General features: G+C 38.6%; 2 protein-coding genes and 1 pseudogene across 11 annotated transcripts in view; 1 reads left to right on the forward strand and 2 right to left on the reverse strand.

The window, feature by feature from the left end:
* Nucleotides 1-1,839: 1,839 nt before the first annotated feature.
* Nucleotides 1,840-2,366, reverse strand: LOC132015330 (CCHC-type zinc finger nucleic acid binding protein-like; annotated as a pseudogene).
* A 3,673-nt stretch (nt 2,367-6,039) lies between these two features.
* BTAF1 (B-TFIID TATA-box binding protein associated factor 1) lies at nt 6,040-104,504 on the forward strand. Its single transcript, XM_059398128.1, has 38 exons — nt 6,040-6,407; nt 21,427-21,550; nt 26,213-26,327; nt 29,191-29,337; nt 35,362-35,525; nt 38,633-38,769; nt 41,571-41,700; nt 41,962-42,030; nt 43,291-43,380; nt 44,283-44,378; nt 44,476-44,652; nt 45,714-45,854; nt 47,297-47,421; nt 50,605-50,725; nt 59,059-59,163; nt 60,400-60,549; nt 60,829-60,971; nt 61,229-61,403; nt 62,906-63,109; nt 71,706-72,132; nt 73,251-73,441; nt 75,240-75,393; nt 75,472-75,581; nt 77,041-77,242; nt 78,261-78,409; nt 84,859-85,011; nt 85,235-85,356; nt 85,448-85,615; nt 87,401-87,478; nt 87,617-87,746; nt 89,130-89,271; nt 89,359-89,489; nt 91,867-91,992; nt 93,724-93,876; nt 99,473-99,684; nt 100,877-101,036; nt 101,403-101,573; nt 103,058-104,504. Exons 1-38 carry the CDS (start codon nt 6,394-6,396, stop codon nt 103,199-103,201), a joined length of 5,550 nt encoding a protein of 1,849 aa, XP_059254111.1. The 5' UTR covers nt 6,040-6,393; the 3' UTR covers nt 103,202-104,504.
* Nucleotides 104,505-127,033: 22,529 nt separating this feature from the next.
* Nucleotides 127,034-144,179, reverse strand: part of CPEB3 (cytoplasmic polyadenylation element binding protein 3) — a 193,726-nt gene continuing 176,580 nt past the window's right edge. For 9 of the 10 annotated variants that reach the window (XM_059398131.1, XM_059398138.1, XM_059398137.1 and 6 more), the window contains one exon: nt 127,034-130,907. In XM_059398131.1, the coding sequence (XP_059254114.1) occupies nt 130,680-130,907 (228 nt within the window). In that variant the 3' untranslated portion in view covers nt 127,034-130,679. Of the gene's footprint in view, nt 130,908-134,162; nt 134,965-144,179 lie in introns of those variants that run through there. The other variant, XM_059398139.1, reaches the window with a different exon arrangement.

A 144,179-nucleotide genomic window follows, 5' to 3' on the forward strand; every position in this document is an offset into this window, starting at 1 on the left:
ATAAATGTAAAAAATAGAAAATAACAGAAACAATTTTAAAAATTATATTCCTACAATTAAGAATTAACATATATTAAAATCTTGTTATATTTGTGTTCCACATTTTTTTAAGGAAAAAATGTCACATAACTTTTCCATTTTCATTACCCCTATCAAATCCCATTTTCCTCCTGCCCCACTCCCAGCCAGGATAACCTGCATTTTATCGTAAGTTTGGGGCTTATTCTTTCAATACACTTGTATTTTTAGATTGATTTATGCACGTATATGTAAAGCTCATGTCAAACATACTCATTGCAGGGGCACTTGGCTGGGTTCAGTCTGTAGAGTGGGCAAACTCTTAATCTTGGGGTTGTTAAGTTCAAGCCCCACATTGGGTGTGGAGATTGCTTAAAAATAAAATCTTAAAAAAAAGGATACTCATTTAACTTCATTTATAATAATGTAAAATTGGAAAAACCTAAGTATCAGTCAGTAAAGAATGAATAAATTATGGATTTTCATATAATGGACTAGATCTTGGAAACATAATGTTAATTAATTAACTATGAGCTTATAAATGATACTTTTTGTTCTTTTTTTTAAAGATTTTATCTATTAATTTGACAGACAGAGATCACAAGTAGGCAGAGAGAGGCAGGCAGAGAGCGAGAGAGGGAGGGAAGCAGGCTCCCCACTGAGCAGAGAGCCCGATGTGGGGCTCAATGTGGGGCTTGATCCCAGGACCCTGGGAGCCTGAGCTGAGCCAAAGGCAGAGGCTTTAACCCACTGAGCCACTCAGGCGCCCCAACTTTTTGTTCTTTATGGATACACATATATTAGCAAAATGATAAAAACATGGGACAGGAAGCATATACACAAACTTGGTAGGTTATATCTGGGAAGGTAGGGAGGAGAATGGTATTATGGCCTTTTGCACCATATATATTAAGGAAAATTTGAAACAAAAAGAACTTTAGTCAAACTCTCTTCCTTCTCCAGCTTTATTGGATAGTTTAAAATTACATTTCTATTTTCTAGGACTTCAGTTGCTTTTTTCCATCTGACTTTTTAAAACTGAAACACAGTTGTCTAAGTGATATAGTATACAAAAATAACAGCTTGATTTCCGTGAAGATGCATTTCTCTGCAAATCCTGAATAACTCCAACTTATGCTAACTCTGAGCATAAATGTTTACTCTGGGTTTTAGATATAGTCTTTGAAAAGTGTGTTCTAAACCTTTGCCATCACCTTATGTATATCCAGCCTAATACTGTGATGAAGTTGTTCCTGTTTAAGCCTTTATCCCAATTTTTCTCACACAGCCATTAACACACACATTTGTCTTTTTATTTTGTTTACTCCCACTCAACTGTATATTCTATGTAGGGCCTGATACAGATGTTACTTGATATTATCTAATAACTACCGAGGTCAGATAATCCAGGGCCATTGTTATGCTAAAGTTAAAGTTATTTATGAAAACTCATAGATACTCCATAATTGGTTTACCTTCCTACATGGGAACATATCCAAGAAACCAAAACAGGCTTACTGGTCTGACTCAACTCTTCCCATTCATCAATCCCTATTCACCAGTGGGGGGGAGAGGGGTTCTTTAACAAAGAATTATACATAACACCTCTAGCAAACTAAACAAACTTTTTTGTTTGTTTGTTTTGTTTTTGGTAGTTAAATGCAGAAGTTGGTTTTTTCCCCATCCTTTCTCTTTTTTTACATGGCAAGTAAAACTCACTGTCCTGGGAGTAGACTCTGCCAACCTTTGGCCAGTGAAGAGGATTCAGAGAAAATAGTGTGACCTTCAATCAGAAAAAGGATAAGCAACAAAGGAAAATAATTAAGCTGTGGCTATAGTCATGCATTCCCGTGCAAGGTCTCCTCACTTGCCACAGTGGTCAAGGTCAACTTCACTTGTTCTCCTGCAGTTGATGGCTATGTAACCAGTCTCACCACACCTATCGCACTCACTTTGGGGCAGTCTTTTTGAATGTGTCCAAACTGTCCACAAGAATAGCGCTTCTGCTCATCCTTATGGTCACGGTCATGAGCCAGATGGCCTGGTCTGCTACAGCTGTAGCAGAATTGCTCTCTCTCTCAGGATCCTGGCAGTCCTTGTTTATGTGGCCACGTCTACTGCTATTATAGCCAGGTGTCCTCATGAAGACCACAATCATCTGCAAGATAACCAGACTCACCACAGTGATAACAGGTGTCTGGAAGAGATAAGGAACCAAACTGGAAACCTCTACGAAGGTTTCCACCTCTGCCATGGCTTCTTATTCCAAGACCACAGCCTCCACCTGTAGGGCATTCCTGGGCCTCATAGTCAGATCGTCCACACTGGAAACACTCATTACTGCTCATGGCTGCAGTTAAATCTTCAGTATCTGAGCAGGGATGCAGTGGTGGACACTCAGACACAGGACCAGGAAGGCCTGCCATTGATTTTTTGAAACCACTTTTCTGGTGATAAAGTATAATAGCTAATATTTATTTAGCAGTTAGTATTTTTTAAGTGTATCATATCTTGCTCATTTAATCCTTACCATCACTTTACAGAGTATAGGTTCGTAATCCATTATTTACAATTCTGAAACTGGAAAGGGTCTAAAAACCATATTTTAAAAAAATTCATTTGGCAGCAAACCTGATCTGAACTGGCTTGCAACTATTTACAGTCTTTGCTTTATTCCTCTTAGTATGGCTGACTATTCATACCTTTTGCTGTGGAGCTATAAATGTATTTGATTATAGGATGCTGCCCTAGAAGCTGTTGGGGTATGATGTAATACAAGGTATATGAGCTGGATTACTAAATCCAATCAAAACCTAAAATTGAAATCAAAATCTAAAAGAATTATTGGGGCGCCTGGGTGGCTCAGTGGGTTAAAGCCTCTGCCTTCGGCTTGGGTCATGATCCCAGGGTCCTGGGATCGAGCCCCACGTTGGGCTCTCTGCTCTGCAGAGAGCCTGCTTCCCTTCCTCTCTCTCTGCCTGCCTCTCTGCCTACTTGTGATCTCTCTCTGTCGAATAAATAAATAAAATCTTTAAAAAAAAAGAATTATTAATTCAGAAAACCACCTGGTAGGCATTTCAAATATGCATTGTGGACCAACTGATGATCGTAACCATTTTACAGATGAGACACAGAAGTTAAGTCACTCACTCAAGATCATATAGTTAACCAAAAGAAAAATCAATGTAGTTAATAGTATTTTTGCATGCTTATTGTGACAGTCACTTGGTTAAATGCCTTTAATTCATTATCTCATTTAATACTCACTACCACAATAGGAGGTCCTATTATTTTATTTTTTAAGATTTTATTTATTTATTTGACAGAGAGAGAGAGAAAGAGAGAGAATCACAAGCAGGCAGAGAGGCAGGCAGAGAGAGAGAGGGGAAGCAGGCTCCCCACCAAGCAGAGAGCCTGATTCGGTACTCCATCCCAGGACCTTGAGATCATGACCCAAGCCAAAGGCAGAGGCTTAACCCACTGAGCCACCCAGGTGCTCCAGGAGGTGCTATTATTATTCCCATTTCACAGATGAAGGAACTGAAGCTTAGAAGGGTAAAACTCCCTTAACAGCTGTGTTAAATGTGGTGAGAAAGGATTTAAAAACAAGATGGACTGACATCAATATATTTGATTATTACATTACCCTTGCAAACCTATGATACTAGCCATTTCCTGTCTTCTAAATATTATTTTGAACTATATATCTACTTACCTCTGAATATTAAAGAGAAAGATTTCTGATCAGATTATTTTATTCACATGTTAAAGCTCTCCTATGACTTCCTACTGCATCTAAGTAAAATCCAAATTCCTTACAATGGCCTCTATCTTCTAGTTCATCTCTCCACACAGCAGAGTTCCCTTAGGCTTTTACACTTCCTCTACCTGGAATTCTCCCCAGATCTTCACACAGCTGGCTCCCCACTCTTTTTCAGGCCTGAGGTTAAGTGCCTCCTTGGTTTTTCCCTAATTACCCAGTCTAGAGTCTCTAATCATCCTATTTATCCCATCATTCTGCTTTACATGAAATATAAACATGACATTTTCTTGTTTACCTGTTTACTCTTTTTCCTTCCATTAGGATGTAAGTTCAACCAAATGAGTACCCTGAAGTTCCAATCTCTAGTAGAGTTCGGCAAATGGTAGGTATTAATTTTGGTTGAATAAATGAATGTAGTACACAATCAGTTAAGTAGTACCTGCTTTTTTGTTTCATTGGTGGGAAATATATTGAGAAGGTGGGTGTGAGATGACTGTGAAATGTGAAGATACTTGAACATCAGCTTAATTGGATTTTGTCTAACAGTACAAACAGTGCCTAGTGAAGTGTTAGACACAGAGCGGGTGCCATATATATTTACTGAATGAATGAACAACAGTAAGTATTACTAACTTGGATCGTGGGCAAATTAAACTTTCTGAGCTTAGTTTCCTTACCTCTAAATTAAAGATTAATAGGGTGCTTGGATTGCTCTGTTAGTAGGGCATGTGGCTCTTGATCTTGGGGTTGTGAGTTTGAGCCCCATGGTGGGTGTAGAGATTACTTAAATATAAAAATCTCAAAAAAAAATAAATTGAAGGTTAAAACTTACTTTACCGGTCGGCCTAGAAGTTATAGGAGATAAATCATGCCAAATGCTTACCACATAGCAGGAACTTGTTTGTTTCTTTTCCCTTACATTTATAAACTATTTTATGGTTTATAAAGCTCTTGTAAGCTTTCCTAGATACATGACATCATTTTATTCCCATAACCTTCTATAGTACTTCTCACTAGCTTCATTTTATAGATGAAAAGCAGACTCAGGTGTTGAGACATAGATTCTTCAGGTAATGAGAAGCCAGTGGGCAAATTTTATACGCAGAGTGACATGATAAAAGCAGTGGTTTTGTGTGTGTGTGTGTGTGTTTTTTATTTTTATTTTTTTTTTTAAAAGATTTTATTTATTTATTTGTCAGAGAGAGAGAGAGAGTGAGCACAGGCAGGCAGAGAGGCAGGCAGAGTCAGAGGGAGAAGAAGGCTCCCTGCCGAGCAAGGAGCCCGATGTGGGACTCGATCCCAGGACACTGGGATATGACCTGAGCCGAAAGCAGCTGCTTAACCAACTGAGCCACCCAGGTGTCCCTGTGTGTGTGTTTTAAAGATTTTATTTATTTATTTGTTAGAGAGCACAAGCAGGGAGAGCGGCAGACAGGGAGAGGAGCAGGCTCTCAGCTAAACAGAAGCCCGAGGTGGGGCTCATACCCAGGACGCTGGGGTCATGACCCCAGCAGAAGGCAGCCGCTTAATCAGGCACCCCCAAAGCAGGTTTTTCTTTTTCCTTTTTTTTTTTTGAATACGGATCTGTTAGCGGCCTCAAGATGGACTTGACTTTAAAAGCTAGAGAAACAATACCTTAGTTACTATCATAAAAATCAAGTTTAAGATGGTAAGGACTTGCACTAAGTGACAGAAGAATGTTTAAAAGACCAATGAGTTAAGCAACTCAATAGCCAGATAAGCCACCAAAAAAAAAAAAAAAAAAAAAAGTCGGGGTGGGCTGGGAATTTTTACACGGGACTGAGAAAATCATCGTTTTTTATCTATAATGTAGACAGCTGAGAAAACAAACTGGGTTTGGCAAAATCGCTGGCAGAAGACGTTCCCTACGATAGCAATGCAGAACTTCTGGCGAATATGGCTAACATTGGAGCCGTGTCCTAAGTGCCCCAGCAGATCTTCCCTGCTTTCACCCCTCCCACTGGCATCGCCCCCCTCGAATAGAGCACCTAAGGTCTTCGGGATCGTGTTTTCTCTAGCAGTCTGGTTGGATAAGGACCAGGGCAGTAAGGAATTAGATACCAAGTTTTTCGAATTTCTAGAGTCTTGGCTAAATCGCCTTTCTTTTCTTCTCTAGGAAATAAGGGTACCCTTATTTGTCCTTCCTGTCTCGTTAACGACAGATAGCCACAAACTTTTTCTCTCGGGTGCACGCAGCCTAACAGAAACTACCCTCACGCCTTCCCCTCACTCGCACAGAGGAGGCCGTGGCGGGGAGCTGACGTCACTTCCGGCGCGCTGACGCTCAGTCCAGCGTGCCGACGCCTGCGTCAGCAAAGAGCGGGGCTGGGGGCCCCCGGTTTGAAGTCGTGCGGGTCGGAGGACTGCCGCCTCCGCCGCCGCCTCAGACCCTTGCTCCCCGGCCGCGGCGGGGACGAATTCGGACAGGCGGCGGGGCAGATGTTCAAGGGCTCACGGCGGGACGCCCCGCGCCGCACCGGCCCTCTCCTCTGACCGGGGCCTGGGCCTTCGTCGCTCTGCTCTCTGGAAACTAGCGCCTCAGCGGTGCGGCGCGTAGCTCGCGGCGAGATCCGAACCGCCGGCGCCCGGCCATGGCGGTCTCCAGGTGGGTCTCGTTCATTAAGAGAAGACAGGAAGGTAGCCCAGGCGAGGCATGGTCTCCTCTCGGTGCCCTCACTCCCAGAAAGGAGCGGTTCCCATTGTCACTGGGCTTGGGCGCCTTCTTCCACAGACTTCGGAGTTCGTTTCTCGGTCTATGAGGGTTTGGGCTTCAGAAACGTCTTTTTCTTGTGCTCTGTGCCACGTTAGAACTAGTTTTTCTCTTTCCTCACCATGCTTCGCTTCTCTGGTTTCTCTTCCCCCTTTCAGTTCTAGAGCCTGTTACCTCTCATAGTGCTTCTAAGGCTGATCCCTAACCTCCATTTCATGGGAAAACTTGGTAGTAACTGTCGAGGTCTGGGAGATTTGAATTACTATTATCCAAGTGAACTTCTAATTATATTAGAAATTATTTATGGCTTTAAGGATATGTTCTTTCCTGAGGATTTCTTTCTTAGAGTAGAATTCTTTTGTTTAGCAGTAAACATTCAGTCGTCAGCATTGTAATTTTTGGCAAGTTATTGTATTAGCAACGTCTTTCCTAACTAAGGCGTGAAAGAGATCATAAATCTTGTTATTTTAAAATGTTGCCTATCAAGAGAAACGTCTGGGAAAACTGTAGAAAAGCCAATAAGACGTATAGCTATGGGAGGAAAGTCCTTTCCTCCAATATGACCAGAATCGTGGGAAAACTTTTTGTTTTGATTGATTTTGTAAATGTCAGTAGGGGATGGTCCTTTCTGATGTTACCAGTCAGGACACCCAAGTTCGCTAGAGTTGATGAGGTTAAGTTTTCATGAGAACTGGGTTTTTCTGTCAAATAGACTAAAGGAAGCAATGACAGTTAAGAAAATAAATAGTTTTCATTCATTTTTCACAATAAGTTGAAATTCATTCTCTTGACACAGTAGGTGCTCTAGCAAGCTGTTTTGCAAGCCAAAAGGATAGCCCATTCCTCACAGACTCACTAGATAACTGATGAAATAGCATGTTCCGGGAGAAGTCCATGGGAGTTGGTTTAAGGGGGTTGCTAGATACCTGTAGGAGAGAGCATCTAATTTTTATTTCATACATTAATTGAATCCAGTCATTGTGAGGAAAGTCTTATTTTGTGATATATAAAATTACCTTGAGAGAATAAAGTGGTGGTTTAACTTTTTGTAAATACTGAAAAGTGTATCTTCTCTAATTTGTTACCTTCTATATAAATATATATAGGTTATAAATACATTGATACAGCAACTTAATATGAGATTTGTTTATTAGGATACAGTGTTTAAGAGAATGAGTAGCTCCTGGGACTCCACTTGGTGGAGCATGTGGCTCTTGATCTAGGGGTGGCAGTTCAAGCCCCATGTTGGGTGGAGAGTTTACTTAATAAAAATATTAAAAATCAAGATTAGCTCTTGAAATTCCTCTTAGAGCAGACTGTTTTCACAGTATTGGATATAGCTTTATAGAGACAAAATGAAAGTATTTAAAGAGAAACTAATCTGCTTGGCCTTTGCTAATCTATTTACAGAAGTTTAAGGCATGTAAATTTCTCAATGAATTTGTGGGTTTTGAAAGCTACTGCCTTTTGTTCTTGACACTGGATTTCAAAGGGTAGTGCTCTTTTTTATGTAGATTTTTTTGCCAAAATTCTGTTAAATCCTAAAAAAACAAAACAAAATCTGTCATGGTTTTAGGTAAAAGCTACTCCTGTGTATAATTTAGTAATATCAGGGTCCAAGAAAGACACTTTTGAGACACCTTCTGTGTTTTGGGGGATACGGTCAGTTCTTGCCTTTTTTTCTTTTTCTTTCTTTTTTTTTTTAAAGATTTACTTAGTTATTTGACAGAGACACAACCCAAGAGAGGGAACACAAGCAGGGGGAGTGGGAGAGGAAGAAGCAGGCTTCCCGCTGAGTAGGCAGCTTGATGTAGGGGTCAATCCCAAGACCCAGAGATCATGACCTGAGCTAAAGGCAGCTGCTTAACGACTGAGCCACCCACACGCCCTAGCTCTTTTTTTTGATTAGAAGATTCACTTCGAACAGCAAACTTTAATTTCAAGCTGCTCTTTTCCATACACTCAGCATGTTTCTTTACTAACTGAATTTCCTTTCTTATTGGTGTATGCTTGTAGAATACAGACTTATTTGAATATTTTATGCAGAATAGGTAGAAGATAGCTCAAGAGATAAAAATTATATTTGCCAGAATCAAATCTAAAATATTTTTTTGCACTGTAATATTTTTAGGACCTTGTAAATATTTCCAACAGAAGGGAAATGGTTAGTTAGTACCATCATTCCCTCAATTGCCAGGTTCAGGAATCTGGGAATAATAAATAATTTTTCCCTCTCTCCTCTTCCCGCCAATCCAGCCAGTTACCAAACCCAATCCTGTTAGTCTATTTTTCTAATCTTTCTCTGGCCAGTTGTCTTTCTTTCCATACCAGTTACTGCAATCTTGCTCCATGCCACCATCATCTCTGATCCAAGACACCTGCAACAGCAGCCACTTGTTCTTCCTGCCTCCCATGGCCATCTCTAATTTTTTCTTCACTTCAGCCATATTTTGCTAATATGCAAATGTTAATGTCTTTTTTTTTTTTTTTTGCTTAAAACCTTTAGATGTTTTCTTTTGCCTTGGCATATAGTTCAAATTCTGTAACAGACTTATCTTACTAGGTTCTTTGTGATCTGGTTTCTGCTTCACCTTGTGTCAGGTTCTCTCCATCTTTCTCCCTTTCATTTTGAATCTGTTCTCACCTTCCATTCTTTACGTCTGGAACATTCCTTTTTTGCCCTCCCACCACTCACCCCAAGTCTGGGTAACCTTAGTTTTGGAGTATAAGTTTATATGTCACTTTGGGAAGCTTTCTCTGGTTTTACCTCATCTGAGTTACTTGCACCAATATGTACTTCTCTCAGTCATTATATTCATAATTGCGTAATTGTTCTCCCTGCTTGGATTTAGGTACACTCTGGAGAGAAGGGAGTATGTCTGATCTTTCTCTTCCCAGGAGAGTGCTTGGGTCCTAGTAGGTGCTCTACACTCCTTTTTAAGCGAATGAGTGATTTTGTTTCTTGTTTTAGTAGCTGTCATAATTTTACCATAGTTTATGAATGTAGTAGAATATTCCCAGGGTTTTTTCTGTGAGTCCTTAATAGTTCAGCTATAGTTTTTCCTTAGGAAGACAAACTTTCGCTATATCTTTGAATATTAGCCAGGATTATAATTTTAAAAAACACAATTTTATCAAACTATTTTTTTTTTTTAAAGATTTTATTTATTAATCTGACAGAGAGAAATCACAAGTAGACAGAGAGGCAGCCAGAGAGAGAGAGAGAGGGAGAGGGAAGCAGGCTCTCTGCCGAGCAGAGAGCCCGACGCGGGACTCGATCCCAGGACTCTGAGATCATGACCTGAGCCGAAGGCAGCGGCTTAACCCACTGAGCCACCCAGGCGTCCCTTTATCAGAACTATTTTTAAAAAGTCTATAGCATATTGAATTCTGTGATAGTGTGGCCTTTTATAATCCAAATTAGATATAATACAACTTTGCACTCTGTGTGTTCAAATTTTTTAGACCCTGCTTATAGTTTTTATAACGGTCTAGTTTTATCATACTTTGAATTGTAAGAATGTGGCAAAATTATCAAATACACGGTCAACTCTTGATTTTTGGGAGAGTTAAATCTTGCAAACAAATAAACTTTGAAACTCTTTAAAATTGCAAATATAGTTATAGCATTTGAAGTTCTGAAAAATGCAGTGAAGTACGACTGAAAAATGTATGACGCCCTTAGACCCTTAATAAGAGACAAATATACAAATAAATGTAGGAGTAGAGAACAATGTTGCCCTTGAGATATGAATGTTGGAAGGTCAGCTTAGTTCATTTACTAGCTACTTACTCCCACAAAACCAACTTCAGCAAAAAGACAAATTATATATACTAACGGTTTTCAGTGTTGCTTGCAAATAATTGAAATAGTAATTGTTAAATATCTTTTAAAATTTATTTTTTTACAATGGTTAGCGAACATATAGCATCGTTAGCTTGTTTCTTTTCTTTTTTAAGATTTTATTTGTCAGAGATTAAGAGAGAAAGCACAAGCAGGGGGAATGGCAGAGAAAGGGAGAAGCAGGTTCCCACTGACCAGAGAGCCTGAGGTGAGGCTTGATCCTAGGACCCTGGGATCATGACCTGAACTGAAGGCAGATGCTTAATCAACTGAGCCACCCAGGTGCCCCACTGTTAAATCTTTGAATAATGCTGTCTTGATTTGTGAGCCTTTCTACAGTTGGGGTTGGGCCATCAACAGTAAACACAGCCTTAGAGGAACTGTTAAGATATGTTTATTACAGACGATGGTGAATTTGTGACAGTGTTGAGTACCATGACTTACTACACGTTTGTTTGTGTGTGTGTGTGTTTAAGATTGTTTTTCATACCTTTGCCAGATTATGCCATAACTGGTTGAGGTGACTTTTGTATATTGATTAGCTAATAGGAACATAGTTTTCCTTTGATCATACAAATTTAAAAATATTCTTCTTCAGTGATCTAAGCTATAGAAGCCATGTCTAAAATGTCTAGACAGTAGTTATGATTTGACTGCATTATTAGAAACTTTCTCAGGTCTGTGACATTTGCATTTGAAAATAATGCAATGTTCACAAAGGTTTCTGGAAAAAAGGGAGCACACCCTCTTACGGAAGAAACAAATTGCTACATTTGATCAGAACTTTGCTCAGTTTTGTTAATTCTCTCTGTATTGCTGATACTATAGAGAAACATTGTTTCAATAGCCCTGTTCTACCAAACACAAGGAAGTTTCTTGAGGGGGAGGTTCCAGTGGATCCTTCCTGCTGATGGAGAAACGATAAAATGATCTTGCTGATCTCTAGGACAGCTCAGGTTTCTTGTGTTTGTTAGGCCTCTTCCTCCGTTATTGCTAATTTCAATCAATTACAGGATTGATAGAACTGTTACAAATATTAATATGTCAAATATTTCATAATTAAAAGCCAGGAAAGGTAGAAGAGGTATATGGAAGCTTTTACATTTCAGTCTGTATGGCAAATGCTTCCCTATTTCTTTGCTTTATTCCTCAGGGTACTTACATAAAGCATTTTGTTGTTTGGTTTTTAAATTATGCTAAAATACACATAACATAAAATTCACCATTTTAACCATTTTAAAGTGCACAGTTTTGTATGAACTTTTAAAATAACACATATTTCTTTTGAAGAACCTAGATTTTATCTTTAAAGTCATGCAAAAGGCTGTAGCTTGATGGGTGGATCAAGAGTAGAGGTTAGAGGGCGCCTGGGTGGCTCGGTGGGTTAAGCCGCTGCCTTCTGCTCAGGTCATGGTCTTGGGGTCCTGGGATCGAGTCCCGCATCGGGCTCTCTGCTCGGCAGGGAGCCTGTTTCCTCCTCTCTCTCTCTCTGCCTGCCTCTCTGCCTACTTGTGATCTCCCTCTGTCAAATAAATAAATAAAATCTTTAAAAAAAAAAAGAGTAGAGGTTAGAAAAAAAATGTCCTAAAGGAAATAACTGTTCGGTTGTACTATTTCAGCATTGATTTAATGACTAGTTATAGAATGCTTTCTATGTTCTAGGTACTAGAGATACAGCAGAGAACAAAGACAGAGTCCCCATTAAAAAAAAAAAAAAATTAAAGATTTTATTTGTTTCAGAGAGTGTGAGTGCAAGCGTGATGGGGGGAGGGAGAAGCAGACTTCCTGCTGACCAGGGAGCCCAGTGCTGGGATTGATACCAAGGTCCTGGGATCATGACCTCAGCTGTAGGCAGACACTTAACCGACTGAGCCACCCAGGTGCCCCTAGAGTCCCTGTTTTAAGGAATTAATGTTCTAGTGTGGAAGTAAGGGAATACAGTTTATTCTGGCATGCACCTGGCTTTGCACCTGGCTTTCATGTGGTTTCACATCTTCATACTGATTCTCAGTGTACTGTGTGGTGTCTTACTGTTCCTTGTTGAAAGAATATAACATTAGCATAGTTTCAAATTACCCACAATATAAATTAGAAGGTATACATTTGAAAACATCAGTTTAGAGAATTTCTTTGAAGTTGTTTATTTTGACCATAACTTTCGTACTTAATGATAATATGTGAAACTTACTACAGTGTTTATATTAGATATTTACTTTCTTTTCTTATTCCCTAAGTCACACAGAAAAGTAAAAATATTCAAATAGTTTCTGTTTTAAATTTTACTGTACTTTTGTTAAATGTAAAAAAAAAAGCATTACAAAATGGACAAACTTGACTGATAATTCTTAGTTAAGGTTACATAGCTTTCCTTGTGAAGTGTTGACCTTATACTGTTTTTCGAAGAGATTAAGTTTAAATTTATTCTAAGAATACGGAGGTCGGAAGTAGATCGAAGAAGTTATATTTGTACTTTTTTTTTTTTTTAAAGATTTTATTTATTTATTTGACAGAGATCACAAGCAGGCAGACAGGCAGGCAGAGAGAGGGAGAGGAGGAAACAGGCTCCCTGCTGAGCAGAGAGCCCGATGCGGGACTCGATCCCAGGACCCTGAGATCATGACCTGAGCCGAAGGCAGCGGCTTAACCCACTGAGCCACCCAGGCGCCCCTATATTTGTACTTTTTAAAAAAAGTATTTTTTTTTAAAGTGGTTTTTTTTTTTTTTAAATCTCTGCTCCCCAATGTGGGCTTAAACTCATGATGCTGAGATCATGAGTTGCTTGTTCTAGTGACTGAGCCAGCCAGGCACCCCTATAATTTTTTTTTTTTTTTTAAATTTTCAAATGGCTTAGGAATGGAAATCCAGCATGTACTTGTTTGTTAATGATGAAGTAGTAACCTAGGACATAGTTCAAAATGCCTATGATTTATTTTTGTATCTTTTTATATGTTTAGTTCATGAATGAATTATCATAATGCAAATAGCTGAAGAGAAGAGGGGTTAGATTGCAGCTGCCAGCATAATCTCTGCAAACTTTCATGTTCTCTTTCCTTTTTCTAGTCAGTCTTTAGAGCAATTGCCTGAAGTCATAGTTTGGTAAACAAAATATGAATCATGTTGTATAATTCTCTCTGAATTAAAATCCAGATTGAAAATGGGCCAGATTTCTTATCAGTAAATTCATAACCAGTAGATATTGTCAAATATAATTGCCTTCTATTCTATTTAAATTATTCTTCCAGTCTTTGGTACCTTTCATACAGCTTGACATCTATTCCCTCTTTCTCCTCCATCTATCTATCCTTCAAAGAATGAAGAATGGCATTTTTTTCCTACTAGCTGTTCTGCAAGAGAAGTTTTAGCCAAAAAGAAGTATTGTGGTAAGTACTGTGTTTCCACAGTTAGCCCTTCTTTTAACTTCCTTTCTCTTCTGACCACCTAGCTTCTGTCACATTCTCCTTCACCAAGGGCCCTACCTGCCCTCCAACATAATTCTGACCTTGTCTCATGCCCTTGCCCTTCCCCCCACCAGTTGCCATACCAGCCTTTTCCTGGTATTGTGTCCTGGCCGTGATGCTTGCCTCATAGCTGGCTGCCTTGGGGTAACAGGACAGATTGCCCTCTTGTCAGATCCTGGTCTGCTCATTCCTTTGTTCTTCCTTTTGTGTGGTGTTTATTCTGCTATTCTGGATAGAGGATGAGAGATCTTCAAAAAACCAAAGACGTATTCTTATATCCCCATTCCTCTATTCAAGGAGGCAAGTTTGGTTACCACCAACGTGGAAGATGTGAGGATAAATAGGCCTGGATTGGGTGAGAGAGTGGACTAATCTGTTATCCCAAGACAGTTGGCTGCTGGAGGAGCATAGGTTACATGACACGGCATTGGATTAAAAGGCTTTGCATAAAGGAGAGAGAGGAACTGCGTGGTTATGAGACAGGATCAGCATTAGGTTAGAGAGGAGTCAAAAGGCCAGGAGTGTGGCTCTAATGAAGCTGGGTAGCAGGAGACTAAAGGAAAGTTTAGGAAGGGTGGAGATTTTTGAAGGAATACAGTGCCTACTTCATGGTCTCTTTCTCATCTTGCTTTTTGGAGCAGGTATAACTGCCTTGATGTTCTGAATGCTGGAATACTGCTGGGCTGATTTTATCACTTACTGAAACATTACCTTAGCATCAGTTCTGTTTGTTTTTTGTTTTTCTTTTTTTAAAAGATTTATTTATGAGAGAGAGAGAGAGCTCATGTGAGCAGGGGTGGGTGCAGAGTGGGAGAGAGAATCACAAGTAGACTCCCTGCTGAGTGTGCAGCCCAGGGCTGAGCCTGATCTCATGATCCTGGAATCATGACCTGAGCTGGATGCCTAACTGACTGAACCACCCAGGTACCCCAGTCTGTTATTTTTACAACTTGTATTTATATAATATAGCTATTACAAATTAAGGATGTTTCTCAAAGGAAGCAAAAAAAATTCTAATATAGCTCACATTTTTTTTAGCATACACTTTGTTTACTTAAAAATGATGTATAAACGTGGCCCTAAGAAACTTGCACTTTAATACTAACTAAAGAATTGTTTTAATACTGAGCAAAGAATCTTTGGAGGAAGTGAAGCCTCATGAGCACAAGACATCATGGGATGAATTAGTGTAAGAGATGCCCCCAAAGAGCATAACAAATACCAAAATGGTTATTCAAGATGAGAATTCATGTAGATTTCAGAAGAGGAATTAATCTCTATGATACAGCAACCTGAGATAGTTTCAAGAGGGTAAAGGACTTTAAATCTTGATGGATGGGAGCTAGTTGAAGAATTGAGACAAGAAAAGACATTCCAAGTGGAAAATGGTATAGAAGAAATTGTGAAAATCATAAAGGTCCATGTTGGGGAGGTACTTATTTGTTTTTGATTACTATCTGTTAGGCAATGATGAGCCATTGACAGTTTTAGAGTAAGGTAATAATTGGATCAAAAGATGCTTTAGGAAGAAATCTGGCAATAAGATCACATTACCTTGGAGTTAAGCTCACCAGGCAGTTGAAACTGTGTCTCCCATATGGACTAGATTGAGGATGATTTGTGATGTGTTATAGTTCAAACAAGTAACACTATAGTTTCCTCAGGGAACTGGTGAGGTGAGGAGCCAAGGATTGATTATGGGAGAATGTACATATTAAGAGTTAGGGATACCAGAGGAAGAATTGAGAATTCAGATATGAACAGGGTAATATAATGTGAAAACTTAGGTAAAAAAGTATCTTTAAAATGGGGTACTTATTGATATCAGATGTGATAGAAGAATCAAGAAAATAGGACTTAACCAAAAGAAATTGAATTTGGAGTTTACAAGTTCATTAGTGACCATCAGGTGTGCCATTCAATAGAAGAGAAGAATAGAAACTTGACTGATAAGGATTAAATTGTGTGTAGTGAGGAAATAAAAGAAGTGATTTTTTCCCCAGATTTTATTTATTTATTTGAGAGAAAGAGAAAGAGAGAGCACAAGCAGGGGTTAGTGGCAGGCAGAGGGAGAGGGTTCCCCACTGAGCAGGGAGCTTGATGTGGGGCTTCATCCCAGGATCCTGAGATCATGACCTGAGCCGAAGGCAGAGGCTTAACCAACTGAGCCTCCCAGGCACCCAAAAGAAATGATTTTAAACATTTGTTCATGATGCTTGACAATAAAAAAGAAAAAGCATGCTAGAAGATGAAGGTCAAGCAGTTTATTTTCTTTTCAGAGACCTTTGCATATTTGAAGGTAGAAGGGAATAAGGCAGTGATTTAAGGCATTAAAGAAAGGATAATTGAATGAAGATAGAAGGGGATGGTATCAAGGAAACAGTAGGATAATATCTAAGCCTTGAAGAGGGGTGAGGATAATTTTTCCATTTGAAATAGAGAGGATGAGTGTAAAGAGCAATCTTTGGAGATAGTGAGGGGAAAACTTAAGACAATTTATGTTCCAAAGGCTAGAGATCCACTCAGTGAAGTATGTAGTCCATTCCTTTTTAAGGCATAGGGAATGGTATTTGGGGCTTGAGTAAAGAGGATATGATTGGGGAGAACTTTGGAAACTGTCCATTTTCTTTTAACTTTTTACACACAGATTTATAAACAGTCACTTCCTTACAGTGTTCATTTTGCAGCTAGTTTTGCTTTTGATCAAAAAGGCAGAAGAATCTGGGATACCTGGGTGGCTCAGTTGGTTAAGTATTTGCCTTCAGCTCAGGTCATGATCCCAGTGTCCTGGGATTGAGTCCCACATCAGGCTCCTTGCTTGAAGAGGAGCCTGATTTTCCCTCTGCCTACTGCTCCCCCTGCTTGTGTGCACACTCTCTCTCACACACACACAAATAAATAAATAAAATCTTTAAAAAACAAAACAGAGTCTCTGTAATGAAAAAAGAATTATGTAGTAGTTGAAATCTTTCTAGAGGTGAAGTCTAAGGAACTTGGCATCAAATAAGTCGAAGATACGACAGATGTTATGTTACATAAGAAAAAAAAGTGAAAAAAAAAAACCCTCACAATGATGCAAAAGTGTAAAATACACTTAAATTATCTAGTTTTACCCTCCAAAGTAAGAGGTTAAGCGAAGGTAACTTTCTTAAGTCCTCCAACATGTGACAGAAGTAGGACCTCTAAAAGTCTCCTAACTTCTAGTGTAGTTTTCCATTTTGCCCCAGTTTTCTGGAGGAAAGTCCTAAATCTATGTAAACTGTGTCCATATATGAGAGGCCAGTATTGTGATTTTTTTTTTTTTTAAAGAGTGGGAGAGAGAGAGGGGTCGGGAGTGGGAGAGGGAGAGAGAATTTCTCTCTCCAGAGATGTCTCTCTAGCCAGAGACGGGGCTAGATCTCACAACCTGGAGATCATGACCTGAGCCGAAATCAGATCACCACCCTGAGCCTGATATTGTTATAAAGAATACATGCAGCAAGTCCACTTACAGTAGCATAAACTTGATCTAAGACTAACCTGTTCTTTGTAATAAAACTAACTTAATTTTTTTTTAAGATTTTATTTATTTATTTGACAGAGAGAGATCACAAGTAGGCAGAGAGGCAGGCAGAGAGAGAGAGGAGGAAGCAGGCTCCCTGCTGAGCAGAGAGCCCAATGCGGGACTCTATCCCAGGACCCTGAGATCATGACCTGAGCCGAAGGCAGTGGCTTAACCCACTGAGCCACCCAGGCGCCCAAACTAACTTAATTTTTGATAATTTTGCCTGCCATATAATATGGAAGATTTTTTGGTAAAGATTTTATTTATTTATTTTAGGGAAAGCACAAGCAGTGGGGAGGGGCAGAGGGAGAGGGTGTTGCAGACTCCCTGCTGAGCAGGGAGCCCAATGCAGGGCTTGCTCCCAGGACCCAGGGATCATGACGTGAACTGAAGGCAGATTCTTAACAGACTGAGCCACCCAGGCATCCCAGATGTTTTGAAATTTTTTTTTTTTAAGATTTTATTTATATATATTTATATTTATATTTTATTTATATATTTGACACAGAGAGATCACAAGTAGGCAGAGAGGCAGGCAAAAAGAGGGGAAGCAGGGAGCCTGACATGGGGCTCAATCCCAGGACTCAGACCATGACCTGAGCTGAAGATAGAGGATTAACCCACTGAGCCACCCAGTGACACCCCTCTTTTTTTTTTTTTTTTTCAAGATTTTATTTATTTATTTGACAGAAACAACGAGAGGGGGAATACGAACAGGGGGTTTAGGAGAGGGAAAGCAGGCTTCCTGCCAAGCAGGGAGCCCGATGTGGGGCTTGATCCCAGGACACTGGGATCATGACATGAACCAAAGGCAACTGCATAAATACTGAGCCACCCAGGTGTCCCTATCTGAAATTTCTTTCTGCAAATTTCATGGACAATATCATAGAGTCACAGCAATGTGCAGATGTTTGTTGTGGAGGTTCAGAGATGATCCTCAAGAACTTTAACATCACAAGTTGATTTTTTTTTTAAGATTTTATTTATTTATTTGACACAGAGAGAGATCACAAGTAGGCAGAGAGAGAGAGAGAGGGAGAAGCAGGCTCCCTGCTGAGCAGAGAGCCCAATGCAGGCCTCAATCCCAGGACCCTGAGATCATGACCTGAGCTGAAGGCAGAGGCTTAACCCACTGAGCCACCTAGGCGTACCAACATCATAACTTGATTTAAAGATGAAAATAATTTAAGGGGAATTCTGAGAGTTATATATGGGATGGGTAAGGGAAATCATTTTATGGGGAAGGGACTTAGTCTTAGAACTTTTAAATAACACCAGCTGTCAAAAAATTTTTTTCTCCCTTTTCTTACTGTCTCTGAGTCACTGTTCACCAAATCCTGTAGCAAAACCTGATGAATGAATGGGTAAAGGCAAGTATTTAGATGGCCTTGAATTAATAAGGAGAAATATTGTGTTAGCAAGTGGGATGTGTCTGTATATATAAAGTAAATTAATTTTTGTATGTCTTACAAAAATTAATTTCTTTATAATCACTCTGTGTGCCATTCAGTATATTGGAAGCAGGAACTGTTATATTACTCCGGTTTATGCCACTGGCTTTTTTATTACCTCACATATTTTTCTTAAAATTTGTCCTTCCTACATACCCTTAACTATAAATTTGAACCTTACCTCTTAGTGTTTTGTTCGGAAGCAGTTAAAAACTTTTTATAATACTTTTGGCCGTTCTTGAACGTTCTTGTATTTTAGTTCTATTTTTTATTAATTACAATGACTTTGTGCTTGTTAGTGACTGGCTAGTTTGATAAATACTATCAAAAAAAGAAAAGAACAATTCTGTCCATTTCATCTGCCTCTAAAGCTTTATCTTTTCTTATGAAAGGTTTTCAGAGCTTTGTTGTGTAATTTTTTTTAGCTCTTTGTGATAGAAAAATAATCCCAGAAGTAAAATATGAGCTTCATTGAGTCCTTACTTTCTATTTCTTATTAGATAAAATTTGAAAATATATTCACTAAATCTTCCCTCATATAGGATTTAACTTTGCCCCTTGTCATCCTCTATCTTTTTAAAAAATGTTTTTACAAATTTATTTATTTATTTTAGAGAGAGAGTGTGCAAGTGCACAAGTGCAAATGGTGGGGAAGGGCAGAGGGAGAGGAGAAGCAGACTCCCAACTGACTGTGAAACCCGACTCAGACTCCATCTCACCACCCTGAGATTATGACCTGAGCCGAAACTAAGAGTTGGATGCTAAGCTGACTGACCCACTGGACCCCATCCTCCATCTTTTTAAAAGTACCCATTTATTCTATATATGAAGTATGAAGCTGCCTTCTTCTCATTACCTACAGCATTCATTTTGCCTCACTAATTAGTAGTATGATAGGAAAGCTACATTTATGATATGTGCATGGTTGATGGTAGTTACTTGTGACTTTGCCCTTCTAAAACCTTAGGATTTTCCTGTATTCCAAAATAATAGTAACACAGTGTTCCACTTCTTATTACCTATTTCAGGTATAAGGCATTGTGGCTTTATTCATTGGATAAATGGCAGAATTGGAATTTGAACTGTGGTGTTGTAGCTCTAGAATTGATGCCATTATGCTATATGCCTTTCGAAATATTTTACTCAGAGATCTTATTTATTGCCATATTTGTTGCTTCTATACAAATGGCCCCATATACCTTTATACCTTTAATCTCAACTCTTCCTGAACTTAAGATCTCTATTCCAGCTATCCTTTTTGGTCTCTCCTAGCTATCTTGTCCCTGCCGCTAGTAAACTTACCAGCTTTTCCCATGGTATTTTCTCCACTGTTTCTTCCCATTTTAAAAATGACATCTTTATTTTCTAAGATTCAGAGTTCGAGAGTCCTTTAATTTTCTTGACATTTCGTTATTGTACCATGTGTGTTTACTGTCTGCAGCCTCTCTCTCAATTTCTTCTTTTCTTTAATTTTTAAATTTTATTTATTTATTTGAGAGAGACAGAGAGTGTGCATGTGAGCGGGGGGGGGGGGGGGCAGGGGGAGAAGCAGCCCCCCCCCCAGCAGGGAGCCTGATTCCAGGCTGTGTCCCAGGGCCCTGAGATCATGACCTGAGCCAAAGGCAGCTGCTTAACTGACTGAGCCACCCAGGCACCCCACTCCCAACTTCTTTCTATGCTTCTTCCCTAGATGGTAGTTCAGGTCTGTACTTTTAACCTAAGACTCTCTTAAAGCTTTCTTCCATTACACTTCATGCTTCCTACTGCTGCCAGATTAATCTTCCTAAAATAGAGTTCCAGTTCCATTGCTTTCTTGAACGCAAACCTTCATTCATGATCGACCTATTAAGGTCCATCTCTTTTTTTTTTTTTTTTTTAAAGATTTTATTTATTTATTTGACAGACAGAGATCACAAGTAGGCAGAGAGGCAGGCAGAGAGAGAGAGAGAGGGAAGCAGGCTCCCTGCTGAGCAGAGAGCCCGATGCGGGACTCGATCCCAGGACCCCGAGATCATGACCTGAGCTGAAGGCAGTGGCTTAACCCACTGAGCCACCCAGGCGCCCATCTTTTTTTTTTTTTTTTTTAAAGATTTTATTTATTTATTTGTCAGAGAGAGAGGAGCGAGAGTGAGCACAGGCAGACAGAGTGGCAGGCATAGGCAGAGGGGGAAGCAGGCTCCCTGCCAAGCAAGGAGCCCGATGTGGGACTTGATCCCAGGACGCTGGGATCATGACCTGAGCTGAAGGCAGCTGCCCAACCAACTGAGCCACCCAGGTGTCCCTAAGGTCCATCTCTTAACACCATTTATTTCATGAAGATTTTTCAGTATTACACAGTTGGGGTTATGTAGTATTTATTACCTCTGTTCCCACTCTTCAGAGCACATTTGTACTTCTTTTCTGACACATATGTTACTGTCCCCTGTATTCTAATTATTTGTGTACTTGCCTTCCTGCTTATCCTACCCCCAACTGCAGGTTCCTTAATCATAGAAATTCTCCCACAGCCCTAGAATAGGTCTTCTTCATTCATAAATGCTCAACACATTTATTGACTTAAACTTATACCTATGAGGAAACATGTTTCAGAATAATCATTATATTTTTGTTATTTTAGGCTTGATCGTCTTTTTATCTTACTGGATACTGGCACTACTCCAGTTACAAGAAAAGCTGCTGCACAGCAACTTGGAGAAGTGGTAAAGCTTCATCCCCATGAACTAAACAATCTTTTATCTAAAGTAAGAACTCTTTTTTAATTTTAGTATAAAGCAATTGTAGAAGTTTGTCTGTGGATAGGAGTAGAACAATAGAAATTGTTTTATTTTAGTGGCAATTTGTGGTCTTCCAGTTCCATTAACTATCTTACTATTTCTCCAGATTTTTTTTTTAATTTGGTCTTTCTTTTTTATCACAAGATTTAAATTTTTTTTTTTTTTTTATACATCAAGTTTAATTATCTTAGGGATTTGACAATATATAACCTTTTGCCTGTGGCACAAATTTGAATCTGACCCAATTTGGTAATAAGTTGTTAATCTAGTCTGTTAGTGGTCTGGCTTGTTCCTAACGGCTAGTAATTATATCATAGTTGACAGTCTTAAAATGGATTGAAACTCATGGGAAATAATGGAAATATATGAGAAACTAGTTACTACATTTTAAGTTATCACCTGTTTGAAAGTGGAGGTTTTCTGCTTCGATGGATCAGTGTTTTCAAAATACTAGCCTATATTCTTTCCCTAAGCAATGACTGTATTTTTACTGAACTCTCTGGGCTTGTAGAAGTGTGCTTGATAATGGTAAGCAACACTTTCCATGTGTTTAATAATTCTCTGACATGCAGGGGCGCCTGGGTGGCTCAGTCAGTTGAGCATCCAAGTGTTGGTTTCAGCTCAGGTCATGATCTTCTGGTTTGTGGGATTGGGCCCCATGTGGGCTCTGACCTCAGTGGGGAGTCTGCTTGAAGACTCTCTCCCTCTGCCCCTGTCCCCAACCCTCCCTCCTCATGTGCATGTACATGTTCTCTCTTTATCTCTCTCTAAAACAAATCTTGAATAAAATCTTTTTCTGGCATACGAAGTAAAAACTGGAGTGCTTTGTGTGTTGGGGGCTTGGATTGGAAAGAGGGTGGGAATAGAGGATAGGGTTGGGATACAATATGGAAATCCCAAGGTCCCTTTCTTCCTGCTGGTCTTATTCCCTCCTTCCTTCCCTTCCACCCACCCACCATTTCTTCCCTCCCCACCCTTTCCCTCCCTCCCTCCCTCTCTTCCTTTCTTTTATTACCTTTATTTACTTATGTAAGAGGGAGAGAACATATGAGCAAGGGTTAAGAGGAAGGAGGAGAAGCAGACTCCCCACCAAGCAGGCAGGGAGCCCAGTGTGGAGCTTGATGCCACAACCCCAGGATCACAACCTGAGCCAAAGGCAGATGCTTAACCGACTGAGCCACCCAGGTGCCCCTTATTCCTTCCTTTCATTCTCATTTGTCCCTTCTTGATTCATAGGAGTAAGAGTTCTAAGACCTTTTGAATATACAAATCTCTGTGATATGGTTCCCATCATGAGGGCTGACAGTAACTTTTCCAGTGTATTTACAACTTAGATATTATCAGAACTTTCTAACTAATACGTAGATGAGGAGACAGCGACTTGATATCCACAGGCTCCATATTCTCAGAGTGAAGAGGGGCATGTATTAGACACTATTCTACTCATGCATAAGGTAGGGTATAGAGAGGCATACCCATTTCTTCTCACCCTAGGGTTTTCCCCTGAATGATTTGAAACTGGAAACAGCAGAATTAATTTGTGCTGAACTGAGGAAAGGTTTCCAGCCTTCTGAGTTCTGGTCTTCTTAACTTAGATCCTGGCATATTGGCTGTCATCAAAGAATTCCAAAAGAGGCAAAGTTTGTATTTTGTACCTTCTCCCCTCTTACCTTCTCTTCTCTCCCCTCAGTGTTTTCCTGTTGCATTTTGGTTTTGTTTTTAAAACTCCTTGTTGTGTGATTCAGTTGTTTATCTTACTTGTTTAAAGACTTTTTAAAGTTTTCTTTTAAAGATTTTATTTTCAAGTTATTTATTTTTAAGATTTTATTTTTAGTATAGTGCTTGTATTTACAGTCCCAAGACCAAGAGTCAGATGCTCCACCCACTGAGCCAGCCTGGTGCCCCTCAAAAATTTTAGATACGTGCAATCATCACCGCAACGTAATTTTTAAAACATTTTTATTTCCTCAAAAAGAAACCTCATGCCCATTTTAGTAATTCTCCATCACTGTCCCTCCCATATCTACTCCTAGGTAACCCCTCATCTACTTTCTGCCTGTAGATTTGCCAGTTCTGAAAATTTTATATAAATGTGACTAGTTTATTTCACTTAATATTTTTAAGTTTCTTTCATATTGAAGCTTGTTTCATTACTTCATTCCTTTTTATTGCCAAATAATATTCCATTTTATGGATATGATATGAATATATTATGTGGATATATCACATCTTATCTGTTAATCGGTTGATGGACAATTGAGTTGTTTCCCCTTTTTGGCCTTTGATGAATAATACTGCTATAAAAATTCATGTACAAGTTTTTGTGGGGCATATGTTTTATTTCTCTGGGGTTTATACCTGTGGATAGAATTGCTGGATCATATAGTAACTTTTTTTTTTTTTTTAAGATTTTATTTATTTATTTGACAGACAGAGATCACAGTAGGCAGAGAGAGAGGAGGAAGCAGGCTCCCCACTGAGCAGAGAGCCCAATGCAGGGCTCGATCCCAAGATCCTGAGATCATGACCTGAGCCGAAGGCAGAGGCTTTAACCCACTGAGCCACCCAGGCGCCTCTATAGTAACTATTTTTAACTCTATGAGGAACTGCCAGACTATTTTCCAAGCTGGCTCCATTGTTTACATTCCTAACAGTAGTGTATGAGAGAGCTGATTTTTTTTTTTTACATCCTTGCCAATGCTTGTTATTAACTGACTTTGTTCCCGTACTGGTGAGTGTGAAGTGATGCGTCATTGTAGTTTTGACTTGCGTTTTTCTGGTGACTAGTGATTTTGAACATCTTTTCACATGTTTATTGACCCTTGGTATATCTTTTTTGGAGAACTCTCTCTTCAGATCCTTCACCCAGTTCTTCTTTTTTGTGGGGGAGGGAGAGAGAGGGAGAATCTTAAACAAGGCTCCATGCCCAGTGTGGAGCCCAGTGTGGGGCTTGATCTCACAACCCCTGAGATCATGACCTGAACTGAGATCAAGAGGCAGACGCTTTACTATCTAAGTCACCCAGGCTCCTCTAGATCCTTTGCCCATTTTTTTTTTTTTTTTAAATTTATTTGACAGAGACAGCGAGAGAGGGAACACAAGCAGGGGGAGTGGGAGAGGGACAAGTAAGCTTCCCGCTGAGCAAGGGAGCCTGATGTGGGGCTTGATTCCAGGACCCTGGGATCATGACCTGAGCCAAAGGCAGACACTTAATGACTGAGCCACTCAGGCGCCCCTCCTTTGCCCATTTTTAAGTGGGATATTTGTTCTTTTAATATCGAATTGTAATAGTTCTCTATATATTTTGGATACAAGCTCCTTACGAGGTATTTCATTTGCAAATATGTTCTTCCAGTCTGTGGTTGTCTTTTCACTGTCCTGATGGTACCCTTTGAAGCATAAAAGTTATCAATTTTGATTTAGTTAGATTTATCCCTTTTTCATATCTCTTTTGCTTTTTGGGATCATATCTAAGAAATCTTGCCTAGTCCAAGGTCACAACAATTTACCCCTGTGTTTTCTTCTAAGAATTATATAGTCTTACTTTTAGACTTTTGGCTCATCCTGAGTTATTTTGTTTATATGTGTGTGGTATTAGGTGTTCACAATAATTATTTTGTTGCCCAAGCACCATTTGTAGAAAAAACTATTCTTTCCACCCATTGAATTATCCTGGCACTCTTGAAAATCAGTTGACCATAGACGGTTTTTTTCTAGACTCTCAATTCTATTCCATTGGTCTGTGTATCTGTCCTTTTGCCAGTACCACACTGTCTTGATTACTGTTGCTTAGTAGTAAATTTTGAAATCAAGAAGTGTGAGTATACCAACTTTATTATTTTTTTACAAGATTGTTTTGGTGATTCTCGGTCCCTTGCATTTCCATATAAATTTTGGGATCAACTTACTCATTTCTGCAAAAATCTCAGCTAGGATTTTGATAGTAATTTTATTGAATCAGTAGATCAATTGAGGGAGTATTACTTACAACAGTATTAAATTTTTAGATCCACAAGCATGAGGGGAGGTGTCCTTGTGTTTGTTTATTTAGATTTTGTTTCATTTCTTTCAATGGTATTTTGATTTTTTCTGTAGTTTTCAGTATATGAGTCTTGTACTTTGTTAAGTTTACATTTAGATATTTTATGCTTTTTGGTGCTATTATAAATGGGATTTTTAAAATTTTATTTTTAAATTGTTTATTGAAAGCATTTAGCAAAACAGTTGATTTTTGTATATTGATCTTCTATCTTCCAGTCCTGCTGAACTCACTTGTTCTTTCTGCTAGTTTTTACAACTTAACCCTTTGCATTAAGTAATGGGACTTGATGAAAATAAACCTTTTGTTTTTTACTGTATTAAAAGGTAGGTTATTTTTTTAATGTATTAAGTAATTTTTAACTGAAAGTTTCCTGTTTCCTTTTTTTTAAGGTATAGTGATATTCCTGTGAATGATAAAATTTGTAAATAATATTAATAATTCTAAGATGTTTTATATAAATTTGTATGTAAAGTCCCAATAGCTGCTAAATTACAATTTAATAACAAGTAACTTTGTATTTCTCTGTTCTGGCTACTTTGAACAAACAATATTTTTGGTATAACTATTCTATCTTATAATTTTTTAAGGTGTTGATATATTTAAGGAGTACTAATTGGGATACCCGGATTGCAGCTGGACAAGCTGTTGAAGCTATAGTGAAAAATGTACCTGAATGGAATCCAGTACCAAGAACCAAACAAGGTGCTTTTAAGTGGTAAAAATAGTTTGTAGTAAATATCTACCTATAGAATTAACTATACATTTTATATTTTAATAATTTCAATTTTAATTTAAAGGCTTAATTTTTTCAGATACAGTTTGTCAGTGATTTTCACCATGCATTTTTTTTTTTTTTTAAAGACTTTGAGACAGAGTGCATGTGAAGGGTGGGAAGGGGCAGAGGGAGAGGGAGAAGCAGACACCCTGCTGAGTGCAGAGCCCCATGTGTGACTCAGTCCTAGGACCCTGAGATCATGACCTGAGCCGAAGGTAGATAGCTGACTGAGCCACCCAGGTGTCTCTTCCACAATGCTTTTAAATAACTACTAGATAAACTATGTTTTCTTATATATATATTTTTTTTAATCAATCTTTTATTTATTTTTTATTAACATATAATGTATTATTAGCCTCAGGGGTACAGGGTTTTCATATATATTTTTAAAATTATTAACTATACAGTATGCTTGATTTATTTATTTATTTATTTTAAGATTTTATTTTTATTTATTTGACAGAGAGAAATCACAAGTAGGCAGAGAGGCAGGCAGAGAGAGAGAGAGAAAGGAGGAAGCAGGTTCCCTGCTGAGCAGAGAGCCCGATGCGGAACTCGATCCCAGGACCCTGAGATCATGACCTGAGCCGAAGGCAGCGGCTTAACCCACTGAGCCACCCAGGCGCCCCCAGTATGCTTGATTTAAAGAGATTATTGCTTCTGTCAGGAATTTATGTCTTTAAAAAAGAATCTAAACCAGCGCAGTGTAAATAGTTGAAGCAGTGTTTTTTCTTGTTGCTGGGAGAATAGTGTAATTATTTTCTAAATTTAAGCACATTTATGTATGGGTATTTGGAGGGGTCTTTAGTTTCTAATGTTTCCTTTAGATGTCTTTTAGTGGAAATTATATTTCTGACTGCCTGAAATAATATTTAAAAATGAACATATGCTTTTAAAAATTTGTAAAGGTATACATTTTAATTAAACAAAAAAATTTTTTTTAAAGATTTTATTTATTCATTTGTCAGAGAGGGTGTGAGAGCCAAGCAGGGGGAGAGGTAGGCAGAGGGAGAAGCAGGCAGAAGGAGAAACAGGCTTCCACCTGAGCAAGGAGCCCAATGTGGAACTTGATCCCAGGACCCTGGGATCATGACCCGAGCTGAAGGCAGACACTGAACTGACTAAGCCACCCAGACATCCCTAAATGAAAATTGCTTTAAAGATTTCGTTTGTCAGAGAGAAAGAAAGAGAGCACAGGAGGGAGCACAAGTAATTGAGGTGTCAGGCAGAGGGAGAAACAGGCTCCCCCCTGAGCATGGAGCCTGATGTGGGACTTGATCCCAGGACCCTGGGATCATGACCTGAGCTAAAGGCAGACACTTAACCTACTGAGCCACCAAGACATCCCTTAAGTGAAAATTTAATGTGGTGCAACCTGATTTCATTTTCAAGTCATTTTGATAACATCACTTTTATCATACATTTTAGCTTGTCTAAAATTTTTGCTTTAATTATTTGGTACCTGTTATGTTGAGAGACTGTATTAATTTGTTCTCTCTCAAATAAAATATGTAACTAGAAGTTATAACTTGTTTTAAAAAGGAGCTCTTTCTTTTTTAGCTTATTTTCCCTGCTTATTTTGGTATATAGAGATATTAGAACTCAGATTCTTTTTATAAAACATTAAATTAGTTAAACCCGCATTAAAATTTATGGTAAGGTTGCTTGTCATCACTGAAAAAACTAAAATAATTATAGTTTAGTTTAATAAATGGATTATATGCAAGTACTAGCTAAACAAACTGCTAAATGAACAAGGTAATATATTTAAAAATTTATAATGGCATAACACTTTTTGGGGGGAGGAACGCAAAACATTTAATGATACTTTTAGGGATGAATATATAATTTTAGCAATTTACCAGGAGATTTTAATTTGTTCATATTATGAGGAGTCCTCTTGAATGAATAGCTGCTTCATATCGTAGATACTCCTTAGGTGTAGGAACAAATGATGCTTATTAGTTTTTATATGAATAAGTCTGTTTGTTTTCCAGATTAGCACTGTGATGAACTCAGTCTGTTACCTTGGTAGTATTTTCAAACAGTTAAACAGTAAATGGGTGGGCGCCTGGGTGGCTCAGTGGGTTAAGCTGCCGCCTTCCGCTCAGGTCATGATTTCAGGGTCCTGGGATAGAGTCCTGCATTGGGCTTTCTGCTCAGCAGGGAGCCTGCTTCCTTCTCTCTCTCTCTCTGCCTGCCTCTCTTCCTACTTGTGACCTCTCTCTCTGGGTCTAATAAATAAATAAAAAATCTTAAAAAGTTTTAAACAGTAAATGGAGATAATGTATTTTAAAGATTCTATTTATCTATTTGTCAGAGAGAGAGAGAGTGCATGCACACAAGTGGTGAGAGCAGGAGGCTGAGGAAGAAGCAGGCTCCCCACTGAGCAAGGAGTCCGATGCAGGACTTAATTCCAGAACTCTGGGATTGTGATCTGAGCTGAAGGCAGATGCTTAACTGACTAAGCAACCCAGGCGTCCCAATACAATATAATATTTAACAAACATTTCAATATGGGATCCATTTCTTCATAGAATAATGTGCTTTTGTAATGAAAAACAGCTATACATACACCCAGCGATGTTCTCATAGTTTGTACAAGAGGAACCACCAATTAAATAGTTTATTCATAAATAAGTGCTGATCATAAATAAATCCACAATAGTTTTTCTACTTCCTCTGCCGTTTACTTTCCTTAAAATGTTACATGGCCACCACAGGTGGCTATTTTCTTTCATTCTGCACTTGGTTTTATGATTGAATTAAATATTTTTCAACCTCATTTAGAATCTACTTCAGAAAGTGCTATGGAAGATTCACCTACTACAGATCGATTGAATTTTGACCGATTTGATATATGTAGATTGTTACAGCATGGAGCATCACTTTTGGGATCTGCTGGTGCAGAATTCGAAGTACAAGATGAAAAATCAGGTATGTAGTAGTCTTGTAGAAGAAAGTTTGAAATGTTTGTGTTCAGGCTGATTTATTACTTTGTATGCTACATATCAGTCATGCAAAATCTTAATAGATGTTACAAAATATAATTTGATAGACATTTGCTGTTGGGGAAGGGGAGGCATAGTGGGTGGAGAAGACAAGCAAAAGTATTTGGTCTAAAACTATACCATATGAATATTTTCCTCCTTTTAAGTGAATATGTGCCATAATTATAAATTGTTAATAAGTTACATATTAGTATTTCAGCAGGCGTTTTATTATAGAGAAATTATAAAGTGTACCTCAAGAGACTGGGTCAAATAAATTTTAAAAGCCAGGATTAGTACAGTTTTTGATACTGTTTTCATAATTCTGGACATTTGAGAGGCTTTATGACAGCTTTCTTTTTATCATGTGTTTTAAAAATTTAAATAATTGGATCTCATGCTGGTGACCAGAGCAAACACTAAAAATGAAAAGATAAATCTTGGAAAGGAAATCGTCCTATTGTCTTTAAACTTACAGAATCCATCTGGATATAAAATAAAATTTTTGGCCATTCAGAATTGATGCCTTGAGTAGAAAAAATTGATGTTTTTAATGGGTTTCTGTAAGTAAGTTGCTCTTTTGACTAAAACCAAAACAGAACAGTTTTTGTTGCTAATAAGATTAATTACTCAGACACATCTGTCTAGCTAAATTAATGAAATGATCACTCATTCATCTTAAAAAAAATGTTAAACAGCCATTTACTCTTGCTTAATATAGCTTCTATCGAAGGATCTCTGGTTAACCTCAGAACAACATAGGTTGTTGAAATGTGCAGGTCCACTTATGTGGAAATTTTTTTCGGTAAATTCAGTACGGTACTGTAAATGAATTGTCCTTATGATCTTAATGTTTTCTCTAGCTTAGTTTATTTTAAGAATATAGTGTATAATGTACAGATATGTGTTAATTAACTGTTTATGTTACTGGTTTTTGATCAACAGGAGGCTATTAGTATTTAAGTTTTGGAGGGGTCAAAGTTATACACAGATTTTCAACTGCTTTGGGCGTCAATGTCTCCAATCTCTGTCTTGTCCAAGGGTCAATTGTAGTTTACTTATTTTGGGGAAAGAAGAGGAGAATTTGGTTAAGTTCCAGAAAAGCATAGTTTTTCTAATAAGGGAGGTAGAAGTCATTTCAAAAACTTACTGATTTGAAAAAAATTCTCTCTAAACAGTAAGTTTTGTTTACTGATTTTACTGTTGTACTCATATGAGAGATCATTGGCCCTTATCCAGGAGTAAAAGTCAGTGTCACCATTGTCACTTAAAAAAAATATGTATTTGGGTCTTATCCTTGAGATTCAGATTTAATAGCTCTGTAGAGAGTTCTAGGACATTGTATTTATTTAATTTTTATTTTAATTAAAAAATTTTTATTTAAAATGAATTTATTTTTTTTTTATTTTTATTTTTTTTAGATTTTATTTATTTATTTTGTCAGGGATAGAGGAAGAGAGAGAGCGAGTGAGCACAGGCAGAGAGGTCTGGAGAGGCAGAGGGAGAAGCAGGCTCCCTGCCGAGCAAGGAGCCCGATGTGGGACTCGATCCCAGGACGCTGGGATCATGACCCGAGCCGAAGGCAGCCGCTTAACCAACTGAGCCACCCAGGCGTCCCTAAAATGAATTTAGTTAACATATAGTATGATAGTTGCCTGTAACACCCAGTGCTCATTATCAAGTGCCTTCCTTAATGCCCGTCATCCAGTTATCCCACCCCCCACCCCAACTCCCTTCCAGAAACCTTGTTTCCTGTGGTTAGAGTCTCTTGTGGTTTGTCTCTCTCTCTGTTTTTATTTTATTTTTCCTTCCCTTCTCCTATATTCATCTGTTTTGTTGTTTAAATTCCACATTGTAAGTGAAAACATGGGATTTGTCTTTTCTCTAACTTAAGTCGCTAACTAGTTCCATCCATATCATTGCAAATGGCAAGATTTCATTCTTTTCTTTTTTTAAAGATTTTTTTTTTTTAAGATTTTATTTATTTATTTGACAGAGAGAGAGAGAGAGATCACAAGTAGGCGGAGAGGAAGGCAGAGAGAGAGAGAGGAGGAAGCAGGCTCCCCACTGAGCAGAGATTCCAGATATGGGGCTCGATCCCAGGACCCTGGGATCATGACCGGAGCCGAAGGCAGAGGCTTTAACCCTCTGAGCCACCCAGGCGCCCCAAGATTTCATACTTTTTGATGGTTGAGTAATATTGCATTGTATATATACCACATCTTCTTTACTCATTAATCTGTCGATGGACATCTGGACTCTTTCCATAGTTTGGCTGTTGTGGACACTGCTGCTATAAACATTGGGGTGCAGGTGCCCCTTTGGATCACTGAATTTGTAGCTTTAGGGTAAAAACCTAGTATAGTGCAATTGCTGGGTTGTAGGGTAGGTCTATTTTCAACTTTTTGAGGAACCTTCATACTGTTTTCCAGACCGGCTGCCCCAGCTTGCATTCCCACCAACAGTGTAAGAGGGTTCCCCTTTCTTTTCATCCTTGCCAACCTGTGTTGTTTCCTGACTTCTTAATTTTAGCCATTCTGGCCAGGGTGAGGTGGTATCTCATTGTGGTTTTGATTTGTATTTCCCTGATGTTAGGCACTTTTTCATGTGTCTGTTGGCCATTTGGATGTCTTCTTTGCAAAAATGTCTATTCATATCTTCTTGGGCTCTCCATATTTTGGCTGTTGTTGACGTTGCTGCTATAAACCTTGGGGTGCATGTGCCCCTTCAGATAATTATGTTTGTGTCCCTTGGATAAATATCTAGTAGTACAGTTGCTGTAGGGTAATTGTATTTTTAACTTTTTGAGGAATCTCCATACCTTTTTCCAGAGTGGCTGCATCAATTTACATTCCCACCAATAGTGTAAGAGGGTACTTTTCTCCACATCCTCACTAACATCTGTTGTTTCCTGACTTGTTAATTTTAGCCATTCCGACTGGTCTGAGGTGGTATCTCACTGTGGCTTTGATTTTGTATTTCCCTGATGCCAAGTGATGTGGAACATTTTTTCATGTGTCTGTTGGCCATTTGTATGGCCACTGTCTGGAGAAAAGTTTGTTCATTGTTCATGTCTTTGCCCATTTCTTGACTGTATTTTTTGTGGGTTTTTTGGGTTTTGAGTGTGATGAGTTCTTTATAGATCTTGGATATTAGCCCTTTATCTGATATGTTGTTTGTGAATGTCTTCTCCCATTCTGTAGGTGGCCTTTTGTTTCGTTGACTGTTTACTTTGCTGTTTAGAACCTTTTAATCCTGATGAAGTCTGAGTAGTTCATTTTTGCTTTTGCCTTTAGAGATGTGTCTAGCAGGAAATGGCTGCAGCTTAGGATGCAAGGGTTACTGCCTGTGTTCTCCTCTGGGATTTTGATGGATTCCTGTCTCACACTGAGGTCTTTCATCCATTTTGACTCTGTTTTTGTTTATGGTGTAAGGAAATGGTTCAGTTTCATTCTTCTGCATGTGGCTGTCTAGTTTTCCCAACACCATTTGTTGAAGAGACTGTCTTTTTTCCATTGGATATTCTTTGTTGCTTTGTTGAATATTAGTTGGCCATACAGTTGAGAGTCCATTTTTGGGTTCTCTGTTCTGTTTCATTGATCTCTGTGTCTGTTTCTATGCCAGTACTATATTGTCCTGATGATTATGGCATTGTAATACAGCTTGAAGTCTAGGACATTGTATTTAAAAGAAAAAAACCTCTACGGGTAACTAATACATAACAAGGATTGCTGATTAGTGCTCATTTAAAATTCTCTAATTAGATTTTCTTTACATGTCTGTTTATCTGTGTTTGTTTCCTCATACATGAAGGACACATACATGATTAGTATAGGTGCTAGGCTGCTCTTCCTTTGCAGTTGTGTAGGTTATTTCCTCCTTTCCCTGGAATGAGAAGTCTGATTTTGGGTTCTGTGTGCATGTCATGGACTAGTATTACCAAACCATGTATGTACTATTTCTTCCTATACATACAGAACTATGATAAAACTTAGTTTATAAATTACATGTAAGAGATTGACAACAATAATATAAAATAGAACTATTATAATGATATACTTTAATAAAAATTATATAAATTTCTCTAGAAATGTCTTCCTGTAATATACTTACCCTTCTTGTAATGATGCGAGGTAATAAAATGCCTAGATGATGAGATGAAGTAAGGTGAACGACATAGAGATCATGGTGTAAGTGTTAGGCTACTATTGTTAGCCTAACAACCTGAGGATATGTCGAAAGCAGGATCATCTGCCTCTGGACTGTTGACTGTGGGTAACTGAAACCATAGAATGTGAGACCACAGATGAGTGGGGATTACTGTACCCCAGTTCCCATTCCTCCCTCCCTCCTGCCCCTGGCAACCACCATTCTACTTTCTGTCTTTATGAATTTGACTACTTTAGGTACTTCATATAAGTAGAGCCTTAACAGTTTTTGTCCTTTTGTGATTGGGTTGTTTCACTTAACATAATCTCCTCAGCATTCATCTATGTCTTAGTATATGTCAGAATTTCCTTCCTTTTTAAGGCTGAGTAATATTCCAGTGTGTGTTTATACCACATTTTGTATATTCATCCATCAGTAGATACTTGGGTTGCTTCTACTTTTTGGTTATTGTAAACAATGCTGCTATCTTTGAACATGGGTATACAAATATGTTTTTGAATCCCTGCCTTTATTACTTTTGGTTATATACCCAGAAAAGGAAGACTGGATCACATTGTATTTCTATTTTTAATTTTTTTAGGAACTGCTATACTGTTTTCCATAGTGGGTATACCATTTTACATTCACACCAGCAGTGGACAAGATTTTCAGTTTCAGGGTGCCTGGGTGGCTCAGTGGGTTAAAGCCTCTGCCTTCGGCTTGGGTCATGATCCCAGGGTCCTGGGATCGAGCCCCGTATTGGACTCTCTGCTTGGCGGGGAGCCTGCTTCTCCCCGACTTCTTTCTGCCTGCCTCTCTGCCTACTTGTGGTCTCTCTCTCTCAAATAAATAAATAAAATCTTTAAAAAAAAAAAAGAAAAGGATTTTCGATTTCTCCATATCCTTGCTATGTTGGGGGCCCATAGGTGGTGTATTAAACTAAGAACATGCAGATTATGACCTGCTGAATGAGAATGTATAAACGACCCACATGGAGTTGGCACGTAGCTCCCCAGCATCGAGTTACCATTTGGGGAAAGTGAAATACTCAGGTTGTTTTGATTGAAGACATGATTTTAGTTCACTCGCACAAAGGAAACAAAGTCACATTGGGCATGGAGCCTACTTAAGAAAAAATAAATAAAATCGGTTTATTTCTCCAGGAGTGGATCTCATTTTATATATATTTGAAGATTAATGAATATGTCAATGAAAAGTCCTAGAGTGTTTTGTTAGCTAGAACACTATTTTTTTTTTTTTTTTAAGATTTTTTATTTATTTATTTGACAGACAGAGATCACAAGTAAGCAGAGAGGCAGACAGAGAGAGAGAGAGGAGGAAGCAGGCTCCCTGCTGAGCAGAGAGCCCGATGCGGGACTCGATCCCAGGACCCTGAGATCATGACCTGAGCAGAAGGCAGCGGCTTAACCCACTGAGCCACCCAGGTGCCCTAGAACACTATTTTTGTTTTTTAAAGATTTTATTTATCCATTTGACAGAGAGAAATCACAAGTAGACAGAGAGGCAGGCAGAGAGAGAGAGAGGGAAGCAGGCTCCCTCTGAGCAGAGAGCCCGAAGCGGGACTCAATCGCAGGACCCTGAGATCATGACCCGAGCCGAAGGCAGTGGCTTAACCCACTGAGCCACCCAGGCGCCCCTAGAACACTATTTTTAAATCATAGTTAGGGCTCAAAGAGATTGTGAGTATGGTTTGTTTTGTTGTAATTTTAATAGTTAAAATTTTTAATCAAGTTTGGTCTTCATTTAGTAGAAAATTTCTTAAATGAGATTTAGAGGAAATGCATTTCTTTTCTGTTTAAAGGTGAAGTGGATCCTAAAGAGAGGATAGCACGCCAGAGGAAACTGTTACAGAAGAAACTTGGTCTTAATATGGGAGAAGCCATTGGAATGAGTACTGAAGAACTCTTCAATGATGAAGATTTGGATTATACCCCAACTTCAGCAGCTCTTGTAAACAAACAACCTGTAGGTAAAATCTTTGGTTGTTCGATTGCAAGTAAAAACACAACGGTTTTGGCTCATATTGCCATTTAATTGCAGTTTAAAAAAAATGCTGTTCTGCTAATTGCTGCTTGTACCATCATATTTTAGTATCTTCTTAAATGGATTTCTAATACCAGATACTTTTTTTTTTTTAAGATTTTATTTATTTATTTGACAGAGATCACAAGTAGGCAGAGAGGCAGGCAGAGAGAGAGGGGGAAGTAGGCTCCCTGCTGAGCAGAGAGCCCGATGATGCACAGGGCTTGATCCCAGGATCCTGGGATCATGACCTGAGACAAAGACAGAGGCTTTAACCCATTGAGCCACCCAGGTGCCCCTAACACCAGATTCTTAAGAGACAGAAGTTCAACCTACCTTGCAGACTCTGAGTTGACTGTGGGGGATCTTTTAGGAGTTACTGCTGTTGAGAGATCCTAGTTGCTTTTTCCTTTGTTTTTTAGTGGAAAAAAAGAATAGTAAAATGCTTTGAGAATGTGGAAGATAGTAAGGGCTAGTATGATGGTACTAAAAATCTTTAGAGCTATGACTTATTCTTTTATTTGAGAAAGTAACAGACATGGTAACAAGGACACTTTCAAACAGTGCAGAAAAGTATACAATATGAAGTAAAAGAAGTTTTCAGTAATTGACTCCCATGTCCTCGTGCCCCACAGACAACCCTTTATAAATTACTTATACATATATACACGAGTATATGTGTCTTTTTAAATCATATTTACCTTTTCCCATTTCATATAGCTGAATGTATCAGCATATACAGATCGATTATACATTTTTTGATAGCTTCATGCTCTATTGTTGTATTGGCTGTACCATAACTTTGCTCTGCATTCCTCCCTTTTCCCTATTCTTCCAATTTCCACTGGATGCCTACATGCTGCTTCTGCCCTTTTCTTTCTTTCTTTCTTTTTTTTTTTTTAATGTCCCAGCTGTAAAAGCTATGACTGTCTCCTCAGAAAAATTCATGCAAGTGAAATATTACCATTCGAGTGGTTTGGCATTCTTTCCTCTTGCCCCTGCAGTATCTTTTAGGGTTTTCTAGTCCTTGTTAGAATTCCTGCTTTGTAGTCATGGAACATTTACCTTCTCTTCTTTTGACCTTTGCCTTTTCCTTTATACTGGTTATTCTCCGAACTATCAGATTTTGGTAGCTTTTTAGGGTTAAGGGAGTATGTGTTGATGAATAACTTTTGCAGACAGGAAAATAATTGGAACATTCTAGAGGAAAAAAAGAGTATAAAGAGGCAGAAGGTATAATGACATCAGGAAGGAACAGAGAGAAATGGGGTACAAAGGGAAGCATAAGGTGTAAATAAATAAAGAAGACAATAGAATAAAGGAGGATGAAAATATAGTAATGTGATCACAGTGTGGTAATTGTGTATGATACCAAAAAAAGGTGGGCCGGGTATATTAGAGAAAATAGGCTGTAGATGGAATAGTTGTATATGGAATGGACAACAGCCAGTTTGAGGTTTGCAGGATCCAAGTTGGGTTGGTCTTATAAGTCATGGACCTATGGTAGGAGTTGTTTAATGTTGCCCTTTGCCCTAGGTTCATCACTGCTTATATTTATGCCAGTGGTCCCTAGACCAAGACTATAGCAGGGCATCCATATGAGTGATCCTGATTGGTTATCAAAGTGTGAATTTCAGTTGACTCTTAATCTGTTGTTGAGAGCAGAGAGGATTTTTAGGCTTGAGTTCAAAGCATTTCTATCTCATAGCCTTTATAATGTCATGAATGGAAAAGAGCAAAAATAGGAGACAGGGGCCCCTGGGTGATGCAATCTGTTGAATGTCAGGTTCTTGGTTTCTGCTCCGGTCATGATCTCAGGATTGTGAGATCTCGAACCTGGTATCAGGCACTGAGCTCAGCAAGGAGTCTGCATAGTTTCTCCATCTCCTCCTACGCTTCCCGTGTGTGCATGGGTGTGCTCTCTCTCTCTTAAGTGAATATATAAATCTTAAAAACTCCAAAAAACACAAAAGCAAAAAACAGTAGACAGTGACTGCTTTAAGAAGAAAGGAGCAAGGGGCGCCTGGGTGGCTCAGTGGGTTAAAGCCTCTGCCTTTGGCTTGGGTCATGATCCCAGGGTCCTGGGATCGAGCCCCAGTTCTGGGAGAGCTTCCCCCCTCTCTCTGCCTGCCTCTCTGCCTATTTGTGATCTCTGTCTGTCAAATAAATAAATAAAATCTTTAAAAAAATAAAGAAGAAAGAAGCAATATGGGCTATGTTGACTATAGGATGCTGGGGATCACTTATGGCTGTAATTTTTAGTTCTTTCAACAGATGGTTATTAGTATATTGATCTTTATTATAACTTTTGGGTGGTGTTATGGTTGTTATTCTGTTTTTATTTTAAATCTGGTATAATTTAACATACAGTCTTATATTAGTTTGGGGTGTACAATTTATTGATTCAGCAATTCTGTACATTACTCAGAGCTCATGAAGATAAATGTACTCTTAATCTCCTTCACCTGTTTCACCCATACTTCCATCCACCTCCCCTCTAGTAACTATCAGTTTGTTCTCTATAATTAAGAATCGTTTTTGGTCTGTCTCTTTTTTTTTTCTCTTTGTTTTGTTTTTTAAGTTCTACATATGAGTGAAATCATATGGTATTTGTCTTTCTGTGACTTACTTTGCTTAGCATTATCCTCTCTAGATCCATCCATGTTACTGGAAATAGCAAGATTTCATTTTTTATGGCTGAATAATATTCCATTTTATCTACATACTGCATCTTCTTTATTATTGTGGTTATTTTGAAGTATTACCTTTTCTGTGAAAACCCTCTCTGTGGGTTATGATCCTACATTTGTACCACATCTGTGACAATAAAAGTTAAGAACACAAGCATCTTTTGGGAATTGGAAGAATAGGGAAAAATGAAGAAGAGAGTGAAAATATGGTAGAGCCATACAACAAAATAGCACGATACTGTTAAAATGTGGTCAATTTGGATATAGTGAAATTTATAGTCATAGTCCTCTTCTGAGGCTAAGATTGTGGGCATTTTTTTTAACTTCCAAAGTTAAAACAGCATTCTTTTGTTCTTTTAGACTCTCCAGGCAGCTGAATTGATTGACTCAGAATTTCGAGCAGGAATGAGCAATAGACAAAAGAACAAAGCTAAAAGAATGGCCAAGTTATTTGCAAAACAGAGATCCAGGGATGCAGTGGAAACTAATGAGAAGAGGTAGTAACCTTTTTTTGCTTATTCATTTAAAATACTGATGCTTTGTAACTTAAATCTGTGTCTGTTTGATTTTTAAAAACATTTGCTGACATTGTCTTTGGCATGGAATACCATTTGGATTGTCGTGCTCAATTTTCAGAGATTATTTACTAGTTCTAGGGAGGAGGACAGCTTCCCCAGAATAATTTACATATGAAGATTTTTTTTCTTACTAATTGACCTTTGGGTGGAGGCTGAAGCTCTTCCAAGGGAAGTGCATTCCAGGTAGAGAGAACAAGTAGAAATGCCTTAATCATAGACTGTTCAAGAAACAGAAAGACAATATGTCTAGGATGAGTAGACAGAAGTGAGGCTAGTACAGTGAAGTCAGAGAGAGATGGTCTAAGGGCCACAAGTTAAGAAAACTATGTGAATATAGAACTGTCCCAGCATTACATCATCTGTCTTCCAGCTTGGGGGCTAAGCCAAATAGCAGGCAATAATAAAGGTTGGTTTACCTAATCTTGTTGTAGGAAAAACTCCAGACAAAATCACTGTCCTCATTTTTTAATGTAGTAATAAAAGTGGTATCTGTGTATGATTTGGAACAACATTTCTCAGAGTAGTTCAAAACAACCTTCTTCTGAAGCACTTTGAGGAATGTATTAAAATACTGTTTTTGATGCTCCACTTAGCTGTGTTGAATCAGGATCTTTAGTGGTGGGCTAGAAGTGTTTGAGTAAAGAATAAATTAAATGCTTGAGAACTTAAAAAGTTTTTTTGCAGGTGACAGAACCTTTTGTTTTTTCCATTCATATAAAGCTAAAAAGTAAGTGTCCACGGCATTTATTTAAAGACTAGGCACAAAGGGGGAATAAATAACAAAAATCTACTTGTTATACATTTTTACCTGGGGTTAAATTGTTTTTTTGTTTGGTAGGGGGTTTTTTTAGTATGAAAATTTTATGAAGCCTTATTAAACTATAAAGTTTTTTAAGTGAACAACTCACTAGGATTGTATATAGTAATTAATGTTTCTATTGGCTTTGTTCATATAAGCACATTTACAAATATTTGAATATTGAAATAGTTTGACCTTATTTTTCAGAGTTTAAAATTCATTCATTCCACAAATATTTATGACTGCCTTCTAAGTGCTAGATACTGTTTTAGGCCCTCAGGATGCATTGATGAATAAAATAGATAAGAATTTTGCCTTCATGGAGCTGGTATTCTCTAGAGGGAAAAATAAAGGAGGAAGATGAGGGGCACCCAGCTGGGTCAGTCATTATAGCATGCAACTCTTCATTTCTGGGCTGTAAGTTCCCCACGTTAGGTGTAGAGATTACTTAAAAATCTTTTTTTTTCTTTTTTCAATGATTTTACTTATTTGAGAAAGAGAGCACAAGTGGGGGTTGGGGAAGAGGCCGAGGGAGAGGGAGAAGCAAGCTCCCCAGTGAGCAGGGAGCCCAATGTGGGGCTCAGTCCCAGGACTTTGGGATCATGACCTGAGCTGAAGGCAGATGGTTAGCTTAACCGACTGAGCCACACAGATGCCCCCAAAATAAAATCTTTTTAAAAAAAATATAAGTAGGGGCGCCTGGGTGGCTCAGTGGGTTAAGCCGCTGCCTTCGGCTCAGGTCATGATCTCAGGGTCCTGGGATCGAGCCCCACATCAGGCTCTCTGCTAAGCAGGGAGCCTGCTTCCCTCTCTCTCTCTCTCTGCCTGCCTCTCTGCCTACTTGTGATCTCTGTCTGTCAAATAAACAAATAAAATCTTTAAAAAAATATATATATATAAGTAAGTAAATATACTATATATATACATATATCATGTTAATGATAAGGGTCAAGAAAGACAAAGGAGAAAAAACAAGGAAGGAACATGTGAAATGTTTTGTGGGGAGTTTGAAATTTTAGGTAGGATGGTCAGAGAGGGATTCACAGAGGTGGCTTTCATTAAAGATCAGAAAGAAGTGAGGATACCAGTCCTATGAATATTTGGAAAAGACATTCTAAGTAGAGGAACAGCAAGGGCAAATGCCTGGAAGGAGAAACATGCCTAACAATTTCAAGGGCAGTATGATGACCAACCAGTGTGGCTAGATTGGAGAGAGCTAGGGGAAGAATAATAGGGAGTGAATTAGGGGAATAATAATTAGGAATGATATTCAGGAGGGTCAGATTTCTTTCATCACCTTTAGAAAAAATGGTTGGTCAAATAAGTCATTGAGATGGGGAGGATATTTATAGAGAATAATGCTGTGTATAACTTAACTGTGCTAATTTTCCTTTCTGTTAATACTGAATAAAATAGTTTTTATTTACCTTCTCTTTTGTAATGCTTTACTATACTATTTACTGATTTTTTCAAGAACTAGTATGATTATAGTATGTTACTCAGTGTATTAGTTCCTCCAGGGTACAAAAGCCTAGTAAAATTATGCTGGGCCAGATTTAGGTTGTTAGACAAAGACAGTTTAAAAAGGAGAAGAGCTGGTTGTTGAGAAGAAGTAAAAAAGACTTGTTAGATTTGAGATTCAGTTTGAAAGCAAGAATTCACAGATCTGTTTTACATTTAGCAGTGAGGATAGGAAAATATAAATATAAATATATATATATATACATACATATATTTTTAGGAGAATATATTTTACTCAAAACTTTTTAAGTGGTTAATCTTATTTGGTATATGAAATTTTAAGCAAACCGTATAAGTAGAATATGGCAAAACATTTGTTCAAATGATGAATTCTCTTACGTGCTTTGTGGTTCACATTATTCCTTATTAACTTTTTTAAATGGTGCCTTTTATTTTTTAGCAATGATAGCACTGATGGGGAACCAGAAGAAAAGAGACGAAAAATAGCAAATGTTGTTATTAATCAGTCTGCAAATGATTCCAAAGTCTTGATTGATAATATTCCAGACAGTTCTTCCTTAATTGAAGAGGTACTATTGAAATGTCCTAAGGTGTCTTTTGAAGTTGTTTGTTATTTTTCATGCTAATATGTCGGTAGATAGTATTTAATAATCTAGCCATTGAGAGAAATTTTATTATAAGTATCTTTACTTCATTAGTAAAAAATTTATTTAAAATTTTAAGGCCTATTATTACTAGATCTACAAATAAATACACTTTATTAAATTACCTAAATTGTTAGCATAAAACAGATCTTTTGGATTAGTAGTAATTCTGTTTTTCTTATTCAGACAAATGAATGGCCTTTAGAAAGCTTTTGTGAAGAACTTTGCAATGACCTTTTTAATCCCTCCTGGGAGGTAAGATTTCTTCATTCCAGCTTCTCTCAGCTCTACTTTTTTTTTTTTTTTTTTTTTTTTTTGCTAATAAAGGGAGTCATGTCCAGCACAGTCTGTTTTGTTAGGGTCCCTTTTCTTCCTTGTGTACCTCTCTGAACCACTGACCCAGGCACTTCATATCAATCACCTTCTAAGTAGAAAACTTGAGACAGATTTTTATCTTCCATACACATAATTGTCCTATTTCTTTAGTGAACGTTCTTTTCATTTTTTTTTTTTTAGCTGTAGTATAAGGACTTGCATATCTCTCCTAAATAGTAAAAACTTTTTTACATGGACAGTTTTGATTAAGAGCAGTAGTTTCCAAACCAGCTTTTTAGTCTCAGAAATACCTTTTTTTTTTTTTTTTAAAGATTTTATTTATTTATTTGACAGAGATCACAAGTAGGCAGAGAGGCAGGCAGGTGGGGGGGGGAGCAGGCTCCCTGCTGAGCAGAAAGCCTGATGTGAGGCTCAATCCCAGGACCCTGAGATCATGACCTGAGCTGAGGGCAGAGGCTTAACCCACTGAGCCACCCACGTGCCCCTCAGAAATAAATCTTGATCAGATCCCAATATGTAAAAGAGATGAAAGTGAAGTACCTCTGATTGAAGTTGAGGATTGGTGGTCTCAAAGCATTCTGTCCTGCGTTGGTTGGCTTCTGGGTAATTTAAAAAGCACTGCTTTGGAATACCTTTTAGCATTTCTGTTCCTTGGTGTACTTCTGTTTAAAGTTATTCAGTTCTTAAATTGAGTCTTGAATACGTGAGTGCAGCATCAGTGGCCCATTTCCTTCTTTAGATGACACTTCAGAAGGCCACAGGGTGACAGTGAGGCATTAGTCATGAGACAGTTGAATTATTTTCTTTTCACATTTATCCTGGTAGGTTTGGAACTTAGTTTTAATATATATATTTCTAAAATATCGATGTTGGACTTAGAGGATAATGCTGAATGCAGATAAAGGGTAGGGAAGTGACAGCCAAATAGATTATTATCCCAGAAGGATTTTAGAATAATTGTGTTCTTTCTTAGTTTGATTTTAGAACAATTTGACATAACCAAATTGTGAAATTAATATATATAATTTTTCTTAGAGAACAGAAGAAAAGCATTTTTTCGAAGTGTTGCTTAAGTTTATTCTGATTTCTTAAAAATGTAATATCCTTTTTCATATGGAAGAAAAGTTAAACTCAGTTTCTTAAGCATTTAGTCTCTGACATTTTTTTCTTTGTTTTTAGGTTCGGCATGGTGCTGGCACTGGACTTAGGGAAATCCTTAAAGCTCATGGAAAAAGTGGTGGTAAAATGGGAGATAGCACTTTAGAAGAGGTAAGTGTAGTAAAGGACTGGTTATTATGAAGTTTCAGTAGTTGGCTTCCTTTTCCCAAGACAGGAAAGTTAACAGAGTTTGGGCCATGACATAGAAGTGATAAATAGTTAATAATAAGAAATATGGAAAGATAAATATGAGGAAGAAAGTAAAAAGGTTAGGAAGAAGTCTGTTTATTAACAGAAAGAATGAGTTCACAGGAAAGATGTTCAGAAACACTGAGTGGAAAAATATGTAGAAACAGGAGTATTTGAGCAGGATATAGTGGACTGGGAAGTAAAGTAAGGAATAAGAGGATAGTTTGGAGGTCACTAAGCAATATGGTGTAGCATGAGACACTGGTAATAGGATAGATAATAGATACATGACAGATAAGACTGAAATCAGCAACTTTGAGTAGTTTCTTAATTTCTTTTGGAGTGCAAGTAACATAATAGAATTCATGAATTTTAAAGATTTTGGTATGGTATGTTTGAACCTAATCAATCAACAAATATGATGTGGTTAATATTAAAGGTAGTAATTGGGACTATGCTATGTTTTGGTTATTGTCAGACTAAAATAGTCTGTCCCAATATTTTTTTTTTTAATTTTTTTTTTTTAAAGATTTTATTTATTTATTTGTCAGAGAGAGAGGGAGAGAGAGCGAGTACAGGCGGATAGAATGGCAGGCAGAGGCAGAGGGAGAAGCAGGCTCCCTGCCGAGCAAGGAGCCCAATGCAGGACTCGATCCCAGGATGCTGGGATCATGACCTGAGCCGAAGGCAGCTGCTTAACCAACTGAGCCACCCAGGCGTCCCTGTCCCAATATTTTAGATTTGATTTTCAACCTGATGTTTCCTCAATCCCCAATGTGAAGTATGATCTTGATCTGTTAACTAAAAAATGTTTGTTTTAACAGATGATTCAGCAGCATCAAGAGTGGTTGGAAGACTTAGTTATTAGACTCCTTTGTGTTTTTGCACTAGACAGATTTGGAGACTTTGTTTCTGATGAAGTAAGTATCACCAAAAGGAGACTTTGCCCAATCAAATTTCAAATTCAGCAGAAAAAGTTTTTTGTAAATATGAGTTTTCTTCCTTTCTCATTCATAGGTTGTGGCTCCAGTTCGTGAAACTTGTGCTCAGACATTAGGTGTTGTGTTAAAACACATGAATGAAACAGGAGTTCATAAGACTGTGGATGTACTGCTTAAGTTACTGACACAAGAACAGTGGGAAGTTAGGCATGGTGGTTTGCTAGGAATAAAGTATGCTTTGGCAGTTCGTCAGGTAAATACTTCAGTTTTTGAAGCATGTATGGGAGAGTTTTTTTCCTCTCTTAGTTTACTTTCATTAATTATATGAAATGCTCCTAGATTCTTTATGTTACAGATAAGCCAGTATTTCAAGATTTGCCTTCTTGAGGTAGTGTCATAGAACTAGGTGGAGCTAATAAGAATTAAAGTACAAATCAAAAGATGGTTTGTTAGGTTTGAAGACCTGTTCTTGTTTTATAGCAAGACCAGTTCTCAGGGAGGTTTTGTAGTGTAGGATCATACGAGTAGCCTGGGTGGGCTAGCTCTTTTGGGGAGATTGAAAAAATAGGTTGGAGTTAGGAGAAGCAGGAAAGGATGACTTTCCTGCCTTCTTCTCTGCCTGCTTTTGGTTATCTTGGTGTTGAATAAGGAATAGAAGCTGAGGTTCCAGCACCTCAATATAGCCTTACCTTGAAAACATGTTCTGATGTTTTAAGCCACATTGAGTAATAAAGTACTTGATACTGTTGTAGTCTTTTTCAGACGAGATCGGGCGCGTTCAGGGTGGTATGGCCGTAGACTGTTGTAGTCTTTTTCAAATGGGATTAGTTACACATAAGCTTCTATTAAGTTATTTTTCTTTCTTTTTCTTTTTCTTTCTTTTTTTTTTTTTTTTTTACATTTTTATTTGTTAGAGAGTGAGTGAGTACTAGTGGTCAGGGGAGCCAGAGGGAGAAGCAGACTCCCTGCTGAGCAGGGAGCCTGATGCAGGGCTCAATCCCAGGACCCCAAGATCATGACCTGAGCTGAAGGCAGATGCTTAACTGACTCAGCCACGCAGGTGCCCTATGTGATTCCTTTTTAATAAAGATTGGGATTCATGAGGTGCCTGACAGGCACAGTCAGAAGAGCATGTGACTTATGATATCAGGATCGTGAGTTCGAGCCCTACCTTGGGTGTAGAGATTACTTAAATAAGTTAACTTAAAAAAAAGATTAGGATTTATGCTTTCTTACAGTAAATTTAATAAAAAATGTTTAAACACAATAATTTAATTACAAAAAATTAATTTATTTTGATATACTGTTTTACAGGATGTAATTAATACTTTATTGCCTAAAGTTTTAACTAGAATAATTGAAGGACTTCAGGACCTTGATGATGATGTCAGAGCTGTTGCTGCAGCATCGTTAGTACCTGTGGTAGAAAGCCTTGTGTATCTTCAGACACAGAAGGTAAATTAAATATTTTTCCATTTTCTTCTACAGAGCTTGTTTACATTCGGGGCGTAGAGTATTAGGAAAAACTGAGTAGTTTTTACTCCTACATCCTCCTATTTTTTTTTTTTTTTTTAAATTTTATCTTTAAGTAATCTCTATACACAATATGGGGCTCAAACTTACAACTCTGAGTTTTTTTTTTTTTTTTAATATTTTATTTATTTATTTGACAGAGATCACAAGTAGGCAGAGAGGCAGGCAGAAAGAGGAGGAGGAGGAAGGCTCCCTGCTGAGCAGAGAGCCCAACGTGGGGCTCGATCCCAGGACCCTGAGATCATGACCTGAGCTGAAGGCAGAGGCTTTAACCCACTGAGCCACCCAGGCGCCTCACAACTCTGAGTTTGAGAGTGTCATGTTCTACCATCTGAGTCAGCCAGACACCCCATCCTCTTATTTATTTATTTTTTTTTTAGATTTTATTTATTTGCTAGAGAGAGAGCAAGAGTGAGAGAGTGAGTGAGCACAAGCAGGGGGAGCAGCAGGCAGAGGGAGAAGCAGGCTCCCCACTGAGCAGGGGGCCTGATGTGGGACTCGATCCCAGGACCCTGGGATCATGACCTGAGCTGAAGGCAGATACTTAACCAACTGAGCCACTTAGGCATCCCCCATCCTCTATCCCCCATCCTCTATTTTTCTTATGATAGATTGTGCTCTGATGTGTACAATTTCACTTACATATTATCCTTGAAGGAGTGAACTTTGTCTACTAATCTACTTCCCTTCCATGTACAGAATATACATAGGGAACATCTTTGAGAATAAAGCAACCCTTTCTTCTTTATTTCACTCCTGGTTTTTAGACATACGGGATTCTTTTTTTTTGTTTTGTTTTGATTTTGGTTTTGGCTTTAGATTTTTTAAATCTGGTTTCATTTTTTGAAATGGCCTCTTTTACAATCTGTCTGACTTTCTTTTCTATTATTAAAACCAGAACACATATATTTGGAAGTGCAGCAAGCAGTATTTACTTAAGAGCTCAAAAACTAAATTTGTCTTTTCTTGATGATTAGTATTGTTTTAAATATATTAAAGTTACTTTACACAGAGCGTCATGTCTTGTGTGTGTACACTGTATTGTTTTCAGAGTTTGTTTTTTTTACACAAAATAGAGTATTGGCACAAAATGGAGTGTTGGCTATCTTAATTCCTGAATTCTCCCTTCCATTATGAGCCTGGTAAGAAAGGGAAGTGGGAATTGCCAAAGTAGAGTTGAGTGGCATTTGAAGAGGAATAGAGAATTACTAAAGGCAAATAATGTCTCCTTAATTTTGCTCAAAACTGGTACTGTCAAAGGCATGGGGATTGTAAATGTTTTTGAATCATTAGGGGCTACAGTCTGGTGTGGCTTGTGGATATTTTGTGTAAAATAAATGTTTTCTTAATAACTGATCTTATAGGTACCCTTCATTATAAATACATTATGGGATGCTCTTCTGGAACTAGATGATCTTACAGCTTCAACAAATAGTATTATGACTCTTCTTTCATCCTTATTAACTTATCCTCAGGTCCAACAATGCAGGTAATTATTTGTAGTTAGTGGGAGTAAAGTAAAAAGTGTTTACATACATTTCCAGATAATGAAACCTAAAAATGAAAGCCTAGCATCTTTAAGAACAGCACCATAAGTTGGGGATGTCAAAGACTAGTATTTTCAAGCAGCCTTTTCTTTTACTCTCTAACCACCAGTATATTTGGGGCAGGAAGGTAAAATGGTCATATTCTTTACCTTTTGGCTATTTTGGTTATATAATTTTTCATCTTGCTCATCCTATGATAGTTAACTTCAGAAATAGAATCACTGCATATTATCTTCATCTCTAGCCCCAGAATTTAGAATTTCAGCTTTATTTAGAGACATTTAGCTAAAGAATTATCATTGAATATCAGCATTATATTTTCCAATATTTGCTCCTCTGTGAACTTTTTCTTTTTTTTAATAATGTCTATTTTTTTTTTTTTTAAGATTTTATTTATTTATTTGACAGAGAGAGAGATCACACAAGTAGGCAGAGTGGCAGGCAGAGGCAGAGGGAGAAACAGGCTCCCCACTGAGCAGGGAGCCTGATGTGGGACTCAGTCCCAGGACACTGGGATCATGACCTGAGCCGAAGGCAGAGGCTTTAACCCACTGAGCCACCCAGGCGTCCCTGAACTTTTTCTTGTAATGTTCCTTCCAGCTCTTGCTCTTGACTTCAATAATTACTCATCAGGAAGGGAATACATAATAATGTAATATAATGCCAAAGGTAGAGATTGAGTGAGGCTAAACATAAACCAAAAATTTTAAGTGTCACCTGTTTTCCTCTCCTGATAATTGAAATAAAGTTCAGCTCATTAATGTTTTCCCTACCTTTTAGACTGCCACTGAATTATACTGTTACTATTAACAGTATCTTTGGAGAAAAAAAATAGCACACACACACACACAAATAGTATCTTTGGAGATATTGAAGAAAAAATTCATATGCAACTCTAAAAACCAGAGATGAGAAAATTAAGTACTGTTCATTCTTAGCCTAGTGAGGATGTTTCATAAATATTCATATGATTATGATTATAAATGATTTCTGGCTCTTTGAGATGTATTAAAAATATGTACAGAATATTTCAAATAATAACCTTCTGTGAACACTCTGTTAAATTTAGGCCAGTAGGACAGCCTATAAGTTGGGATAGCGAAGTAAGTGCCTATAAAAGCAAAGGAAGAGAAAAAGTGGTAGTGTATATATATGGGATTTTATAATTTTCAGGTACTTTCTTTTTTTCTTTTTTTTTTTTTTAAGATTTTATTTATTTATCGGGGGGGGGGGAGGAGAGCGAGCACAGGCAGACAGAATGGCAGGCAGAGGCAGAGGGAGAAGCAGGCTCCCTGCTGAGCAAGGAGCCCGATGTGGGACTCGGTCCCAGGATGCTGGGATCATGACCCGAGCCGAAGGCAGCTGCTCAACCAACTGAGCCACCCAGGTGTCCCAGGTACTTTCAATTAGTAGTGAAAGCTATAGGGATTTTTTTTTTTTAAAGATTTTTTTATTTATTTGACAGAGACACAGCAAGAGAGGGAACACAAGCAGGGGGAGTGGGAGAGGGAGACGCAGGTTTCCCGCTGGGCAGGGAGCCTGATGTGGGACTTGATCCTAAGACCCTGGGATCATGACCTGAGCCGAAGGAAGGCAGATGCTTAACAATTGAGCCACCCAGGCATCCCAGAAACTATAGAGATAAAATGAGTTCATCTATGTGAATGCCCTTTTCAAGCTGCAAAATGCAAAAGTTTTTAATTACCCTACATCAGAAGTTGTCAAACTTTTACTGCAAAAGCCCAAATGGTGGTAGTTTTGATTTTGTAGGCCATATCATCATTGTCAAAACTACTTAGCTATGTCATTGTAGTGCAAAAGCAGCCATAGAGAGTATATAAAGGAGTGAACATGGCTGTGTTCCAGTAAAACTTTACTTAAAAAAAAAACAGTGGGTGGAGTGGGTTTGGACTATGAGCCTTTATTAACAGCAGCCCTAAATAAGGACTTAGGACTTAAAAAAAAAAAGTTTAATAGATAGTGTCAGGAAAGCTGGATAATATAAGAAAATGAAAAATCTGTTAATTCAATGTGAAATAATAAAGGTTTTAATTTTTTTGAAGTTGCATTTTTGGAAAATTTGCTTCATATGTTATGTTTGGCAGATACTTTCCAGCTTATGTAAGAAATGCAGCATGTCTTTGGGAGCATGAGCAGTCATACTATTAAGACCTTGTTATAATGCTTTTACATGGATCAAGTCTGTTTTAGCATCTCTGTGCATGTGTTTAAGTTAGAATTTTATGAGTAAATTTACTAAATGTGTAAGTAAATGTAAGAAGTGATGTTGCATATAAACTGCAAGTAATGAGTATAGTGTTAAAAGATAGGCCTCCTCAGGAACCACAAAAGAATATATAGTTACACTTGCTGTATTTTTTATTCATGCCTTTTTCTACAGAGTTACATATTTCAAATGCTATTTATAGATCATTTTCTAATCTAAGGTAATTTTTATAAATGCTCATGGTTGTGGCAGGAATCCTGTGGTCCAAGTTATTAGCATTGATGTGGCTTTGCATGTTTTTCCACTTAAATTCTAATCTGTGAAGGAAGATAGTTGAGGTTTCTTTTCTTTTCTTTTTTTTTTTTTTTTGAGGTTTCTTAGTAATGCTAAATCAAGATGAAAAATTTCAAAACTATTACCATACTACCGCTTGCTCATTTGATATGTGACAGAGGCGACCCCAAAGAGGGGAATGTAAATTCTGTGCATCTAATGATTACCCATTGGCATTCACCATGGGAAAGAAGGAACAATTAACAATCTTGATTTTGTGTAGCCTGATTGCCAGTTGAGATACATGTCCCATTTTCCTGAGTAAGGACAGATTGAAAATAAGGGCAGTTACATTAGAAAGTTCTTATTTTAAAAAGGTAACTCATGGCATTAGTGCCATAGAACTTAATGTTCATATATTTTTTATGACTGTTTGCTCTGGCTACTCTGGTGCTATAGTAACAGTTGTGAATGAGGATTGTAAATGAATGTTCTTATGAAACTTGTATGTTTTTAGAATTTATCCATCAAGAAAGATACTAGGTTCACAAGGACATGGTTTGATAATATACCAACAGAGTTTCAGCTGAGAATGAGTAAGATTAATTTGTGTTTTCTTTATTAGTATTCAGCAGTCACTCACAGTTTTAGTTCCACGTGTCTGGCCTTTTTTGCATCACACTATATCATCAGTTCGAAGAGCAGCTTTGGAGACTCTATTTACCTTATTATCAACACAGGACCAGGTAAGAACTAATAACTATAGTGATCTTGAAATTATATAAAATAAGGCTGTATTTGGAGTTCTATAGTATGACCCCTAAAGACTGATGATGAAATTGCTAGGCACTTGCCTCCTCTTAAGAATTACTTAATCTTGGGCGCCTGGGTGGCTCAGTTGGTTAAGTGTCTGCCTTTGGTTCAGGTTGTGATCCCAGGGTCCTGGGATCACGTCCCGTGTTGGGCAGGAGTCTGCTTTTTCCTCTGCCCTCCTCCCACTGGTTCTGTCCTTCTCTCTCATTCTCAAATAAATAAAATCTTTTTAAAAAATTATTATTTATTTGAGACAAAGAGAGTGCGCACACAGAAGCAGGGGTTAGGATCAGAGGGAGAGTGAGGAGCAGATTCCCGCTTCATAGGGAAGCTGGTGTAGGACTCAATCCCAGGACCCTGGGATCATGACCTGAGCCAAAGGCAAATGCTTAACCACTGAGCCATCCAGGCACCCAAGAATTACTTAATCTTAAGAGCATGGTATTTCCAAGGGTAGTGTGTACTTCAGGAGTCATTTTCCCTTTTTATAAGCATTTCCCCTGCTTATAAAATGTCAGATTTCTATTTTAAAAATAACAGTAGGTCAAACAGAATACTAGAATTTGGGGAAATACCATAAGGAATCCATTCTGACATGCTGTTATTTGTGGGTACTACAGTTTGAGCCAGTCATATTTAAAAAGCAGTGGTTAATTATTTATTTTTAGACAATAGATTATAGTATGGGTATATGTCTTTCCTGTTTTCACTAATCATGCATTCTCTGTGAATTAGGAATATTAAAAAAGGTGGGGAGATATTCCATGTGGACTTGCTTTAATCTGCAGCATGGTATTGTGTTGCACTTCTGTGACTTAGTATGTGTAAATTTTGTTTTGCCTTATTTTTTTAGTTTTATCTAATCACAGTCTTCTGAGGAAGAACTGTCAGGTTTGTTTTATAATCCTCAGTTGATCAGGCATGACAAAACTGTCATGGGTTTTTCTGAATTTTCACTTCATTTCAGTTTTGTGGTTTTGTCCAAATGTTTTGATGGAAGCATTCTTAAATTTACTTTGGTTATTAGCCCTCTTGAAGTTACCAGATTTCTTCACTTCATGTTGTTCTTTATTATTTTTCTAATAGACTTTACTTTTTTTTAAGATTTTATTTATTTATTTGACAGAAATCACAAGTAGGCAGAGAGGGAGACAGAGAGAGGAGGGAAGCAGGCTCCCCGCCGAGCAGAGATGTGGGGCTCGATCCTAGCAGGCTGGGATCATGACCCGAGCTGAAGGCAGAGGCTCTAACCCACTGAGCCACCCAGGCACCCCTAATAGACTTAATTTTTTTTAAAGAATTTATTTGGTTATTTGACAGAGATCACAAGTAGGCAGAGAGGCAGGCGGAGGTGGGGGGGGGGGGAGGGGGGCTCCCCTCCGGAGGGGGCGCCCGGTGGGGGGGCCCCACCCCAGGCCCCGGGGACCATGCCCTGAGCTGAAGGCAGAGGCTTTAACCCACTGAGCCACCCAAGCGCCCCTAGACTTTACTTTTTTTTTTTTTAGACTTTACTTTTAAGAGCAGTTTTAAGTTTACTGAAAAATTGAGCGAAAAGTACATGGTTCTTTTTTTTTTTTTCAAAGTACATAGTTCCTAATATGCCCCTATATGCCTGTACACACACACACAGTGTGTATTGTAGTGTAGTACATTTGTTATACTTGATGAACCAGTATTGATTCATTTAAAAAAATTATTTTGGCAGGGGAGTGCAGAGAGAGAGAAAATCTTAAGCAGGCCCCATGCCCAGCACGGAGCCTGCTGTGGAGCCTGATCTCACAAGTCTGAGATCATGACCTCAGCTGAAATCAAGAGTCACGTACTTAACGAGATGAGCCACTTAGGCACCCCAGTCTTGATCCATTATCACTTAACTAAAGTCCATAGTTTACATCAGAGGTCACTCTTTGTATTGTAGATTCTATGGGTTTTGATAAATGCCGAGTGGTATGTATCCCCCATTACAGTATCATACAAAATAGTTTCATTGCCCTAAAAAAATTCCTTTGCTCCATCTAGGGATCCCTCTTTTCTTCCTCCCAAATTCTTAACAATCACTTCTTTTTTTTGGTCTCCATAGTTTAGACTTTTCCAGCATTTCAAATAGTTGGAATCATATAATATGTAGCCTTTTGAGATTGGCTTGTTTCATTTAGCCATGTGAAATTAAGGGTTCTTTTTGTCTTTTTGTGGTCTGATGACTCATTTATTTTTATCACCAAATATTTTATTGTATGGATGTACCACCGTTCATTTACTTACCTATTGAAGGGTATCTTGGTTACTTCCTGTTTGGGGGAATTATGAATAAAGGTTTTTTTTAAGATTTTATTTTTATGAGAAAGTGTACATGCACACGAGCAGAAGAAAGGGCAGAGGGAGAGGGTGAGAAAGAAGCAGACTTTCCTCTAAGTGAGGAGCCTGATGCAGGGCTGGATCCCAGGGCCCTGGGATCATGACCTGAGCTAAAGTCAGACAATTAATCTACTAAGCCACCTAGGCGCCCATGAATAAAGTTTTAAACATTCACGTGGAGATGTTTGTATGGGCACAAGTTTCAGTGCACTTAGGTAAATACCAAAGAGCACAAGCAGTATGTTTAATTTTATAAAAAAGTGTCTTCCAGGGGCGCCTGGGTGGCTCAGTGGGTTAAAGCCTCTGCCTTTGGCTTAGGTCATGATCCCAGGGTCCTGGGATCAAGCCCCACATCGGGCTACTTGTGATCTCTATCTGTCAAATAAATAAATAAAATCTTTAAAAAAAAAGAGAGAGAGAAAGTGTCTTCCAGAATTGGCTTATCATTTTGAATTACCCTCAGCAGTGTGACTTTCAGTAGAGAGACAATCTGAAGATATAAGCTAGACAGAAATGGGAAATTTCATTAGTGATACCATTAAAAATTTTTAAGGAGAGATAAAGAAGTTAAAGGCATAGATAACTAATACAAAAGGGTATCAGAAACACAACAAACATTAAAACTCAAAAAATAAAGGATCATGCACATACCAGAATAACGAAGAAAAACACAAAAGCAGGATACATCAGTGTTTTATTTTTCAGAGTACAGGTCTTTCATTTCCTTGGTTAATTGTATTTCTAGGTATTTTATTATTATTATTATTTTTTTAAAGATTTTATTTATTTATTTGACAGACAGAGATCACAAGTAGGCAGAGAGAGAGGAGGAAGCAGGCTCCCTGCCGAGCAGAGAGCCCGATGCGGGACTCGATCCCAGGACTCTGAGATCATGACCTGAGCCGAAGGCAGCGGCTTAACCCACTGAGCCACCCAGGCGCTCAGTATTTTATTATTTTTGGTGCTGTCGTAAATGGGATTATTTTCTTAATTTCTCTTTCTTTTGCTTCATTATTGCTGTATAGAAATGCAGATTTCTGTATATTGATTTTGTATCCTGTGCCCTTACTGAATTCATTTGTCAGTTCTAGTAAGTTTTTGGTGGAGTCCTTAGAGTTTTCTCCGTATAGTATCATGTTATCTGCAAATAGTTTTATTTTTTCTTGACCTGTTTGGATGCCCTTTGATTCCTTTGATGGACTATTTGGCACATGGCTCATCACCAGCCCCCTACAATTCCTTCTACACATAGCCATTGTCCTTCCAGAATATCATCTCCCTTTTTCCTCTCTCTGTCTTTACTTCAGGGAACAGGTGCTGCAAAATAGTTCTAACTTGTTCAGCTCACTGTGATTTTTTTTTCCTTTATCTAAAGTCATTAATAAGTGAACACTTAATGGCTTTTGTTAATTCTATGATCTCAGCAACATTATTTGCTTTCTGAGAAAATAGACTAAACCATGTCTGATAGTTCTGTTACTGTATTCTTTGCCACAGCATTTCCTGATGGTTAGTCATGTTCTTAAATTTTTTATAAAGATTTTTATATATCTATTTGAGAGAGAGCGAGCTTGCACATGAGTGGGGGTAGAGGCAGACTGAGAAGCAGACTCCCCCATGAGCAAGGAGCCAGACATGGAGCTCAGTCGCAGGACCTTGAGATCATCATCTGAGCTGAAGGCAGATGGTTTTAGCCATCCAGGCACCCCTCCTGGTGGTTACTGTTGATTGCTTCATAGCTATCTGCAAACTATCTTGTAATACAAGTTCAGTCTCTTATTTGCGGTTTTGAAATCCAAAGATTTTTTTGTAAGGTAGATAAACTTACAAAACTGCTTATTTGGTGGAAAAACGTGTTCATTCTGAAGAGAGACTGTTCATAAGACTTTATCCCACTAAATGTGCCCATTCACAAATTTTGCTTCAGAAATATTAACATACTTTGTTTGGGTACTACCTCAGACCCTGTTGAGGATATTATATAACATGCAGCAAATACAACTTCATTATTCTAAAATTTAAAAAACTCTGAATTTAAAAGCATACTTGGCCCCAGAGAATTTGGATGAGAGATGATAGACCTGTGGTGATAAAAATCTGTTCTTACTTTAACTTGCCTTACTTATTCTGAGCTGCTTTCTATCACTATTGTTTCTTTAGTGGTGTAATGAAAAGATCGCATAACTAAGTAAAGAATCTGGGTTTTAACCTCAGCTCTACTGTTTGTTAAATTTATGACCTTGGTCAAGTATTTTAAACCTTCTGATGATAATCTCCATCCAGTCTTTCTCAGAGTTACATGGACTAAGTAAGAGAATATACATGAAAGTGATTTAAGATATTAATGCTATAAAAATATAAATAATAGTACATAGTAAGAACAATAATTAACACTTCTGGTTCTGGGAATTCTTTCCTAAACAGTTTGGAATTAAATATCATTCTTATGCCTCATATATAAATGAATGATATTTAATTATAGTAATAATCCAAGTTACTGTTGAGGGCTTAATTTATGCTGTGAAACCTGGTAAGCATGTAACATGGGTGCCTACTGCCATTCCTGTATTGCAGATGAGGGAACTGATGACCAAAAATTAAACTTCCACAAGTTTGTGTACCTACACAACTCATAGTAAGTTATTTGGCTCAGACTCAGGTCCAGTTCTGGCTGACTTTCAGTTTTAAATTTTACGTGGAGACAGAATGGATTAAGTATCTGTTGAATTGCTTTTTCACTTTTATATATGAAGTCATCTTAAGTACAAAGTGAAAAAAATGAACCCATCTTTAAATTACTGGTAGTTCTATTCTGGTTTCATTTTCTAACTTCTCAACCCTTTCCTCTCAATAACTGCAATGTTGAGGCTAAGCCAGGCTGTTGCTCAGTGCAGCAATACCCCTTAAAGACTGATGCCTTTATTTCCTTGAAAGTATTCTGATTATCTATAGTGATTTTTTTGTTTTATTTTGCTTTATGAAACCGGAAGATTTTATAACAAAAATGTCCTTAATCTTAAAGTTTATCCCATGGTGAGTATGTATGTAGGCATGTACATCTCTAAAATAGCCTTAAATAAAATGACAGTTAATACCATAGCATCTGTGATGTTAACATGTGAAAGTATTGGCAAACTTGGCTTCTTAGGGATCATTAAATAAGAACTTTTAGGGAAACCAAACTAATTAGGGCATAAAATCAAGGTGTAACTTTTTTTGTTAAACTGGCAGTTTGGCAATCAAAGTGAAGGACTTTACCACTTGATTTTTCCTTTCTGTATTGTCTCTTTAGCCTATGACTATGTTTGTACATAAAGAGTATATCTATGAGTCTATATGTCTATCAGTGAACTACTTTACTGGAATATCAGGATAACTAGCATTGTTACCAATAAGTGTTGTAGTTAGAACTTGACTCCTCAATCTAGAAAAATATGTTGGACATCAGTCTTTTGTTCTCTTGACTGGGTCAACTTTTCCGTTCTGCTTGTATCACAGCCAGTTTATGAGTCATTCCAAAATTTCAGTTACAATATTGACTTGTTTGAAAGGTATGCTTTAGCATGAAAATTTAGCATGAAAAAATACATATATGAGATTAAGTTGGAATCTGAGGATCTAGGATGTAAGAAATGTCTCATAAGCATATGTAGAGAGGAAAAGAAAGACCAAAAGAACATATTTAACTAAGATTGGCGTTAGAGAACATTAACATAATTAGGTATTGGCCAGATTTTGCAAAGACATTAAAAGCCAAGAGCAAAGGTTAAATATTTAGCTAACTTTTAGTAAATATTGGTTGGGTAAATGAATAGAACAGGCATTATAAATTATGTAAACACAGAGCTTGGTTCATTTTTGTGTGTGGGTTTTTTTTTCTTCTTCTTCTTTTGGCATTGGGCCAAAATGGGATTTCAGACCAAATTAATGAAAGAACTCCGTGTGATTCATCACTTTATGGTATCTTTTTTCCAAATCTCCTCCCTTGCAACCCCAAATCATTTGATATGGAGATAAGAAATGATGATGAATTTGCCTACAGGCAGGAATCAGCTGTTCATGTGAGTGATGATCAGACTGCTGCTTTTTTCCACATCTGACCCTTTTGTTGGAAGGTAAAAGATGGGGTATAGGAAAAGGGTACTGGTAAAAGCTTACTCTGTCAATTTTGCAAATTAGGGATTTATTACCAACTACAGTTGTGAGAGATTACACATATTACTAACTACTGTCTGACATGGACCATTTCCTATAAGAAATTACGGATTTATTCAACTAATATTTTAGTGCCTACTAGGTGCTTACAATTCTTTGGATACTGATCAGTGAAAAATAAGGTCTCTGCCCTCTGTAGAGCTTAAAACAGGAAACTAAACACGATAGGAGAAAAATAGACAACTAGACAAGCTCTAGTAACATAAAGAGGTAAGTACCTGGTAGGGGAAGTAGAGGATGCTGTTGGATCCTATCTAGTGAGGTGAGTGAAGGTTAGGGAAGGTACCCTTCCTACTAAAAGTGAAGATTAAGCTAAGATCTGAAGAATGAGGAGAATTCTCATAGTAGCAGGTGAAGAACAGGGTCAGGAAGGAGCAGGATGTGAAATTCTGGAAGCAAGAGAGTGCATGATGGCACTAAAGAGAAAGTGAAAGGAAATTGGCTGGAGGGTAGTGTGAAGGAGTATAGATGGCTGGAAGTTTCACTTTGATTGTCTATAACAGTGAACGGTCTGATAGTCCTTTATTTCCGTTTTCATCAACTCTATTCTGAGTTCCAGGAAGGCCGAATACAGCAAGGAACATCATTCTTAATAAAACAATTGGGAAAAAACTACCCCATCTGTGCCATACTCCATAACCATCAGTCATTTTCTTCAGTAATTCCCACAAATGCCCCTCTCCCTCATCTGATGCTCCTTACAAAAATGTTGGGGAATACATTTAGTACTAACATGAAGTGCTAGTAATTACTCTGTTAATTATTTAACACAGACCAAAAATTTTTTTTTTCAAAAGCCTTGTAAAGCTTAAATTCACTTATGGCTTGAGTAATAGTGTTCCTGATTATAGTTAAACTTGGTCAAGTATACACACTGTGGTAGGAATTTTTCTGTATTTTAGTTTACACTGTGCTAGAATAATGCTAAATTATCATCAGCACTTTGTAGATATTCCCTAAGATTAGGGGGGATATTTTTGATAAGTATAGTCCTACTTAGTAGCATATAAAAGGCTGTTAACTACTTTTGAAAAAGTTCCAAAGAGAGGAATTTCAAGGAGGACAATTTTTAAAGGACTGATAAATAGTAATACACTCTTCACTGTAACCTGTTCCTTCCCCCACCAATCTAATTAAATAAACCTACAAATAAAAAGCAACAGCATTAGATCTCCTTCCTCAATAATTGTCTCCTGGAAGACAGGTGCAAAATTAGTGAAAATAAGTGGGTCGACTTTCAGATTTGCAAGATACAGATTGGCCCTGGATGGTCCAGATTATACCTTGCAGTATTTTAAGATAATACTAATAGTGAGCTAAAGCTCTATTACTTTTTGCAATGATATTGAAAAGGAGATGCTTGCACGTTGTTCAGGTGAAGTGAATTTGGCCTTCAGATGTTTTCCCAGTCTTGTCTTGTATTTTCTACTAAGTGGACTCCATGCTGTGCTACTAGAGAATCTGCATTTTAAAAATACTAGTTCTTATGATACTTAATTTCTCCAGACCATTGGAATAACATATGATACGGTTGCTCCAAAATCTTGTAAAAATTTATCACCCAGTCGAACCCTTTTGATAAAGCTATACCTACCATCTTTTTTGGTAACACTTGTATTATTTGACTTGTAGCTCTTCAAATAAGCTAACACCTAAGAATTCTATACTATAGATTTGATGCTATTTTTATTTTCAGAACTCTTCATCTTGGCTTATACCTATTCTGCCTGATATGCTGCGACACATTTTTCAGTTTTGTGTTTTAGAAAGCAGCCAGGAAATTCTGGACCTCATTCACAAGGTACACAGTGAATATATCGGTATTCTTTTCCCCAGTAACTTAGTAGATTTTTAAATTTTTTCATAATTGCTGTACTGTTGTTGCTCAGAGATTTTAAAAAATTGGAAATCAACACATTTGAAAAGTGTGGAGATCTATGAGACAAGGAAATAGGATTCTTATGGAGTAAAATAGTTAAGTCTACTAGGCAAGTGTTTAAGCACTTTTTTCTGATAGCCTCAATACAGAAAATAAAATGAAAAAAAAAACTTTTTTTGTATCACTTATTTTGCTGTTTATCTGTATGGTTATTGATTCTGCAAGTATCTTTTGGGATTCATTGGTAATATATATAGAATCTGATTTTTGTGGTTTAGATTTATTTTTTCCCCTTAGCAAGATTGGTTGTATGTGTTAGAATCTTTAAAGAAGAGTAATTTGATATATTTAATAATGTTTATGGAGGGAGATGGTTGTTGTCACTGAGGCAGCTCATCTTTAATAGCCTTGGATTAACAGTGGTGTTATTTCTGTTTATTTTTAGTTACATTTATGTTTGGCATCAAGAAAGATACCTTATTAAGATCACAAATCAACAACTTTAAGTTGTTCTCTTTATTTATACTAGGATCTTACCACCTCTAACTTTAGCAGAGGTTATGTATTAGGAACTGTTATATCTTGAAGTGTGTGTGTGCGTGTATGTTTTTTTTTTTTAACATTTATTTATTTGAGAGAGAGAGAAAGTATGAGTTGGGGGAGGGGAAGAGGGAGAGGACGACTCCCCGCTGAGCAGGGAGCCTAGCCTAGGGCTGGATCCCAGGACTGCAAGATCATGACCTGAGCCGAAACCAGATTCTTAACCGACAGAGCCACTCAGGTGCCCCCAAAGCATGTGTGTTGAATATAAGGCTGCATTAGTATCAAGCTTTATGATATATGCAGAGGATTTTAATGACTAGAATTTTGACAACTTTTATTGTTATGGGTATCTTATATTTTAAAATTAAGATTTTCACAAAATATTGAAGGAAATTCTTTCTATTCCTCTCTTTAAAACTTCCTTTTGTGTTTTTTAGTATACAGACCTATCAAGCAATATTTTAAAATGAGCCTTTATACTGACTTCTAAAATTCATCTATGTACTTTCCTTTTTCTTTTTTTTTTGCAATTCAGTGTTCCTAAAAATAAGTATTAGGTCTTATTAACCCTCACTCGGAAAATGTCACTTTTCATGTTTCTCTTTCACTCTGTAGGTTTGGATGGAACTGTTGAGCAAAGCTTCAGTTCAGTATGTGGTAGCAGCTGCCTGTCCATGGATGGGAGCTTGGCTTTGCTTAATGATGCAGCCTTCTCATTTACCTATTGATTTAAATATGTTGCTAGAAGTAAAAGCCAGAGCCAAGGTAAGTGTAGAGGACATAATGTATTTATATGTTCAGCTCTAATTAATACGGTAACCATGTAAGAAATTTGTATCTTTATTTTATTTTAATTAATGTACAGAGAAATTATTTTATGAGGAACTTTACAAATACATAATAATTTTAATGTGTTAAAATTTTGTGAAAAGAACTATATTTTATTGGGAGAACAAATGAGAGTATTTTTGTATACAGAGGAGAATCGCCTATTAAATTTGATTATTAATTTTTACTTACTCTTTTCCCCCTCTTTCCCTCTAGGAAAAAACAGGTGGTAAGGTTCGCCAAGGCCAAAGCCAAACGAAAGAAGTCCTTCAGGAATACATTGCAGGTGCAGACACCATCATGGAAGACCCCTCCACTAGGGATTTTGTGGTTATGCGGGCCAGAATGATGGCAGCCAAGTGAGTATGCAAAAATTCAGAAGCTTTTTAACCAGAATCTTCTTCTGATGTGTTTATCAGTACTTCCTCCAGGACACTGGTTACAGAGTAAGAAGAAGTGTAAGAAAACAGTTTTCATTTTCTTAAAAGTTTGAAATGAGATTTCTGTCTTCTTATGAAGATAATATAGGAGTTAGGTCTTTTTTGGGAAAAGTTATAGCTTCAATAAGGGAAACTTTAAGTAATTTCTGTAGTAACTTCTTTTTTCTCCCTCATAGATTGTTAGGAGCACTTTGTTGCTGTATTTGTGATCCAGGTGTAAATGTGGTAACCCAAGAAATTAAACCAGCTGAATCCCTTGGCCAGTTGCTGCTCTTCCATTTGAACTCCAAATCTGCCTTACAGAGAATTAGCGTTGCTTTGGTAATCTGTGAATGGGCTGCTTTACAAAAGGTAAGATTTTGCCCCAAAGTAATGAAGACAAGTTAAACCAGTTTCCTTTAGCTGTTAGGATTATTTTCATTGTATTTTACAAACAGAAAAAATTTTTCTCTGTATAAAAATGCAACAGTTACAGAAAAGTATTCTAAATTATAATGTGAAACATAGTCTCTCTTCTACTTGCTTTTAACCTTAGACTTTTTTCTTATGACCCCTAATTTGGTACCTGAGACTACTATGACCATACGTAATGGATGTTTGCTCTTGAAACTACAGTCTGTTAAGAAATTTCCCTCCTAAAAACACATGTTTAGTGTGGAAACAACAACTCTAAAATTTTAGAGTAGTTTGGTCATTCATTCCTTTATATCTCATATGTTCCTGAAAACTATAAAAGGTAAGAGGCTTTGAATAATAGAGATCCATTTGTTTTGAGTAGTAGCAAGGGCAGAATTTTGGGTCACAGGAAGAATAAAACCTCCACATTTAAATGAAAATCTTCATGTGTTCAAATAAGCCATTTCCTACAGCCTCTTTACACCTTTAACTTCTAATAAGATGTGTGATTTTGTGTAAGACTGACTTCTGTAAATCAAAGAAACTTCCTGCTGGCTTTGTTTATTCCATTAACTGGAATTCTGGAAATTTAACTGTCTGCACTTGCTGTGAGAGTTTCTTGTTACTGCCTCTTAGCAGTTTGTCAAAGCTATAAGCTATGTCTAAAAGTAATTGAGCCATGCTTTGTTGCAACTGAGACCCCAGCTTTGCCTCTGGAAGGAAGCAAGGCTCATCTGTTTTTAGGCAGGACTCGGTGTGCTGGAGAGGCAGTGATGCTGTGTTTTTGTGCCTCTCAGACTCAGCAGCAAGTGTTGACAGTTCGGTTTCTGGACCCTCACAGAGCTTCTCTGGACTTACTCTGTGAAGCCCAGGCTGATCACCCAGATCCCACAGAACCCCTCTTGGCTCACCACTGAGGCCATTCCCCCTCTGGTTGGGGCAGGCAACAACCAGAGAGAGTGGGAAGGGTTAGTTAAATTTGGGGGCAGGTAAGTAGCTTTTAAATTATATATCCATTTCTACAGTATGGCATGTGAAGCTATGGGTTCAGCTGTTAAGAAATCTAATAATAAGTTTTCAAATAACATTTTTAATGCATGCTAAGTGTTCTTTTCTGACTGATTTCTTTTTACAGTTATAGATTTTTTAAAATATGTGCTATATGTATATAAACTTCATGTAAATTCAGAGTAAAGTAGGAGTAATTAGGTGCAAAATGTAATGGAATTGTAACAGTTCCATGTGCATGTTCTGGAGTCATTCATATTAAAATTTTAGAGTAGTTTGGGTGTGATACCTTTTCTCTGTGCAACTAACGATGTTGTTCTGGGAGGTAACAACACAGATTCAGAATGAATAGGAATTTAGAACGTTGTAGTTTGCAAGTGAAGATGTATATATCTCTAGAGTTATGTTTATATATTTGCCCTGAATGTTTTTTGTCTGTTACATTTTAGGAGTGTAAAGCTGTTACCCTAGCTGTGCAGCCACGTTTACTTGATATCCTTTCAGAACATTTGTATTACGATGAAATTGCCGTTCCATTCACGCGAATGCAGAATGAGTGTAAACAGCTTATTTCATCATTAGCTGATGCACATATTGAAGTTGGTAATAGAGTAAACAACAGTGTTTTTACAATAGATCAAGCTAATGACCTGGTGAGTAAAAAAAAATGACATTCTTAATTTTAGATTGAGCATGAAATAAAGATTAGAAATTTGTCATGTGAGCTAACCGCAGAAACACTAATTGGTTGAATCTGTCTGTGGCCTAATAGCCTGCCATCCATACTTTGTAGAAAAGTTATTTCATTGTATTGACTTTTTTTGAACTTTGGGGATGGGGAAGGAATTTTCTTTAAATCTCTGATTCTGACAAACCAGCATATCTCTATCAGAGAAAGCTGTTCCATTTTTGGGTCATTTCTCCGTTTTGCTTAAAACTGGTGGAGTAGAGGGGTGCCTAAGTGCCTCAGTCGGTTAAGGGTCCAACTCTTGGTTTCGGCTCAGGTCATGATCTCAGGGTCCTGAGGTCAGAGCTGCATCAGGCTCTGCACTCAGCATGTAGACTGCTTGACTCTTTCCCTCTCCCTCCTCCTCTGTCCACCCTCTGCTTGTGCATGGGCTCTTTCTCTCTCAAATAAATAAAAACCTTAAAAAACAAAACAAACTGTAGTAGTATAGAAAAGACTGCTTCTGTGTAAGTTCCTGAGTGATTCTCCTCACTTCTCTCAACTTAAAATAAAAATACTCCCAACGTAAAGAAAAGGTAAGAAGAGAATTACACAGTGAACATTCATATACTCACCAACTAGATTGCATAGTTAACATTTTAGTAAATTTGCTTTATCACATATATATGCAGCTATTTACTTACCAGCCATCAGTCCACCTTATTTATTTGATGCATTTCTAAGTAAGTTGCAGATATTGGTATACTTCAGCATGTATATATATCATTAACTAAAATTCAGTATTTGCATTTTGCTTTATTGTGAGGTGAAGTTTATTTACTATGAAGTACACAAATCTTAAACTATTTGATGAATTTCAACAAATGGGTATACCTATGAAACCCAAACCCCTATCAAGTTACAGATACACACACTTCAATTCCTGCCTATCGTGCTCTCAAGTTCTGATTTTTCCTCCACCATAGATTAGTTTTGCTGATTCTAGAATTTCATATAATTGGAATCCTACACTCTGTGCTGTTTGGTATAAGGGTTTTTTTCAGCATTATTATTATTATTTTTTAAGATTTTATTTATCCATTTGACAGAGAGAGATCACAAGCAGACAGAGAGGCAGGCAGAGAGGGAGATAGAGGGAAACAGGCTCCCTGCTGAGCAGAGAGCCCGATGCGGGCCTCGATCCCAGGACCCCGAGATCATGACCTGAGCCGAAGGCAGCAGCTTAACCCACTGAGCCACCCAGGCGCCCACAGCATGATGTTTTTAAAATTCATCCATGTTGTTATGTGTATTGGTGATTCATTATTTTTTTATTGCCTTTTCTTATCTCTAAATTGTGAAGGTATTCACTACATTTTCTTCTGAAGTTTTGCAGTATTAGCTTTTATATTTAGATTTGTCATCCATATTGAATTAATGTTTATAATGTGAAGTGCATGTTGAATTTTTAATTCATTTTTTATTTTAATTTATTTATTTTTTAAGATTTTATTTATTTATTTATTTGACAGACAGAGAGAGATCACAAGTAGGCAGAGAGGCAGGCAGAGAGAGGAAGGGAAGCAGGGTTCCCGCTGAGCAGAGAGCCCGATGCAGGGCTCGATCCCAGGACCCCGGGATCATGACCTGAGCCAAAGGCAGAGGCTTTAACCCACTGAGTCACCCAGCTGCCCCTTTAATTTATTTTTTAAAGGTTTTATTTATTTGAGAGGGAGAGAGAGACAGAAGGAGCAGGGGGTGGGCAGAGGGAGAGGGAGAAGCAGACTCCCTAGTGAGCAGAGAGCGCGACATTAGGCTCAATCCCAGGACTCCGAAATCATGACTGGAGTGGAAGGCTGATGATTAACTGATTGAGCTACCCTGGCAGGCCTCCTCCTGCCCCGCCTTTTTAAAAGATTTTATTTGAGACAGAGTGTGAGAGAGAGTGAGTGAGCCTGAGTGGGGGGAGGAGCAGAGGGAGAAGCAGGCTCCCTGCTGAGGCTGCAGGGAAGTGGGGGGCCACCCTGGTTGCTGAGGGTAGGCAGTCTGTCCTAGGACATTGCTAGGATCACGACCTGAGCCAAAGGCAGACATTTAACTGACTGAACCACCCTGGCACCCCTGCTTTTTAGTTTTGATATAGTCCCACTTGGTTTTTGGTGTTTTTTGTGGGGGGGGTTTTTGTTTGCTTGCTTGCTTTTGTATGGAAATGTTTTCTTTTTAAAGCTGTCAGGGGCACCTGGGTGTCTCCGTTGATTAAGTGTCCAGGTCTTGATTTCAGCTAAGGTCATGATCTCGGGGTCATGGGATCCAGCCCCATTTTGGTCTCTGTGCTCAGCACGAGTCTGCTTCTCCCTCTCCTCCTGCCCCTCCCCCTACTCGAGCACAGGCTAGTTCTCTCTCTCTTTAAAATTAAGAAAAGGGGCGCCTGGGTGGCTCAGTGGGTTAAGCCGCTGCCTTCGGCTTGGGTCATGATCTCAGGGTCCTGGGATCAAGTCCTGCATCGGGCTCTCTGCTCAGCAGGGAGCCTGCTTCCTCCTCTCTCTCTCTGCCCGCCTCTCTGCCTACTTGTGATCTCTGTCTGTCAAATAAATAAATAAAATCTTTTAAAAAAAAATTTAAAAAAATAAAATTAAAAAAAAAATTAAATATATAAATTAAAGCAAATCTATCAGATGACCCGTTCTTCAAGCTTTTCACTTTTCACTCTTATTCAAACCTTACTCTTTAGTGAAACTACTGTTTCATCAGCTTAATTAGTCCATGGTTTTGACCTGGCACATCAGAATCTCAGAAAGAAAGTATTGAGGGAAGGGCTATTTATTTTACTTTAAAGTTTTTATTTTATGCCTGCATACAAGAGTACATACTATAAGATTCCATTTATATGATGTTCTACAAAGGCAAAATTAACCTATAGAGATAGAAATTGGGAAACTGGTTGGTTTTTTTGTTTTTGTTTTTTAAGATTTTATTTGTTTGGGGCGCCTGGGTGGCTCAGTGGGTTGCGCCACTGCCTTCAGCTCGGGTCATGATCCCGGCGTCCTGGGATCGAGTCCTGAGTTGGGCTCTCTGCTCAGTGGGGGGCCTGCTTCCCTTCCTCTCTGTCTCTCTGCCTACTTGTGATCTCTCTGTCAAATGAACAAATAAAATCTTTAAGATTTTATTTGTTCATTTGACAGAGAGATCACAAGTAGGCAGAGAGACAGAGAGGAGGAAGCGGGCTCCCCGCCGAGCAGAGAGCTCAATGGGGGATTCCATCCCAGGACCCCGAGATCATGACCTGAGCCGAAGACAGAGGCTTAACCCACTGAGCCACTCAGGCTCCCCATTGGCATCTGGGAAACTGGTTGGTTCTTAATCAGATGGGGAAAGGTGTTGACTAAAAAGAGGCAGGACTTTCTGGGGAATTAAAATGTTCTGTATTTTGATGAGAGAGGTAGTTACGTGGGTGTATCAACAAACTTTACACTTTTGTTTTCTGTAAATTATGTGCAGATCATTCTATATAAATTATATCTGACCTAAAAGTACTGGTAAATAAAAATACTAGTCTTGGCTTACTTAAAAAAAGTTTTTGTTTTAATTTCAGTTAGTTAACACAGTGTTAACATTAGTTTTGGGTTTACAATGTAGTGATTCAGCTTTTTTTTTTTTTGTAAAGATTTTATTTGCAAGACGATGAGAGAGGGAATACAGGCAGGGGCTGTAGGAGAGGGAGTAAACTTCTCCTGCCAAGCAGGGAGCCTGATGCAGGGCTTAATCCTAGGACCCTGGGATCATGACCTGAGCCAAAGGCAGATGCTTAGCAACTGAGCCACCCAGGCACCCCATGATTCAGCAGTTCTGTACATCACCTGGTGTTCATCACAAGTGAACTCCTTAATCCCCATCACTTATTTCACCCACCTCCCTGCCCAGGAAGGGCAGTTTTATATTATTTCTTTTTTTTTTTTTTTTTCCGGAAGGACAATTTTAAAATGTTAGTCTTAGTCTTGGCTTAGAGCCACTACTTCATTAATCTTTTCATTGACTCCCTATTTTTCTCTTATCTGTCAAAAGCAAGCATTTCCCTAAGATGTTTTTTTGTCACCATTCTCAAAATTTAGTTCTTACCCTTGTACTATGCTATCTTTCTCTTGATCTTTTGAAGTTCTTCTGTTAGGGATTTTTAGTTGGATAGCTCACTGTCACTTCAGCTTAGCATAACTAAAACTGAAATTTTTTTTTTAAGATTTTACTTATTTATTTGACAGAGAAACAGCAATAGAGGGAACACAAGCAGGGGGCGTGGGAAAAGGACGAGCAGGCTTCCTGCAGGGAGCCCGATGTGGGGCTCCATCCCAGTATCCTGGGATCATGACCTGAGCCAAAGGCAGATACTTAATGACTGAGCCACCCAGGTGCCCCAGAACTGGATTTTTTTTTTTTTTAAAGATTTTATTTATTTTTTTGCCAGAGAGAGAGTGCGAGTGAGCACAGGCAGGCTGAGTGGCAGCAGAGGCAGAGGGAGAAGCAGGCTCCCCGCCAAGCAAGGAGCCCGATGTGGGACTCCATCCTAGGACACTAGGATCATGACCCGAGCCAAAGGCAGCTGCTTAACCAACTGAGCCACCCAGGCGTCCCGTGGAATTTTTTTTAACAGTAAAATGCCTTTTCCAGTTGCAAATCTTGCTACCATTTCCTTTCAGAAAGCCTCATATGTTTATCTTTTCTCTGATTTCATTGCCACAACCTGAGGACCTTAGTACTTTTATGACTAGGTCCTGAGTCATCTCTAAAGCTCCCCGTGATCTCTGGTCCATTTCATCTCCCCTGTTTTGCTAGGCTTGTAAAGTCCTTTAGTTCCACTCTGAAGGCATCCCTCTTCTACTTAAAAACATTATTTTTGTTTTCCTTGATTTTTTAGTTTTTTCTTTCTTTTCATACCTTCTCTAAATTCCTCATCTCTTTTCATTATTTCTCAAACTTTCGCCCTTTTAGCATAGTTCACATTTTTCTTACAGAAGTCTACCATGCTCACTCACCTCTTGTACCTCACTCGTTCTCAGTTCTGAGTCTGAGCTCCTGTTTTATTTGTCAGGAATTCCCTGCCCTCAACCCTCTCTGTGTTTATCCTAGATTCATCTCTTTAACATTCTTCCGTCTGCACCCTATACTCAGGCCATGATTAGCTGTTCTCAGTTCCCTAGACAGTGCCTCACTTTGCACTCACCACCTCACCCTCTTTGCCAAGATGTCCTTACAACTCTGGACTTAACCCATCCGTTAAGAACCATATCACAAGAGGCCACCTGAGTGGCTCACTTGGTTGAGCATCCAAGTCTCGGTTTCTGCTCAAGTTTGGGCTTGAGCTACTTTTCCCTCTCCTTCTGACCTCTCCCCCTGCTTGCGCTTGCACCCTCTCTCCCTCTCAAATAAATAATTAAAATCTTCAAGAAAAATAAAAATCACAAGTGCTGACTTCATCTTGCAAGCCTCCACTAATCTTACCCTCTGAAAAAAGTTAAGCAACACATGTGTCCCACAGTAACTTGCATTTATCTCAGTTATATGTTGCATTCTCTTTACTTATACATCTTTCTCCTTTATTAGTCTCTGCATTTTTTGAGTGTGTGAAGACATTGGGTCTTACTCATCTTTTAGTATTTTTCAGTAGATACTTGTTGAATGAGTGAATGAATTAATGAATATGGGGTTATTGGAAAGCTTTTCCATAGCTTAGAATCATTGAAAATTGACAGAATCTTAGTATATTTAGGACAGCATTTTCTTTTTTTCTTTTTTAATTTTTTTATTTTTTTAAGATTTTATTTATTTATTTGACAGAGAGAGATCACAAGTAGACGGAGAGGCAGGCAGAGAGAGAGATAGAGGGAAGCAGGCTCCCTGCTGAGCAGAGAGCCCGATGGGGGACTCGATCCCAGGACCCTGAGATCATGACCTGAGCCACTCAGGCACCCAAGCATTTTCAAACTTTAAGCAGTGAAATCTTGTTTCCAATAAATCTTAGGCAGAACGCAAATAAATAAAATGAAGTAGAAAGTATAAGCTATATTGATTGTGTTTCTTTGTAGTGAGCAAATGGACTAGGTCAAAGCAGATATAGCTCAACTTAAAGAGTTTTGTATTTTATAAGCATAAAAGGAGCTCTTGATGGTGTGCCTGTTTTGTTTTTCATAATAAGAGGACAGTATTATCAGTCTTGTTCATAATAAAATTATTTGTAAGTCTGAAAAATTAATTCTCCATTAAAATTTATAAATTAAAAAAATAAATTAAAATTTTTTTAAAAACTAAAAATTTAATTTAAAAAATTAGAATAAATTAAATTTAAAATTTTAATTCTCCATTAAAAAAATTCTTTAATGTTACAGGCTTCTCTAATATTTATCAGACTGGATCTATTTATAGAGCCTCTGTAAGATTACAGTTACCTATCAAACAAGAAGACTATTTTTGTTATGTAAGCCGTTACACAGTCTTTAGATGTTAATTTAAAAAACATGCTCACACAAAAACTTGTACATGAATCTTCATAGAATCATCATTCAGTATAGTAGCTAAGGGGTGGAAATGTTTTTCAACTAATGAATGGATAAATACAATATAGTGTGGGATATTATTTGGCAAGCAAAGGGAAAGAAATACCACATTCAGGATGCCTGGCTGGCTCAGTTGGTTTAGCATCTGCCTTTGCCTCTGGTCATGATCCCAGGATCCTGGGATAGAGTCCCATGTTGGGCTCCTTGCTCAACAGGGAGCCTGCTTCCTCGCTGGACACTCCCCCTGCATGTGCACTCACTCTCTCTCACTCTGACAAATAAAATCTTAAAAAAAAAAAAAAACTATAAAAAGGGAAATCTCACATTCATCTCTACAACACTGATGAACCTTGAAAGCATACTAAGTGAAAGGAACCAGTCACAAGAGATTCACACACTGTATTAGTCCATTCATATGAAATGTCCAGAATAGGCAAATCTATAAATTATAGATAGAAAATATATAAGTGGTTGCATAGGGCTGGAAAGAAATGAGGAATGGTTGCTAATCACGTATGAATTTTATATTGGGGATGATGAAAATGTTCTAAAATTGTGATGTGCAACTCTGTGTAGAATAAAAATCGTTGGAAAAAAATCGTTGAATTATACACGTTAAGTGGGTGTATTGTATGTTAAGTATATCTCAAATTTTTAAAGATGTATTGAACAGTCATTTAATGTGGCTTGTAAAGTAGTCTGATATCACAAGGTTATAGCTTTAGGCAACTCTTGGTGAGTAAAACATTCATGACTGTTGCACTAGTTTCTTTCCCTTTTTTTATGTATTCCCCCAAGCCCCCGGCATTTTCACGAGAAGGGAGGTCAAAGAAAGAATGAAAATAATGCAGTTAATACTTAGCCACTTACCGATAGCTGGCCCAAAAGTTTTTTATTTTTATTTTTTTATTTTTTAAGATTTTATTTATTTATTTGACAGAGATCACAAGTAGGCAGAGAGGCAGGCAGAGAGAGAGGGGGAAGCCGGCTCCCTGCTGAGCAGAGAGCCAGATGTGGGGCTCTATCCCAGGACTCTGAGATCATGACCTGAGCCGAATCACCCAGGCGCCCCTGGCCCAAAAGTTTTTAAATTGAGAAGAGTATTTTTCCGTGAAAGGAAGTTGGTGAGATTTGGTATTTCTTTTTTTTTTTTTTTTTTTTAAAGATTTTATTTATTTATTTGACAGAGAGAGATCACAAGTAGGCAGAGAGGCAGGCAGAGAGAGAGAGAAGGAAGCAAGCTCCCTGCTGAGCAGAGAGCCTGATGCGGGACTTGATCCCAGGACCCTGAGATCATGACCTGAGCTGAAGGCAGAGGCTTAACCCACTGAGCCACCCAGGCGCCCCAGATTTGCTATTTCTTAATTTAGTTTATATTTGCTGATAGATTTCTCATTTCACCAAACTACTGTGTTGGCATTCTGTGTAATTTTCTATTAAACTTATTAGATATATTTAAAGGATAGGTAATTTTGTTAATTTCCGTAGAGAGAGAGAGAGCGCGAAAAAGAGAGAGAGTGTGTGTGTGTAGTTGACACACCAGTGTTACATTAGTTTCAGGTATATGACGTAGTATAGGCTATGTAGTCAGTGGTATTGTGGTGGTGGTACATGAACACTTATAGAATATGGTGTTATTGTTAAGTCAGATTAAAGTTTAAACTTGGGAGATTTTATTTTATTTTTTATTTTTTTAAGATTCTATTTATTTATTGGACAGAGAGAGATCACAAGTAGGCAGAGAGGCAGGCAAATATAGAGGGGGAAGCAGGTTCCCCGCTGAGCAGAGAGCCTGATGTGGGACTCAGTCCCAGGACCCTGAGATCATGACCTGAGCCAAAGGCAGAAGTTTAACCCACTGAGCCACCCAGGAGTCCCTAAACTTGGGAGATTTTAGACATTTAGTTTACTGAATACCAAAATAATACTGGATATTGTGGAACTTAAAATTGAAACAAAGCTTTATGTTGCCCTTTAGTTTACAGACTATTTAGGATTGATGTCATTAATGATTTTTAATTTCTCTTTTTTTAATAGGTCACTGCTGTTTTTAATGAAGTCACATCATCTTTTGATTTAAATCCTCAAGTGTTACAGCAGTTAGATAGTAAACGACAGCAGGTCCACATGACAGTTACAGAGACCAACCAGGAGTGGCAAGTGCTGCAGTTGAGAGTGCATACTTTTGCTGCATGTGCAGTTGTGAGTTTGCAGCAGCTTCCAGAGAAATTAAATCCTGTCATAAAGCCATTAATGGAGACAATTAAAAAAGAAGAGAATACACTAGTACAAAACTATGCAGCTCAGTGCATAGCAAAACTACTTCAGCAGTGTACAACAAGGACACCCTGCCCCAATTCAAAAATTATTAAAAACCTTTGTAGCTCACTTTGTGTGGACCCATATCTAACTCCTTGTGTCACATGTCCAGTACCGACACAAAGTGGCCAGGACAATTCTAAAGGTATATATCTAAACCTACATTTGGGGTAGAGAACCATTTAAATTTGTTTTCATTTACTGTAGGTATCATTTAAGCACAAATCCAGTTTATGTTGGAGTTTTTTCCCATTTTGCATTTCCTGGTAATCAAGTAACAACCCTCTAAACTCAAACCACTCCTAGAAGACCTAAAAGACTTGATATTTCTTATGACTGAAATCTGTGAGATAGGTTTAACCCTACCCTCTCTTTCCAGACCATTATTATAAGAGTTTACTGTTTATGGGACTAGAAAACTTAATTGTATCAAATGTTGAATAAAAATTTCTTCATATAAAACTCTGTTTCTCTAATTTAGTGCATGTCTTATAAGTGAACTCTGTTACCTTTAGCAAATAATGTGTAGCCATTCTGGGGGGAAGATGTGTAGCCATTCTGATTTCATCTGGAAAACAAGAATTGCTCTCTGCAGGCTAGTATCAAGGACCAGTGTTTTTTTACATGCCTTAATCCTATGTGATTTATTTTTTGTTTGTTTATAAGATTTTGGAAAAGCAAATTACTCAAAATGTAATAGATTTACAAGTTTGGTGCAGTGTAGGTCATAACAAAATGTGAACAAACTGGAAGAGAGGGTGGCATTTTGAATATCCTCATCTTAAAACTATAATAGGGTAACAATCTTCCTCCCTTCCCCCCTCCAACCCCTAGTATTATTTGAGCCAGTAATATTTTGCACAGTGGCCAATGTTTCTGAATTTATGGTGACTGTGGACATTTCTTTAGAACTTGCTTGCAGTGTTTTTTGTTTCTTTTTATGCCTAGAAGCAGTCATTTATTTTTTAAAAATTAACATACTTTAACTGAAGGCTCAAAATAATTTTTGCATGTCATATTTCTTATTAACATGATTTTATAATTTTATATTAAGTATGGTCCTATGCAAATATCAAAACATTTAATGTTGTAAATTATTGACTGTTTTATTATTATCTCATTGACTAAAGAAAATGTCATCTGCTTATAAAAATTGAGGTTTAAAGACATAGTTTTAAAAATATGTTTTATCTCTTTCAGAGCAGGAAGCATTTGGTCACCTCTATTATGCTTAAAAAGTTATTTAATTTTTTTTCCTTTTAGGATCCAACTCTGAAAAAGATGGGATGCACCATACAGTCACCAAACACAGAGGTATAATTACACTCTACAGGCACCAGAAAGCTGCTTTTGCTATCACAAGTAGGCGAGGTCCTACCCCCAAAGCAGTAAAAGCTCAAATAGCAGATCTTCCTACAGGAAGTAGTGGAAATATCCTTGTTGAACTTGATGAGGTAAATAGTTGTTTTGGGTTTTTCTGATGACTATACTTTTTAAACAGATATGCTATAGGTTGAGAGCTAAATTGTCATATGAGCATTCATTATTATATTTTTAAGTGATAGAACTGGAATTAACCTTTTGTAGTAATTCCACAACATGATCCAGAAAGACTGCAAACTTCTAGTGCCAGATAATTATCACCTGCTTGACTTTTGGTCAGCCTGCAATTTATTAAATGTGTGATATGAGGGATCTAAATTTATTTTTCCATATGAATAGCTAGTTATTCCACTGATGAATCCTTTCCTGCATGGTTTATAATGGCACCTCTGTTATATATCATGTTTTATATATGTGAGTATCTATTGGGCTTTCTTTTCTGTTTCATTGGTGTAGTTGTTTACAGCACAGTCTTCTTTAAGGACAATTAAAAAGTGGTTTTTGAAATGTTTATAGTCACAGTATTAATGGTAGAATGATGCTCTAGGTATCTCCTTTGGTTGGCATGATCCCGGGATCCTGGGATTGAGTCCCACATCGGGCTCCTCCTGCTTTGTGAAGAGCCTGCTTCTCCCTCTACTTCTGCCTGCTACTCCCCTTCTTGTGCTCTCTCTGTGTCAAATAAAATCTTTAACAAAAACAAACAAAAAACTTAGTTCCGCAATAAACTACCAGTGCTAAAAGACATGTGTCTAATATATTTCTGTAAAATATATTTTAGGTTTCTTTTTAATTTTTTTTTAAAGATTTTATTTATTTTTCAGAGAGAGAGGTCATAAGTAGGCAGAGAGGCAGGCAGAGAGAGAGAGCCCAACGCAGGCCTCAATCCTAAGAACCTGAGATCATGGCTTGAGCTGAAAGCAGAGGCTTAACCCACTGAGCCATCCAGGCGCCCTAGGTTTCTTTTTTAAATAAGAAATCTTAGGGCACCTGGGTGGCTCAGTGGATTAAGCCGCTGCCTTCGGCTCGGGTCATGATCTCAGGGTCCTGGGATCGAGTTTCGCGTCGGGCTCTCTGCTCGGCGGGGAGCTTGCTTCCCTCTCTCTCTCTCTCTGGCTGCCTCTCTGTCTACTTGTGATTTCTCTCTGTCAAATAAATAAATCTTTAAAAAAATAAAAAATAAAAAATAAAAAAAATAAAAATAAAAATAAATAAGAAATCTTACCTTCTTACCTGTGTTTCTTTCAAAATATTCTGTATATATCTTTTTCACTGATTCTAATCTTACCATAATAATTTTAATTAAAAAATTTACTGTGATTTTGGTATTTATATCTCTATGGTTTATATAGTTCTTCCTTAAAAAATAATTGTAAAAATATATGCATCTTTCTGGGGGGATAGTTTTTTTGTATTAGGATGAAATTATTGCCAAGTAAGAGCATATTAATCTTATTATTAGATTCAACAGATGCTTTTATTATATCCTTTAAGTGAATATAAATATAAGGACAGTTTATTTTATCTCCTTCTCCTTGGCTGGTAAGTTTTCTTTGGGGCAGGGAGCAAGGGAAAAAATTGTCACTTAGGACTGTCTCCAGAAACTGCATATTCTTCTTCTCCTTATTTTTCAGCTCCAAAGGAGTATTTTACTTTGGATGGGAAAATCTAGTTTGGGGTTTTATGCAAATGTAAATTTAATTATTGAAAGACATTTGTAGTGATAAATACGTTTATAATTGCTTAATTGGTGAATGGTAACACCATGAGTTCTTAGATGATGACTTTTAAATTCTCTTAATAAAATTTCAAACCCATTATGCTTTTTTTTTTTTTCAAACTCTCTTATCAGCTAATATTTCATTTTAGGCCCAGAAGCCGTACCTGGTACAGCGAAGAGGAGCTGAATTTGCCTTGACAACCATAGTGAAGCATTTTGGTGGTGAAATGGCAGTGAAGTTGCCTCATCTCTGGGATGCTATGGTTGGTCCATTGAGGAATACAATCGACATAAGTAATTTTGGTGTGTACATATTTCTGTGTTGGACTTTAAAATATTATTTGCAAGGTGATACACACTTAAATCAATATATCTTAATAGATGGAAAGTCCCTCTTGGAAAAGGGAGATGGTCCTGCCCAAGAACTGGTGAATTCTCTGCAAGTTTTTGAAACAGCAGCAGCTTCAATGGATTCTGAACTTCATCCCTTGGTAACTAACTAATGCAAGTGTAATTTTCTTCTAATAAAACAAGTGGTTTTATTAAAAAGTCTTAAGGCTTAAAATGTGTAACTTTGATGTCATCCCTAGCAATTGCATTGTCTTTTACGTGGTATAACTAGATTCCTTCTTTATTGACAGCACATTTCTTGTGGGCTTTGAGGCAGAGTTTGGTGCATGAATGTTAGAAAACTTACTCTGGGAGCTTAGAATATGGAGCAGTGGGGACAGGGCTCTGATACAGAAGTCTGGTATAAACAAAAAGTTACAGCCCTATTAATTTATGCCATATTTAGTAATATAGCTCCAAGAAAGGAAGAACACAGGTAATAAAACTTCTTCCTAAGATAAGTGTAAAGGTAGAGGAAGTTACCTGAGTTGAAGCTGTTCAATGGCAAAGAACATTGGTTTGTGTTTTTTGAGTATTAAAATAAATATTTCTTTTTAAAAAATTGTGACAGAGGAGAAAAACAGACTAGAGAATTAAATATCTGGGTTTTCCATAGAAGGAAGCAGTATTCTTTCCATATAACTGTAGTAGGAACTCTGCAATTTACAGTGCTGTTAAGTGTGCTAGCTCCAATTCCCTATTCATATCTAACAGAAAGGAGTGAATCTAGGAAAAAGAAGAACAAACCTTTTCTGTTTATATTATATAGAGTAATGAAGTTATATCTTTCTACTTGTTAAATTTTGCTGATTTATCATTAGTAGAGAAGGGCAGAATCCATCTGTATGCTCTCACCCTTCTATGATCAGCTTAACATTCATCTGAGGTGTAAGGCTAGTCTGTTCACCATTAAGATTAATCCTGGTATTCCATGCAGCAGGCATTTATTAATGAGATATATCATGCTTTTGTGATTATAATGCCTGAGGTAAGCCAGGAAGCTGAAGTGGGAAATACCTACCAAAGGATGGTACCTAGAACAAATTAGGATCACTTAACCCAGTGAGTAAAAAGTATGTATCTAGGGGTGCCAGGTTGACTCAGTTAGTTGAGTATGTGACTCTTGATTGGGGTCATGAGTTCAAGCCCCACATTGGGCATAGAGCTTACTTGAAAAAAACAAAAACAAAAAAAAGCATATGTACCTAAACCTAGCCCAGAGCTACCAAATTGGGAAGGGACTGGTGATCACGTGTGGTGTCATTTCTCCAATGTCAGGGGAATTTAAAGGTACCTATTTTGTGCACCCTGATACCTTAAGAGAAAAGAAACAGAGGAGAAGTGATGTACCTTTTTGTTTAAAGAGTTTCAGTACCTTAGATTGGATTTAGATTAATTTTTTATTGAGGATGTTTTGACAATAATGTTTGAGGAGCTATTGGAGATATTCTTGGATTTGTCATTTAGAATATTAAGAACCTCTGAGTATGGGCTGTAGTAGTTATATTTTAAACAGTAGATCCCCTAATATTCTGATTGTCTTAAACTTTTTGTTTTTAGTTGGTACAGCATTTGACCCATCTTTATACGTGCCTTCAGTATCCCAGCACTGCAGTGAGGCACATGGCTGCTCGTTGTGTAGGCGTCATGAGCAAAATAGCTACCATGGAAACAATGAATATTTTTTTGGAGAAGGTTCTTCCATGGCTAGGAGCAATTGACGATAATATCAAACAAGAGGGTGCAATTGAAGCACTTGCATGTATCCTTTTTTATTTTTAAAACTTTAGAAATTGTATTCATTTTACGTAAGGTTGGCTCTAGTAAAATTCATTAATTCATTTAAATGTTCATAAATAACCTGTCTTGTTCCAAAAAGAAAAATACTCTATTTTATTTTGAAGTATCTTTATATTACATTATAAATACATTGCAAATATATTTACATTTTATTTTGAAAATTTTCGCAGAGTTTGAAGAATTACTATTTTAAGAGTTCTTTTTTAATAGGCAAAAATAATTTCAGGTACTTTATAAAATATATTTCTAGTAACTCATCTATTGGTTTATAATCAGTGTTGTATTAGTACTAATCAGACACTGTGTATGTAGTCTGTATTTTATAAACATAGTATGTTTTCAAAGTTCATTATATGGGTGGAAAATGACTAACTATACTAAATAACTAGAAATACACAGACAAGCTTTTTGCTGTGGGTACAGCATCCATTGGCATTCTTTAACTCGAAGTTACCGAAAGAAATGTGGATGGAGAGCAAATCAGTAGAAACTCTGATTCAGAAATGCTGAAGAGTGCAGGAGTACTAAACTTATTGGGCCCTGCTGTGTCCAGTTTATGACTGTCAGGATTTTGGTTGGAAATTTGGAATTAATCTTTGAGTGGCATTGAATTGTGCTCCCTTGCTTGCAGTGTTACTCGTTTTATTTTGGTATTGGAATTCTAGCAACGTATGAGAATTTCTCTATGAGAAAAACCTAATTAAAACTTCCTCCAGCCTCTTTCAGGTGAAAAGCCTGATTTTATAGTCTTTATCAAGAGAAAGTTACATAATACTTACAAAGGAGAACAGTGTACAAATGCAGTTATAATTGAATCATAGATCTCAAGGGATAGTCTGTTCCCTTGTGATGTAGATGAGAAAATGGAGAACCATTTTAGAAGTTAAAATCTTGATATATTTTAATATATCAAAATATATATTTTGTTTGTGAAAACATTAACCTCAGAAGTTTGGAAATTTCCTTAATAACTTACTCAGGTGTAATGGAACAACTGGATGTTGGTATTGTTCCATATATTGTCCTTTTAGTTGTGCCTGTGTTGGGAAGAATGAGTGATCAGACAGACAGTGTAAGATTCATGGCTACACAGTGCTTTGCAACACTAATTAGACTCATGCCACTTGAGGTAAGTTGAAATACTTGGTTTATAGACTTAATGTTTTCTATAATTTCTTCTGTAATTGTAATTTTTTAAAAACAATGTCAGGTTAAAAACATTGTGAATATATGCTTTTATTTATTTTGAGCCGATGTCTAGAAATGGAATAACTGGATCATATGATGTTGAACTTTTTGAGAAATTGCCAAACTGTTTTCCATACTGTACCATTTTTGATTCCTACTTCAAAGTATAAGCATAAGTTGGAAAACCTCTATTAAAAAAAAGTTTGCCTATGCCTGCTGAACTTGAAGATTCCCATCCCAATAACCCAGCAAATTCATCCTAGATATATGGCCTAGGGAAATTCATATACATGTAACAAGACCTATCTTTAAGAACATTTATTATAGCATTATTTATTGTAGTCTAAAACCACTTAAATATTCATTATCGGTGGAGTAGATATGTTTAATTGGATGACAATGGTGATGATACTATAATAGAATGAAAATAGAAAAAACAATATTAATCTTTAACATAAGATTCTGTTTTTATGATGTTCAAAAATAGATAAAGGTACATGGGATGCATACTTATGGGGTAAAGGCATAAAGAAAAGTAAGAAACAGGTTGCCGTGAAAGTCAATAAAGTGATTACCTCTTGGGGAAAGGAGAGTGGGTTGTCACTGAGAAGGAGCGTATGGGATCTTCTAGGATTATGGCAGGGCTATTTTTATTGACATGGTAATGGTTATAAAGTTGTTTGTTTTATAAAACTACATTTATTTATTCCTCTGTATGGCTTATTCCACAATAAAAAGTATTAAAATAACTACTATGACAAAAAGAAATACTAGACTATGAGTGCCTAGGGTGGCTCAGTCAGTTAAGTGTCTGCCTTCGGCTCAGGCCACGATCCCAGAGTACTGGGATTGAGCCCCGCATCAGGCTCCTTGCTCAACAGGGAGTCTGCTTCTCCCCCTGCCCTGCACCCTGCTTGTTCTCTCTCTCTCTTTCTCTTTTTCAAGTAAATAAATAAATACTTTAAAAAAAAGTACTAGGGACGCCTGGGTGGCTCAGTTGGTTAAGTGGCTGCCTTCGGCTCAGGTCATGATCCCAGTGTCCTGGGATCAAGTCCCACATCGGGCTCCTTGCTCGGCAGGGAGCCTGCTTCTCCCTCTGCCTCTAGCCTGCCACTCTGTCTGCCTGTGCTTGCACTCTGTATCTCTCTCTCTCTAACAAATAAATAAAAATCTTTAAAAAAAAAAAAAGTACTAGATTAATCTATTGAAAGACACAAGTCATTTCCAGAATAGTTTCCATCTTCTGCTTCCAAGGTGTTACTTGTATTTTTAAATTCTTTGTCCTTGCATCCTCCTCTATTTGTAAACTAAATTGTTAGTTCCCTTTGGCCCTTTGTCACTTTGGAATCAATGAGTGATAGGAAACCACCATGTGTTCTTTGAGCAGTAGAGTAGATGCCGAAAATGGTGTTTTAGGAAAATTAATCCTAACAGCTGAAAGCAGTTTAATAGTTATTAGGAAAATCAGTTTAATGGCTGTTTATGGATTAGAATGGAAATACCCCCAAACAGTGCCCAGTCCACTGTGAGGTGCTAAAGTCTTTTTTAGAATTTATTTTTAAGTAATCTCCACACCGAACCTGGGGCTTAAACTTATCACACTGAGATCAAGAGTTGCACATTCTTTCACCTGAGCCAGTTGGGCATAGGAGTCTTTTTTTCTTTTCTTTTTTTTAAAGGCAGGGGGGACTAACAATATTTGGTAGCAGATTGGCAAAGTAAAGAGACTTTGACCTTTAGAGATTGAGAAAAGATTAGTAAAATTCTCTTTGATGTCAGAATTAAAAGAATGTGATCTATGTTTTACTTTTGACCATGACCAAAACACAGGGACCAGGGCACCTGACAGGCTCAGTTGGTGGAACATGCCGCTCTTGATCTTAGAGTTGTAAGTTCAAGTCCCATGTTGGGTGTACAGATTACTTAAAGATAAGATCTGCAAAAGAAAATAGAAAAACCAAATTTATCTTCCTATCTTAACTAGAAGACTAAACAAAATGAATTAAAAAGTGGTTTTCAGGTATTAAACAATAGGCAACAGAGGACAGTGATTCATGAGAGAAGAGAAACAAATGAAGTCGGGCGCCTGGGTGGCTCAGTTGTTAAGTGTCTGCCTTTGGCTCAGGTCATGATCCCAGAGTCCTGGGATCGAGCCCCACATTGGGCTTCCTGCTGGGCGGGGAGCCTCTTCTCCCTCTCCCACTCCCATTGCTTGTGTTCCTTCTCTCTCTGTGTCTCTCTCTCTGTCAAATTAATGAATTAAATCTTAAAAAAAAAAACAAAAAAAACCAAATGAAGTGTCCTAGCTTGCTGCCTGAAGTGAGTTTCCAAGCCCTAGGATAGGGAAGTGAAACCTAAACAGAGCCTCAAAAGTATTACCAAGTTGAATGGCTAAGAGTTCAGAGTGTAGGTAGGACAAGATGGTTAGAATTTGAAAGGCCGAGTACCCAAGAGTAGTACCTACATGGAGAAGAAGCTCCAAAAGTCCACACTAAGGTTCAGTACTCATCTGGGCATATTTATGTTTGAGACTAGAAGAAAAGGATGTTTGAAAGGCATAGGTGGAACAATTCCCAGAGCTCACAAAGGGCTAGGAATAGTTTGTGTTTCCATCAGGCTGAATCAGAAGACCTTCCACCATTTAGAGCATTAACGACGGTCTTTAGAAGTGTATTTCCTGTGTAATGGGATCAAATGAGCCCTTCGCAAAATGCTTATTTGGACCTACCTTAACAAAGCTTTAAAATAAACCTCAAAAGGAGGATTTAAATGATTTCGAGTAACTTAAACTGTATCCTAGAAAATAACTCCAATATTAAAACCAAAAATATCCAGCACCCAAGAACATAAATGATGTTTGGCACCCACCACAAAATGACCAAGTATGAAAATATATCCAATAACCATCAGAAAGGTCAGTCAATAGAAACAAACCCTGAAATGACCCAGAGAATAGAAATAGTAGACAAGGACATTAAAATATACCCCATGTGTTCAAGAAGTAGAGGAAAGCATGAATGTAATGAAGAAAGTAAAAGGTAAAAGGACAAACCAAATTGAACTTCTTTTTTTTCTTTTTTAAGATTTTATTTACTTATTTTACAGACAGATCACAAGTAGGCAGAGAGGCAGGTGGGGCAGTGGGTGGGGGAAGCAGGCTCCTCACTGAGCAGAGAGCCCAATGTGGGGCTCGATTCCAGGACCCTGGGATTATGACCTGAGCCGAAGGCAGAGGCTTTAACTTACTGAGCCACCCAGGTGCCCCCAAATTGAACTATTTAATGAAAAAATGTAATTATAAATAAAAACACTGGATGGGATGGATAGCAGATTAGATACTGCAAAAGAAAAGATTACTGAGTTTGAAGATGTAGCAGTAGGAACAAGAATATCATGCAGGTATATTTCTGTTCCACTGTATCTTGATTTCCTCTCTTACATCTTCATAGGAAGAATGTGTACTTTTCTGAAATACACACTGAGAAGGGTTCAGGGAATATCAGCCAGTGATTTTGACAAAAGCTTTAATTCCCTGCACTATTAATAACTGTTGCTGATTTTACAGGAATTGGAACGAGGATGATACTCACAAGAACGATTCCTGGCACTGAGTAGCATTTATGACTCTTGGGCTTAGGGTTTCGTTGTTAGGAAATTGACCTCGTTATACAGCCTTATAGCTGGTTGTCACCTATTAAAAAAATTCCCTGAAGACAGATGTTTGAAAATTTTGTTACTTCTTTAAGAAGCACTGTGCTCATTTTGATGATTATCATTATGCTATTGCTATTAGATGTGCAAAAGTGTTAGTTTCTATCTTACTACATAGAGTTGTTAATTCCAAAACCTTTGAAAAATATAAGGAAGCTATTTTTAAGACTCAGTGTACATACTTTTTTTCTCTGATACTATTTCTCATATTATATGGAATAAATATTTTAATTGACTTTAATTGAATTGTTTCCAGAATTGTACATTTCTTTCTCCACCCCCCCGCCCCCCAGGATTTTGCATTTCTTAACTTTAGAGACACCACAGGGCAGTAGTTCTCAAACTTTTTTTTCTGAGGATCTCATTACATTTTTAAAATCAAAGACCCCAAAGAGCTTTTATTGTATTTTCTGTAATAGAAATTAAAACTGAGAAATGTAAAAAGGATTTATTAGTTCATTTAATAAACCCATTAGATGTTACCATCGGTAGCATTTTTAAATGAAAAATAACTTTTTTCTAAAATGAAAATAAGTGAGAAGAGTGAAATTGTTTGATATGTTTGCCCTAATAATAGATAACTTGATTCTTGTATTTGAGCATTCACTCTGTTGCAAAAATGCTTCTTGGGTTGAGGGTATATGAAAAAAGTCAAGCCTCAGAGATGGTAGTTGAAAAAGTGAGCAGTATTTTGACAGCCTTTTCAAATAATTGTGGATGTTCTTTTATCTGATAGCATACCAAAACTCAAAAGGAGAAAGCTTATTAAATTTATGTGCAGTGTGGAATCTAAAATCCTATCAATGACTATAAAATCTATGTTAAAATTTATTGGTTTATCTTAGACTTTTCAGTAGCTCTTTTACCCATACATGATTTTTTAAACATAAGCATTGGTCATTTGGAAAACAGTAGTTCACTGAGTTATGTAAATCTTTTAAAGTTGGTATATTTCATCCTAAAATAGCAAAAAATCCGATTCATAATATCACCAACAGAAATTCTTTTTTAAGTATTGGGAAGCTTAGGGGCGCCTGGGTGGCTCAGTGGGTTAAAGCCTCTGCCTTCGGCTCAGGTCATGATCTCAGGGTCCTGGGATCAAGCCCCGCATCGGGCTCTCTGCTCCTCGGAGAGCCTGCTTCCTCCTCTCTCTCTCTCTGCCTGCCTCTCTGCCTACTTGTAGTCTCTGTCTGTCAAATAAATAAATAAGTATTGGGAAGCTTATACATAAGTTCAGGTTCACAATGCTGTTTCTTTTGGAAGATTGCATTTTATGACTAACAACAAGCTACGTTGTTTTCCTTGAAGTGACAGATTCATTTTTGAGAAAATGTTGGCCCAGTAGCCAAGTCAGAATAATTATAGTTTGTCAGTCCATTCAAGTAAAATTCTGTTCAATGAAAAATGGCTCAGTCAGATCACTATTTAAACAGTCTCACAAGTGTTTTTCCTCATCATATTGTATTTTGATAAACAGCAAAAGTGCTTTATAGGAACTTCACATTTTGTTGCACAGAATGTTAAGATGGGCATTCAAGGGTTGAGGTCTAATAAAATTATTTTTACTACTTTAAGGACACTCTCAAGTGAAACTGGCTTTAAAAAAAAAAAATGCTGGTGCATGGCTGTAACACAGTGCCTTGATTCATTCTGAGACATAAGCAGTTTTGCCCACCATTACTTTTGTGGCATCAGTGTAAATGTCAACACAGTGAAAAAAGCAAACAATGTCTTCCATTTATTTCTTTTATTATGAAATAGTTTTGACCTCAGTGACCCTTTGAAAAAGTCTTGGGGATCCTGAGGGGTCGGCAGAATACATTTTGAGAACTGATACCCTTGGGGCATCATAACACTAAAATTGAGAAGCTCTAGTATCAGCATTGTATTTATTTATTTATTTATTTATTTATTTTTTTAAGATTTTTTATTTATTTATTTGACAGAGAGAGATCACAAGCAGGCAGAGAGGCAGGCAGAGAGAGAGAGGAGGAAGCAGGCTCCCTGCCGAGCAGAGAGCCCGATGCGGGACTCAATCCCAGGACCCTGAGATCATGACCTGAACCGAAGGCAGCGGCTTAATCCACTGAGCCACCCAGGCGCCCTCAGCATTGTATTTAAAATAAGTTATAGGATTCTATCTGCCTGTTTATCAAGTAATGCCTGGTGTGGGAAAAAAGTTGTAACTGTTCTTTAAAAATACCTCAGATGTGTTTATTTAGTAGTCCCATAACACTTTTATTTTTTAAGATTTTATTTATTTATTTGACAGAGATCACAAGTAGGCAGAGAGAGAGAGGGAGAAGCAGGCTCCCTGCTAAGTAGAGACCCTGAGATCATGACCTTAGCTGAAGGCAGAGGCTTATTAACCCACTGAGCCACCCAGTCGCCCCCCCATGGCACTTTTAATACCCGTCAAATTTAAACTCTATTGTCCAGTCTTTAAAAGTATTTATTATTTATTATTGGGGCACACTTCCTCCGCACCCCCATGTGCTCTCTCACATGTTCTCTCAAATAAAATCTTTTAAAAATATTTACTTCTTGTTATTGCTATTTTTGAATCATTTTTTTCTCTACATTTATATTTTAGTAAGATTTGAAATTATCCATAATTTTGAGTATGAAAAAATTAACTTTGGTAAATAGTTTTAATACTCTTTAAAAAAATCACTTCAGGCAGGCATTCCAGACCCTCCAAATATGTCAGAAGAACTAATCCAATTGAAAGCCAAGGAGCGACACTTTTTGGAGCAATTATTAGATGGGAAAAAATTAGAAAATTACAAAATACCAGTACCAATCAATGCTGAACTCAGAAAATATCAGCAGGTAAAGTTTTATTCTTATAAATAGTGATTATCCCTTTCAATGTATTTTGAAGTTTATAAAATTAACTTAGTAAAAGGCTGTATTTAGTGTCTTATACCCATTTATTATTTCTCTTTTGCCTATAAAAATAAAGATTTTTGGTTTGTACGTACATGTTTTACAAGAAAAAAATTTTTATGTTCTGTTCATATCTCTAATTTTCCTCTTTCTCCCAACCTTTCAGGATGGTGTGAACTGGTTAGCATTTCTTAATAAGTATAAACTTCATGGAATTCTGTGTGATGACATGGGCTTAGGAAAAACTTTACAGTCCATCTGCATTCTTGCAGGAGATCACTGTCACAGGTAATTTAAAATACTGTTTTTTAAAAGGAGCTTTCAGATGCTAAGAAATGTAAATAAGCCAGTTAATTCGTTATGTTCTATTGTTGTAAAGGGCCCAGGAATATGCAAGATCAAAATTGGCAGAATGTATGCCACTTCCTTCCTTGGTGGTTTGTCCACCAACATTAACAGGTCACTGGGTGGATGAAGTAGGTAAATTTTGCTCCAAAGAATATCTCAATCCATTACACTATACTGGACCTCCTACTGAAAGAATAAGGTAAGAACTGTACAACAAAAAATGTTTAATCTTTTGCTTGAGAACTTTAGGATAAAATTTATTAAAAATTCTAGTTTTTTTAGTTGTCAGATACTTTCTTAATTTAAGAAAGATGAATATACATTATAAAATCAGTGAGACTCATCAAAGTTTAAGGACTTCAACCATTGTTAACAGTCATTTGGGCTTTTTTTTTTTTTTTCTTTTTTTTTTTAAATTAAATCAGGCTCCCTGAGGAGCGGAGAGCCCGATGCGGGGCTCGAACCCAGAACCCTGGGATCATGACCTGAGCCAAAGGCAGAGGCTTTAACCCACTGAGCCACCCAGGCGCCCCTCATTTGGGCTTTTTAAGTATTTGACCTAGGAACTCTGCCCTTCTTGGGAGCCTTGTGATCATAGCATAGCTTTCTCTAAGAGCTCCCTAATCCCCAAAATGCTTTGCTTCATAGTGACTGCTCTGGCTGCCTTGATACCATAGCATTGCTAGAGTTCTGTTAGCTTTACCCTTTCTCTCTTAAACTAGTAAGTACATCCTTTATGTTCCTAAATACAAATTTTGAAGAACAGAATTTCATTGATTTCAGTTCATCTTTTAAAGCATGGAGAATCATAGGTTGCTGATTAGTCCATAGATTTGCTGTGTTTCTGTATCTGTAAGAGCATTTATTAGCCAGGCATTATTCTTAGTAGTTTCAAATTTATGTAAAATTATGTATTATGTATTTGCACAATCACCATATGAGGTATGGTTATTATTTTTGTTCCCAGTTTACAGATAAAAGTCTAAAAAAGACATGGGGCCTGGGTCCAAGGTCTTACAACTAATTTAATGGGCAGAGTGAGGATTTGAACACAGGCAAGTCATCAGCTTGCACTTTTAAAAGAATTTACTGTAGTATCTGTCAGAACTTATTAATTTAAAAGTATAGAAGCTCAAACTAGCTTAAACAAATAAATTCATTAATTCACTAAACTGAGAATTTCAGGGGTGAATTATTGCTTCAGGCACATCTAGATTGCTCTCATTTTGTCTTCCCCCCCATTCACAGCTTGTTTTATTGGTCTCTGCTGTTGGTGGATAAGATGATCATACTTAGGGGCGCCTGGGTGGCTCAGTAGGTTGAGCGTCTGACTCTTAATCTCATCTCAGGTCTTGATCTTCAGGTTGTGAGTTCAAGCCCTGTGTTGGGCTCCGTGCCAGGCATGGAGCCTACTATTTAAAAAAAACAAAAAAACAACCATAGATAGTCTTAGACCCACATTCTTCTGGCTTGGCAGCTATAGTAAACAGAAATCTTCTCTCTCCCATCATGATTATATCAATACTGGAAATGACTGACAGGCCTTGTTTGGGTCATGCTCCCAAACCAGTCTTTGTGGTCAGGGGATAAAATATTGTGAATGGCTCAACCTGATTTAGTGCTTTATCTCTTTGGTGATTATGGGCACACGTGGCTTCCCCTCATCCCGCAGCACAACGTGGAGTTTGGAAGGAATAGTGCCTTTAAGGAAGAGATGTTAGCAAATAAAGTGTCCACCACGGTTTGAATCAGGTACCAGTCTCTTTTCTAGCTAGACTGAGTTAGGCTAACAGGACCAAGTCAAAAGAAGAATGGTCTTCAAGTGACAAGGTCATGGATGTAGAACAAGCACAAAGGAATGTTGGGCTCAGTAGGCATATTGAAAACACCCTATAAGATGGTAGCAATAGCATCCACTTCAAAGTTATATTATGGACTTTGCAGGTTCCTTGCTTCCGATTAATTTATTTCTTTTTAAATACAGGTTACAGCATCAAGTAAAAAAACACAATCTGATAGTGGCTTCATATGATGTTGTGAGGAATGACATAGATTTCTTTAGGTAAGAATTAAAATTTTTTTGTTTAGAAAAACAATATCAAATTTGAAGAGAGTTAATATTTTCCTGCCTGAAAGTCTCTTCGTATAGTTCTTGCCATATACTAAAACACACTATATGTTTTTGCTTATTCTCCCTTAGAAATATTAAATTTAACTACTGTATTCTTGATGAAGGCCATGTCATCAAAAATGGAAAAACAAAATTGTCAAAAGCAGTAAAACAGCTGACTGCTAATTATAGGATTATTCTTTCTGGAACACCAATCCAGGTAGTTATTTATTGTGCTGTCTCTGTATGTATTTGCCATGTGGAAAGAAGGCTTGATTTGACATTTGGCAGTGAATTAAAGAAGTATTTTCTTTCTCTTTTCATTTTTTTTTTTTTAAGTTTATAGGAATGATAGTTTCCAGTAATTGCATTTTGTAATGGTTCATTTGGTATGTAACAGTATCTGAGCAAACTGGGTTTTAAAAGCAATATGAAGGGTTGCCTTGGTGGCTCAGTTGGTTAAGTATCCGACTCCTGCTGTCCACTTAGGTCATGACCTCAGGGTCATGATGCTTGTGCACATTCACTCTCTTTCTCTCAAATCTTAAGATTTTATTTATTCGAGGGGCGCCTCAATGGCCCAGTCTTTGAGTGTCTGCCTTCAGCTCAGGTCGTGGTCCCAGGGTCCTGAGATCGAGCCCCGCGTCGGGCTTCAGCTCCTGCTTGGTGGGAAGCCTGCTTCTCCCTCTCCATCTCCCTGCCCTGGTTGTGTCTTCCCCACCCCACTCTCTCTCTGTTAATAAATAAAATCTTAAAAGATTTCCTTATTCAAGAGAGAGAGCACAAGCAGGAGGAGGGGCAGAGGGAGAAGCAGACACCACACTAAAGGTACCACATGGTACCTTAGGATCCACACATATTGGGAATGCATCTAAAATGGAAAAGTGCTGATTTTTTTTCCTTCCTTTTTTTAAAATGAAACTTCAGCAGTAGAATTGGAAGGAAACTGTGCCTGTTTCATGGCCCTTGAGTACTGGATAGACTTGACCTATAACAAAATTCTTCTAGGTTTTCCTTAAATTGTGATGTCAGCCAAGTTCTTTAAATCTTGCTGTTAACTTTAGTGTCAAAGATAAAAGATTCAGAAACATTCATCTTTCTGCTCTTCTCTTTATTACCTGATATATGCCACCAGCAGAATTTAAACACCATGGACCAAGGCTTATTTTGGTGGAAGAGGCTTGAAAATTCCACCCAGTAGAATAGAATATTTTCACCAAGGATACTGATGTGAATTTTACATATTAAAATACAGACTTACACAATATATATAAAAATGTGATTGATTACCCCTCATCTATGTCATCATAAATGGGCTTTCATTAATATTCCATTTTTCAAGTGTAAGGAAATAATCCCAGTACAAAAGATAACTGACAGGGCGCCTGGGTGGCTCAGTGGTTAAATCCTCTGCCTTTGGCTCAGGTCAGGATCTCAGGGTCCTGGGATCGAGCCCTGCATTGGGCTCTCTGCTCAGCGGGGAACCTGCTTCCTCCTCTCTCTCTGCCTGCCTCTCTGCCTACTTGTGATCTCTGCCTGTCAAATAAATAAATAAAATCTTTAAAAAAAAAAAAGAAAACTGACATTCCTTTCTTATATTCAGAACAACGTTTTGGAGCTGTGGTCATTATTTGACTTCCTCATGCCAGGATTTTTGGGGACTGAACGCCAGTTTGCTGCTCGATATGGTAAACCTATATTAGCAAGTAGGGATGCTCGAAGCTCTAGTCGCGAACAAGAAGCAGGTATGAAAAAGATATAATTCTATACCACGCAAGTGACTTTATCTTATTCCTAACTCTTTTGAAGCCGTTTTCTCTTACTGTTAAAAGGTGTTCTTGCGATGGATGCACTGCACCGCCAAGTCCTGCCTTTTCTTTTGAGAAGAATGAAAGAAGATGTTTTGCAGGATCTTCCACCCAAAATTATTCAAGACTACTACTGTACTCTCAGTCCTCTCCAGGTTAGAAATCTGGTGATTGTGGTTGGTGGTGGTATGTTTATTAGGAGAATGCTTTGAATAAGCCATGCAAGTATTGAAATAAAGGGGATTAGACTTTGGTTTTATCACTCAAATTGAGCTTCTACTTTCATAGACTTTAGGAAGATTCTGTTCCAAACATGTAGAGATAGCACCTGAATGAATCTGTTTTGACATGTGGATATACATTTGAATATATGCATTTTGAATATGGCATCAAAATAAAAGCCAGTATCGTAGTTGCTTTCTTACATGTTGAATTAATTGGGAAAGTTGCAAGGTTCAATTGTTAAAGAAATGAGTGAATATTTATAAGGGCCAAAAATCTACTGTAATGTCATCATATTTTCACAACAGCATTATAGGAATTATCAGTCTCCATTTTTGCAAATAAGGAAAGGGGATCTCAGAAACATTAAGTAACTTGCTCAAGGTTATATAGCTAATAAATATCAGGGCTGAGTTTCATACCTGGGAAGTGGACCACATCCCTTTAAAAGTACTTCTGCATTGCCAGTAAATTTTTGGAATAAGACTTGGCTTTTGTACAGTTCTGATTTTATTTTAATTTATTAATTTATTTATTTATTTAAAGATTTTATTTATTCATTTGACAGATAGAGATCTCAAGTAGGCAGAGAGGCAGGCAGAGAGAGAGGTAGAAGCAGGCTTCCCGCTGAGCAGAGAGGCCGATGTGGGGCTCGATCCCAGAACCCCGAGATCATGACCTGAGCCGAAGGCAGAGGCTTTAACCCACTGAGCCACCCAGGCGCCCCTGTACAGTTCTGATTTTATACAGAGACCATTATCAAAGGAATTTATTTTTTTTTAAAGGAATTTTTTGTATGCCTTTCCTTGTGTAGTATTTTGTGAGGAGAAACTATCCCTTGTCTTAGTAAGATATGGCCATAGTCAGAATTTTCTGTTTTTTAACTTCAGGTTCTAGGTTAGTATGGCATCCATTTATCCATTTCAGTATTACGTGTTTAGTATAATAAAATGAATAAAAGATATACAGACACACTCAGAAACTTGGATTCTTTCCTATCTATACAACTGGAGTTTAGAGCTTAGCAGGACACTAATCTAGATGCTGAGATCTCTTATGACCATTTATATTACCTACCTCATTTGTCTCGCCTCCATTCCTCATCTGTAAAAATGGGATTGGTATTTCTTGAAAGGAATATTTTAGGAGCAATGAGATGAAGACTTTTTGAAGTAAGTACAATAAAGGAAAGGTGACGTATGAAAAAAATTCATGGTAGGGGCACTTGGTCTGCTCTTTCAGTAGAGCATGCAACTCTGGATCTCAGAGTTGTGCCCCACGTTGGGTGTAGAGATTACTTAAAAATAAAATCCTAAAAAAAAAAAAAAAAAATCCATGGTATGATGGTGGTATAAAACACATTTAAGTAGCCTGAAGAAGAGGGTAGTTGGAAGGGAAGTGACTTTTGGCTTTTCTGTTTCTTGGCACTTCCCTTTCATAGTGTTTTAGCATGTACAAGGCAGGAACCCAGACCCCAAGGTAATGTTTCAACGTTCATGAGTTCTCCTTTTAGGTAGCAGTAGTATTCTCTCCTTTTACCTTTTTAAAAAAGTTTTATTTATTTCAAAAGTAATCTCTGTACCCTGCCTGGGCCTCGAACTTACAATTCTGAGATCAGGAGTCACATGTTCAACTAACTGAGCCGGCCAGGTACCCCAGCAATAGTATTCATTTAAAACTTGGGTCTTAGGTGCCTCCTTAGCGCAGTAGGCAGCGCGTCATACAACTTGGGTCTTTCGGAATGTACTTACAGGGTACCACATACCTTAGAGAAAGTTTTCTCACTTGTAGGGGTTCAGGTTCTCTTTTATTGGTAATGTATTTATCTTCCTCAACAGAGTGGAAATACTGAATCTAGGACTGTTTGACTAGTTTTTAATATTTTAGCAGCCAAGCTTAAAGTGTTATACTTGTTTTCTAAATGTAATTTTAAAAAAAAAGATATTTTTATTTATTTGACAGACAGAGATCACAAGTAGGCAGAGAGGCAGGCAGAGAGAGAGAGGAGGAAGCAGGCTCCCTGCTGAGCAGAGAGCCCGATGCGGGGCTCTTTCCCAGGACTCTGGGATCATGACCTGAGCCAAAGGCAGAGGCTTAGCCCTCTGAGCCACCCAGGCACCCCTCTAAATGTAATTTTAAAGGAATTTGCCAAGATGCAGTGGGTAATTTGTAATCAGGAGTAAAGCATAGATATCATACTTTCTTTAATGAGGACTGGTCTGAATCACTGCTCTTATTGGCATTTGCTAGCCATGTTTTGAACAGTTGAAAATAAATATACTTACTGCTTTTGGGGGTACAATTTTACAGGTTCAGCTCTATGAGGATTTTGCTAAGTCTCGTGCCAAGTGTGATGTTGATGAAACAGTTTCTTCAGCTGCACTTTCCGAAGAAACTGAAAAACCAAAGCTTAAAGCTACAGGCCATGTATTCCAGGTATAGATTATAGTCTTTTTTAATTCTTAAAGAATCATGTTCTTCAGTACAGCAGTTTTTACATGGAATACTGAAGTATAGATTTATTTACATTTTTTCAATACTGTGTATACATTCTTGAAAATAAAAGTACTAATTTATTTTCATAATTAGAAATAAGTAATTTATTATTAAAATTATACAAAATGTTGGAACTGGAGGAGATTATGCTAAGTAAGTCAAGCAGAGAAAGTCAATTATCAGATAGTTTCAACTATTTGTGAAACAAGGAATAGCACGGAGGACATTAGGAGAAGGAAGGGGAAAATGAAGAGTGGGAAATCAGAAGGGGAGACAAATCATGAGAGACTATGGAGTTTGGGAAACAAACTGAAGGTTTTAGAGATGGAGGGGTGTGGGGAATGGGTTAGCCTGAGGGGGATGCATATTAAGGAGGGGGCACGTACTGAGTGGAACACTGGGTGTTACATGCAAGCAATGAATCATGGAACATTACATTAGAAACTAATGATGTACTGCATAGTGACTAACATTAAAAAATGAATAAATTATACAAAATGCAATATATTTTTGTATATCACATGAAAAGAGTTTTTAGAGACTCTTTTGCTTTACATTAAAAAAAATTGGAATGCCTGCTACAAGGCAGGAATTTCAGGGGTTAAAGCATTGGAAAAAACAAATTCCTTCCTTCATAGCATTGAAAAAGCAGTAAGTAAAATACATATTATGTAAGAGAAAATGAAGCAGCATATGTTATTATATAGTATAGGAGTTGTGGTTTTTAGTACAGGGATCAGGAATGGCTTCACTGAGACGGTGACATACAAGCAGAGATCTGGAAGATTGAGGCATGCAGATATGTGGGGGGAAGTGATTCCAGGCAAGGATACCCAGAGTACAGACGTCTTGAGATTATGTATGTCTTGTGTGCTCAGGGGAATAGCAAATGAAAAAGAGAAAGTGTCAATTCAGTCTTTCTGTCCCTTTTGAAATTTTCTACCAATATTGCTACCAATAAATTAAATACTGTAACCTTTTTAAAGATAAAAGACGGGAAGAGGTAGTTGTGAAGGCTAATACCTCTCCTATAGTTTCTATTATAGTGTCCAGAAGTCTCTTGAGCCTTGTCAGTCGAGCTAATTTAAGAAATATCAAGACCCAAATAATAAGCCAAGTAAAAGGCAAGAGAAAGAATGTAGCTGAATTAGAGAAAAGAAAGAAGGACCGTATAGGGTTCTGATTCTTAACCAATTGATATAACCACCTCGTTCCACCTTCCCCTCTCCCTGCTTTGCTGAATTAGAATACTGTGTAGGGGAGAGATTTGCAGATCTGTAAGGTCCTCAAGAAATTTCTGTACACACTGAAGTTTGAGAAACTCTTAGGAAATCTTTAGAAAATGTTGCCTTATTCCAAAAGCATTTGTAAGCATTATCAGGCACTTTGACTGGGAAAAGGGTCTTTTTGCCATGAGAAGCTCATTATCTAGTGAGGGAGACAGATGTAAACTGTAAAATTTATACAAGCTATAAATGCTCTCATATACTGCACAAGAAGCACTGATGAGGGCATCCCAGATGAGACATTTGAATTAATTTTTGTAGAATGAGTAGGAGTAGCAAGAATAGGAAAAAGGGCATTCTATGGATGGAATAGAATAGGAAAAGATACCGAGACATGACATTTGTGGCATGTATGGACTTGTATATACTTTTTCCCCCCTTGAAGGCATTACAGTACTTACGTAAACTGTGCAATCATCCAGCATTAGTCTTAACACCTCAACATCCAGAGTTCAAAAGTACTACTGAAAAACTGGCAGTTCAGAATTCTTCTCTTCATGACATCCAACATGCCCCTAAACTCTCAGCTTTGAAACAGGTAAGTAGGTCTCATGAGTGTTAGATGTGTGTTACATATTCTTGATTGTAACACTGTGTAAATTTGATTTTCCAAAAGATTACTGATGTGTTTACCATTTCTTTTATTTTTTAATTTGTACCATTTCTGTCTGGTTTAGCTTTTTTTAAAGGGCAAATAGATACAGTATAAGATATGCCATTTTAACCATGTTTAAGTGTACAATTCTATGTCATTAATTACATTTACAATGTTGGGCAGCTATTGCCACTATTTCCAAAATTTTGCTATCACCTAAACAGATACTGGGTACCCATTAAGCAATAATAACTTCCTGTTCTCCTTTCCTCCAACCCCTGGTGCCCTTTAGTCCACTCGATATCTGTATGAATTTACCTAAATACTTGCGCTAAATATACTTTAGTAAATACTTGCACTAAATACGTTACTATAAATACTTGCACTTTTGTGACTGGCTTATTTCGCTTCATTTTTCAAGGTTTATTTGTGTTTGTAGATGTATCAGTACTTCATTTTTGTGGCTGAATAATATTCCATTATTATTTATATATCACATTTTATTTATCTGGTCATATGTTGATGGACACTTGGGTAGTTTCCACCTTTTGGCTATTGTGAACGATACTGCAATGAACATGGGCTAATAAGTATCTGTTTAAACAGCCTCTCTTTTCAGTTCTTTTGGATGTAGACCAGGAATGGATTTGCTGGATCATAGAGAAATTCTATGTTTAACTTTTTCAGGGCCTCTCAGATTTTTCCACGGTGGTTGTACTATTTACATTCCCATCAGCAAATATGTTAGTGTTCCATTTTCTCCATATCCTAGCCAACACTCTTTTATTTATTGTAGCCATCCCAGTAGGTATGAAGTGCTATCTCATTGTTGAAAATGCCTTTTAAGTTCTTGGACCATTTTTAAATTGTATAGTCTGTCTTGAGTTTTAAGAGTTCTTTTATATTCTAGATATTAAACCCTTATCAGATACATGGTTTTGCAAATATGTTCTCCCATTCTGTAGATTATCCTTTCACTTTCTTCAATAATGTCTTCCATGGTTTCTGATGAGAAGTATTGAGATCCCTTTTACATGACGAATTCACCTTTTCTTGCTGCTTTCAGGACTTTCTCTGAATGGTTTGATTGTAATGTGCATCAGTGTGGAGCTCTGAGTTTTATCAGGAGCTGCCTACTCTGCCAGTTTGCTCATGTTGCTTTCTGGGTATATAGCTTTCAGAAACAGAATTTTTGAAAATTCTAAGATTTCAAAAGGTTAAACTTTTTTTTTTTTTACTTATTTATTTGATAGAGATCACAAGTAGGCAGAGGGGCAGGCAGAAAGAGAGGAGGAAGCAGACTCCCGCTAAGCAGAGAGCCCAACTCAGGGCTAGATCCCAGGACCCTGGGATCATGACCAAGGCAGAGGCTTTAACCCACTGAGCCACCCAGGCACCCCCAAAAGGTTAAACTTTTTAAAAGAACCAATTTCAAGCACGAAAATGTTAAGGCTAATACATTTAGTTCTACATTGTCTTAAAAATTAAGAGCTTAAGGGGGCGTCTGGGTGGCTCAGTGGGTTAAGCCTCTGCCTTCAGCTCAGGTCATGATTTCAGGATCCTGCGATTAAGCCCCGCATCAGGCTTTCAGCAGGAAGCCTGCTTTCCCCTCTCTCTTTCTGCCTGCCTCTCTGCCTACTTGTGATCTCTGTCAAATAAATAAATACAGTCTTTAAAAAAAAAAAATTTAAGAGCTTAGGGGTACCTAGATGGCTCAGTTGGTTAGGCAGCTGCCTTCAGCTCGGGTCATGATCCCAGGGTACTGGGATTGAGCGCCCCGCATCGGGCTCTCTTCTTGGCGGGAAGCCTGCTTCTCCCTCTCCCACTCCCTCTGCTTGTGTTCCATCTCTTGCTGTGTCTCTCTCTGTCAAATAAATCTTTAAAAAAAGAAATTAAGAGCTTACTATAAAATCTGGACTTTAGTAATTTAGTAATTGTTCTTTCTGTAGTCATTCTGGCCTAAATTTCATTGAAAATAACTAATGAAAGATTTTTTATTTCACATTGGTTAATATAGAAAATGTTAAATAATGACATATGACATCCAGGCATGTATCCTTATATTATTAAATATAAATATAAAAGGATGCATTTTCCATAAAAAGGAAGAATGACTTTTGTGTTTAGGTGGTTTATATATGGAATAGTTTTATTTGACTAAACTAAATTTGTATATGAAGTGTTCACAAATTTCTTAACATAGCTGATACATTTTTTAAAGATTTTATTTATTTGAGAGAGAGATCACGAGTGGGGAGCAGACTGCCCACTGAGTAGGGACCCCAACATGAGACTTGATCCCTGTACCCTGGGATCATGATCTGAGCTGAAGGCAGATGCTTAACTGAGCCATCCAGATCCCCAACATAGCTGATATATTAGATGAAGCTCTAAGATATACTTAGTCAAGGGATCCGCTAATTAGATTTCAAAAAAATGTTGAATTTCATCTACACTTTAATTATAGGCTTGAAATTATTTTTAGTTTATCCTTTTGCACATTATTTTTTTCCCCTGCAGTTATTACTTAAACTGATCTCTCTCTCTCTCTCTCTCTTTTTTTTTTTTTGGTGAGTAAAGTGACAGAGATTAAGATACTGAAAATGCTCTTAAGAGTGAGAAGGGTCTGGACAGCATTCTGATCTCTCACTTTAAAATGATTCTTGTCATTCTGAAGTGTCTGGAATTAAGATGCTTAGGAACTCTGCAGCTTACATATTATTTCTGGCCATACTTATGGAGGGCTTTTCTAGAACCTGACTTTTCTATTTTCCCAGTTCTTTTCAGCCATTTAGAGCAAAGTTTCTGCCTTAGGGGATAGAGAACTAGCTTGCTTTCTTGTTTGCTTTCATCTAAAATATGTCTATTCTCTGAATTAGGGGAGAAGTCATATTTACTTTTTAAAAATCTGGCACTAAGGGATGCCTGGGTGGCTCAGTGGGTTAAAGCCTCTGCCTTCGGCTCAGGTCATGATCCCGGGATTCTGGGATTGAGCCCCGCATCAGGCTCTCTGCTCAGTGGGGAGCCTGCCTCCTCCTCCCTCTCTCTCTGCCTGCCCTTCTGCCTGCTTGTGATCTCTGTCAAATAAATAAAAAATAAAATAAATCTGGCACTAGAAATACAGAAACATGTTTATAAGCAAGTAATAGTGCCAGAATTATCTAATATTGCCAGAATTTTAAAATTTCAGGATACTGGAAGGATAAACTGAAACTATAGGTGAAATTTAATGGAAATAAGCAAAGTCAGTTTTAAAAAACTTACAGATTCTGTCAGACTTGGCAAACATTTCATATAGTGTGAAGTTGCATTTGATTTGATGGTAGGTTCACTATAAACTTGTTGTATGAATTAGTTACTGGTAAGTAAAGCTCATGTGATCTTGGGCAGGATTAATAATAATATAATGGCCAAAATGAGGGCATCACAGTTTCACTGTCTTTTATATCTATCACACCAAATTTTGAGTATCATTTATGGTTCTGGGCCATAAATGAGGAACAGTTTGAAAAACCTGGGTTAATTAGCTGTACCGAAGTTAGGGCAAGATTAAATTGCTTTCTAGGAAGGCATCTGGCCTCTCCTACATTCCTATCAGGGGGCCTTGGTAACCATTTTCCTAGAGTCTAGTAATCAGCTCTTTAAGGCTGCAAACTAGATTTTGCAGAATACTTGGATTTCATCAAGCCTCTCAGAGCAAACTCAGGTTATAAGACATTATTGGGAAAACCAGAATATCAGTTCTGCTGCCAGACAAGAATATTTAGTCAAATGATATGTCCATATATCCAGTAAGATAGTGCTACACTGAAAGAAGGTATCAGGAAGATTGTATGGTAAATATGAAGTCTTAGATGGATGTTCTTAATATGAATGGTTATCTGTAGGGTTTGATATTGTTGCCTAAGATAATTGAATGTGCATGGCAGACATTCTGATAAATTACTATCTAGAGCTCCTCTTTTATACAAAGAAGCCATGTAGAATTTCCCATTGGTATCACATTCTTTATACTGGATACCGCCTAGTTATAGTCTTTTAAAACACCCCAGATTTTTAAAAACAAAGATCGTAATATGATTGCAGATTTAGAGGCATGGGATAGAGATAATTACATTCATCAGTTTTCCTTATTCCACCTGGAGGAGTTCCTTGGTGTAGTATGTAGTAGACTATGTACTTTATATCAAGGAGGGAGGGAAAGCTTAGGGCAAAAATTTACAATTTAAGGGCTATTAAGGTAGAAGAGAGAGAACATTTGTTTTTCCCCCAGCATCAAATTATGACAGTACATGTGAAATATTACTTAACAGGTGGGCTAATTAGAGACTCAATGCCCAAAGTTTTTATTGGCTCCGATCATGTAGATTCTCTCTGCCTAGTATATACCAAAACTCTAGGCTCCCAGAAAGCAAGCCAGTCTCAGCATAATCATATTGTTTGTACAACAGTTTAAGCACAGTAGGCCATCCTTATAAGGTAGGGAACAATAGAAAGACTCAAAAACCAAATTTCAAGACTTGTTTCAGCCAAGGACAGACCTTGCAAGCTGGACTTTCTAAGAAAAGCATTTCAGGTCTGCTGTGTTAACTTTTTTCTGCACAGTAAGTTTTACACTGAATTTGGAGTTTACCTGGTTGCCCTTTTGGTTATCTTGTCCAGCTGAGCTTTTGGTTTTCTGAGTAACTTTATAGAGTAGAAAGGAGAAAGCCTCCTGCATTGAGGTCTTACGTTTTGGGCAGAATTTACTATCTTAAGGTCCTAGGAATGAAGTAGAGTAAATACTGGGTACTTTAGTTTCCCAAACAGATATACACATGATTTTCTTGGATTTTGTTCACTTACTTGGATATTTTTTCATTTGTCATACCTGCTATATGCCAGGCACTAAACCATATGTAGCAGGAAATACAAAAGATCTATAGCAGCATGGTTCTTGCTGTTAAAGATACTGGTCACTAACTATATTGTAGTAAGCTCAGGAATCCAGATCTCACTAGATGCTTTTGGTTCTCTTTTCTGTAATTTTGATTTCTGCCAGATTTAGCTGCTACGTTATGTTTTCTTCATACTGTTCTATCATTTCTTTCTTTTTTTTTTTTAAATTAAGTAGGCTCCATACCCAACATGGAGCTTGAACTCATGACCCTGAGATCAGGAGTCATGTACTCTACCAACTGAGCCAGCCAGGCACCCCCACTCTGTTCTTTTATAACTTTTCATGAACCATTTGCCTGGAGGTCTTCATTTTCAATAAACATTTATTGAGATTCTACTGAGCCTCAGGTAACTCAGGAAAGGGGAGAGGGGCCTATCAGAGAACCTCCTGAAGAGGTGATGAGGAAATTCTAAGCCTGAACACCTCACAAACTAGTTCCAGAGGCTGCAGGCTAACAGATTACAACCCAGAGTGCCAGTCTGCTTCCCAGGTGACAGATGAGCTTATTAGCCTTTTCTTACCACAAGAAGTATTTGTCACAGTAAGATTGGTTGCCTCCTTTATTGGACACCTGTGTAACAGCTGATTCTGTTTTTCAAGTTGCTGTTGGACTGTGGTTTGGGAAATGGCAGCACTTCAGAGAGTGGCACAGAGTCTGTTGTGGCCCAGCACAGGATACTGATCTTCTGTCAGCTTAAAAGCATGCTTGATATAGTGGAACATGATCTTCTCAAACCTCACTTACCCTCTGTCACTTACCTGAGATTAGATGGCAGCATACCTCCTGGTCAGAGGCATTCCATTGTTTCACGGTAAGTGGCTTCTAAAACTCTTAGAAAGCAAGTTATAGTCAGTTGTTATTTACATAGAAGTTTGCCTCATGAAACATTTTTGTTGGCTAAATATCTACACATGTGTTTTGTTACGGTATGATTCAGCCCAACTAAACCCATTTTAAAATATAGAACTCCAAAAATAGAATTGATAGTTTTAGTTAAAAAAGAAAAGAAAAAGCATGGCAATTTTAGGAAGGTACTCTGAAGGGCATGGAAGAAATTTAAGGCATCAACAGAAGATAGAGACAATGACTTTCCTCCTTATCTTTTTTGGGAGGTTAGGGTAGGAGGACACAAACAAGTGGCTTAGCTAAGATCTCTGACATCCCTGTGTCTCTGCTGAGAACAAATTGGAAGCTGGCCCAGGTAGAAGGCAGAATTGGTGAGTGCAGTGTTTAAGGGTTCTCTGCATTCTCTACTTGAGAAACCTTAGGGGTTTTCTAAAAGTAGGGGTTTCTTTTAAGATTTTACTTATTTGTCAGAGAGAGAGAGCACATAAACAGAGGCGGAAAAAGAAGCAGGTTCCCTGCCGAGCAATGAGCCTGATGTGGAATTCAATCCCAGGACCCCGGGATCATGACCCGAGCCAAAGACAGCAGCTTAACCGACTGAGGCACCCAGGCATCCCAGGCATTGGTTTTTTAAATGCAGATTCCTAGGTTTTGTCCCAGACCTGCTGACCATAAGAGTGAGCATTTTTTATAAGCATCTCTAAGAGATTATTAGGCACAAGTTTTAGAGACCCACAAAGAGGCTTTGCAGGTAGAAAAACCCAGGTTTGACTCCTGACTCTAGACATGTTCTGTTGGGCTTATTTATCAAAAATGGTAATATCTATAAGGACAATGATAATATCCTAATAGAGCTATTATAACAACATAATGCACACAAAGTACAAAATCCCATCGTTTGATTCATGGTGAAAATGGAATAAATGGTAGCTTGGTAATAATGTTAGTTTTTCTTTTTCCTAGAAGCTCTTAGATGTCAGAACTTTTATCAGTATCTTCTAGGATTAGCATAATAGTAGTAACCCCCTCATCCTCTGATTTTCCTGACTGAGCTAACCTTTCCCCCCAACTCTTCTGTATCTACATGTTAAAGGCCCAGTTTGTTACTGAAACCTTAGAAATATACTAATTTTTTTTTTTAATATCTATACTTTCAGGTTTAACAATGATCCATCCATAGATGTTCTTTTACTTACAACTCATGTTGGCGGCCTGGGGCTTAACTTAACAGGCGCTGACACTGTAGTATTTGTGGAACACGACTGGAATCCTATGCGTGATCTACAAGCCATGGACCGGGCCCATCGCATTGGGCAGGTAAAAAGTCATCACTCACAGGTGTTAACTTGTACCCTGGGAAAAATACTCACCCAAAAAAGCCAGGAAGCCTTGGTTTAAGTTTATTCTCAGAAGCTAAGTGTTGTAACCTTAGGCAAATCACCCAATCTGTGGCAGCACCTCCTCATGTATTAAATAAGGTACTTGGGCTAAGGAAACTTGGACACTGTCCTTTCCTAATACTTAATTCTCTGCAAAATGATAAAATTTTAAGCTCATGAAGCCTGTTAAATAAAGAAAATCCAATCCTAATTAGGTTCAAGTATGCAAGCCCCCTGACTTGGTGAACCTCAAAGCTTATCAGTTTATTTGTGCTACAGTTGTTTGCTTCTTTTTGTCATTCAGAAACGTGTGGTTAACGTGTACCGATTGATAACCAGAGGAACATTGGAAGAGAAAATAATGGGTTTGCAGAAATTCAAGATGAACATAGCAAATACTGTTATCAGCCAAGAGAATTCTAGTTTGCAGAGTATGGGGACAGATCAACTTCTTGATCTGTTTACTCTTGATAAGGTAAAGAACTTATACAATTTGCTATATCTTTAATGTGTTCAGGGACTTCCCAGGACTGCTTAGTGAAAGTATTAAGGTAAGCAGCAAAAGGCATTCACTTTAGTATTATTGAGACAACCCTCTGAGGGATTTTTGATATCCAGATAAAACTCTTCGATTTCTCTCTTTAGTGTCCTGCCTCGAGGTTTCTTAGCCCTTTCCTACTAAAAGACAGCTATCACTGGAGTCAGCTAGATGTGGGTCTGTGTTTCTTGCCCTGCCTCCTATTAATTGATGACCTTTGGCAAATTAACTTGTCTGCTCAGAGACTTCTGTGCCCGTGGGAGGATAAAAATGCTGGTATCACTACATGGTTGTAAAGATAAAGTGAAATAGAATATGTAAGTGCTTAGAAAAGGTACCTAGTATAAATTCTCAAATAGAAGCCATTATCATTATTTTGGATGATGGAACTAAAACATCAGATAACAGTCCATAATCAAAGGATACAACATCTTAGAAATATTGGTGTAATAATGTAAAACCAGTAGGGTTGGATTTAAAGTCCTGCATAGGTTCAGAAAAATCCACTGCACACTTAGTATAAATTATGGTGAGAAATGGCCTTAGATAATTAAATGAGCTGTAAAGAATTATAATGTCCAAATATGAGAGAGAGTAGTTCCATTGTATTGTGTGTGTGTGTTAAGTCCACATTTAGAATATTGTGTCTGGTGCTGGGTGCTGCGTTTTAAACAGTAATTGGTAAGTAAGGCCCCAAGAGATGGCCCAGTGCGGGAGGTTCTTCAGTCACATCATGTAAGTAAAGTTGAATAAGATACATGTAATCTATAAAAAAGAAGGATCAAAGAAACCTGGATTCCTGTTTTTAAATAGCTTTTATTCTCTTTGAAAGAATATTCTTATGGGTGACTTTTAAGAAGCAGAACTATGCTCAGGAGATACTTCAAGGAAGCAAAAGCCATTGCTGTAAAGGGCCTTATTGTGACATTGACAAAATTTGAATATGGACTACATAGCAGTATTAAGTTTAATTAAAATAAATTTGTTTATAAAATAATTATAAATAAAAATTATAAATATATTAAGTATAAATGAGCATTATACTATGATTATGTAAGAGAACATCCTCGTTCTCAAGAATACTGGCTGATTCCTGTCTAGGGATAAAAAGACATAACATCTACAACTTAACTCTCAAATGGCTTGGGAGAAAAGCTGATTTATATATCTAATATATGTACATACACAATGAGTTCTTTGTAATGTTCTTAAAATTCTTCCTAAATAAACAGGTTAAAATGATAAAACTGTTAGGACTGGGAAAATAGAATTAGGTTATGAGATCACAGATTTATGCATTGCTTGAAGTGTTTACCTGTTGAATGAGTGCAGTGTTAGAAACAAGTATGATATTTTAAAGTAGAATATTATTTCTGAAGTTCATAATCTTTCATTTTGTCTTTCTGCCAATTTTTCTTAAGGATGGCAAAGCAGAAAAAGCTGACTCCTCTACTTCCGGAAAAGCAAGTATGAAATCAATTCTTGAAAACCTGAGTGATCTTTGGGATCAAGAGCAATATGATTCAGAGTACAGCCTGGAAAATTTTATGCATTCTCTCAAGTAACTATCAAATATTGTAAATGCAATTGCTGCTAGTTCAGTTACATTTCTGCTGATATTCAGCAAATTTCAAAGTTTATGGTGAACTTTTAGCTCAATGTGTAAATAGATCTGAAGAATATTCAGCATAACGCTGGTTCTTGTTTCACTGGGGGGAACAAGTTATTCTCAAATATTTGCACTGTATTAAATTTAAATGTTAATGTGAAATGGTTTAAATTTTACATGCTGAATAGCTGCAGAGCAGAGGAACCAAACCAGGTTTACATGTGCTACCATGAGGTGTTCTTACTGGGAACGAGCCTCTTATCTTTACATAGTCACTTTGTACAGGATAATATCCATGAGTACTTTAGTGTTCATGTACATTTTTTCTTTTAAATAGAACTTGTTTTTATAAATGATTAAAAATAGGGCTTTTTTTGTATAAAAGCCTTAATGAGCCATAATTTTAAGAATAATGACTGATATTGGTCACTCTTGGAACATGAAAATCTTAGACAATGAATTGAACCTGGCCCTTGGTGGAAACCTTTATATATTTAATGCAGATGCATAGTGTTTTTCAAATCTTTAACATCATTTTGTCAACTTTTAAAATATATCAACTATTCTAAATACAGGTAATGGTCTATTTAAGGCTATCATAACATCCTATTAATAGGGTGTTTTTTTAATTTATCTAATGGCTAGGATATAGCCAGATTCAGAGAACATATGTACTCAATAGGTTTCAATCATATATATATAATATATTTTTTGTAACTATGAACATATACAGTTTTCCAGAAGTAGATTTTACACTGTTTAGAATTCTAAAACCTATGGTGAAAAGACTGTTTATTGTAGTAATGCATGACTGAAGCATAAAAGGGAGAAATAATTCCCTTATATACACAACATACATAAATACACATATCTATATGCACAGACATACCTATCCTGCATCCTGTAGGGTGCTTGGTATTGGCACTAAAATCATGTAGTTATACTGGGCAGCAATAATAATTGGGCATGAAGCTGATTAGTGTTAGAAAAGTGAGCTCAATGGTGAGGGTGGGTATATGTATATAGATATGCATGTATGTGTATGTATATAATTTTATAAATTTCACACAGAAATTAATACATGCCTGTGTGCATATTTATGTATGGGATATATTTGTATATACATGTACAGGTAATAAACATCCCCAGGGTTTGTGGCTGGCCATACACATAGGCATCGGTTTAAAAACCATCAGACCTCAGCTGTAAAGTAACAACTTTTTTGTTTAAAATCATTAAAGTTATACTGTTCTGCAGCATTTAGACATGGACATTTGTCACATTTCAGTAGCTTTGACAACCATACTGTAACATTAAACCTAGCATTCCACAGAGAATAAAAAGTAAGATTGAAACTGTAAAACATATGCAACTGTGTGTTATTTGTAGGAAATACCACTAGAAAAAGCAAAAGCCTAAAATTATTCAGATATAAGGGTTCTAAAGAAGCTTAACACCTTTTTTTTTTTTTTTTACTAAGTTATTTCTTCACCGTTTAATTCTTTTTTTTTATTTTTTAAGATTTTATTTATTTATTTGTCAGAGAGAGAGCAAGAGCAAGCACAGGCAGACAGAGTGGCAGGCAGAGTCAGAGGGAGAAGCAGGCTCCCCGCGGAGCAAGGAGCTCGATGTGGGACTCGATCCCATGAAGCCAGGATGATGACCTGAGCCGAAGGCAGCTGCTTAACCAACTGAGCCACCCAGGCGTCCCTTCTTCACCGTTTAGTATATATATTCAGATTGTAGAAGACCAAAAGGAAACTCTTATCTAGAACATCCATCGTAATATCACTGAATAGCTGAATGGGTATACCTGAGTTAAATCTTTATTTGCCCTTAACATAAGCCAGCTAATTAACATACCTCATAATGTCTGATGTTTTCTAAGAATATATAGGTGACAGTATATAATTAAATAGGAAGGGGGGGAGAAGAATTCACAAAATTTAAAGGTCTTTTTCCATTGAGAGGCAATCATTTTCCTGTCTATGCTTGCTACTAGAAATATTTTACTCTGAGAATTTAAACTACCTAAATATCTAACCTTTCAAATTGGAAAAAGACGGGTTGGAGGTCAGGGGAAGACTTAGTGTGACTATAACATTAAAAAAATAACCTTTTGAATTGTATAAAATTAAATCACTCATTCCAGCTTTCCAAATTAAACAGGTAAGAACTAAGTGTTCTCAGTTAATTGACCCATTTAGAATCGCAGCAGTATAACTTAGGAATAAAGGATACATAGGGAAAACTGAACTGAGGAGTATATAATATTATAGTTAATTCTGCGGATGTGATAAGGATATGGTAGTTAACTTTTTAAAAAAGTGTGCATGTGGGATACAAAACAAGCATCAGAAAATGCTGATAATATTTTTAGCTGAGTAATAGGTTCATGGATAGTCATTGTACTAGTTCCCTTGTAGGTGTTTTTGACTTTTTGAAATTTTCCATAATAATCAGTAGTATTTCCTATAGGAAAATCTTAAATTTTTTAGCATTGAAGAAACATTAAAATTTTGGGTTCTGGGTATAAATTTTGTTACATATATATCCACAAACATGTCTCCAAAACCTATTCTAGTCTCAATAAGAGCTTATTATAATGGTAACAAGGGTAAAGTCTCTCATGTGGGGACCAGTTGAACCAGTATGGTATAGCCTTATTCCTTCTGGGTGGTTATATAAGCTTATTCAAAAGTAAACACTTTTAATAACACTCTATCAACTATATAAAATAGAGGCAAAAGTGGGGTAACTGTAAGAGTGTAATAGAAATTAGAAATATTTAATCCCAATACAATCTTGTACTTCCTGATTAAAGGTAGACCTCAGTTTCTCAGAATACATACTGGCTCTGGTGGAATCTAAAATGAAATTGATTGTAGAAACATCTATTATCAAATATCAGAGTACTCGTTGTGAATCTATAAAGCAAAAACTTGAGTTTTGCCACTTAACAGAAAATGTTTGCTATTCACACAAATCAGTGTCAGTCATCATCTCTAAGGTGACAAAAATTGCCTCCTACTTCAAGACAGAATTCCTGCCAGTGTGTGGTAGATTCCCTCAAATGAGTGAAGTTCTATTGAAGAATGTAGGGGCTGAGATCCTATATAGGGACAAGAAACTTGATTTCAGGCTTTAGCAGAAAATGGAGTTATAACTTGATTCCCTTTATAAAGCCTCTTAGAGCTCATGTATTCACTTGCATAATTCACTTGCATAATTTTTCCATCAGCCCAGAAAAAGTCTCGAGAAATCAGAGTCCTAGGCTTGTACCATGTGTAAATTTATGGGTTTATGCTAAGTGTTTACTGTAGGAACCACAAATCAAGAAAACAATTCTGGAACCCTAGCAGAAGCAAATACAACAGTTTCAGATTAAGGTCCCATTAGACTACCATGGGGGGAAAGATTCTAAAATAGAAGCTTAACACAGACAGTCTACAGGAGGCAGTGAACTACTGGGAAGAAAAGTCAGTAGATGCAAATAGAAGATTTAGTTAACTACAAATAGAATAATCTGAGCAACCATAAAGTAATATGATCAAGATAATTATAAAAAAAGGCAAATTTCAGAAAGATCCATAAATGAATACTAGAATTGAAAATTTGGTAATTATCAATACAGATTTGACACAACAGGAGAAACTTTGAATTGCGAGATTGATCTTATAACATCACCTACAATGGGATATAGAGATGAATTAATAGAAACTATAAAAGAGCTGGCAAAAATCCTGGAAGATGGAATGAAAGCGTTTTATACTAAATAGGGTCCAGAAGGAAAGGGAGATTATAGGAAAGAAACAAGAAGTCACCTTTGATCTACATCAGTGTCTTGCACATCCCTGCATCCAGTCCATCAGCTGGTTGTACCATCTCTAGATCTACGATGAGTTTTAAAATCTGTTCACCTTTCTCCTTTACTGCCTCTAAGATTCCCATCATCTCAACTCTCTTGAAGTGCTGTTTCCTAGCTGGTCTTCCCTGCTTGCCAAATCCTCCAGTAGTTTCCTCTAACACACTGAAAGTGAACTCCTTATCATGGTCTACAGGGCTTACAGGTTCTGGCCCTGGCCTCTCTGATTTTCTCTAAATCATATGACTCCATATTTCCCCCACTCAAGTCAATCTGTCCCCAACATAAAACCAGATGTGTTTCCATATTGGTTGGGTTCTTGCACAACAGTGGTGTGATGGGAAGATATAGAAGGCTAAAAAGGGAGGAAATCTGGGAGAGAAGAAGGATTAGGAAATCAGGAATTGTCTTTTGGTCATTAAATTTGGGATTTCTGTTACATACAAGGTAGAAATGATGAGCAGAGTCTAGATTATAGCAGGCTACAGGAATTTAGAGCTCAAAAGGTCAAGACTAGAAACAAATTTGGAAGATAATATTTGAAGGTGTAAGACTGAAAAAGATCTGGGAGTTATTTACATAATGAAATACTATACAGCAGGGAAAAATCAATGTGTAAGAAAACATGGATAAATTTCTAAAATGAGGGACGCCTGGGTGGCTCAGTTGGTTGGGCAGCTGCCTTTGGCTCAGGTCATGATCCCCGCATCCTGGGATCGAGTCCCACATCGGGCTCCTTGCTCGGCAGGGAGCCTGCTTCTCCCTCTGTCTCTGCCTGCCATTCTGTCTACCTGTGCTCACTCTCTCTCCCTCTCTCTCTCTGACAAATAAAATCTTAAAAAAATATATTTAAAAAAAATTTCTAAAATGAGGGTGAATGATAAAATGTATAATTTGCATCCATTTATATAAAGACAAAACAGGCAAAAATGAAACACTGGGAAAATACAAAATTGCCTATATGGTTATCTCACATTTGAAAAATAGAAAATTAAATGGCAGTCATCTGAGTATCATTTTTTCATCATTTTCTACTCTGTGCCAAGCAATGGGAGAAGCTCAAAGACCACTGAGGAGGGAGGATACCAAGGTCAACAGGTGGTACAGTACATTAATTTCAAAAAAAGTACCCTTCAAGGCAAATGGTATTACTTGTAATAAGAGTATCTCATACTGATGTGATCCAGTTAACCTATTATAACAACTCCAGATTGATACACACCTCAAAATCCAAGATGCAAAAATGGACAAAACTACAAAAAAGTTTGGACCACTCAAAGATAACGGTGAGAGATCTTAACACACCTCCTTCAGTAGAACAAGCAGAGCGGGGGGGAGGGGGGAACAGCAGGATATAGATAAGTCACAAACGTGACTTAGTGGACATATGTAGAGAGAGGTACCCAACAACTCCAGAATACATTTTTTGGAAGCTTCTGTGGAATATTTGCCAAACTGACCATATGCAGAACCATAATGCAAGTCCTGGCAAATTTCAGGAAATAATTATATTGTGTCTGCTTCTTCCAAGATAGTATTGTATTGGCATAAGGATAGATCAAAGATATACTTAAGGTCCTACCCAGTGCTGTAAGGCCATTAAAAAAAAGCATGATGATGATTATATACATTATATAAAATTCCAGAAACTCTACCCAAAAAAAAAAAACCACTAGAAGTAAAGGAGTTTAGCAAGTTCGTAGGATACAAGATCAATATACAAAAAGTTGTATATCTATATACTAGCAATAAAAAATTAGAAATGGAAAATTTTAAACACACTTTATATAATAGCACCAAATCCCATGAAATAGGTATAACTCTTATAAAATCTGTTTTTAAAAAAAAAAATCTGCTGAAAACTGCAAAATGCTGATGAAAGAAACCAAAAAGACCTTGAAAAATGTAATGGCTTGAAAATTCAGTTAAGTTTTCAGTTCTTCTCCCCAGACTAAACTATAGACAACAAAGTAGTTCCAATCAAAATTCCATCAGGGTATTTTGTAGAAGTCAATAAACAAATTCTAAAATTCATATGGAAAGGCAAAAGAACCAGAGTAACAAAAAAACAAAAACTATGAAAAGCTATAGTTGGAAGACCTATATATATATATATATATACATATATATGTATATATATATATATATAATAGTTAGATTTTAAAGTTTATAAACAGGATAGTAATCAAGAGTGTAGTATTGGCATCAAAGATAGATCGATTGGACAGAATTGATTACCTACAAATGTACTCACACTTTATATAGTCCATTGATTTTTCTATAAATGTGCCAAAGCAATAATAAAATAGAGAAAGGATAATCTTTTCAAAATGTGGGTATTCATGCTTTAAAAAAAAAAAACCTCAACAACCCCAGACATACCTTATACCTCATGCAAGATTTAATTCAGAATTAATCATGGATGTGCATGATAAAGTTTTGGAAGAAACAATTTCTATAATGTTGCATTGGGCAAAAGATTTCTTAGGATACCAAAAAATCCATAGAGGAAAAAAATATAAATCATACTTTTTAAGAAAAATAAAACTTCCATGATTTGAAACATACTTTAGAAAGAATGAAGGAGCCAGGGAGAAAATATTTCCAAATCACATCTGATAAAAGGCTTGTATCCTGAAGATATCAAGAATATTATAATGAACTCCCAAACCTCAGTAAGTAAACAACCCAAGGTTTTTGTTGTTTTAAGTTGTTTAAGTAACCTCTGCACCCAGCATGGGCCTCAAACTCACAACCCCAGGATAAAGAGTTGGCATGCTCTTCTGACTGAGCCAGCTCCTAAACAACCCAGTTAATAAACAAAGATCTGAACAGGCACATCACCAAAGATGATCTCAGGAAGCCAAATAAGCAGGTGAAAAGATGTGTCAGTGTAGTGGTATATCACCACCATTACGTACCTATGAGAATAATTCAAAAATGTAAAAACTGACAATATAAACTGTTAACAAAGACGCAAAGCAGCTTGAACTTTCATACAGTGCTATGTAGTGTGCAAAATGATACAGCCACTTTGTAACAGTCTGGCAGTTTCTTATCGAGTTCAATATACACTTGGCAGATGTCCCACCAATCCCATTCTTCAGAATTTACCCAAGTGTAATAAAAACATGTTCATATAAAAACTTGTACACAGATGTTTATAATAACATTACTTATAAAAGATGTAAAGAATACAAAAAAAAAAAAATCCAAATACTCATTAACTGACAGAAAAACAGAATATGGTATATTCTTACAATGGAGTATTTGGCCACAAAAATTAATAAAGTACCAATTCATGCTACAACATTGATGAATCTTGAAAACACGCTAAGTGAAATAAGTCACAGAAGACCACATATTCCATGATTCCATTCAGATGAAACATCCATAACAGAAATCTACAGAGATGAAAACTAATGATTGCTTAAGGCTGAGAGTGTGGTATAGGGTGGTACAGGGTATTAGTGGGTGATGGGTGATTTGAGGTGATGAAAATGGTCTAAAATTGGCTGTAGTGATGGTTGCATATGTCTGAAGACATAAAACCCAGTGAATTACACACTTGAACATGGGTGAATTGTATAGTATGTGACTTATATCTCAGTAATTGTCATTTTAAAAGTTTCTAGGGAAACCCAAAGGCAAGGGGAAGACAAAAACAAGGCATAGAGGAACTTGAAGGCTGCAACACCCACAACTACAGCAAACATTAGAACCTAATGCAGATAAAGTCTTATGCTAAAGGCCCACTGATCATTCATGTCCAACTTCCAACAAAAATTTACAAAACATGCTAAGGCAAAGACACGAAATGAAGAGACAAAGCAAGCAACACTACTCGACACCTATGGCAAAGATTTTGGAATTACCAGAAATTCAGAATAACTGATTAACATGCCATGGGCTTTAATGGAACATACAAACAACATGGAAGAATAGATGAGTAATGACCAAGAAACTGAAACCTAAGACAGAATTAAAAGTAAATGCTAAAAATCAAAGCACTATAACAAATGAAAGTACCTAAATACCTTTGATGGGCTCATCAACAGACTTGACACTGAGTCAGGTGAACTTGAAGATACGTCAAAAGAAACTGAAATGGAGAAAGGGGGAAAAAAAGAATGAAAAAGATGGGACGTCTGGGTGGTTCAGCATCTGCCTTTGGCTCAGGTCATGATTTCAGGATCCTGGGACACAGCTCCACATTAGGCTTCCCGCTCAGTGTGGAGCCTGCTTCTCCCTCCATCTGCTGTTTCCCGCTACTTATGCTCTCTCTCTCTCTGACAAATAAAAATAAAATCTTTTTTTTATTGTGTTATGTTAGTCACCATAGAATACATCATTAGTTTTTGATGTAGTGTTATGTGATTCACTGTTTGCATATAACACCCAGTGCTCCACGCAATCTGTGTCCTCAATATCCGGTACCAGGCTCACCCATCCTCCCAGCCCCTCCCTTCTAAAACTCTCCTGTTTGTTTCCCAGAGTCCACAGTCTCTCGTGGTTCGTCTTCCACTCCGCTCTTCCCCCCCACCTTCATTTTTCCTTTCTAATGTCCTCCATGCTATTCCTTATGTCTTTAAAAAAGAAAAAGACAATATCCAAGAACCGAGGGACAATTACAGTGTACCATATGCATAATGGAATATCAAAAGAGAAGCAAAAGAAAGATTTTAGAGTAAAAATGACTGAGAGGGTTTTAAAATTAGTGTCAGGAAGCTCAGAGAACAGCAAGCAGAATAAATACCCAAATATACACCTAGGCGTATCATACTTAAACTGCAGAAAGTCAAAGACAACAAATTTTGAAAGAAGCCAGAGGAGGAATACTCCTTACCTATAAAGGAACGATGATAAAGATTTATCAGACTTTTCTTCACAAACCAGGCAAACAAGAAAAGAGTGGAGTGAAATCTTCAGTGGTGAAAGTAAAATCCCCACCAACCTAAAAGTGTAGAGCACTTATCCTTTAGAAATAAAGGCGAGGGGCGCCTGGGTGGCTCAGTGGGTTAGGCCGCTGCCTTCGGCTCAGGTCATGATCTCAGGGTCCTGGGATCGAGTCCTGCATCGGGCTCTCTGCTCAGCAGGGAGCCTGCTTCCTCCCCTCTCTCTCTCTCTGCCCACCTCTCTGCCTACTTGTGATCTCTCTCTATCAAATAAATAAATAAAAATTTTTTAAAAAATCCTTTTAAAAAAAGAAAGAAAGAAAGAAAGGCGAGAGGGGGCACCTGGGTGGCTCAGTGGGTTGAAGCCTCTGCCTTCGGCTTGGGTCATGATCCCAGGGTCCTGAGATCGAGTCCCGAATGGGGCTCTCTGCTCAGCCTGCTCAGCAAAGGGCCCCCTCCCCCTCCTCTCTCTCTGCCTACTTGTGATCTCTGTCAAATAAATAAATAAAATCTTTAAAAAAATAAAAATAAAAATGAAGGAGAGGGACACCTGGGTGGCTCAGTTGGTTAAGCCTCCACCTTCAGCTCAGGTCAGGATCCCAGTGTCCTGGGATTGAGTCCTGCATCAGTCTCCTTGCTCAACAGGGAACCTCTTCTCCTTCTGCCTGCTCTGTCTGCCACTCCCCTGCTTGTGCTGACAAAATTTTAAAAAAATAATAAAATAAAGACCTTCTCAGACAAAAACGGAATTTGTCACCAGCAGAACTGCCTTGGAATGTTGAAAGAAATTCTTCAGGGAGTGGGCGCCTAGGTGGCTCAGTTGGTTAAAGCCTCTGCCTTTGGCTCAGGTCATGATCTCAGGGCCCTGGGATCGAGCCCCTCATCGGGCTCTCTGCTCAGCGGGGAGCCTGCTTCCTCCTCTCTCTCTCTCTGCCTGCCTCTTTGCCTATTTGTGATCTCTGTTTGTCAAATAAATAATAAAATTAAAAAAAAATTCTTCAGGGAGAAGGAAAATGGTAAAAGTCAGAAACTCTGATCTGCATAAAGGGAAAACATGAAAGGGAATAAATGAAGATAAAATAACACCTTTAACTTTTTTTGTGGTTAACTGATCTAATAGAAAACTGTTCAAAATAATACTAATAATACAAAAACCAATTCAAAGGGCTATATGCTCCCCCATGTTTACTGCAGTATTATTTACAACAGCCAAACTATGGAAGTAGCCCAAGTGTCCATCAACAGATGAATGGATAAAGAAGATGTGGTGTGGGGCGCCTGGGTGGCTCAGTGGGTTGAGCCGCTGCCTTCGGCTCAGGTCATGGTCTCCAGGTCCTGGGATTGAGTCCCGCTTCGGGCTCTCTGCTCAGCGGGGAGCCTGCTTCCCTCTCTGCCTGCCTCTCCATCTACTTGTGATTTCTGTCAATAAATAAAAATTAAAAAAAAAATCTTAAAAAAAAAAGATGTGGTGTGTATAAATAATAGAATATGATTCAGCCATAAAAGAATAAAATTTGCCATTTGCAATGACTTGAATGGAGCCAGAGACTATAATGCTAAGTGAAATAAGTCAGAAAAAGACAAGTAACATACGATATCACTCATAAGTGGAATTTAAGGAAAAAAAAAAAACTAAAGGGGGGACAAAAAGAGAGACAAACCAAGAAACAGACTCTACCTAGAGAGAACAAATTGATGATTACCAGAGGGGGGCTGGGTGGCAGGAAGGGTGAAACAGGTGACAGGGATTAAGGAGGGCCCTTGTGCACTGCTTGTGGGAAGTAAAATGGTGCCACCACTATGGAAAACAGTATGGTGCTCCCTCAAAAACTGGGAATGTAATTGCTATACAACCCAGCAGGTCTAAGTATCCAATAGAATTGAAAGCAGGATCTTGAAGAGATATTTGCCACACCTATTTTCATAGCAGCATTATCCACTACACCCAAGAGGTAGAAGCAATCAAAGTGCATCAGTGGATAAATGGATAAAGAAAATGTGGTACAGACCAACAGTGAAATATTACCTTTAAAAAGGCAAGAAATTCTGACATAGGTTACAATGTGGATGAGCCTTTGAGGATATTAGGCTAACAAATAATCTAGTCATAAAAAGACAAACACACTTTATGATTCCATTTAAATGAAGTATCTAGAGTAGTTAGAGTAAGTAAATTCATAGAAACAAAAAGAATGATAGTTGCCAGGGCCCGAGGAGGAGGAAGTAGGGAGTTGTTTTTTAATGGGTATAGAGTTTCAGTTTTGCAGGATTAAAGAAGTTCTGGAGATTCATTGTACAACAATAAATATACTTAACACTATTGAGCTGTCTACTTAGGAATGGTTAAGATGGTAAATTTTGTGTTCTGTGGCTTTAACAATTAAAAATTCAAAAATTTTTAAAGTAAAAAGATGAAGGGATGTCTGCATGGTTCAGATGTCTGCGTGGTTGGTTGAGTGTCCAACTCTTGGTTTCAGTTCAGGTCATGATCTCATGGGTCATGAGATCCCCACGTTGGGGCTCCACGCTCAGGGGGGGGAGTCTGCTTGAAGAGTCTCTCCCTCTACCCCTCTCCCCACTGGCACTCTTTTTCTCTAAAACAATATTTTTTTAAAAAAGTAAGAGATGACGATATACCGTGCTAACATAAATCAAAAGAAAGCTGCAGGGTAGTGAGAGGTGGGGCTGGAGGCTGGATGCAGGGGTGGGAAGGCTGGACTCTTGGGTCTGAGGGAGGAGGGGCAGGGAAACAGGACTCCTGGGCTGAATGAGGACCAAATTTGGAATTCACTCTCAGGTTTAGATGGTATAAGACCTGGAAACTTGGGTTCCTGACAGGGAGTAAGGAGCATCTTTCAACTGACATGATTATAAAAATTTTTTTTCATAGATAAAAAATGAAGTTTCTAGGGTACCTGAGTGGCTCACATGGTTAAGCATCTGCTTTTAGCTCCAATCATGATCTCAGGGTCCTGGGATCCAGCCCTGCATCTAGCTCCCTGCTCAGCTTCTCCCTCTCCCTTTGCCTCTCCTCACCACTCACCACTCGTGCTCTCTGACAAATGAATAAATAAAATCTTAAAAAAAAAAAAAAAAACAAACTACTCCAAAGCCACTCACCGGAATCACCACTGTCAACAACAACAACAAAAGAAAGCTGTATAGTTATATTAATTTTAGACAAAGCAGATCTCAGAACAAGGAAAATTATCAGAGATAAAAAAGGGGCATTACATAATGATAAAAGGATCAGTTCTCCAAGAAGACATAACAGTCTCCAAGATATATGTGCTAACAACACAGCATCCAAATATGTGAGGCAAAAACTGATCGAACTGCAGGAGAAATAGACAAATCCACTATCATACTTGGAGGCATCAGTATATCTTTAGTGGTAATTGACAGATCCAGCGCACAAAAAAGGATATAGTGGTGGGGCGCCTGGCTGGGTCAGTCAGTAGAGCATGGGATTCTTGATCTCGGGTTTTCCAATGTTGGGTGTAGAGATTACTTAAAAATAAAATCTTTAAAGAAAAAAAAAGGATATAGAAGAACAGAACAGGAGCGCCTGGGTGGCTCAGTCATTAAGTGTCTGCCCTCAGCTCAGGTCATGATCCCGAGGTCCTGAGATTGAGCCCCACATTGGGCTCCCTGCTCAACAGGAAGCCTGCTTCTCCCTCTGCCCCTTCCCGTGCTTGAGTTCCCTCTCTCACCGTGTCTCTGTCAAATAAATAAAATCTTAAAAAAAAAAAATAGAACAGAAGAATACCCAACAGCAGAATATACATAATTCTCAAGCTGACATGGAACACTGACCAAGATAGGCCACATCTGGGCCATCAATCACTCCTCAATAAACTCAAAAGAACAGAAATCATTCAAAGTATGCTCTCAGACCACAGATTAAACTGGAAATTAAATATGCATAAAAATGCTGAAAAATCCCAAAATGTTTGGAGATTAACAACATATTGATTGATGGAGAGGGAGGGAGAGGGGCAGAGGAAGAGGGAAAGAGAATCCCAAGCAGGCTATATGCCCAGCACATGTGGGGCCGGATCCTACAAGCTGGGATCATGATCTGAGCCAAAATCGAGTCAGATGCTCAATTGACTGAGCCACCCAGGTGCCCCGAGATGTTTAAGTAATTTCTATACCCAATGGGACTCAAATTCATGACCCCGAGATTCGGGGTCACGTGCTCTACTTGACAGAGCCAGCAAGGCATCCCAAAGAACACAATTTTAAGTAACATGGGTCAAAGAAGAAATCTCAAGAAAAATTAAAATAATTTTGAATTAAATGAAAATACAACATCAATTTGTGGGGTAAAATGAAAAGCACATAGAGGGGAAATGTATAGCATTGAATGTGTACATTACAAATGAAAGATTTCAAATCAAAACCTAAGCTTCCACTTCAGTGAACTATAGAAAAAAAAGAGTAATATTAAAAAAAGAAAGTAATATTAAAAAAAGAGTAATATTAAAAAAAGTAATATTAAACCTAATGCAAGCAGAAAAATAAAAGTTTGAGTAAAAAAATCAATGACATTAAAAACAGGAAAGTGATAGAGGGAAAAAAAAATCAATGAAACCAAAAATGTTGGTCTTCAAAAAGATATTTAATAAAATTGTTAAACCTCTGTCTAGCTAGGAAAAAAAAAAAAAGAGGGGCGCCTGGGTGGCTCAGTGGGTTAAAGCGTCTGCCTTCGGCTCGGGTCGTGATCTCAGGTCCTGGGATCGAGCCCCACGTCGGGCTCTCTGCTCAGCGGGGAGCCTGCTTCTCCCCCTCTGCCTGTCTTCCTCTCTGCCTACTTGTGGTCTCTGTCAAATAAATAAACAAACAAAATCTTTAAAAAAAAAAAAAAAGAAAGAAAAAATAGAAAATAATTATACTATTAGAACTGAAGGGGAAACAGTAGAGGCCACCACTACTGAGCCCACGGACATTAAAAGGATAATAAAGGATTGTGTATGACTCTTTCCCCACAAATTTGATAATTTACATGAAATACTTTTCTTTGAAAAGTATAATCCACCAAAACTCACACAAGGAGAAATACATACTCTGAATAGCCACATATATATTAAAGAAATTGAATCAGTCATTAATAATTTTCCAAAATAGAAAGCACCAGACCCAGATGGTTTCACTCATGAATTCTACCAAGCACTGAAGAAAAAAATAATACTGATCCTCTACAATGTCTTTTATTTATTTATTTATCTATTTTTAAAAAATATTTTATTTATTTATTTGACAGAGAGAGATCTTAAGTAGGCAGAGAGGCAGGCAGAGAGAGAGAGGAGGAAGCAGGCTCCCTGCTGAGCAGAGAGCCTGATGCGGGACTCAATCCCAGGACCCTGAGATCATGACGTGAGCCGAAGGCAGCGGCTTAACCCACTGAGCCACCCAGGCGCCCTACAATGTCTTTTAGAAAATAAAAGGAGAATGAACACATCCCAACTCATTCTATGTGGAGAGCACTATGTTCATAGCAGACCAGATGAAGATATTACAAGAAAGGAGGTGCACCTGGGTGGCTCAGTTAAGCCTCCAACTCTTGATTTTAGCTCAGATCATGATCTCAGGGTCATGAGATCGAACCCCAAGATAAAGGCCCACATGGGGCTCAGCCCAGAGTCTGCTTATTCAGCTCTCTGCTCCTTCCCCACCCCACCCCATCTCTAATAAAATCTTTTAAAAAGTATTACAAGAGGGGCGCCTGGGTGGCTCAGTGGGTTAAGCCGCTGCCTTCGGCTCAGGTCATGATCTCAGAGTCCTGGGATCGAGTCCCGCTGAGCAGAGAGCCTGCTTCCCTCTCTCTCTCTGCCTGCCTCTCCATCTACTTGTGATTTCTCTCTGTCAAATAAATAAATAAAATCTTAAAAAAAAGAAAGTATTACAAGAAAGGAAAACTACAGATCAATATCTCTCATGAACACAGATGCAAAAATCCTCAAAATATTAGCAAATTGCATCTATTATACATATATATATTTCCCATATATATATAAATATATATTTATATATATATATAAATATAGAACTCGGCTTCTTAGAATCATGAAATTGATCTCTTAGAATGAAAAATTTCTTGAATAAACAGAAAAGGAACATAAGATATCTGCAATACCAGCTTAGCTATCAGGAGGAATTAGAAAGGCTGTCTGGGAGGGAAAGCACACCTGAACGGTTTTTGGAAACATGGGGCCAAGAGGCTTCAACATCTGAAGGCCGCCCAACAAGTCATCCATAGATATATATATTATATATATATATAATCCCACTTGGTCATAATTATACACTATGACCAAGTGGGATTTATTGCAGGCATAAAAGGCTGATTCAGCATTCAAAAATCAATTAATATAATCCATTACATCAATAAGCTAAAAAGAAAAATCATATGACTAATAGATGAACCAAAACATCTGACAAATCCCAACACCCATTCATTATAAGAACCAGCAAACTAGGAATAGAGGGGGAACTTCAACTTGATAAAGAACAGTTACAAAAAACCTACAGCTAACATCATACTTAACACTAATGACTAGATATCCTAGTTTTCCCCCTAAAACTGGAAACAAGGCAAGGATATCTTGCCTCTCACCACTCTTTCCTAGTCAGCGTTATACTGGAAGTCTCGCTAATACAGTAAGAAAAGCACGGAAGAACCCATGGATCAGGAAGGAAGATAAACAGTCTTCATTGGCGGATGACATAGGGTTGTCTGTAGACACTCCCAAAGACTGAGACAAAAAACTCTCCTGGAGATGATTATAGCAGGGTTTTTTAGACCAGCTGTTAGCACCCCCAAAATGAAATGCTTACGGATACATCTAAACAGTAGGTATAGGGGCACCTGGGTGGCTCAGTCGGTTGGGCGTCTGCCTTCAGCTCTGGTCACGATCTCAGAGTTATACGACTGAGCCCCTTGTTGGGCTCCATGCTCAGTGCAGAGCCAGCTTGGGATTGTTTCTCTTCCCCCTGCCCTTGATTGCACACATGTGTGCACACACACACACACTTCTCTCTAAAATAAATCTTTTAAAAATACAGGCATCTGATAAAAAAGTCTAATGAGAAAATGGGCAAAAAGATTTCACTGAAGAGGAAATGGAGGTGACAAATATGCATGTGCACATGAAGAGATAGATGTTCAACATTATTAACCACTAGGGAAATGCAAATTAAAACCACAGTGGTTTTACTGCACACCTAACACAATGGCTCAACTAAAAAGTAATGATAAAACCAAATGCCAGAGAAGATGCAGATTGACTGGATCATTTACACATGTTGGTCGAATGTAAAAAAGTACACCCCTCTAGAAAACAGTTTGGTAGTTTCCTTAAAAACTAAATATGAGCGGCACCTGGGTGGCTCAGTCAGTTAAGCATCTGTCTTCCGCTAGGGTCATGACCTTGGGGTACTGGGATGGAGTCCTGCATCAGGCCACCTCCTCAGTGGGGAGCCTGCTTCTCCCTCTGCCTCTCCCCTAATGCTATCAAATAAATAAAATTATTAAAAAAGATACAAAAGTTCCTTCCTTTAAAAAAATAAAATAAATTTTAAAAAATAAACACTAAACACAAAACTGCCATATTACCTTGCAATTATACTCCTGGATGATCCCAGAGAAGCTGAACACACATTCACATAAAAACCTGTACACGAATGTTAGTAGCTTCATTTGTAATAGCCCACAAAGCTAGAGACAGATGTTCTTCAACAAGTAAATGGTTAAACAAGTTATGGTACATTAATACCAGGTGGAATAGTACTCGGCAATCAAAAGGAACCAACTATTGATACATACAACAACCGAGATGAATCTGTAGAAAATTATGCTGATTGAAAGAAGCCAACCAGGTTATGTATCGTATGTTTCCATTTACATACCATTCCTGAAATACAGCCCTAGAGCTAGGGAACAGGCTAGTCATTGCCAGGGCTTAAGGGGGAGTGGGACGAGTGGGTGCCGCATGAGTGCTATTCCTTGCGGTAATGGAAATGTTCTTTGTAGCAATGTCAGGATTCTGGTTGTGATATTTAATGTAGTTTTGCAAGACATTAAGGGAAACTGGGTAAAGAATACATGGGATCTCTGCCATTTCTTCACTCTTAGAATCTGAAGCTACAAGTATTTCAAAATAAAGTTTGAAGGTTAAAAAAAAAATAAATCGAATTGGAAAAAAAAAACCCCCAACTCTTTGGAAGTAGGGCCAATAGATCTTGGACAATAAGGCTTTTTTTTTTTTTTTTTTTTTTTTTTAAATAAGGCAGCTGGCACATGCACTGTGAAAGTAACTGGCTTTCAGTGTTTCATGTTCAACCATCCAGTACAGAGATTCATGGATGGGTGTTTGTTTTTTTATACTTCTCTACATATCCCCACAAATTGACTGAATAAAATCAAATCAAACTCTCCCAGATGTTGGTAGGTTTAAGGAAGGGCAGAAAAGAGCCTGGAGAGGAGAAGGGGGAGACTGGGAGCAGGGAAAATGAGGTTTGGGGGATTGGGAAAGCAGGCCAGTCCGGAGGAGCAGCTAGCAGAAATGACCAGTGGAAATCACATCTAGTTATTCAGGAGTATCAAAGTGGATTATAGGGAGGTTTCCTGCAAAGAATTCCATGTTGTCCACACATCAGCTTTTACCTTTCACAGAGCCTTTTTTTTTTTTTAACTTTATTTATTTGACAGAGAGTGGGAGACACAAGCAGGTAGAACAGCAGAGGGAGAGGGAGAAATAGGCTCCCCACTGAGCAGGGAGCCCAATGTGGGGCTCAATTCCAGGACCCTGGGATCATGACCTGAGCCGAAGGCAATTGCTTAACTAACTGAGCCACCCAGGCACCCCCACAGAGCCATTAAAAAAAAAAAAAAACAAAAACATTCCATTGAACACAAAAGTGCACAGCTTGCAACATACAGCTCCGTGAATTCTCAAACTGAACACACCTGTGTATTCAACACCCAGATCAAGAAAGTCAACAGCACCCCAAAAGTCGCCATCATGCCCCTTTTCAGTAACTCCTGCACCCATTTATATGGATGGAGTCCTGTGTGATGTACCTCTTTGTGTCTGGCTTATTTGGATCACCGTTAACTTTGTGAGATCCTTCCGTAATGTTGCACAAACTTGTGGGTCTTCTCCCACTGTCAGACAGGATTCCATTTGTGGATCTACCATAACTTCCATTCTAGTGTTGTAGGACATGTGGACAGCTTCCAGTCTGTGGCTATCTGAGTAATGCTATGATCATTTTTGTACATGTCCTTGGGAGAAGGCCACATAGTTCTGGGGGCATATGAATGAAAAAACCCAAATCATAGGATAATTACACATTGAGCCCTTGTGAAACAGATTTCTAGAATGGCTGTGCCACTATCCGTTTCTACCAGGATTTATCTAGAGCCTTCCTAACGCTCGGTATTTTCATTTTTATTCATTCTCATGGGTAAGGATTGGAATTATGTTTTGTTTTGTAAAAGACTTATTTATTTTCGAGATGGGGGGGAAGGGCAGAGGGAGAGGGAGAGAGCATCCTAAGCAGACTCCCTGCTGAGCAAGGATCCTGACTCCAGGCTCCATCTCCTAACCCTGAAATCACAACCTGAGCTGAAACCAAGAGTCAGACCCTTAATGGACTGTACCCCCAGGTGCCCCAGTTGTGTTTTGGTTTTAATGATGAGTAATGAAACTGAAAGCTGAGGCCACGCACCCAAGACAGCTTCTCATACAGGGACCAAACTCCGAGAGCTAGTCCCCCATTCACCAGTCTCATGGGTTTTGGCAGCACTGAAGGTGACAAGCTGGAAGGTTTCCAATATACTTAACAATTCAGCTCAAGCCATATTATTATTTTTTTTTTAAGATTTTTTCTTTATTTATCTGACAGAGATCACAAGTAGGCAGAGAGGCAGGCAGAGAGAGAGGAGGAAGCAGGCTCCCTGCAGAGCAGAGAGCCCGATGTGGGGCTCGATCCCAGGACCCTGGGACCATGACCTGAGCCGAAGGCAGAGGCTTAACCCACTGAGCCACCCAGGCGCCCCTCAAGCCATATTATTATTATTATTATTGAGGTATAAGTAACATACTATACTGGTCAGGTGTTGGTCTGTATTGTCACAGGGTCGCCACAGTGAGTCTCTTTACCCTCTGTCCCCTTAGGAAGTCAAGGCAATATTCCTGACAACGTTCCCCGGGCTGTATGTGACTTCCTCGCGACTTATTTCATAGCTGCAAGTTTGTCCTTTTCAATCCCCTTCAGCCATGTCGTGTCTCCCCTCACCCCCCACTTCCGTCCAGTGACCACCAATCGGTCCTCCCTATCTGGGAGTCTGGGTTTTGTTTTGCTCCGTTTTTTAGAGTCCACAGGTAAGTGAAATTACAGTTCACACCAACTAAACCAAAGATTTGACCAGTAACAACGAAGAAGAAAATGACAAGCCTTGGGGGGGCAGACAGCGATACAGGGTGCTCGGCTCCGGGAGGGGATGGGGGCGGCTAGCTTCCTGGAGCCCAGCTCCGGCCGCGGGGGCCAGAAGGAAATGCTGAGGTGGGTGGGTGCGCCCGCGGGCACAAGACAAGGCCTCTTTCCCGGAAAACCCCACAAAGCCCAAAGGCAGACCACGTCCCACTAGATCGCGGCACGGATAAAGGCTAACTTTCCGTTATCCGTGCTAGTGAGAGCTTCGTTCCAGCCGTTCATCTGTGGGGGCCCCCTTGGGCCCCCAGAGTTGATGGGGAGAGGATTTCCAACCGAAGGCGCTGGAGATTCAGGAGATGCCGAAAGCAGCTTGGTCGGAGCCTCCCTTCTGCGACTGAGGCCGGAACCCCCGGAGCAAGGCTGCGGGCTCCGGCCACGGGGAGCGCACTCGCACCCGCGTAAACCAACTTCATCACCAACCCGCTCACTTCTTCTCCTGAAAACCCACGATCTCTCCTAAAGAAACCATCTGAAGCTCTGTTCTCCCCTCTCGCTTTCTCCCAAGAGGTTAGGTGCTAAACCCCACCCTGAACTCACTCACGCACAGGAACTACCCGGGGCACGGAATATGCTCATCCACACGCAGGAGACTAAGCTCTGCCTCCCCTCCCGCTAATCTGTCTTTTGCCGGTTAATTCGAAGGATCCTCATCACTGGCACCTAAAAGGGTAGAAGAAAGGGTTTTCTCATCAGCCCCGCGAACAGCAGTGGGACCCGTCAGCCGGGCACCCTCCCCGCCTCCCGGCGCACGGCCCTGTAACGCACAGCCGGTCCAGCTAAACTAGGATGTTGAAAGGGCCGGAGGGACCCAGGTCTGTGACGAGGGTCTGGTGAGAAGGCTCCCGAGCCCCATTTCAAAGCCGAGTGTTGGTCCGCGTTTGCGGGTGAGGAGTCCCCGCCCTCGGCGGCACTCAGGCCTGTCCCCTGTCCCGCACGTCCCCCCTGTCCCGCACATCTGCTTCGCGGGGTTCCTATGGAGCAAGGGTGCTGCTTGGGGCGCCTGCAGACCTAGGCGCGCACCAGGCCCGGCCTCTCGACCTCTGCCCCTGGAGGGGACAGGCTCCTGCTCCCAGAGGCGCCGATCACTCCCCCCAGGCTCCCTCCACGCCCAGAGTTAGGGCAGCACAACGCTTTTTGCCAGGGACAAATGGGGGTCCCAAGTCAGCCCAGCATTCTGAAATTAGGATTCCGTTTGGGGCTTAGCGTAGAACGGTCTATTTTTCGATAAAGCCGAAGTAAAAGGAACTTGAACCTGAACATCCCTCCGCGCATTTTGGAGGCGGCTGCACGAGGGGTCCAGAGCTCCAAACGTCACGCGCGGCCCGACGGCTGGGCTCCGACTCCGGCCTCTCGCGTCGGCGCCGGGCTGTGCGGCGCCCCGCGGGCCGCGCAGGCGGTGCCGGGCCGCCCGAGCCGTCCCTCCGGACGCAGGGGGGGCAGCGGTCCCGCCGGGGTCAGCTTACCTGCGGGGCTGGGCGAGGAGCGAACGGGGGCCTCCTCGGGGGCGGGGCGGCCGTGGGTCCCGGATCCGAGCACGGGCTGCAGGTCGGGGTCCCGGGCAGAAGCTCGGGGGTGGGAGCCGGCCTGCGGGAGCCCGCGACGACGGAGCGTGTGCGCAACCGGGCGCCCCTAGGCCGCGGCCGGAGCTGGGCTCCAGGAAGCTAGCCACCCCCATCCCATCCCGGAGCCGAGCACCCTGTATCGCTGTCTCCCCCCCCACCCCGAGGGTGGGGCGGCGGGCGGGTCGCGGCTGGGCCGAGAGCTGCACCGCCGCGGGTCCCCGCCAGCCCCCGGCGCCCACTCACGGCCCTGGGACTCGGTGGGAGGCCCGGGAGCTTGAAAACACCCGCGCCCGACCCCACCCCAAACCCGTGAAACTAATCTCTGGCGTGGGCCGCCCGCACCTGCAGTTCGCACCTGCAGTTCGTAAAGGCTCTCCATGGGATTCTTTCCTGCAGCGACCAGTGATCCATTTTCTAAAAGGATTAAACTCAGCGCCCAGGAGAGAGCATCTAGCGCGTCCAAAGTCCATACGTGATTTTTAAGACCCATTTTCTGAAATGATCAGAGAGAGTCCAGGGTAAAAAGTAAAAAGAAAGGGGCATACTTATATTTTCATTGACTTTCTTGGTTTTGATTTGGAAAATTGGTTTCAAGTACTGGCATAAAAACCTAACTGCCCCACTAGAAACCTTGCATTGAACACACGTGCACCGTGTCAACAAATGCCTTACTGTGCGTCTTTGTTTTTAAAGTTTTTATTTATGTATTTAAGAGCAAGAGACAAAGATAGCGAGAGAGAGGAGAGGGAGAAGCAGACTCCCCGCTGAGTAGGGAGCCCCATGCGGGACTTGATTGTAGGACCCTGAGATCAGGACCCTAGCTGAAGACAGACTGTTAATCAGCGGAGCCACCCAGGCGTCCCTATACTTGTGATTTAAAAAAAAAAAAAAAAAAAAAAAAAAGTGGTGTCAGAGAAAAGGTGAATTTTCCTGTATTTAATCTGCCATCATGTGTCCCCCGCCCCTCCAAAAAGGCGAATCAAGCAAATGTGAACGTGCAAATGTTCCCAGATGCAATCCGTATACTCCGAGCTATTCCTTAGCAAATGCAAAGGATGACAAGTGTCAGTACTTCATACAACTATATTTAATAAGTTGTTATTACAGAAAAAAAGGAAGTCCAAACTACAAAGTTTAAGCAGTTGTAAGCAATAGCTGCATTGAGCTCCATGGGTAGTCACAGTACTGCAGTTCCATACAAGCAATATTAGTCCAAGCCCCAGAGGCGGAAGCTGAGTCAGGGTTACTAGCAAAAACAATCTAAGAGAACAGGTAATAAAAGATACAATACATTTAAAATTAGTTGTTAGTTGAAAAACAAATACAGAGATCTTAGCTGTGAACACTCTAAAAGTTATGTCCATTATTTTGACAGCAAAAATACAAATACCTAATACTTTATACCCCAACAGAACTATATCCAGAAAAGAGAGAGAGAAGTTTTCCTGTATTAGCACCCGAGTTTTCTACTTGTTGCCATTAACTTGCGTCATACAAATTTAAACATCCCCAAATCCCATATCCACTTCTTGACCCATTTTGGGGTATAAAGTCAACAGCGTTAATTATAAAATACTCTGTGGTAAAATGGAACACTATTGCAGCTGAGATAGAGAAGTTTGGTTATTATTTAAAAAAAAAACCAAAATGTTAGCTGACATACCATACAAACTGGTGAAAAAGCAACAATCCATACAAATAAGCCAGTTTTAACAAAAAGATACTTTTTTTTTCACTAATCTGTGACTAATCTTTCACTCAAACCTTGCAAGTAGAGATGTCACAATACTCAAATATTTAGGTAGGAGCTTTACCCAGTTAAATGCCATTTTGTTGCTAATATAATAGATAAAATGAAAACTAGCAGTTACTTGCTAATTGCATAAATGCAGTACACTCTGCATTAGCCCATGCCTCACTAACAAGCTATAAAACACAAGAAATAGGCAGAAATCTAAGCATAATCTTTATACCACTAAGCAAGAATTTTCCAATTTCTTTTCTTCTGTTCCTAATCACTTATTTGTAGTTAATGTAAAATTCCAACCAGTAGTACCCAATTTGAGTTAAAATTTTACATCACGACTTGATCTAATCTATATATTATTTACAAAACTGAATACATAGAGCATACCCAAGAGCCAACTCTGGACACGTTTCTCCGCGTTATTGATAACCTCGCCTCCAAGACCACGGAGCTGGAAGGGGACCATCAAGGCCGAGGAGAAACACACCATCCTTCTAGAGCAAGTCATTGCATGTTCTGTTTACGCAACACCAGTTCTGCAGTCCTAGGTACTTTGTTTTCATTTTAGGTGCCGTTACAGGGACGCGCTGCCCTAAAGGCACAGCTTCAAGGGGAGGTGAGTGTTGGAAAAGAAGCAGGAGGGCGGACAGATCATGCTCGGAATGGCCAGATGTTGCCACAAGGAGGGACAAACAAGGGGCACCGTAATGGGGTGGAGGAAGACGAAGTCTGAGACTGTCCATATACAGTGGTGACGTCTGAGCGTGCTTCCTCGGCCGCCACCCACGCCAGCGGGAGGGAAGGCAGGAGGGACACTGCAATCCAAGTCACTACACAGAAGTCCCCCTGGCAGCGTCCTTCTGCTCTCGGCCGTCACCACTGTAAATGTTTGGGGAAGATGTGGCCTGGGCGAAAGACACCGTCTCACACATGGACACCAGTTGGTGGCAGATTCTCTCTCTCTCTCGCGCACGCATGCACACACGCACATAATGACAAGTTAGAGGGGGAAAAACAATGAATCATTCTGTTGACCTAGCCGGGTTTTCCACCTGGTGGTATTTCGGTGGGGATGACTCCATTATCAGGGCCCCAGATCTGGCTGCACCTGGTGTTGTATAAATCCACTGTGACATCCCTAGAGAACTGTACTGTGACATCCCTAGTCTTACACTAAACCACTGTAATAAAGGAAAAGGCTTGTCAAAATCTCACATGTTCTGCTCATTCTGTCATTTTATTACCCAATTATCCATTACATTTTCCAATCACTTTACATAACCAACCATGTTCATCGTTGTCACACTATTGTAAACCACATCAGCAAGTTAATACATAAAGCTTTGCATTTCAAAAAACTAGACACTTTAGTAACAATATTACAAAGGTTTTAGCTTCAAAAATAACTGAAAATGAAAAAAATAAACTTTTAAAGAATTAGCATCATAAAATTAATTTATTCCAAGTAAAAATACAAAATAATATTATGACATTGACCAGATATGAAAGTCCCTCCCAGAAACAACTCTATTAATGATTGAGAAAGCACTCCTTAAAGAAAATACGAAATAAAATGAAAAATATGTAAATATGTTTAATTTTTTTCTTAGCAAAAAATCTTTCTAAAAATAACAATGAAAATTTGTCTCAGTACAAAGGCTACATTACTATTGAAAAAATACCAGCATGAAGAAAAGGTACATATTTGACAGTAGAAAAATGATTTCAGTGAATCACAATGTCTAAAGTTTGCAATGAAAATAAATCTGCAATAAAGATTTATGCCTTTTTTCTTTTCTTTTTTTTTTCTATTTTTTATACAAACAGTACAAACAGTATTGCACATAACAACAAATAGTCGAGGTTAGGTTTTAGCCTTCAAAAAATCGACTAGTTCAAGTGTCACATCAAGGAAAGGCCACAACAGGACCTGTGATACCCAGGGGCTTCCCAGTCAAGTTGCAGGTCAGAACACCTCTTGTGTTTTAAAAAATAATTTTTTTTTGAAGGACCCTCTCTTTTAATATAACATTAACAACTTGGGGGCACATTTATTTACAAAACAAAAGGGAACATGTTATAATTTAATAAACTAAAAAAGTTCTCTTTAAAAAAATACAAACAGAAGAACTCTTTCACAATCCTGGTCAGTCGTGCACAATCAACGCTTGATTATAAATATACAAATGAAGGGAAAGTAGTTTCCACCATCTATCCACAACTTTCAGCACCAAAGGGAGTTTATTCTTTATTCTTTGTAACCTATTCTTCGTGACCATGGTTTTCACCTCCACATCAGCTTCCCGCTGTACAAGCTTCCAGCTTTTTTTTTTTTTTTTTTTTTAAATCTCAGTGTTGTTTTAGTACATGAAAGAGGGGTGCTTCTTCAAAAAGTTTTGCTTCTTTCACATAATTAGGTAGATTTCTGTAGGTTAGATATGATCTTTAATATTATAGTTATAAAGCTCTAACTTCTTCATTTTCAAAAAACACAAATAAGCATGAAAAAAATAAAGTTACCCATCTGTTAAATCATTTTTCTTGCAGAATTAAATTAATATATATTTTTCTGAATAAACTTACTTAGAAAATATCATTTTCTTTCCTATATTTCAAAATTGAGGTATTGCAAAAGATCATGTCAGTCAGAAAGCATGCCTTTTTCCTTAAAAACAAACAAACAAAAAAATCTTCAGCCAACTTTTGAAAACTGTCTAGAATACAAAAAGTAGTAGTGCATAACAAAATTTCTTGTACAGATGAAAAAAACCACAAACATAGAAAAAAAACCAAACAAACAGAAAACCACAGCTGGGCTGGAAAAAAGCAATTATTACCAAAAAGCCCAGAGGTAACCTCAAAGGGGAGGGGAGAGTTCTAATAAGCATTTTTAATCCAGTAAAAAACTATGTTGTTTTTTCCTCTTTGAAAAAAAACTATAGTTTGAGAGCTGGCAATTGCAACTAAACACTGGAGAAACAAAACAAAACAAAACAAAACAAAACAAAACAAAAACAAGCAGTCTTATTAACTTAAGAGACAGGACAAGGACATCACAGCACATAAAACACAGCAACTTAAATCTATTCTGCAGTGTCATATCCAGTCAGATTGTCCCCAGAATTCCAAAACATAGGAAGAAGATTAAAAAAAAAAAAAAAGATTTACATAGTCTCACAACCATTGTGTGTGTTTATATATTACTATCTGCAGCCCAAGAGTGAATGCTAAAAAAATGTCCACGGTAGTTCTAGCAGGTCTTAGTTCTATTCAAGCTTTACAGGATAAATCCAGGGAATTAAGTAGTTAAATTTCTCACCCAGACAACCAGCCCTGCCCAGGCCATCTTGTTTTGGATAGACATTTCTTTAGCATCACCACCACGCAACTTTCTTAAAATGTGCCTAGTTTGTCAATCTGACAACTTATCTCTATATACTGTATATATTCCTAGTGTTTGTAAGCTAAGATGAGCTCTTTGGTTTTCTGGACAAGGTCTGAAGCTATGTAAAATGGTGCAAGCACTAGGAGATTGTAGCTAAGAGCTCATGTGTTAGTTAATAATATACCAGTTATGAACTGTCAAGTTCGTTAATGTCTGACACAGAGGCTTTAAACAGTTAAGTTTGATCACAGTTAGACATAATCACTTTACTATATAAAATAAATTGCACAATATATAACAGAGCACCGCAAAGTACTTCATCTACCATCCACAAATTTGCTTTAAGAATATCCTACACCTAGGTTTTATATTGGTTGTAATATAGGTCATTCTGTCAGGGGCTCTTCCTAATGTCAGAAGCATTCCATTTATTGAGGCATGCCTTCCTCCAGTCAATTACCAATTCTTTGAGTGAAAAAAACTCTTTTAAAAAAATCAGTATTTTATAGCTTATATAGATTCTTAATTTGTGCATTGTGGGAAGGTTTTATACTAGACATTGGATATAAAATTTATTGCATGCAGCAACCTGATTAAGTAAACATGCAGTCAGAAATAGTGACCTTCCGTTGAAGCTTTCTGTAGTCTATTCTGATCTCCATTCGGCAGCTGATTCTATCCCTAAATCACAAACGTGTGTTGTTGGGTTTCTTTAAATTGATACCTTAGCCTGAAGAGAGTATTATGGTATTAATAATACCATCTTAATAGCAGCAAAAGCTATTGCAGCATAAATTTACATAACACTAAAAGATCTAACCAAAATCCTCGGCAAAACAAAAATCAAACATGAAGGGAAAATAAAGATTCAGCTTATGAGGTATCCTTACATGTCAAAATAGAAAACTAAAGGCCTATTTTCATTAAGGGTTACTCTTACTCTAAATGACCCCAACTAATGATTGCTGAACTGTTGTGAAGTTTTTGCTACATCTGCCACCTACTCACGAGTATTACCTTTGGTAAGTCTTCTCCTAGGGGCAACTCTCTAAGTTTCTGAAAATAAGTGCATGCTCCAGTTCAAAAACAATCAGAACAACAACAACAACAACAACACAACAACAACAACAACAACAACAAACAAAAAAAATCACAGACATCAACCTGATGGCCGCTGATGAGAATGGCAGTCTACGAGTGACAGATCAGGTGTAAGAAATTAAGGTACCAAGCAGACAAAGGTGAGAATCAAAGTGCAAATCAGTACCGTTATACACTCTGCAATTTTGCATTATACTGGACACTGAGTTCAGTAATATGACTGTAAATAATAGTAATAATAAAAAGACCCATTTCTTCTTTAAAAATCGAGAACGAATGCACAGATTTCCAGAACACTGTAAGCCCTGAGGCAGTGCCCTCTCTTTTTCCCTCCTTGTTATCTACTCCAGTACTTGTGGCTGGGTCTGCCCTGGGCTCAGCTCCAGCGGAACGGGACGTGCCGAGGGCGGTCGCCTCCCTCCTTCACCAGCGGTTTGTGGAACTCCCGCCCGGCGCGGGAATGTATGCTCGCCCAGCAGTATTCACAGTAATACTGCAGACACGTGACGTTGGCACAGAAGAACGGGGCAAACTTCCCACCACAGCGCGTGCCCTGGCACTCATCACACATCTGATCGTCCAGCACGTATGGCTTCACTTCCACCTGGACCCAGAGAGGAAAGACAGGAAAACATGTTTAGCAAAGCTTCCTCACGTTTCTTCCCTTGAGGCCTTACAGTAGAGCTTAATGACGGGTGTCGGGCAGACAGAGGCGTGAGTCAAAGCGCAGATCAGGGCTTTGGAACTGCTCCATTTACAGGTGGTGTGATCACAGGCAAATTCCTAACCTCCCTCTGTGCTTCTGTTCGCTCTGTGGGTCTGTAAAGTGTGTATAATTTATACACAGACGTGCACACATATTTGCCTATCTGTAAAATGGGTACAACAACGTCCACCTCCAAGGCTGCGGGGAGGATTAAGAGAGGCAGTGCGAGTAGAAGCACCTGAGCGGAATCCCGAAGGCCAGGCAGCCCCTGGCCGGGTGGGGTGAGAGAGAGCGTGGGTCAGGGAGAGGGGGCAGCCGGGACAAAGCCCACAAGCAGGCAAAAGCAGGGCGTGTAGGTGGGGAATGGTGTGGCGCGAGCCAGGCCCGAGGGGAAGAGTCACGCTGGCTGGCCAGACAGGATGAGATGTGACATCACGGTGAGGCTCTGGGCCTCCGTGTTTCAGTGACAAGGCTTCCAAAAGTCTATTATCCAAAAGTCTATTATCTATTATTCCAAAAGTCTATATTAAAAGTATATTATTACTGGGATAATAATAATAATAATAATAATAATAACAACTGGGATAATAATAATAAATGCTAAGCTACTAATAATTGAGACTTTCTTATTTTTTGGACTTTATTGCCTTAATCTCCCCCTATAACTGGAAGCTTTACAGAGGAGAGCTCTTCCTCACAGCCCTTCGAGGGGGGCATTTCATAACTGAAACAAAGCAAAGCTGTGCATGTGGAAACCAAAAGCAAGGAAGAACAGAGTTACCAGAGTTTTCCCCTCGTCCCCTTCCTAGAACCTCAGAAAAGGGACATTATTCATGTTTTCAACTTGAATGTTGGAAATTAGCATGAAGGTGGCAAGTCTGTGATCGGGCCCCTTCCCATGCAGCCCTCCAGAGCCATTCGGGGGGAAAAGCAACCGTTGTGGCTAGAGAGACAAGGACCCGGGGCTTTTTGATAGGCCCTAACTCCTGGCGATTCAGGCTGCCTCTGGGTGCAGCCGGGAGGGTCTAGCCGGGCATGAGGCAGGGTACAGGAGAGGGGCAGCAGGGTGGACAGTTGGGGGGTGGAGGGAAGGGGGCTTACCTAAGATCAGACACTCCACTTTTCCTGGCTCTCCTCCCCTTTGGAAGGACCCCTCCTGGCCGCCTCTGGGTTCTGTCTCTAGCCATGACTCCAGCCTATAGGACCATGGGCTAGCCGGGTACTCTGACTTGGAAGACCGCTCGAGAAGACCTGTATCAGCTCTTGGTTACCCGGCAGGTAAAGGTCTTCACTCTGGCTCTAGTTCCCTTCTTCCAATTTCCTCCTCCTCAACCTGCGGCTTCCAAAAAAAATCTCTTGCATCGATCTCTGCATCATAACTAGAACTGTTGTGGCTCTGGGGTCACCTGCCTGGGTTCAGATCTAGGCCATGTTAGGAGCCGTTCAACCTTAGGCAAGTTTCTCTCAGGCAAGGCCACTCTGAGCCTGTGTCCCCATCTGTGCACTAGGGGAGAAGAAGAATTCGCACTTGACAGGGTTCCTAGGAGGATTAAATGAGTTAAAGAACAGAAAGCCTCGGAACAGGCTTGGCACAGCCTAAGCACGAAGCATGATTCAGATTCCGGCCGCGTCCCCTCCAGTCCAGGCCGTCCCGGGTGTGTTCAACACCGACAGCCTCCGCGCTGGCTACCAAGCTCCAAGCTTTCCCCGGCTCATTCTCCCATGAACATGCTGACATTTCAACTCATCTACTTCTACGGTGTTCCTGGTCACAAGCCATTCCAATCCTCCACAAGCCCAGCTGCCTCAGGGACAGGGCGCTCCCCGTCTCCCGTGACTCCGACACGAGCCACAGGCTGCACTGTCTGCCCCAGGCTCCCCGGCGGGGCCCCATTCACACTACAGGGCCCCCACCTTTGCTTACACTTTCTTCCCACTTTCAATGCTCGGCCCACTCAGTTTTATGTACGCAAAGAGGCCAGGTCTTTCCTTTCTTTTTAACATAAAATTAACAATTTTAAAGTGACCATTCAGTGCCATTTAATACACTCACTGCGCTAGACAGCCACCACCTCTATCTGGTCCCTGAACAGTTTCATCCCCCAAAGAAGGCCCTGTGCCTACTACTAAGCAGTTATCCGCCCTCCCCAACCCGTTAATGGCCAGTCTGCCTTCTCTCCTTCCGGATTTAGCTGTTCTAGATATTCTATATGTATGGCATCACACGAAAGTATGTGACCTTTTGTGTCTGATTTCTTTCACTATCATCATCATATGCTGTTCAATCCATGCTGTGGCCCGCAGCAGTATTTCATTCCTTTCCATGACTGATAATATTCTAATGTGTGTGTGTGTATGTGTGTGTGTGTGAGAGAGAGAGAGAGAGAGACAGAGACAGAGACAGAGAGAAACACATTTTATCTATCCATTGGTTCACTGATGGACACTGGGTGGTTTCCACCTTTCAGCCACTGTGAATGATGCTGTTATGAACACATATGTACACATATTTGTTTGAATACCCGTTTTCAATTCTTTTGAGTATATACCTAGAAGGAGAACTTCTGGGCATGTGGCAATTCTGTGTTTAACTTTTTGAGGAACTGCCAAATTATTTTCCATAGAGGCTGTACCATTTTACACTCCCACCAGCAAAGTAGCAGAGTTCCAATGTCCCTACACACTCATCAAAACTTGTTGTTTTCGATTTTGTGACCTGCCATCCTAGCAGGTGTGAAGAGGTATTTCACTGTGGCTTGATTAGCATTTCTCTATGGACTAATGACATTGAGCATTTTTCATGTGCTTGCTGGCCACATGTAGATCTTCTTTGGAAAAAGGTCTATTCAGTATGAATGTACTAAGTGCTCTAGATTGTTCACTTTAAAATGGTTAATTTTTTATGACTCTAACTTCAATTAAAAAAAAATTTAAGCTCTTAAAAAAACTAGAGGGCGGAAAACTCACATAACCATATTCTATTATAGTTATCATTTTTTATACCTAAACATAAGTAATTTTCTTTTAAAAATACCAAAAAGTCTCTCTGTGCTAAACTTGAATCTCCTTCATTGCTCTTTTCATATTTGTATTGTTTTAAAAATGGCTACTGCCGTTCTTTTTTTTTGTTTGTTTTTTTAAAGATTTTATTTATTTATTTGATAGACAGAGATCACAAGTAGGCAGAGAGGCAGAGAGGCGGGCAGAGAGAGAGAGATGGGGAAGCAGGCTCCCCGCGGAGCAGAGAGCCCCATACGGGCTGGATCCCAGGACCCTGGGATCATGACCTGAGCCGAAGGTAGAGGCTTTAACCCACTGAGCCACCCAGGTGCCCTGCTATTGTGGGGCATCTTTAAATTGTCTGCCCATCTTTAAATTGTCTTTTTGTTGTTGACTTGTAAAAGTTCTTTATATATGCTAGATACTAGACTTCCATCAGACATATGATTTGCAAATATTTTCTAAATTGTTTTACTTTGTTGACAAGGTCCTTTGACACACAAAAGTTTCATTTTGACAAAGTCCAAATTATCTATTTATTCTTTTGTTGCTCCTCCTTCTGATGTCATATCTAAGAATCCACTACCAACGCAAGATCATAAAGGTTTACCAGTCCAGTTTTCTTCTAAGAGTTTTCTGGTTTTAGCTCCTGTATTTAGGTTGATTTTTAATTAATGTTGTATATAGTGTGAGGCAGGGGTCCAATGTCATTCTTTTGCACGTGGATACTGAGTTACCCCAGCACCATTTGTTGAAGAGAACTCTTCTTTACCCATTGAATGTCAGCCTTGTAAAATATCAGTAACAGGCTTAGCCTTCCTTAACTATTTCAGTCTCACAGGGATCTATTCCATTCTTCTTTGAGCTTAATACTCCATGGTTCTCTTCTGGCACTTCCTCTCTATAGTCCTTCCTTGTCAGCATCTCTCCAGAGCGTCAAGTGACTTGATGATACCTGGTCCAGAGAAGAAGGTGGTCTTCAGAGACTGTGGCTCCTGGAGAAATGGAGCTGCTGCTTATGAGAATGTATCAACTTGGCCTGACCTCCTTGCATCTGAAGCCAAGAAAGTCAAAATGGTGGGATGACCCCCTGCCCTGAAGTTGGAGGACCGCTGGCAGACGCAGGGCATTCAGGGAACAGCTTTCCCATCCCCAGTCTGCCGAAGACCACTTTGATTCTGCCACCAGGCAGAGACTATGCTCAGGGGACTCCAGCAACCAGATCAGAGCCTCAATAAGCCTAGATCAGAGAGGTAACTGGTCTGAACAATCAGAATTCATATTCAGTGAAAGAAAGCTGCTGGAGGAGAAAGATAATAGCCATTTATCATACATACAAATATCAAAAGAGCATGTAAGGAAATTCAAGTCTAGCACAAAGGAGACACTCTGGTAATATAATTTTTAAAAAGGTTACTTTTTTTCAGGTATAAAAAGGTATTGCGGTTATACGGGTTTTTCTTTCCTCCTTTTTTTCTTAAGAGCTTAAATTAATTTTTTAAAAAGATTTTATTTATTTATTTGAGAGAGAAACAGAGTGTGAGCAGGAACAGCGGGAGGGGGAGGGAGAAGCAGACTCCCAGCTGAGCAGGGAGCCCAATGTGGTGCTTGATCCCAGGACCCTGGGATCAAGACCTGAGCCAAAGGCAGATGCTTAACTGACTGAGCCACCCAGGCATCCCTTAGATTAATTTTTTTAATTGAGGTTAAGTCATAAAAAGTTAACCATTTTATTTATTTTTATAAAGATTTGAGAGGTAGACACAAAGAGAGACAAGAGTGAAGGGGCAGAGAGAGAGAAATCCTCAAGCAGACTTCCTGCCAAGCACAGAGCCCAACAAGGGGTTCGGCCTCACAACCCTGAGATCATGACCTGAGCCAAAATCAAGAGTCAGACGCCTAACCAACGGAGCCATCCAGGCACCCCTGAGATGTTGTACTTGACTATCCAGGTTAATTCTGTTTTTCCCAATACACAAACATGCAGCTATTAAAATAAAAATAAAAATGGGTTTCTCTGTTACCAATAAACTACAACGCACGGAGACACTAACTTATGGGGATCATATTACTGATTTCCACTTCCATTATTAAAGTCGAAATAGTACAGAGTGTTATGCAAAGCCAGTCATATCATGGAATGGACGTTCTGTTTTAAAGGAACTTGCAGGTACAGGAGCTGAAGACTTCCTAGAGAAACACCTGGATTCATCCCACACGCCTAAAGGCGATGACCATGCCCAAGGCTGCTGACAAACACGTGGAACTTACTGATGAGCTGTGATAACCATTAAAGATAAGGAGGACTGATGTGGATAAGCAGCTGTAAGCTGGATAAAGGGAGTGATATATTTAGAATGATATAAACAAAGAGAAAGCCATACCTAAACTGTTCTCAATGCTGACCACTGTTTTGCATCTAACAAGCTAGAGAGAATATTTCTGTCTGCAGTTTTTTTTGATATCAGTCAACAAAATGACCTCCCAGTGTAAAAAAGCAATGACCGAAGAGCTCTTGGTGGCAGAGGGGAGTTACCTAGAGACAACATAAACCATTCCCAGATCCAGAATTCCCCTCTCCTTAGGCCTGAAAGGTTGTAGAAAAGAGGAGGGGGGCATTAGTCAAAGTTAAAGCTCAGTTTGGATGATGTACTAACTGTCCTCTTAAGGACAGCTAAAGAATGGACCCTGCTGCTGTCTGCCCCATGGTGACAGGAACCACCGAATGAAGTCTGCCAGATCTCCAGCCACCCCAAGCAGGTAAGGCATGCTCACAGGGGACTGGAAGTTGAGTAGAAGCAAAGATTTCAGGTAATTGAGTGAGAGTGGACAAGTTGAAGAAAGAGGCCAGGAGGTAATAATTTAATAGGGATACATGAAGAGTCTTGCTCAGAAGTCAGGTAGGCCATTTCTTATCATCTGCAACAACACGCTTCCCGGACAAACCATTTTATTTGGTGCACTAAAGCTTTTAAACATGATGTGCTTCCTAATCTCCTTGGCATGTGTCACAGAGAACATCTATCCATGCCTAAAAACCACAGCAACCTCATTAGCATTCCCACTGAACACGGTGTCTTCACAGTTGCTAAAGCAGGCTCTCTACCAGCAGGCAATACAAAGATTGTTTAGACATAAATTTTTAGTTTTTCAACGGACCATGAACTGGAATCCTGCTGTTTAGAAAGCAGATGACAGATGCCCAAGGCAATTAAAGCAGCGATGCGAAAATGGCTTTTCCTTAGCAACAAAGTTATCCACAACCTTCCAGATATAGCAAATTCACAGTTATTTAATTTTAGAAGCAATCTGGGGGTAGATTAAAAAAAACATACGGGAAATGGTTTGAATTTTCCTTTTACCTTTCAAAGGATGGGACTTACTTTTTTTCATATTCTCGAGTGTGAGGGAAAGAAAGGTTTTAAAGTTGTCCTTGTGCCTTTCCCACAGTTCAGAGCGTGCTCGTGTGTGCTTATGTTGACACCTTTGCCATATGTTTCTGGAGTGCGGAGAGATCTGTGAGCACTCTGCTGCATGGAACCAAGAAGGGCCATCTGACAGTATCCCACGCAATCCATGGATTCACCCCTAGTCTAGTTTTCTTCCACGCTGCTTGGGAATGGGGCGGGGGATGAGGATCTGAACCAGCTCCAAACCACGTTCTAGCAGAAGAGTGTACCGTGTGGAGAACAAATGGTAAGAAAATCACGACTGCTGTGGCGTCACCACCCTCCCAGAACGCAGAAGGGCAGAGCACCCTGGCTCTGTCCACTCACTGGCTGTCACGGTCTTGCAGGCCTCAGTTTCCCCTACCCCGTGAGAGATGTGCACCAGCTCTTCCAAGTGAGAATCAGCACTCACCAACCAACTGCTAACTGACTAGTACTCTTGGACTTCTGGGGTTAAAGAACTACTGAGATAACTACTTAGAAAAATGGGAGCGAGCCTTTTCCCATTAGTAGTCTCACAAACAGCCTCTATGCTCAAATACAAGAAGGAAAGAACAACATTTAATCATTCTAAAGAGTCTTCATATTAAGAATTATCCCAATTCCAAGAGAAAATACATAAAAAGAGATAACGGGACAGGAGAGATGAAGGGTCAAGACTAGGAAGGAGAGACAAGACAAAGAGGTTCCACCCTCTTCAGAGAGGAGGGACAGCTTTCTTTAGATGACCCAACTCCATTTAAAAAACTATTTCTAGCCAAAGGCTCTGAGATCCCCAGAGCTTCAAAATAAGCCCAGGAAGGATTAGTTCAGACAACATTTGAACTCACTTCTAGGTGCTGCTTCCTCTCAAAGGGTCCAATCAAACATAGCTCTGACTACAGCTGGGAAGTTTTCAAGCCATATCCAGCAGGGCCAAGAGCAGCAGCAGAAGAAAGGCTGGGCTGTCGGAGCCCCGGGCTAAGGCTGGCGGCAGAACTAGGCTGAGAACAGGCCATCAGAACCTGCACACCGCTTGCTATTGAGTCATCGTATATATTCCAGCTGGGGCTGAGGACAAAGCGTAGTATCATCAGCATTTCTGTTCATATGGTTACTGGGTCATATTAATCTCTAAGCAGGCTAAAAATATAAAGCCTTTGATAGTCTATAGCTAAAATTCAGGCCCAACATGTTTCTAGGGAAGAGAGAAAAAAAGATTAAATATGTGAAGTACTTGAAGTGCCTGCAAAGAAACGTGCAATGGATAACATCTCATTAAATAAAAAATGGGTTATTCTGAAGTATGCTATTCAAAGCAAATATTATGCGCTACAGCTTAGCTTTCACAATGTTCCTTAAATAAAAGTATCAGAAAGCCCCACATTAGCTAACTGAAAGGCAGTCTCTCTGGTCCTGTGTTCAGCTAAAACAAAACAGTCAAGGGAACGTTATTTGTCAATGGTATATTGATATTAAAAGTACTGATTTCCTTTCTTATATAGAGACTTGTATGTTACAGAGAGACACTAGATAATCTCAAGTAATCAAAAGACAAAGGACTCTGATTGCTAAAGGGAATTCTTGAGCACACCTTCAGTGTCCCACCACCAGCATGGCCGTGCCACTGTTCTTCCCCTGCCTCACCCCAGCTCTCTGGAGACAGAAAATAGATGCCCAGAACCCCACTTCTGGCTATTTATTCAAAACAACTGCAATCAGGCCCATGTCCACTGTAGCGTTATTCACAACAACCAAGATGTGGCAGCAACCTGAGTGTCCACAGACCAATGAATGATAAAGAAAATGGACTCTCTTGGGGCGCCTGGGTGGCTCAGTGGGTTAAGCTTCTGCCTTTAGCTCGGGTCATGACCTCAGAGTCCTGGGATGGAGCACTGCATTGGGAATCTCTGCTCAGCGGGGAGCCTGCTTCTCCCTCTCTCTCTGCCTGCCTCTCTGCCTAGTTGTGATCTCTCTCTCTATCAAATAAAGAAATAAATCTTAAAAAAAAAAGAAAAGAAAAAGAAAATGGCTCTATCAACATACAATGTGATATCATTCAGTCTTAGAAAGGAAGGAGGTCCTGACGCCCGTAACAACATGGATGAACCTTCAGGACATTACGCAAAGTGCAGTAAGTCAAACGCAGAAGGACGGATGCTGCAGGAGTTCATTTGTGTTTCCAGGTAGTTGCAACATAAGCATCTTCGCCCCAGGGATTTTTGCTAAAAAGTTTTTTTTTGAGTAACTAATTGGCCATGAGATCATTTCATTATAAAAAATAAAATCACGAGACACTAAAGAGGGACATTCATTAAGAAGGACATAAGAAAACATGAACGTGGTAACAAAATTAAAATGACTTTATTGTGAAATACAAAATATTTGAATACATTCAAAATGTGTAGTGTAAATATGGGGCAATACTGCGTAAGTAACTGATTTTATTTTGTGGATTATACCTAAGCACTTGTCTTCAAAGACTTTTGCTCAGAGTATTAAATCTTTTTTCCTTTTTGCTTGTTGATTCATCTCATTTGGCATCACGCTTTTTCTTTTTTTCCACTGAAATTCTTTCCTTCATTAGGAAAGGCTATCAGTTTCCAAATATTAGGATGCATATTTGTGAGTGAGCATAGTATTGCTCTGTTGAAAGCCTGGCATGTTGTCACATGTCCACTGACAAACGTCCCAAAGTTCTATGGCAAATGTGAGTTCAAAACTGTGTCACTGTGCAGACCATTAGGAGGGCTAAGATCTATATAACATAAAAATGGGAGTACTGCATCAATGGAGAAGTGAAACCCAATGTTCAACCAGCTGAGGAAACGAAACTGTCAAACCAAACTGCCAGCCAATTATTTTTTTTATCTTTTAGGGCAGAACTGCCTTATGGCCAATTTGTTATGTGGTGAAAATGCTTGTGGCAAAAATAACAATGGCAAAGATGCTTATAGAGGAAAAACTGGACACATCCTTTTATAGGACAGATCTAAAGTAGTAAATGCATAGAAAGCAGGAAGTTGAATGTTGGTTGCCAGGGCTGGGGACAGGGGAAAGTAGGGAGCTGCTGTTCAAAAGGTATCAGCTTTCAGTTATGCAAGATGAAAACCTTTTAGAGATCTACTGTAGACATTGAGCTTATAGTTAACAATACTCTACTGTACACTTAGAAACTATTAAGAAGGTAGATCTCACATGCCTTTTCACCACAATAAGAAAAAAAAAAAAAGAAAATACATGATGGGTAGGACACACTGGGGGAAAGGGGATTAAGGAAAGGAAAAACAATCACTACTTATGAAAAAGAGAACTACCCATAAGCCAGTAATTACATACTAGGTATTTGCCCAGGGGATACAAAAATACAGATTCAAAGAGGGTAAATGTACCCCGATGATTATAGCAGCACCAAACTATGGAATGAGCCCAATTGTCCATCGACTGATGAATGGATAAAGAAAATGTGGCAGATATACACAAAGGAGTATTATTCAGCCATCAAAAATAATGAAATCTCGCCATTTGCAGTGATGCTGATGGAACTATAGGGTATTACACTAAGTGAAATAAGTCAGTCAGAGAAAGGCAAATACCATATGACTTGACTCATGTGGAATTTGAGAAACAAAACAGATGAATATATGGGAAGGGGGAAAAGAAACAAGCCATAAGAGACTCTAAACAATAGGGGACAAACTTAGAGTTGCTGGAGGGGAGGAAGGGAGATGGGATTAATTGGTGCTGGCGATTAAGGAGGGCACTTGTGATAAGCACTGGGTGTTGTATGTAAGTGATGAATCACTAAATTCTACTCCTGAAACCAATATTACACTAATGTTCACTAATTAGAATTTAAATAGAAATTTGAAAAAACAAAACCCCAAACCACCACTACATACCTATTAAATTTCTGAATTTGAACATGAAGAAGCTGAAAACACAGTATTTTTCTCAAGTAGGTTCCCTAAGACATTATTCCCAAGAGATAACAAATTTCAGAAGAGTTCCATGATCAAAAAATTTGTGAAAAACTGCATATTGTTTCCTTCTTGCATTTTCACAATGAAGATCGGTACATAAAAGATTCTAAGAAGTCCTAGAATAAACTTACCTACTTAACATTCTTCAAGAAAGCATTTCCAAACTCACTTGACTTAGAAAAAAACTTTTTAAAAAATAAAATAGATATTAAAATCAAAAGGGGCTAATATTTGACAGAGAACCATTTAGGAAATGGTCATTTAGGGGAACTAATTTTAGGGACAGATTTTGAGGCAGGCCAGACCTGCCTACTGAGAGCTCCTTCTCCTGTTTCAAAAACTGAGATAGCCAACCAATGTTACCCCTGTCTTGCCTGACATATTTAACTCCTTTTATCATGTGAAATTCTTTTTTTTAAAAAAATATTTTATTTATTTATTTGACAGAGAGAGAGAGAGATCACAAGTAGGCAGAGAGGCAGGCAGAGAGAGAGGGGGAAGCAGGCTCCCCGCTGAGCAGAGAGCCTGATGTGGGGCTCAATCCCAGGACCCTGAGATCATGACCCAAGCCAAAGGCAGAGGCTCAACCCACTGAGCCACCCAGGCACCTTTGTTATGTGTAATTCTAATTAGATTGTCTAACGAATATCTTCCAGAAGAGTTCAAATAATAGTCAAGGTTTCATATAAATCAAATATTCTCAGTATCACTGTATACTGACAGAACGCTTTTAAGTTTTTAAAATTGCTTTCAATAACACACACACACACACACACACACACACACCCCCTATCCTTCCTTCAAGTTATACACTAAGTGGTTTAGTGAGGACTAAACTCCAGATTGGCTTATTCTAGACTATTATCCCTTCTAGTAGTAAAAAGGTCTCTGTGAGCTGAGTTGGCAGACTTAAACAAATGTCTGTTGCATGATGCATTTCAAGTTACAAACACCTAGCTTAGAAATTTCGAGGAAGGGACACCAGGTGGCTCAGCTGGTCAGGTGGCCGACTCTTGATTTCAGCTCATGTCATGATCTCAGGGTCATGGGACAGAGAGCCCCACAATGGGCTCCACGCTCAGCATGGAGTCAGCTTGAGATTCTCTCCCTCTTTCCTCTCCCTCTGCCTCTCACACATGCTCTCTCTCTACAATAAATTAATAAATCTTCAAAAAAAAATATCTAGGAGACAACATGGCAAAGTTGTGCTAAACAATAACTGTGTGGTGGGAGCCCCTCAGATTTTTATTTTTATGTTATTTATTTGTATATTTATTTTTAAAAAGATTTTATTTATTTTTCTAAGAGAGGGAGAGAGAGAGAGAGAGAGCACAAGTAGGCAGAGCAGCAGGCAAAGGGAGAGGGAGAGGCAGGATCTCTGCTGAGCAAGGAGCCCCATGCAGGGCTCCATCCCAGAACCCTGGGATCACGACCTGAGCCAAAGGTAGATGCTTAATGGACTGAGCCACCCAGGCACCCGCCCCTCAGATTTTTATAAAGAAATTATTCCTATTAATCAAATATGCTTTTGTTAGACTAAAGGAGATTCAACTGATTCTATCCTTATAAATATTCTCTGGGCCACACAGAGTAGACAAAAGGGTAGAAAATGGCCATGTAAAAAGATTACCTCTTTTCTAATGATCTCATTTTTCACACTACAAAAATCTTTCAGATGTGAGTGATCTAGCCTTGAGTTATAAAGAAATTTATATTTGAAAGCTCTGAATTTAGCAGAGCTTTCACATCCTAAGTGTTCATTTGGCATCACTTCTAAAAATACCATTAAAACAGACAGAATGAGTACAGGTGCCCTCTTTTGCCCTTATTGTACTTAAATACTTTAAACTGTTCCAGTTTTTCACAGAAATGCTGTTCATGGATTATAAGCAAAATTTAATCCTAACCTATTCAACTTTAGGTTCAAAATCTTTTCATTATTAGAGAAAAGATAGTGCTAAAAATACTTCTTTCTGGACAGGACTTTTTCTTTCTTCAATCCCTTGCCTGGAAAATGCATTTAGGTGTTTACCTCCATAAAAGAGACTTGTCTCTATGTGTGTCTTGACTAATATCCAACCAGCATGTTGGCAGATCAGCAGCTGTGTTAACTCTGTGTGTGTGTTGTTGGGGTCGATTCCACGTTAAAACATGTTAACCCCCTAGGGCCTGCCTGGGCCTACTTAGCCATAGTGACTCCATGTTGCCCAGGTAGACATTTTGTTGTTTAATAAATGCCTCAACAGTTATTGATATCAGTTCCAGGTAACTGTTACTAAAACACACACCTAAAACAAGGCCATTTTGTTTATATCGGTTCCAGGTAACTATTACTAAAACACATACTTAAAACAAGGCCATTTTGTTGTTTAATAAACCCCCCAACAGTTACTAGTATCGATTCCAGGTAACCGATACTAGTAAAACACACAGGTAAAAGACATCCAATCAGCCAAAGCCACATATGCAGATGTCTGCGGTTGTGCACTATAAAAACTAGCCTGTAAGACCAAGGGGCGTCGCTCTCTTCGGAGGCAGCCCTGGCCAGTCAGTCTGACTTCTAATGCTTGGCATAGAATAAAGCTTTACATAACTTTCACTTTGTCTCAGCCTCATTCCCCTGGCTGGTCAGTCTAACTTCTAATGCTTAGCATAGAATAAGGCTTTGCATAACTTTGTCTCAGTCTCATTCCTTTGATAACGGACCCAACGTGTGTGTGCGTGTGTGTGTGTGTGTGTGTGAACTTCAACTATTCCAC

The sequence above is a fragment of the Mustela nigripes genome, chromosome 4 (assembly GCF_022355385.1).
Source record: "Mustela nigripes isolate SB6536 chromosome 4, MUSNIG.SB6536, whole genome shotgun sequence".
Classification (NCBI taxonomy): Eukaryota; Metazoa; Chordata; class Mammalia; order Carnivora; family Mustelidae; genus Mustela; species Mustela nigripes.

Coding starts and splice junctions, on each gene's coding strand:
- BTAF1 (XM_059398128.1), top strand. Junction 42,031..43,290: donor TTTTTAATCCCTCCTGGGAG/GTAAGATTTCTT, acceptor CTTTGTTTTTAG/GTTCGGCATGGTGCTGGCAC. Junction 91,993..93,723: donor CTACAGGCCATGTATTCCAG/GTATAGATTATA, acceptor CCCCCCTTGAAG/GCATTACAGTACTTACGTAA.